The 130086-nt window shown below is 39.9% G+C and overlaps 2 protein-coding genes across 2 annotated transcripts in view; one reads left to right on the top strand and one right to left on the bottom strand.

The window, feature by feature from the left end:
• The window catches only part of ptges (prostaglandin E synthase), a 6169-nt gene extending 3899 nt beyond the window's left edge, over positions 1–2270 (top strand). Inside the window, exon 3 of the mRNA XM_084745310.1 lies at positions 504–2270. Coding sequence (XP_084601436.1) covers positions 504–753 — 250 coding nt within the window. The 3' untranslated portion in view covers positions 754–2270. The remainder of the gene's footprint in view (positions 1–503) is intronic.
• A 7268-nt stretch (positions 2271–9538) lies between these two features.
• Positions 9539–105511, bottom strand: garnl3 (GTPase activating Rap/RanGAP domain like 3). Its single transcript, XM_084745309.1, has 31 exons — positions 105056–105511; positions 72462–72531; positions 52445–52519; positions 49875–49974; positions 45847–45965; positions 43999–44063; positions 42137–42200; positions 41948–41974; positions 39602–39677; positions 38539–38637; positions 38321–38424; positions 35823–35931; positions 35620–35665; positions 35118–35224; positions 34914–35029; positions 34373–34495; positions 29199–29273; positions 28216–28330; positions 28050–28076; positions 27057–27161; positions 25465–25581; positions 23910–24076; positions 23093–23251; positions 21439–21505; positions 20990–21097; positions 19769–19887; positions 19045–19180; positions 15067–15126; positions 11462–11680; positions 10432–10552; positions 9539–10344 (listed from the first exon to the last, which is right to left on the bottom strand). Exons 1-31 carry the CDS (start codon positions 105151–105153, stop codon positions 10179–10181), a joined length of 3159 nt encoding a protein of 1052 aa, XP_084601435.1. The 5' UTR covers positions 105154–105511; the 3' UTR covers positions 9539–10178.
• Positions 105512–130086: the final 24575 nt, after the last annotated feature.

Below are 130086 nucleotides of genomic sequence, written 5' to 3'. Positions count from 1 at the left end.
TTTACATTACACTTAAGGGGTTTTATGGAAGTTTTGCCCAGTGAGGCTAAAAATAAATTGCCTAGCCCAGCTTTAAGTACATTTCCCTGATTAAATTCCCATAGTTTTCCTTTAGTAACATTTTGGATGCAAGGCTTTTACTTGTAACTGAGTATTTTTACAGTGCATTATGAGCACTATTAGGTCTGAAGAAGTCAAGTCTGACTTCTTCCTCCGTCAGTGATGATGCATGTGAGACAATCATGTCTTACTCAGATTAAACAGTCACCTTACTGAGACGTTACAGTGTTACATAAATAGGGATTTCTCATCCTCCAGACCAGCGAGTCTCCTGGAAAAACTGCAGAGGAAACCATAAAAATCATCCAGAGTTTGAATGAGTCACTAAGTTAATACTTTACACTACGTCATCACTACATACTTCAGTGAGTCACAACATTACAGGGAATTGAAAACAGATGTGCATGTGTGTGTGACAAATTTCCCTTCTCTCTCTCACATAGAGCTCATATTAACGACATGGAGAACATCCTCCCCTTCCTCTTCGTGGGTGCCATCTACTCCCTGATTGGACCTTCACTGGCTGTGGCCCGCCTCCACTTCCTGGTCTTCTTCATGGGCCGCGTGCTGCACAGCATCGCCTACCTGTTGGCCCTGCGTGCACCGACCCGCTCTCTGGCCTACACCGTCGCACAGATACCTTGTGTTTCCATGGCTGTGCAGATCCTGTTGGCGGTGGTATCGTACGCCTAAATATCCAGATGTAAGGGGCTGAACTGGAGGTGGTGTTTTGACTTGAAAAGATGGCATTTTTATGACCTGTCAGAAAAAGCAGGAGAAGGAGGACGTCGAAAGAGGCCTCCTGGGCAGGAGAACATAAAAGACAAGAATGTCAGTGCAATATAGGTGTGCGTTGACACCACAGCTGGGTTTTCTAAGACTTTGTCAGTATTTTTATCATTTTATTCACAACACTGAACTGTGAGAATGTCTGAAAAAGTTATTTGAAGTTCACATTTTGTACTGTGCTCAAAATGCAAATGAAGGTTGTTGCTCATTTTTGTCTTCTTAGCTAGGTTTTATTGGGATGACGTGATGGAATTTAAAGGACCAGTGTGTAGGATTTAGTGGTATCTAGTGGTGAGTTTGCAGATTACAAACATCTCATGTCAATCGCCTCTTTTAAGGTTTAGGAGAATCTATGGTGGCTGTCAAATTAATACAAAATGTAAAAGGCCGTACGAAGAGCTAGGGTTGTTATGATAACCACATTACTGTGGGGTTGAGCTCTTTACCATCATGACTGCAAATTTTATTTTGAAAGGTCAAGCTCATGTTTTTCCTTTGTACAAAGCATTTCAAAGAAGACGTTTCAGTTCAAGGCTGGATTACAAAGCTTCTGAAAGGAATATGACTGCACTGGAGCTAACGCTGTAAGCTCAAAGGAACTGCTATAGTTAGCCTTTTATGCTAAACTTAATTCAGGGCTAACCTCCTTCACTTTTCCAGCAGTTTGGTCTTGAGATGTTGCAGCATTATTAACTGACACAGTGTAACTGTACATTTGCTGCCAGAGTGACAACTTGTTGCTCAGCTAGCAACGCTGTCACTCTGCATGCTCTCCTTCGATTGCACACTGCACACAAATTACTCACCGCCCTCTTCCATAAAGGAGCTTATGAATATTATACTCCACTTCTGCCATATTCTGCCATTAACCCCTGTAAAATTTACACACTGGACCTTTAAAACTCACTGGTGGACAGTCGTAGACGTTTAGTTGAAGCCACTCTGGAATACTTTCCACCTCTGGGCTGTATGTTGATCCCTGCCCCCCTTTTCTGTTTACACACGACGCAGACCACCATTCATGTGCTGTCGTCTCCTCCATGGCCTCATCTGTTTCCTGATTGGATATTCCATCTGTTGTGGTAACACTTGTTTGCGTACTACGTTCAACAAAACCGTAATGACGACTGATGATGTGTTGAAAGATTTAATACCACTTGGTGAAAACACAGCTCAATGTTTTTACTGCCTGTTTCAAGTTCCTTTTAAGGAAGAAGAAAGGAGTCTTAAAACTCCTGTGTGTGGTATGGGAATAAATCTGCCAATAACCTGCAAGAGATTTTGTATATCTGTGAAGACATATTTCAAGGCTGTTTTTTAAAGTATATTATTAATAATTTATTATTCATTTTAATGTATACAGTGATGTTTTTGAATCCCTAGACCCATTTTGTAGACAATAAAACATGCAAAGAAGTATACTTGAATGTGTGTGTTCATTCATGTGATTGTTTTTTAGCCGAGCGATCAGTTTCTGGTCCTGCAAAAACGGATTGTTTTGCAGTTATGGAGGACAGGGCCCCACTTTGTGTGTGTATTAGTGTGAGAGTGAGATGATCCAGAAGTCCGCGGCAAAGTTAAAGCATTCCTCTGCCTATTATGTAAGAACTTTGGCTGAGCTGTGTTCACTGTGGTATCCTGAGGGGCCGGCCAGGAGGGTGCTGGGAAGCCACAGCCGTACAGACAAACAGGACTGCACTCAGTCATGCATTCATACTGGACATGAGAACAGTATGTCTGGTCTGCATGCTAATGTGTTCGAATCACCTGTTGAATTACAAGTGACATGGAAGTCATAATGAGAAAACGTCTCGATATAATGACTCAGTGTCGAACTCATTATGTAGGGATACAAACTCATTTTGAGATATGAACTCATAAATCATTATCTTGACAAAGTTTCTCCTTCTTTGAGATGATAAATCATAATTTTGATATGCTAGCTCACTATTTTGAGATGCTAACTTAGTACTTTGATATGCTAGCTCAGTAGTTTGAGATGCAAACTCATTATTCTGAAATGCTAACTTGCTATTTTGAAATGCTAACTCATTACTTTGCTATGCTAACTCATTATTTTGAGATGCTGACTCAATATTTTGAAATGCTAAGTCATTATTTTGATATGCCAAGTCATTATTTTAATATGCTAACTTATTAATTTGAGATACTAACTCAATATTCTGAGATGCTAACTCATTATGTAGAGATGCAAAATCATTATTTTGATATACTAAATGACTATCTTGAGATTCTCTGATTATTTTGAGAGGCTAACTCACTATTTTTGAGATGCTAACATGTGATTTTGATATTCTGACTCGTTATTTTGAGTACGTAAATGATTTACAAGATCTTTTTTTTTTTTTTTTTCACCACGTTGGTGTGACTTGGCCTTACGAAAATATATTCCGAGACCCATTTCCAGTGATTTTCCTACCAGTGATGACTAAACTTGAAATTACAGAACTGGAATGTGTTTGTGATTATGGACTTTTTATTGCAAACAAAAGAATACTATAACAAATCCCTAGGAGGTGGGAGGTTTGGAAAAGCCCAATCCCTTGCTTTTAGTGAATAACAATACATATGATCTGGGTGAAACATAAAACTCATAATTACAATGACACAGGGGTGTGTCTATAATATGCTGCCTGTCAGCAGTGTCTCAACATGCCACCTTCTGAGACTCCTCACTTTTCCTCTCCTTACCACTCTCATTTTCAGCCGATTAACTCACCAGATGAATGACCTGTGAGGCCTGACTCACACACACACACACACACACACACACACACACACACACACACACACACACACACACACACACACACACACACACACACAGATCACAGTAAGGTAAAATGTGTAGTGTAACGGGAAATTTATGACTGCATAAAATAATTTTCCTTTTTTTTTCTGGTTGTTTTTTTCACGCCAGATCAAGTGATAACTCTTGCAAAACCCTGTTTTCATTGCCCCGGGCTCAGTTTATGCTGGATATGGGCGGTGTACTGTTCAGTGGGCGGAGGCCTGCCTCTGGCTCCTTCAATAAAGACAGATCAGAGAGTGGCAGCACTTTAACCAGTTAACAACTAAGAAATCTTCTTGGTGATTTCATCAGAGCGCAGTAACAACATTATTCACCTCCACCTTGTGGCCACAGTCAGCCAGCGGTGGGAGAGATATTTGGATCATTAACTTAAAAAGGCTACAACTGATATTTTTATGATAATACAGCATCAAATGACATTGTGAAAACATGTCTGTGTCACATAAACATCTGACTCCACTTTTCACTTTCTGAGAGAACAAATAGTGTCACCTAATTACTATTAGCCTCCACGGCAGCAAGGTGAGACCTTTGACTTTCCAGTTGTTTTTGTATAATTACAGTAAACACACAAACTCTTTGATGTGGTAGACATAAACTTTAAGTGGCGCTGTGTGGTTGTGTGTGTGTGTGTGTGTGTATTGCGCGTGTATCCCACAGGAATCTTGCCACCGTGTCATTAACAGCTCAAAGTGATAAAAGGTGTGAGGAACTCAAAGATCAGTTAAAAGTGAGTCTGCACTGCATGTGAAAATCCAGAGCTGCTGTCAGTTCATGTGTGAAGATCATCCATTATCTGTACCACAGGCTAGCTTACACAAACAGAAATTTCTTCACAGAGAATAAAGTATTAAAACAAGAAAAGTAATGACTAAAAATAGGGAAACAGAAAATAACGGAACAATAATAATAATAATAATAAAAAAATCATATAAAAATGCTAATATACTGATGTTTAGCAGATGTAACATCTATCATGTTCAGTGTCTTAGCAAGCTAATGTGCTAATTTGCACTGAGCATAACGGACAGCTGAGGCTGATGGGACTTAATTGACATAATAAGTTAGTTAGTTAGTTAGTTGTTGTAATTAATCCTTTAGGAACTGTCTGTATAATATTCCATCCATCTGTTGAGATATTTGTGTACTTTGTGTTTAATAGGCTACTGATAGCTGCATGCTAACAGAGTACAAGATACTGTGATAATAACTAAACAATATAGGGCATGAGCATGTTAGCACTGACTTAGTGTTAATAAGCTTAACACTTAGCTCAAAGTGCTACTAACCTGCCTCATACAGCAGCTAAACTTTCTTTTGTCTTGAAATCCTGGCAGCATAATTTTCAGGAAAGAAAATGTAGTCATGATAGGAGATGATCATTGTGTGAATTATAGTTTCCATATTTTTTACAAGAGAGAAATCTTAGGAGTTCTTGAACAGATCAAAACAAATCCGAGCCACTGATTTGATGTTTATCTGAGCTAAGACTGCAGTCAAACATCAGCTGATGGATTTCGGCTGCTGTTATTCCAACACAGGATTCCTTTCAAATACTGTATTTGGTGCTCGGTTCCACCAAACACATTTTGTGTTTAACATGTCAACATTTGTTCACTAAATCAACCTGTGTGAGCTGATCACACCTCATCGGGCGAGACGAGAGATGTAGTCCACTGAGCAGTTTCACACAAAACTAAACTACGTCAAACCTATCACAGGCCGAGACTTTCTTAACTCTTAAAATTACATTTAAATTGACAAACAACTTATGTGTAACTCGTGGCACAGTTAAAACGGAATGAAAAAAAATATTTTGTCTCTTAATAACACTGCCCTTCATATTTTTTTTTAAAATTTAGGGCCATGGGGACACACCTGAAGGGGCATGGCTCTGTTTGTAGTTCTGAAATTCAAATTTCCTGTGTAACATACAATTAATAAAAATAGAAAAAACAATGTTAAAAATTGCCAAACATTTCAAATTTCATAAATATTTATTACATATCAATGAACAGAATCGACTACTTTCACAGCAGTGGTCTACAGCACTTGTTTAAAATAATTGCTCAAATAATAATAATAATAATAATAATAATAATAATAATAATAATAATAATAATAATAATAATAATAATAATAATAATAATATAGTTCAGTTTCATTTGAGGCCACATTTGATACACAAACATTTACAAGTAGTACTTGGCATTAAAAACGATGGCGATACAATATTTTAAGACACTTGGTGTTTTTTTTGTTAATTTTCTTTCGTTTTGATATCACAGAGAGGTTCAGCAACAGTCTAAACAGTAAATATAGATTCAAATACAAAAAACAAAAAAACAAAAAACAAAAGAAAAAGAAAAAAGAAACAAAAAAAAAAACAGTGAAAATGCCAAGGGGAGGTAGGAACAAAGAGTACTCGACAGAGATACAGGAGAAATAGGAACATCGTAAGTGGGAGACGCAGTGTTACAAACTGTAACTGCCAGGCATCCCCCAGTCACCCACACCCACTCAGGATAATAAACACTAAAGTAGAGTACCTTTGTAAAAATCCCCCCTATCCTGTTCTTCTTCCCTTTATAGTTTTTCTGAGTTGTGTTATAGTGTTGGAGGGGTTCACACACTGCGACAGGCAGGAGGAGAACAGTGGAGAGGCAAGAGGAGGAGGAGGAGGAGGAGGAGGAGGAAGAGGAGGCTCATGCAAGATCTGAAGGCTGCTGTGTTGTGAAACCACCACAGAGAGGCGCTCTCATACCAACATTAGCAGACAAAACCACAGGTCCCACTTTGTTGTCCTGCCTATCAGTGGATCTTTAATGCTTTTTTTCTTTGGTTTAACTGACTGCCAAGTGTTTATTTCTCACAACATTTTCCCAGTTTCATGTTAGATTAAGCTTTCACACTGACTCACGTGGCTGATTTCACTTCCTCAGTGGTAATTACAAAGAAAAAGTATATTTATATAAGAGAATGCAAGTTCTGAAGAAATTATGAGGGACTGCCAGCAGCTGAGAAGTTGATGCCGAGCTGCTTCACATGTAGCTGAACAGCGTTGTTTGAGGGATGGCTGGGAGCTAAACCACATTTCTGGCTTAACTTTATAAAACAAGTATGAAGAGTTGAGATAAAGGGTGGAAAATATAGTCTAAGCCGTGTAAAGAGTTAAAATGAGGGTTTTAGAGTAGGGACTTAAATGATCTTAGACAATTCAAGAGCCCTGTATGCCACAGGTCTCAAACTGAAATTCACCTGGGGACACTAATAGTATCGTTATCACTTAAGGGGTTACCTCATTGTTCAGGTTTTGCAAGAAAGTGCAATATTTCTGAAAATTTACATTCTTGTTTCCATTACTCATATACAAACAGAAGTTTATACAGATTAATTGGGACTATAATGGGTCACCTCAAATTGGTCATTAATTAATACCCCCGATGAAAAAAATCGCCAGTTTTGTCTATGATTTCGTCAAATGTCACAGAGTGAGATGAAAAGTCTAGCTTTGCCGCACAACTGGTCATAAATGTCACTTGATAACTCACTAATCCACTCCACCACTGTGTTTTCTGATAGAGAAACATGGTTGAACAAGCTGTTCTTTTCTGGACAAAGAATATCAGCAAATTGCAACATGCAATCCCTCAGAAATACATGCAAACATTTTTTAAAAACAGAATTATGATTCAATTTAAATTGGATTCACTTTAAGGGGTCTTTTAAAAAGGTATGAAAGAATTAGAAAAAAAAAACAATTAAATGAAAAAAATATTTTACCATTGCTGTATGCACTGCAATGAGTTGTCCCTATATGAAACTGCTCAACAAAAGGTGTGTGGATTATCTCGAGTAACCGGGTCATGATTTCGGGAAAGAGACAGTGCAGTTGGGTTTTTCAAATGACAAGTCAAGTGCTATCTAGTCCCATCACACTGGAAAAAAGGCAGAAATCTCTACAGCCGATATCTGCAAAACTGAACCACTCACACCAAAATAATCTGGATGGACAGCGTGAACTGTCCCTTGAAACTGTGTGTAGGTGTGTTTGCTTTCAAAATGTGTGTGGCGGTTTGTCAAAGGAAACATGGTGGTGTGGGAATGAAAGAAAATTGGAGTGTCACCAGTGTCCTGAGAATGGGCCGTAATTCAAAGCCGTAACCCTGCACCAGGTGTAACAGCTGTAAATCAGTCTTTTAGTGGATATCTGGAATGAAAACCAGCAGGGAAGGTGGGATCTGAAGACATGAAAACCTCTGTGGCTACGATTTAAAATCAGAGAAAACATCTAGCTTTAAAGTAGCTGCTCCCAGTGAACGCTGCATCCTTATTAGCGCCGTTTCTTTGATGTTGTGTGACATGTTTTTACATTTCAGCTTCAGTTAGTTGTCATGGACAGTCTTTTAAGTTTTACTTACAGTATTTATTTTCTAACACTTTAGTTTTAGTTTACTTTTGGTGTTCATTTTAGTTTAGTTTCAATACTTATTTGAAATGAGCTACTGTGCAATATAAACAATAACTTAAAACTTCATGTTTCAATAACCGATCCTTCCTATGTCCCGCCCCTTTCTGCTCTGTTCTTCAGTAACAGTTGAGGAAGCTTGGCACGTTCGTCAACTTTATCCTTTCGAAACTGTCATATATTCACATCTTAAGTTTGCTCATGTTAGCTAACTAGCTAGCTAATGATTGATGTAGTTCAGTAGCTAGTTGGCGGTTTGCTAACATAAGCCAACTGTGTCTAGCTGTGAATATTTGTCACTGTCACTGTCACAGGTCCCCCTGCATCATCTTTGAACAATCTTCAAATTTAGTTTTCTTTTCAACATAGTTTATAGATACGTCCAGCATAATAACATAATATCTAAGTACAGGAAACAGGAAAAGGTACCAAGCTTGCTCAACTGCTACTGAAGCGCAGAACAAAAAAGGGCGGGACTTAAGAAGGGTCAACTGGGACCACCTTAAAATTCATTACCTTTCTGCAACTTCTATAAACGGAAACCGACAAAAATTAAAAATGGTTTACACTTAATTTTAATTTAGTTAGTAGTTATGATAGTTTTGGCTGACTTTTATGTTTTAAAACAAAATGATTCTTTTATCATTTTAGTTTATGAGAATATACTTTTTTGTCAAGTGATGTCAGGTCAAGTTTATCTGTATAGCACCAAATCATAGCAGTAGTCATCTCAGGGCACTTTTCATAGACTGTACTCTTTAGGTGCATCGCAGGCTTTCAGTTTCACTAATCAAATCGCAAAGGCAGAATCGGCAATTCTCCAAGTATTTTTTTTCTCTGCACCCCCACCTACTTGTGGCATCTGGCATGTGTCAGTCTTGAGACCCCTAGTACTCCCTATCAATTCCCTTCTTGTGCTATTATATTCTGGGCTACCACACCTGACAGTCTGGTGAAAAAAAAGCTTTTAACATCCACCCTCTTTCTGTCGTCTCAGGTTGTGGTTCACTCTACGCTGCTATGTTCGGTATGATGCCGCAGACCTCGTGGTTTCCAAAGCTTTTTTTTTTTTTTTTTTTTTTTTTTTGGCGCAGAAGACACAACACTTGTAGCAAAGGCAGGTCATGCAGATTTAAGGTCGGCTCATACTTGTGGGGTAAAATATTGAGAGAGTGCCTCCGGGAAGTGGATTTATCCAAAACTGAATGGAGTCGTGGGTAACCATAGTCATCTATTGTGGACTACAATCATGGCTGCTACTGTCAGACACCAGAATACGGTGGCTGTTAGAGGTGTAGTTCAGTGGAGGATGCTGGGAAATGGCACTTGTGGGAGACTTTGCCTCCAGCCCTGTCTACCTGTATACTGTGAATAAGGAGAGGAATATGTGCAGAGAGCATAAAACATCATACTTTTACTAAATATGGGAATAAAATGGATTTTTATAATATATCTATAAATATGCATCACAGGCATGACAGGCTGTCACTGTGTATGCACTTTCATGTATAAACAGATGTACACATACATATGCATATCATACAACATTTGAAAGTGGATTGGAAATAATCACATAATATACAACACATATTAAGCTCTAGCAACGTCAGAGGGCATTGTGAATGAGATTTTTGTCGTGCCTCGGTGCGCAGATTTACATTCAGTTTGTGGTTTGGGATCAAACCGTTAACTCAAGGCTGTTGCAGAACTCTGAATAAACCACGGCTTCTTACACAACCTCATCGCCTCTTTGGGTTATTTGCTGCGGGGCAACACAAACACCCAACACACAGTGGCTGAGGGACTGCTCGTGAAAACAAACACGCACACAGACACGTCTTCTAACTCCCACTGCACCCATCTTGTCCGATGAATGGGGAGACCCGAGATACAGGGATATAGACATAAAAAAAGACAAGGAAAAAGAACTTAACAAACAACAAATTAAAAGCAAACCAACCAAAAACAATAAAATAATGGTGACAGTACAGGAGTGGGAGGGCAGAGAAGTGCACGATGGGATTGTCTTCACTTTAGGTCCAGGACATCTTCCTCGAAGGACGTGGTGAGGGCGAACGCGCTGGCCAGAGGCGGGCTCTCCGCTCGCAGCACCACCTTCTCTGGCTCGGCCTCTGAGCTGGACGAGCAGTGCAGCTGGACGTCCAGCTCTGTCTCAACAAACTCTGCAGCTAACCTGTTGGAAACAGAAAGAAACAACTTGAGCTCAGGTGACACTGTGCAACTATCGAATGTGCAGCGTTGCTCCTGTCGAATCTGTCACCTGTCACTGTTTGTGGACGTCAGTGCTCGTGCTTTGGGTTCTTCCTCAGTGTTCTTCTTGCTCATCTTTCTCTGTTTGACTGTTCCACTGTCTGACTTCCCACTTGGCTCTTCTGTCAAGCCTTTATTGGTATGAGGAAACAGAAAATACACAAATTCACTTATTCGTTTTCTTGTCGAGAGAAGGACAAGAAGATCAATACCACTCTCATACATCTCTCTTTAGTATAAAGGAACAAATGCACTGAAAGTGTCTGACACAGACATTTAGAAGTAAATCTGTTGTTTTAAAATGACCAAATATCCACCAAAAGGGTTATGAGGAACTTATTTTGATTTTGGACCATCAAATGAGGACCCCAGTTATTTTTTCTGCAGCACCTGTTTGGAGAGAGCTAAAACGATTACGAATAGGATGGATACAACCCATAAATTGTGGCCCTTTTCCAAAATACTGTTGGTTCTCTGGTGGTGGCACTTCAAATCTGATGCCTGCAGTGCGCCATAGGTGCATCAACTGATGTGTGTCAATAAGATGCGCCAGTTATCGCTTTCAGTGCATTTAAGCCTTAAACCTACATCAAGCAGCTAAAGCACTTAGCCTAGTTTAGCATACAGGCTGGAAGCAGACAGAAACAGCTTGGCTCTTTCCGAAAGTAACAAAATCCCACAAAAACTCACATTAACACATTATATCTAAAACCAGGCATCAAAACAACATTTTATGGTTTAATGGGACCGAAACACCCGACCAAGAAATGACCAGGCATATAACATATTAATTTATAAGCCTTCGAGGTGCTTACAGGTGGATTAGACTGAGCCATTTCCCGCAGCGTGCAGCCTGTATGCTAAGCAAAGCTAACTGGCTGTTACCTGTAGCGCCATATTTAGCATACAGAAATGAGAAGGTATTGATTTTCTCATCCAACTCTCAGCATTTAAGCTAATAAGTGTATTTCCCAACATGCCCAACTGTTGCATTATTGCTACCATTTAAACATTAACGTCAAATAAATTAGTTATTTTACCAAGCAGCTCCTTTCGCGTGCGGCTGGCTATCTCTTTGATCTCCATGCGGGACAGGGAAAGTGAGGGTGTGGCGGAGATGAGGGGAGTTGGGGGCACCATGGTCGGGGCCGGCGTCGTCAGCACCTTGTTGACCAGCGGAGACTTGAGGGGTCTTTCAATGCTGCGGCCCACCAAGTTGCACAGAGGGATCTTGAACATGTGTTTACAGGCTGGTTCACCTACAGGAGGAGGAAACCCAGAGGGAGAGAAGGATGGAGAGAGGCGAGAGCAGCAGGTAAGGTCAGAAAGAAGGAAAGAAGGCAGATGACAAGAGAAGACACGAAACAAGAGGTAAAAAGAGCAAAGACGGGAGTAGGATGTCAGAAAAGAGACACATATAAAGGGAGAAGAAATGAGTGGCTGTTAATGACAAATGTATGAAACTCCTGGTCTGATGCACTTCAGTGTTTTTGCATGTTTTAACTCATTAGCTACAAAAATGCATATGTATTAAAGTATGATGCATCTTTTAAAACTTTCCATGCAGCCACTGAACATTCATTCAGTCATCGTCAGTGCATTTTCATTTTTTGTCAAAATGACATTACTGGTGTAACTCTTTCAAACTACAGATACAGTTTTACATTTTGGGATATCTGTTTATTTGAATATTCACAAGAGTAAGATGCCACATCTGTCCGGTGATTATAAAGCTAAAACTTGCAGGTTGTTAGCTTAACTTAGCTTGGGGTAAAGACAGGAAGCAATCATAGGGAAGCAGCTAGCTCTGTCCAAAGAAATACATATTTAACTAAAAGTGGTCTACAGTCACCTCAAAAGCACCAATTAACACATTATATCTCATTTGTTAAATCCGTACCAAAACTTAAGTGTGAAAATGTCAAGTCGTGGCTGTTTCCAAGCTTCAGTTTGTAAATAAATAGATGTTTCTGTTCTGAAGTTATTTCCAGAATCCCCAAAGACTCTTCTTACCAACTGCATGAAAAAATATTACACCCACTTGATTAAAAAAACAAACAAAAAAAACAACTCTTTTTTTCTATTCCACTATGCAATGAATTTCTTTCCTAATCCAAACAAAGATGGTAGTTGGCAAACCAGCAGGTAAGAAACATAGTTTTAACTTGAGAAATGGGTTAAATATGTTTTTGTTTTTTTTGGATGGTGCAGCAGATGGAATAGTTGCCCATCCAGATGGTTAGAGTCGCCTTTGAGGATTTTACCCTCTGGGTTTTTCAAACATCCCTAGGTATTTGTCTTTCAGAGAAACTGTTGCTCACCCCTGGTACGTTATGTAGCTAACGCTAATACACAAGAGGCACAAACCGAGGCTAAATGCTCCCTATGCCCCTTTTTGCTATGCTAAGCTAACTACCTGCTGCCCTCTTCATAATTATCAGACAGAGTGGTATCAATTTTCTCATTTAATACCTGGTAAGAATGTGAATAAGCATATTTCCCAAATTATCAAACTATTCCTTTGAAACCCTCTTGGTGGTGCATTCAAGGACACTGACTAAAGCTTTGCTCTTATGTTTTGTCTTGTCAGAAAATCAAACTCACAACAGTCAGCAAGCAAACATACTGCAGATCAGGCCTAGGCCAGGTTCAAGCAGGTGAAATTTAGGATAATCAAACTGAATGAAACAAAAACAATGTTAAATGAAAAATTGCATTTATTAAAACACAATGACACTTTTAATCTAGGATTACAAAGGTATTTTGTTTTTTACTGTACTGTTGTACATAATGTTTCTTTTCCAATTGTTACAACTGATATAGTAGAGAAAAAATAAAAAGGTAAAAAAGGTTTTACACATCTAAATTCATAACTTTGCAGGTCAGACATAGGAAATGCATGCGCCCGGCCACTATACTTTTAAAAGCAAAACATGTCATTTCATGTATTTAAAGAGTCTTTAAATGCACCAAGGTTTCAAAACAGACAGTATTTTCTTATCTTTCTTAGCTTTTAAAAAAAAAAAGGTAAAGTAAGGTAATTTTGATACATATGTGATTGATACTTTATGAATTAAAATATGCAAAATTACAATTTTTATGGCTTTATATATTAACCCAAAGTCTCTCCCTCACTCAACTTCATATTAGTCTGGAGGTTGACCAGCTGATTCAATAGACCTGAATCTCCATATTCAAATGAAGACACTCTAAAGTGATTAATAGTCGAATTTACTGAAAAGGCATTTGATCTTAAAATTAATCATCCTTCCCACAGAGAGCTAATGTAATATAACTCGGTTGTGGCCACTCATAGCTGACCATCTATTATTCAGCAGACACTATGAATGGTAAAAGTGTGTTTGGGCCACATTAAATGGATGTTTGGACTTTTTCAAATGGCACGAGCTGCAGCGTGCCAGCCTGCAGTGCCTAACTGCGCCATGAGGGAGCAGCATTGCAGCTCAGCTCCTGCTCCACTGAGACGGGCTGGTAGTAACATGGATGAGACTGAATTAATGCGAAGGCTGCGCTGCTGCACAAAAGAGGACCGTCTCATCCGAAATGTCAGCAGTTGAGAGGTGAGTAAAAGAGCCACGGAGAAAAATGGAGGGTCACTGCTGATGTTTGACAGGTACACTGTGTTAGAGTTGTTACAGATCCTCGCTCCTGTACCTGCGCTGTCACACAGCGAAAAAAAAAAGAGGCAAAATGCGGGAAAGCATGCAGTTATTTGGAATATATGGTCATAAAGATCGATATATTCCACATGCGTTTCTGGACCAGGGGAAGTGTCACTCTCCATCGCACTGGCAAATAAATATGAATATGAGGTTTTTCAGCACTAATTGAGGTCGAATTCTCCAGAGGTGCTTTGCTGCAGGTCTTTGGCGTGTGTGTTTAAGCCAGTGGAGGGAGGCGGTGGCCGGCAGCCACATCAGTAACAGCATCTTGTTCACATTACTGATGCGATTACATCAGATGAAAACCTCCCCGAGGAGCAGATACGGCAGGCGTACAGGCAGTTAGAGGATGGGATTTTTGTCAGCACCCTTTCCACCTTTCCTCCCTCCCTCCTCTGCTATACACCCCTCCCCACCCATCCACCCTCACCCCTCAGATTGTGGCACCGCTGTTTGGACTACCACTTTGGATCGAAGAGAGGGCTGACAAAAGTCTCCATGGCGACAGTGCAATCTGTAAATCATGCTGCGGCAGACGTGTCTTCTCCTTCCCTCTTTCCCTTTTTCTCCCTCCTTCTCTTCCTCCCCAACCTCCTGCTTGTACACAACCCCTCCCTTTTTCCCCTTCGCACTCATGCATCCCTCGTAATTTAAAAACCCTCCTTCCGCCTTGATCGACGTTATCTCCCCTGCCTTACTTTTCTTTCACTTTCCACTCTATCACCTTTTTCCCCCTTTTTTCCACTCTCTCCTCCTTGCACTAATGCTTTAATTAGTTAAGACAAGAAAGGGGGGGATGGGGAAGACATAATGTTCACTTAACATTCAACCAACGTTCAAGTCAACATGCCGCCTTGGAGCAGACAGGGTGATACACTCTGGGAGCATGTGCGTGTTAGTGGGGCAGCAGCGATATGAGCGTTTTTCATGAGCTGAGGAGTTGTGGGAGAATCCTGCAGTACCTTCAGCATCCTTAGACATGTACAGGGAAAGCTTGGTACCATAGGGGATCCGTATAGAATCTGAACCAGGGATGAAGAAGAGGGTTACACAAACTGAACACACACAGTCACATACATTTAGGCACACACAGTAGGTTTGACTCCCAGTGATGCAGAATCGTATGCATAACCAGCTAAAACAGGAAAGAAAATGAGAATCCCTTCGAGAGAAATGATTAGCTGAACCAACCCTAAAAGCATGAAGCCCGTCCTCGGCTAATTGCGGCGGCGACATCCAAGCCTTCCTCCCTGTTAGCCTTAATGGCACCTGTAAATACCCACTCCCCTCAGAAAAACACAGAGAGTCTGCTTTGATTGCGCGCACGACCAGGACATTTTAATAATTGTTTTCCTCAAGCCTTGTCCTCCACTGCAGCCGTCAGAATTACATGGATGCATTTGTGGATGAGTTTGTTTGCTTTTTAAGGGGACAGTTTGGATTATTTGAAGTGGGGTTTTATCCTAACCTGACATGCCGGAACCATCTGCGAATTCGTCATCAGCTAAGCAATGTACTGCTGTGGACACCAACATAAAAAAAAAAAAAATTCCACTATTAGTTTAAGCCAAATGTTGCTCTGTGTGTATATATAATTGGGTGTCATCAGCATAGCAGTGAAATCTGATGCAGTGTCAATGAATTATATGTCCAAGGGGACTGGAAATAGTGAACAGTAATGGTTCAATAATACTTAATCACCATTCAACTTGAATGCCTAAATTATATTAATGCTTGGATGACCTGCAACTAGAGCTGCAACTAAGGATTATTTTCATTATTGATTAGTCTGACGATTATTTTCTCTATTAATCGGTTAGTTGTTTGGTTCATAAAATTTCAGAAAATTATGAAAAATGTTGATCACTGTTTCCCAAAGCCCAAGGTAAAGTCTTGTTAAAAAAATGACTGAAAACAATCAATAATCAAGATAGTTGGTGATTAATTTTATAGTCGATTAATAATTAATCACAGCAGCTCTGCCTGCAACTACCTCAAGCTTAATCATGATAAATCTGAGACTGTCCTCACTGCCCCTCCAGGCTTCGTACTATGCCGTCACTTCTTTTATCATTATCCTATCGCTTTTCTTGTTATCTCTATTATGTGTTGATTGTCTTGACTTGAAAGGTTCTTCTAAATCAAATTTACTATTATTTTTACTGCGGAAAGACAATTTCCAGTCTGAAAAGCCCATGTGGTGGTAAGGTGAAGTGGTAAAAATACTGAATATAGCATACACGGATTTTGTTTTTTTTGAGGTGGCCAGGTAATTGCTTAGGTTCTGTGCTGCTGTTTCTCCAAACTGGGAGGTGTGTCGAACGCCATCTACTGCAGGTAATACACTGTCTGTCAATAAGTACGTCAAACTAACCCACTTCAAATAACCCGAACTGTCCCTTTAACAGCTTAGAGGGTTTAATGAACATAAAAGAGAAGTTTACATTGCCATGATCCATCAATGTGTTGGCCCTGAATGACAAAATGTATGTCATTAACAGCATTAACAACCGCTGTGCATCACAAATATGCCTCATTTTCAGACAGTTGTATCGGTCTGGCAGAGGTCAGCTGTGGGGGGTAGGGAGCCTCCGACTGGTCAAACACACAATGAAAGATGGAGGAGGGAGTGAAAGTGGGCTGGAGGGTGGGAGCGAGGGGCTCGTATTGATCCTCAATCATCCTTAAAAGCACTTTCTACCTATTGTGTTCCTTGTATGGTGGTGGTGGTGGTGGTGGGAGGTATGTGGGTGATTAGTACGTTCCTATTTTTGTAATTTGCAGTTTGTAAGAATTTTAACGATGCTTCTGAATGTTTTAGCCCTTAAACAACAAATTACTCTTACATAACAGCTCATTTTGCAAACATAGGTCTACACTCATTTAACTATTGCAAAATCAATTTACAGTAGATTACAGTAGATATTATGTTGCCTTGATTATTTGTCAATGTCATATTATCACTGCATATAAATTAAGCAATATGAATGATTGTTTTGAAAAGTGTTTGAGGAGGCTCCAAAATCTGAAAGCTGGCTGCCCAACAGCAATCGTTTAAAGGATTAGTCTATATTTTTTGTGTCATCGCCAAATCCCATGAACTTACATTCACATATACATTGTGTCATATAACACATTAATGAGCCACATCCTTTCTTTGTCACAACGTTAATTTATTACAATTAACACTGCTACTGTTTCTTATTTTGAGTCAGTCCCACATACATCTTCCTGCTGCTGGAAATGTTCACTATAACACAAAATATATTTTAATCCGCTGCTGAAAATAGTCCCCAACAAATGCATTATTCACTCCTTGTTGAGACATGTTTGCAAAAAAATGACAGTAGCCACCATTTCAATGAAATTATTGCACACAGAGTACTTTTTTTTTGCTACAAATAACTTCTACAGTATAAAGTTCATATATTCCTCCGAACCCTCAGGAAAACTGGCAGAAAACTTGCCATGATTTGACTTGTAGTGTTTCTTCACATATTATTCTTTCATCAGAGCAATGCATTCATTGCACAATAAACGTACTGGTTTATTACTTGCAGCTGGCAAGGAAAGTAAGAAAGTGTTTCACAATCGAATCTACGTCTCTTTAGCTTTGAGACAGACACAGAGGCTTGTTGTTAGCTTAGATAACGTGAGTTTCTCTGTGGCCAACCAGCTCACAGTGCAACATGACGCTTGACTGAGCAAATGGCAGGTGTAATCCTATTGCAGCCAATCAAACATAGGTGCTTTAAAAAGATGTAATCAATACCAAATTGGTTCAGATCTTACACTCTTAGTCAGATGTCTCAAAGTAGCGTACCTGGTTTACAGGCAGCTTCTTGCAGGGCATTGATTGATTGGGTCTGAGTAAGAAAGCTGGAAAGTATTCAGAGACAGACTTTCATATGATCCTCTTTGCCACGTTTGTGATTGTTTTTTATGTGTCAGATTTTCTGTAAACATTGCTCTCCAAAGCATTGCTAACCAGCCGTAAAACTCTTGGATGTCAGAGGCTCCTTGAACACACCAGCGGGGACATTTTTCAAAATGATCACGGTTTGCAACGACAAATAGGGCAATGACATTAAAGCAAAGGCATTAAATCTTCACTGTAATGAATTACCTTTCCTCTGTTTCCTCATTCAGCTTCGTATGTGTCTCTGCATGAACATAAACCTTAGAACAGATAAGTGTGTTGGCATAGATGGTGTTTTAGATGAAGAGGAAGATGAGGCACTTTGAGGTTTCTGCATTTCAGCTTTTTTTTTTTTTTTTGGTGCTTTTCTCCTTGGATGTGTTTTTAACCAAACTCTAACATGAATATTTAATGTTATAGACAAATACTTAATTATAAATAAGTATTAAACATATATACTTATTAAACTTAAATAAATATATTTCTTTATTTATTATTTAAAAATACTACAGATTTGTAACCATGTTTTTGTGTCAAAGTCACTGCAAGTTGATTTTTCTGAAATAAATGGGAACAAAGTCTGACACTGAAAGGACACTCATCAACACTTTTTCATTAAATTTTTTTCAATATAACAACAGCGATCATTGATTTACAATGATATAACGTAACTGTTTGTATGACTGGCCACAGGATCTGGGATTAAGATTAAATGTATGTCAGTGTTACACAGTGAGAAAGGATGAGGTAATAATGATGGGAAAGATGAACGCTATTAAATATCTTGCCCTAGAAAATTACCCATGATTCAACTGTAAGAGAGATCTCTGGAGGATGAAGGCTGCGGCTTCAATGAACCATTCTGCTGAGACCAGTTTATGTAAATGTCTCTCGAGCTCTTGGCTAACACAGCAGCATCCAAAGTCAAACAGGTCTGCAGGCAACATTGACATTTAAAAACCTTTCATACCGAAGCGTTAATATCAACATCCTGTGGTGCTTTCAGTGTGCGGGGGCTTACCATCACCGAGCGGCGAGGGGAACACGGGCATCTCGTAGCCGGTGGGCGTCTGCGGGGAACTCTGGGAACTGGTGTCTCTCGAACTGCAGTTGGAGGCTGAGCTCACCGGGGCCGACGAAACAAAATAGATGTCCGACTGTGGGTGGAAAAACAGGAGGACACGGAGAGGAAATGAGATCAATACAGAGACAAACATGTAACGATGCCAGGAAATATTAAGAGGGAAAAGGGACAGAGAGGGTAGAGGCAGAAGGTGAAACGTGAAGAAAAAAAAAGAAAAAACAAAGAGATCGAACGAGGATATTGTTTTCTGCCAGGTGCACTGTGGTCTGTTTTAAATTATCCATGTGTATGAATTACGAGTGAATTATTGCTTTGTAGCCATGCAGATTGCCAGCCATATTTCCCACCAGGGTAATAAAGATTGATTGAAACGAGAGAGCTGAGACAGCTACTTCCATAACGCAGAGTAGGACCTTCTAACACTGACAACACTCTCAAGCAAGAAGGGCTCCAGCTATAGTGAAACCAAATGTGTTGTAGGCGTGCTCATAATGCATTTCTACTACCTAATTACATAATTTATGACCAGACCAAAAAAGTTGGGATGTTGAAAAGTTTTTGCAAATCATTGCATTCTGTTTCTCTAATTGTGCTTTGTAACTAATTCATAAAGATAGACTGTGTATTGTTGACAAAAGCATGGCATGAACATGATACCGACCCGTGACGCAGCCAACTGTAGCTCTGGGACCACTGCTGTGTACACAAGGTTGCCATTGACAACCAGTCGGATCTCAATGGAGTCCGTTGTGAAGGCCAGGATGTAAGGAAATGCACAAACTGCAAAGACAACAAGCGAAATATTATAAAACCAGCAGCAAATGATCAATAGATGGCATCAGGGGACCAAAGATTTCACCAAGTTTGACTGGAAAAACAGGAAATTAAAACACTTAAATTTGCTCAACTCCCACAATTCGAGACATTTAAGAGTTTCACCCAGAATGGCATTTTGAAATGCCATCATTAGTCTGTGATATATGCAGAAATATTGAGAAGTGGGCTGTAGCGGCTTCCTCTCTCCTCTATGTGGTGTGAAATGCACTACAAGGTGAGAGCGAACTGCAGTTAGACAGTTTTGGAGCAGGTGATTGACATAATATCTTGGTGCAGATGCTGTGCACTGTACTGTTGAACGATTATTCTTCTGTTAATTTATTAATCTGGGGTTCTTTTCACTGGCGTAACAGCAAAAAATATATATTAAGAAATCAATCTGAAAACTTTTCATGGAGTGCCACAGATCCCTGGGGGTTTCCAGACATCTATTTGAGAACCACTGACCTCAAACAATAAGCTAAAAGACACTAAAATGCTCTGTTGAGCTGAGAGGAATATAGAGTGATAATTCTTTGTGTGTTTGTCACTACACCTCTCACATTACACACATTTATGAGGGTCATTGTTAATATAAATATATTGATTATGGCTGTTGCTTTCAAAGTGAGTCACTCCAATATGTTTCACTACATTTGTTTTATTACTCAGCTTATTTTGTTATTATTGCTTGGTTTAGTGTGTATCTGTGTGTGTGTGTGTGTGTGTGTGTATGTGAGACAGGAGGGAACATTATAGGATGCAAAGCCACCGAGAGCTGCAGCATGTTGTTATCAACAGGGTCAGGGTTACAGGTTTAGCACCAATTGTGTTTGCTGTTCATCGCCTCCTGCATTAATAAAAACATTCACACGGCCATACACACACACACACACACACACACACACACACACACACACACACAAACACAAACACACACGAATAATCACACAGGCCAATTGGATGTTTGTGGCTACACATGGTGTTTCCATGGCGACAGCAAGCTCCGGCCAGGCCAGCAGCATGGGCAGGGTGGGGCCCACGCGTTGTTGCCATGGTAACCTACCAATAGCATTGGGCATCTGGTTCCAGCTGAAGTGGAAGTCGGAGGTGTTGGACTGGATCATCGGCGTGGAGCCGTTAAATGGACAAACTTTCTTATAGTAACAAATATCTGTTGGAGAAAAAAGGAGAAAAAGGTTCGACTTTGACATTAAATGATTTATTTTCACCTGTTTATTGTTGTTCTTTTTTGTCTGAGTGCAGCATTTCAGAAAAATTTAAGAGCTATTTGTCCTATTATCCAGACATAAAAAGGGCAGACAAAAGATAAAGTAACTGGCTGCATTTTCATAATTCATCTCTTGACTCTTAATATTCTAAAACGGTCTGTGCGGTGATTTTTATTCCAGAAAGGTGTGGTGGTAGCAAAAGGGGAAAAAAAACATTAAGGCTTTGACAGCGGAGACAGAGACATGAATCAAACAACATCTTCACAGTCAAAGGGAGACTCACAGTTGTAACACAACAGCAGACCCGCCTCCCCGTCTTCATACACATCAATGGCTGCTACAAAATTTACCTGCGGGCAGAGACGAGTCAGTTTAGGGGAATCATTTCAACAAGATCCAAAGGTCAGACATGAGACTGTTGTTAACAAATAAAGTCATACCACATACCCTCAAGGTACTAGATAACCATCCATGCAATACAAATATGGATATCCACTACTTATTCTTCTTCTTCCATAAAACTGCAATAAATTTTCCATAAGTAATATTTTGAAATCTTTGTGTACACATGGGTACATCATCGTTAGAGTGGAGAGGAGCTGTGAAATTTTATTTAAAAAATGATCTTACACTTGCTCTCACTCACACAAACTTGCATCATTTTTATATCAAACCATAGGAAAATTTGTGCTGGTTCTACTCATGTAACTATGGAATCAAACAGACCTACACTTTTGGCACAGTGAGCTCCCAAGTGACAAGAGTGCCACCCAACTGCTTCATACACTCCATTGTTAATTGAGATGTGCAATTTGTAAAGAAAGCAGACGGTGGCATTTTTTTTTTTTACATTGCTGTCATGCTGAAATTTTTTACACCAGAATAAAATTTACAGTGTACATTTACATTACACTCCTGTCGCTTACGGTCAAAAAATTTTGACGATAGCTGTTCCGGTCTTTGAGCTATAAAGAGGAGTTTGAGAGGTATTTTTGTATTAAATGAACTGACTGAGCTATTCTACGGAGTGGGTGTTTTTCCTCACTGCTCTAATACAGCAATCGCCATAGCAACCTGTGTGTGTGTGTGTGTGACCTGTGAAGCTCAAATCCAGAGATTTTAACGCTTTTGTGTTGAATGTAGCACACGGACCGTAATGTCACATAATGTTAGTGACTTCACCAGAACATTTGAGGTCGGGTGAAGAGACAGCAATACAGCTAGCTAACGTTACACTAGCTTGATTACATCCAGTGAGTTTTACTTCCAGACTTTAATCAATGTGTCCATGATGTGTGTCGATATTTCAGAATTAATTTACCTTAGCTAGGATGTGGCTGAATGCTAACATTAGCTACTGGAGCTAATGGGTCATCAAATATGTTGTATTAGCTTAAAATATGGCCCAGTGTTCCTCCAGATTTTCACAGTCCATTGTCTTCTCAGTTGTTGATCAATCATGAGGTGGTGAAATGATAATACTTTGCTAGTCTCTGCATTTATACGACTTGCACCCTGAAACACAACAGTACAACATTTGATCTAAAGTAAAATGGCTGCTGTGTGAATATGGTTGAATTTCATGAGGTTTTAACCAGCAATAGCTAATTTTAAAGAGAGCTACTGCTATTAATACTTAGTAGTGGCAATACTAGTATGGAAATAAGCACCAAGCATGAGACACACTAAAAATTTCTTAAGAAATGTTCTAGTTTTTGTTATTCTATCAAAGGAGTTAAAGTAGAGCAGCTGTTCATCTTCCAGCCTACTCATTCATGTCTCCTCCCTCTCCTCCCCAGCTGGTGGCTGTGAATGACAGCATGTTAATTCACCCAAGCAGCCTGGTAATCAGCAGGTAAATAAGCTATTAACAGCCAACATCACATCAAAGCTAATAACCACCAGGGTTTGCGTGTGCGTATGCACGTGTGCCTCACCCTGTTGGCGTCGACATGATGTAGCCGGTAGGCATCTCCAGTGCTCTCATTGATCAGGTCAAACTGATGTTTGTAGGCCACGCAGATCATATTGTCGTTTTCCCCCGTCGGCCCGTCCACCAGCGCCATCACCACCGGCGGGTCACACAAGCAGATCTCCTGATGGGTGGAGGGGACACGATAACCTCAGTGCTCAGTTAATCAAGCTTTTTCAGTTGTTAAATTAGTTTACCACTAAGATTTAGATCCTCCCTCTCGATTGATTTCTTTAAAACCCATCTAACAGACAGACAACTATCACTGGATGACTCATACCATATAGTGCATATTTTCTGGTTTCTTTACTCTAAATCCAATATCTTTGGGTTTTGGGAAACATTGATCTACATTTTTCACCATTCTCTGACATTGATTAATAAAAAAATAAATAAAACAAAGACAATGATCGACAGATTAATCGAATATAAATACTTGTTAGTTGCAGAACTAACCACTTTAACTGCCTCCATGAACAGTATGGCTCTGCTGCAGCTCCCACTGTTGACCATGTTAGCAGGCGGGCCAAATCAGCAGGGCAAATACAATAACTAACTTCCTGTTGTTTTTAACACCTGTGTGCACCTGTCTCTTTCACCTCATGCAGAATCTTTGCCTCACATCTCTGCAGCTCCCTTGCTGCTTGAAAACCCCAATGTTAAGCTGCATAAATACAGTGAAATCTGAGAAAGCAGCTTTAAAAAGGGTTCTATTCGCTCATGAATTCAACTTTCCATCCATTTATTTATTATTTTATAGATGCTTGTAGAGTATGTTGTACCCGTATGTACTGAAACTCCTCAACTGGTGAGTCTGCTCCCGAGGCGATGCCGCTGAAGCCTTCGAAACGTGGATGTTTCCTGGTGATGAGGAGGAGTTTGTTCCTGATGGCTGCTACTATCCTCAGCTCTAAGCCGTGGTGGGTGTTGATGGAGTACAAATGACAGCCTGGGACAAAGAGGAGGGTGAGAGAATATTGGACATGTGTTGTGCTGTAGGTGTTTTTCCCTGGCATCGTCCCAGAGATCAATGAATACACCACAGACAGCTGGCATGACACCAGCAGCAGGCCAAATGTTGTGTGTTTGCAAAAAGGCCGCTCATAAACGTCAACTTATCCTGCTTTGGGCTGATTAAATGTTATGTTAAAGAAGAAGAAGTAGTCTGAAATGTGGACGGTTTGGAGGTCAGAATGATGTCCCAAACTACTAGTAAACCTATTTGCTAGTTTTCAGGAATTTTCAAATTGGAAAATTCTCCCAGTTGTAAAGCAATGACACCTATAGAGCCATAGTCTCTGCAAAACTATATTCCAAAGTTTATGGGAGGTTAATATGAGGAGTTAGCAGTCGAGCAATTCATTTAAAAAGAGGGAATTTCACACTAGAAAGAATAAAAAGACTGCTGAGGCCTCATATAAGCTTCAGATAAATCTTGGGATGTTATTTAAGACCAATTACTTACATAGAAAGCCGATTAGAAAGGTAACTCTTGCAGGGATAGCTTGGATTAGTAAACCAGGGTTTTACTGGGTAGCATCGATAGTCAGTGTATTACCGACAGTAGATGGTTGTCAATACGCAACATATTTTCACCACTTTACTATGCTGTCAGGCAGCCTTTTCCCACAGGAAACCACTGTTATGTAAGCCAAATGTCACTCTCTGCCACTACACCAGACTTCATTGGTGAAATCAGTAATTTTACCTCCAAGAACACCGGACTTCCTGGTCCACCACCGCCTTGATCTGTTAGTTTGTTTGTTAATCTCTAACTTTGGTGAATCCGAACTAACCCTTTAAAACACCCAGGTCACAAAATAACACAAAAAATGAACTGATTGAAGCAGCGGTACACCATGAAGTCCTGTGCTCTGTTAAAGATAAAAAATGCTGATTTTACGTATGGAATTTGGTTGGGTTGCAGTAAGCAAGATTTGGTTTATAGAACAGTGGTTTCCTGACAGAAAAGGCTGATAGAAAAGTCAAGCAGTGAAAAAATTCTAAATCTATCGCACACTTTAACTTGTGAGTGGCTAAAATATGTTTTAGTCCTGTCCACAGCAGTAAATTAATTCTGTGCTGGTACCCTTCTCTGCTCATACAGTTCCTCACACAACCATACCTCAAATATTCCGAACTATCCCTTTAATGGCCAGTATGTACAGGAGGAATGATAACAGTGAACAAAAATCTGAATCTGAATGTACAAATAGGCACCTAACCATTTAAGTCCTGAACTGAGCTGAATCAAAGCAAATTTCTCCACATTACAGCATATTTTTCTTGTTTCTTGTGGGGATTAATTAGAATATTCCTGCCTTTCTTGTGTTGTACCTTTAGTTTTCTCCAGTTTGTTCTCCCGGCTGTCACACTTGCTCCTGACGAGCTGCTTCTCCTCCAGGCCTCTCTTCAGCGTGCTGAGTCTGAACACATAGAGCCGAGCGTCCTTCCCTGGAAAACAAAAACAAAAGCCGTTTCTGTTTTCGCGTGAAGGTTACTCTTAATTTGCCATCTCTTTTTTAGCATCCTCCCACGGCCACACAATGGTGTCGTACAGCGGGAGCAGGATTACTCGAAGGCTTCTTAAGGCCTGTGCTCTCTCTCAGAAGCTTCTTTATCAAAGCCCACACACAGTCGTGACAAATGCTTTTGCCGCCATCGCATAATCACTATCAAAACCCAGTCAACCCTGTTCGTCAATATTAGGGTTAGCTAATCATCTGCACGCTAATTAATTACATGCTCCTCTGGTTGATGCAAACATGAGACGAGTCCTACAGCTGGTTGTTTGTACACAGAGACTTCTTATATATACTAGTTGTGTTTTTTATGCTTGTGGGTTTCATTTTATCCGTCTGGCAGTCCTTTATAGAGCACTACACTAACAGTCAATCCAGTCCCGCAGGATAAACAGACACACACTCTTTTACACACACAAACTCGATGGGGATCGGTTCCCTATAGGTCAACTTCCTTAGATCACAGCGAGAGATCAATGTGTTCACTGGGCCAGTGGAGGTGGAAAGGGTAAGTATGTACTCAAACAACACACAGAAAGATGACAGAGGTGAAATAAAAGAGAGGGACGGGAATAATGACAAAGAAGATGCGCTGTAAATACTGTTCAGCTGCAACAGAAACCACTGAACGAGGGGATGATGAACAATGGTTCTTGGGGAAAATTGACCAGCATCCTCTTTCAATCAAAAGAAATTAATTACCAATTATTTTAATAATCTAATTGTTTGTAGTTGTCACTGATATTGCCTTTTTTCTACCATGTTAATCATTATTTTAAAGTGCCCTTTGAAAGCACTACACAAATAAATTGTGTTTATCATCAATTGATTAACCATTATTTTTCAAGAAAAAATTCAAAACATTTGCTGGATCCAGCTTCTTGAATTTATTGCTTTTCTTTGTCGTTTATGATAGTAAAATAAGAGTCTTTGGGGTTTGGACTGTTTGGACAAAAGAAGCAATTTGAAGATGTCACTTTGCTTTCTGGGAAATTTTTTTAACCATTTTTTGACATTTTATTGACTAAACCACAAGTCCTAAATAGAAGGTCCTCAGAGTTACTGCAGAGGGGGCGCCAAATTATTATTTACTATTTTTTTTTTATGTTTTTATTTTTTCAAAATTAAAATATGTCTACACAAATACACACTGATATGAATTAACTCTGACATAGCCTCCATCACAGAAACCACCAGCCAAAGTGCAGAAGGTCAGGCTAACGAAGCTAACATTAGCCATGATACAACTGCTGCTGACTTAGCAGCTAAGGGTAAGTGCAAACAAGAGAAGACCCAAAAATATTCGATGCACTATTTCGAGTACAGGGGTACGGGGTTAATTGTGAAAACAATCAACAGACAAATAAATCATAAAAAATAATCATTAGTTGCGGCCCTAAAGCCTACCTTTGTCAGCCCTGGTGATAAGCAGGTCCTGAGGCTCGAGAACGTGCATCTGCTTCACCAGCATGGTTTTGTCAAACACCTGCACTGGGGGCAGAGTCTGTGTCTCTGAAACACAATGCACACATCACAATAAATGGACAGGTAAAATCTGAAAAATGTGTCATAACTGAAAAAAAAATTAACACTTTCTATGAAGGTCATGTCTATGATGTATTATAATGCATTTGTAAGACATGAGATAAGATAGGTAAAGGTTGATTGATTTTAATTATTCACTGGACACTGTGAGATCACCGTTTTGACCTGTTAATCAGGGAAGATACCTGTGCTGATGTGCATACTTGTTACCATGGTTAAGATATGATTTGCATAAATATAAACATAGCTTATACAGATCAATTAAATGATCGCTTCCTGAATCATTTTCACGATCAAATCATGCTAAAATCACATGTCTGCTATCCTAAAATCCTGTGGTTGGTTTGTTTGCTTTCAGTCTGGAAGCAGATTGCAGACCACCTCTTTCAAGTGGTCACGGCCCGGTCAGACCCAGTCTTGTTGTGATGGCAGGGCTAAATCATAGATTAATTAAACAAACAAATCATAATCTGTTGTCGCTTATTACCTGTTAACCTCACCTGCAGCCCTGTGCCCGCGGCCGAATCACAGCTGTGCTGATATTCACCCACCCTCTCATGTGATATTAAGTTAAGTTGTTATAATGTGCTGTGTAACCCAGGACTCTTTTTCTTTTTTCAATCACTGTTGTCACTTTGGAATCAGGGTGTATAGCATTAAGAACTTTAGAAACCTTGTCATAAGTAGTCATGCATGATTTATAAACATTCATAAAGACTTTTATAAAACCTTATAAATGCATAATAATGTCTTAGAAATGTGCTTCTAATGCTTTATAGACATGACCCTCGATGAAAGCACTACCAGAAATTCCTCTTTCAAGAAAACACAGGATCGTTTTTTCGTGAAACTCACCAGCGTTGGGCAGAGCCGGATCAGGGCCTGAAATGTGCACAACATCATTATCATCATCATGTTAGCTGTTGGTCGTGGCATTCTGCTGAGCGCAGTATTGAATGGATATGGATGGGTGGCTTTATTTTAGAGGACAAAGGGAGATATTGATTAGGGATGACCTCACCATCCAGCAGCATGACCCCCGCTGTGTCAGTGGCAGCCAGCAGAGACTGACCCCAGGAGTCAGCGCACACGATCTCGTAGGGGAACGTGCTGCAGAACGGCTGGGACTCCCATGGCTGCACATACAAACACAGAGACACATGTAGACTTAAATGATGGAATTACTGTCACTTGCTTTGGCAGAATATTAGAAATTCAACACCATAATTAAACCTGCAATAGGCAGTGTAAAATGCAAAACCTATGGCCTTTTTCTGCTGCCTTGTGTCATTCCTCTAAGCCCTTCCCACAAAATGATGCAGCGAACATGCACAGGCATTTTATCATGGGCTTCAAGTGCATCATCAAGGTTGTTGAACAACTTAACTAACTAACAAACTAATACCTGTTGCTGTCTTGGCTAGTTTTGTCTGATTCAGAGGTAAGAAAGACACCAAGGGACACAGAACCTGGACGACCTTGTTTGTAGGGAGTTTCTCTGATTGGCTAGTAATGTGCTAATTAATCCTGATTGGTTGCTTGATTCAGACAAGTTTTTTAAAAGAAGTTAACATAAAGGACATCCACTCACAGACAAATTTTTAACTACTCCTTCAATTAAATATTGTTAGTTCAATGGTCAAAAGGCCAGCTATTATTGGAGTTCTTTTTTCTAGTCTAATAAGTTTATTACTAGTGTGCCTTGATAAACAAAGGTTAATATCAAAGTAAACTGGTTAAACAAAAATTCTCTTGATCTTTATTGAAAAAAGGTCATTACAAATTATCAGAAATTATTGAAATCAACTGAAATGAATCATTTTATTTTGATAATTTTCCAGTGATGTTGGCCAGCCCTGCTTCTACTCTACTGAGTGAATTATTTGTGGATTTTCTTTTAGTTGTTCAAAAGAAAAAAAAACATATTTGGTTTCAGTGAGAGATTAAATGTCTTGTTGAGACGAGGATTTTGTGCAGTGAAATGTCTCAAAGACGTCCTCTCACCTCTTTTCTGCACAGGCCTGTGGTAACGAGGCTCGTCGGGGCGTCTCCTCTCACAATGGTCTTCAGCTTCAGAGCCTGAAGATGAAATGGCATCAGAGATGTGACACACAGCAGAGACATCTGTCAGTTCTTTGGCTCGCAGAGCTGCAAGAACGACTCAGATCATTTATTAAAGTAAGAGCACCAGTCCAGTCTTGCATTAAAAAAAAATCTGCCTCTGGGGAAAAGTACAAAAATATTATCAGCAAAATGTACTTAAAGTTTCAGAAGAAGAAGGAAAACCAGATCACAAATCGATACAAATAGCATTAGTGTTAAAATAGATGCAACAATGTAGAAGCATTTATTGTTAGTGGGCTGATTTAACCACTTTCTATACAGTTACTTTTGGGTTTTAAGCCCAGTGGTTCCCAACCTTAGGTTTGGACTTCTTCCAAAGGGTCGCATGATAAATCTGAGGGTCCCTGAGAGGATGAATGAGGCAGGAAAGCAGAAAAAACTAATTCTGCTGCACAAATCTGTATACATATTTCAGATTTTTCTCCACTCCTTGATTTGTTTAATGAGTTATTGAATAATTTTACGACTTTGGTCCATGAACAGTTGTTTAAATGAAACCATCTAAGAAGATTAGGGGGGAAATCACTCTTTAGTGAAGCTGCTAACAATTCATAGATATCTAAAATGTATGTTTTCTTTTATCAAATCACAAGGTAGAATGATTGGGAACCACTGGTTTAATCTTTAACAATGGCATATTTATTAACTTCTCTCTTTTTTTTATGTCAGCTCTTAAAGGGATTGTTAATATTATTTGAACTAGGGTTGTGTGAGGTACTCATCAATAGTCAGTGTATTAGCTACAGCGGATGAGTACCAGCATAGAAGCTAAGAAATGTACTGATGTTTCTGATGTTTTTCAGTCACTTAAAAAGAGGCCCACCTCAAGAAGTCAATATCACTTTAAGTGTACGCTATATTTAGAATATTTTCACCGCTTAACCTTTCAGTCAGACAGCCTTTTCTGACAGAAAACCACCTTCATATAAGTCAATTATCTCTCTTTCTTACTTAACCAGACTCCATTAGCAAAACCAGAAATTTTACCTCTCAGGACACAGGAGTTACTAGGCTACCGCTGCCTCGACTGGTGAGTATATTTGTGTTATTGCGTGTTTTTTAGGGGTATTTTGGAATCATCCAAGTCACACAGTAACAGAGAAAAGCTAACAATGAAGGCAGCTGTAAACCAGCAACTCCTGTGTTCTGCGAGGTAAAATTACTGAATTTGCCAATAGTGTTTGGTTAGTTTGTAGAGAGAGCAAAATTTGGATTATACAATGGCGGTTTTAATCTGAAAACTACAAATGCTGAACAAATGTAGTGGAGTAAAAAGTAGAATATTTGTAGTTGGCATAAAACGCAAACACTCAAGTAAGGTACAAGTACTGCAAGATGGTGGTTTGCATCACTGCTGGCTTGTTCAGCAGGTTCCACTAAATCATACGCTTGATATTTAAACACTGTCTGGACAACACATTTAAATCATGGCCCCTTTGTGGGATGAAGGAGTGTATACTTAATGTGAATCATGCACATAAATACATTACAGCAGACAGCAGGCTGAATTATGGACCTTGTATTCCATCACTAATATTTAACCCCCCTGCCACTGTTTCCATGCTGATTTAGATACTGAGGACTGCTGCGACAGCTCGCAGAGGTGGAAAGGATCTGGACAAGCAGTAAAAGAGTGTTATAGTACATCAAATAAAAGGTGTAATTGCTTTGAATCTCAAATAAAATACAGTTTGCGCAAATGCTCAAGCAGCAACCATCTGATCAAATTGACAATTTCCAATCCAAGCCGCACAACCAGGCGTGTCCATTTACATATCTGCATAAACAGACAATCTGGAGATAATGAAATCAATACCAAGGAACAGCACGGAGCCTTGGCAATGCAGCGCCATCCATCAGAAAATATCCATAAATAATGTACATATTCTGTCCTATCAGGCATTCATGACAAAATGACACCACTGTCTACAATGAGCGAACATACAGAAAGTCAGTTAAGTTGAGGACAAACGCCTTGTCTCTACAGAAGTGGATAATCGATGACTTGACGTGTCTACCTTCCTTTGTTTTCACGCCTTACAGCACAATATGTCGATGCCTTGGCTTTGTGTTTATGAGCAGAGAGTGACAGGAACAAGACAAACGAGGTAGAAAACACAACCAGTGAAATGAAGAGGAAGAACGACAAAGGAAACGAGAGGAAGAATTACTTCAGTAGCATAAACGTGTATATTTAGAACTAATTCAAAAAAGGTGCCGACTTTGATAATCAACGTATTCTAGCAGTCTGTTTCACACAGTGTGAGGCAAGTAAGTTTCCACAACCTAGAGGAGTGATGATGAAGGCATGAATGACAATTCCAGAGTTATAAATAAATTGGAACATTTAGATTTTGGATATATTTCTCAGAACAATTTCTGATTCATTGCACTAATTTAATATTTGTCTCCCTTGAAAGGCCTTGTTCAATAGCTGTGATAACATGGACAATATTTCTTCAACCAGACTGAAATCTTCCTGATTAGAGATTCAAACTCAACTGTTTACATGGAAACTAAAAATCCAATAAAGAAAAGAGATCCAATGTTTACGTTAACCTGACGCACCAGATGGTTTGTCACACAGAGCCATCTGGGAGGTCGTCCTTAGAAACTCTTAACATCATGGAAAACAAGGTAAAAGATGAAACAAGATTAAAAAAAATGTCATAAAAGATGCAAAGAGGCAAAAATGTCATAAAAATCATAAGACAAAAAAAGATGTAACAAGACAAAACAGATGCAACAAGTTCAAAACAAGGTAAAAGATGTGACAAGACAAAAAAAAATAACATGAATGACGCAAAGAGATGAAACACCACGTAATAAACATAAGACAAAAAGACCCAATAAGATGAAAAATGAGGGAAAAGATGTAACAAGACAAAAAACACATAATATACAAAACAAGATAAAAATCTAACGACAAAAAAGACTGAACCACAATAAAAACTATGTAAAGGACGTTACAAAACAAAACAGGAAAGACACTCGACCGCAGAGAAAAGCTGAGGTTCAGTGAGCTTTGCACAGAAACAGCAAGTAGAAATGACCTTCAGAGATCTACTTTTTACTTTGAGTTCATTTCAGAGTCTGTAGTTTTCACTTTCACTCGGGTAACGACGTTGAATCTGTACTTCTACTTGAGTAAAGAATGTGTGTACTCATGAATGCAGACACGTTTTCTCCGAGGCTCCAGGACACAATCAGAACATATCTAGTTTCGGTGAAGTAACTCTGAAACATCATCAGGTGTATCACATCGCAGCAGGCCAAACATTTGTCTCTATTATCTCACAAACAACGTGAAACAAATGATTTCCATGAACGCCAGACAGAGATCTGGGTTCGGTATCAGGGACGCGTCTCTACACACTTTTCTTCTCTGTGTTTTCACACTTTGTTCCTGTATAATTACAGTTACATCATCGCTGAGAACAGAGGTGTGATGATGATTACATCAGCCCCGGTAATGTCTGCTGTGGGCCGCAGTTATTAGTCCATCGTGACCCTCCCGGATGCGAGTGTCCAGTTCACTCAGCCGTCCGTCAGGACGCACAGCTCTTAAAGGACTTCATCGTGTCACATTTTCTAAAGACGTCTGTCGCTTCTCCTTCACCTGCGGGTTCTCTGTGTGTCTCATCGCCGTGTCAGAACTGATAAATGCACTGGCGCTGGTAGAGGAGGATCACAAATCATGCCGTGTCTCATTGTGAATTAAGCATCTGATTACTGCTCAAATCTGAAGTGTTCTCCAAAGTAACAGCTAGTAAAAAAAACCCACCACCACATCCTCCATGTGCTTTAACAACTAAAATACATTCTCTGTCACTTCAGCTGGAATTACTCCACGACACCTTTCTACATTTAACACCAAAATCAGACTTCTGCACTGTGTGCTATAAAGCATGAAAACATTTTCCAGAATAAAAGTGAGTTACTGTATTAAATGCTCACCGTATATTAAATTTTACTCTGAAATTATGCTGGAAAAATATATATTTAAAAGCTCAAACTCTTGGCTATTACACCTTGTAGCGCATCAGCTGTGTCTTATAGTGATGACAAAATGTTAATTCTTTTCATTTCACAGCATATTTGTAGTAAGTAGCCATTTTATTTTTTAAAGTCCTCTTAACACTCATCAAAATTCACATTTATAAACCACAACTCTTCATTTAGCTTTGATTTAGAAGGGCTACAGAGCTGTCATGTTATGGCTGAGACACATCTAATTAGCAATATCTTTAATGAATTTGTCAAAAATAGACAGGGGGTCCATAGGGTAGGCTAAACCTTTTTATGCCTGATTAAAACATGTTTTTGTAAAATTCTGATGGAGTTGATGGAAATCTGGGACACAACTTTAAAGGGCCAATACTTTCATTAAAAAATACAATAAATGCTTTCAGTTTTTTTTTCCTGATAGGACATGATTTGTCCCAGTCCTCAAGAATTGGTGATATAATTACAGTTTTGTGCTTCCAGTATGCTTGACAGATCTTCAGTAAATGTCTTGGATATGGAATTTCTTTGTGGATATTTTATTGCGGAAAGTAAATGCTGATTTTATGACATAGAGGGGTGTAATTTCCACTGGTGATGGATACACTCATCTCAGTCGCCTTCAGTTATTACTGTGTACTCAAAGCAACGAGCTTAACGAGCAGCAGCGAGTCCTTTACGGACGTTTTGTTGCCTCAGGCTGCGAACAGGCTGCCCTGCCTTATTGCTGGAGGTTGTTGGGGCAGAAGTACTGCCCACTACATTTTCTGGGGTTAAAAAAAACATGTAATCTATATTTTTAGTTAAGGTTAATATTGTCCTAATGAGACAGCAGAATCAGTATGCTGTGTTTACATGTGCATGTGTGTCTAGGTTTCTTAGGTGATCAAGTGTGTTTGCGTGTGCACACCTTTGTTTGGGTGTGTATCCTGGTTTCCATGTGTGTATGTGTGTGTACATGTTTCTGCTCTGTCACTGCAGAGCTCTGATTGGCTGCTAACACTGTGTTTGAGCGCGTGTGTGTGTGTGTGTGTTTATGACTTCATTACCTGTCCTATCCTGACAAATTCTGCCTGTCGTGCCTCCTCCTTCTTGCGTGCCGACTTTGGAGACTCAGGCAGCACGTCACTGAAGGACCGCCGGTTTAACATGTTCTGGGGAGAAAAAGGAACCTAAACGTGGAACGACCCACACACAGACACACACACACACACCAACACGCACGCAGAGGGAAACAGAAAGCAGAGAGGGGTCTTAGAGAGTGACCCTGGCAGGGGGTGAGAACAGCAGCAGTGAGACGCAGTAAGTTAGGAGCAACAGTGAAAGGAGGAGGAGGTAAAAAAACAAGAGAAATAAGAACAAAAGTGATGTGAGGAGAGAGAGCCCCGCTGAGAAAGTCAGCATTGCAGCAGTATCCAGTCGCTGTGGTGCAGTATGCAGAGGCAGACCGAGGGCTGCAGTGGAAACAGCAGAGCAGCAGTGGCAACAGTCGCTGCCAGTGACTGAAGTGACAAGGACGAGACACAAGAGACAAAAAGTACGTCCAACAGGTCTCTACACGAGACCGGAGGGTCAGAAATGCAGCTGTACCTTGTGCAGGTCAGGCATGAGGTCTTGGTAGAGCGAACGGATCAACATGTCAAGGGTCCGCTGACGCTTCTGGGCAAACGTCGGCGTCTCCAGTGTGGCTTTCTCTCCATTGATTACTGCAGGACATAAAGCAGGATCAGATCAGACAAACTGGAAGTAGGGATGATGTAGTTTAATTGGCCATATTCTGTTTTTTTTTCTTACATTTGACTAATAAAAAGTCCCTGAATTCTTGGTGATCAGTAAACACAGGCGGAGATGGGAGAGGGGGTCCAAACAGTGGAACACTTTCCTCTGAGAATATCTTCAACCTGCAACAAACAGCAGACATCCTGTATAACATCACATCACACAGTGTGGCAAAGTAAAGTCAACTACCTCTTTAATATTTTGGGGCTTATATGTATTTAATTCTATAGGAAAGCTAAAGATATGACAGAAAAGGGGGAAAGAAAGTTATGGAAACACACCTACAGCTGCAGGAGGACAGGTGCGCTAATTAAAAACACAGGTGACTGATTATGCATGTTTGTTTAATCATGGGTCGGGTCGCACAACTTTTATTAACACGTATGGATGGGTCAAAATTTTGGAAATAATTGCGGGCAACAGGTCAGTTCCAGCACTCAACTTTGCGGGTGTGGGCGGGTGCAGGTTTGCAAAACTAAATCTGGTAGCCAGAAGAGAGTAAAGACAAAGCACTCACCTGTAACTGTCATTCTGGCTATTATACCTAACTAATGCAAAAATATCTGGAAGTGAAGTGAAGGAAACACTGATCATAGGAGACACAATCACTTCAGTGTTGCAGGACTGATGTCATATCTGTTTAATGACTCCTCTGAACATGGTTCATATGGCTAATTACCACGTCATTTCCCTGACAGTTATTGTCCACGTGAAGGATACGGGTGAAGTGTGATCGGATCATCGACGGTTTGAAGGACGACGATGCGTCATCCCCTTCCTGGAATACTATGGTGACGATGTCATTTCCAATGTGTCGCTTTCTCTCCACCTGCCAGAGGAGGAAAAAAAAGACAAAAAAACAAAAGATGAGGAAAAAACAGCCCCCAAAACTTCACCTCAGTAGCCTGTGATTCATGTGTGACAGGAATTGTCTTAAAATCTGAATTCACTGGTTTAAAGGTCACTTAGGGGCAAAGCAACAACCTGTAAACACAACACTGATGTATTAACTTTTGACCTCATGAGTCCAAAAATAGTTACCTATTTACATATCCAGCAGACAGAGAGCTAAACTGAGTCATGTTTCTTTGCACCTGATGAATGTAAGTATAACATTCACCCTCATTTCTGGTCTGTTGGTCTCCACCAGTGGTTTTCAAAGTCTGTAACTCCGGGCCCACCTCCAAAGATAAGACTGAGACACCTGCAACCCCCAGCAGCCCCGTTGCCATGGATACACTGAGTTGTGGGCTTGAGCCTGATTTTCTCAGACCCTATTTGTTTTCATTCTGATAAACTGGTATAATTAAAACTATGCAGAATATCGCTGGGTTACTTTGATGCTGAAGAAAAAATAGAAACCTGATGATCCCCGGAGTTGTGGAGTCACAAGGAGAATCTTTTTTCTGTGATTTCTAAACAGATTTATGGATGATGATGTTATGGAATTATGTTATGTTAAGTGCAATTTTTGTTTAAATGTGTCATGTTTAGGTGTTCAGATTTGACTGAGGTATGACTGAAAGCGGGAATCAGATGCTTGACTCATATTGTGGCTCAAAAGGTGGATTATTATGCTTGCTGTAGTGTCCCCACTGGACACCAAAAATTACATCATATCCGCTTTTACTCTTTCATGCACCTCTGAAGTTTTGTAACTAGACAAGGGCAGCACATGCTGAGCATTTCCTTTACAAGTGAACACGAGAGATCGCTTTGCTGTTGCAATACTGATGAGAGCTGTGAGAGTGAATGAAAACAGTAAAGCTGCTGTAAAACCGAAACAGAGAGCTGAAAGATGCTAAAATGCTCCACAGAGCTGAGAGGGACTATAGAGTTGTGTGATAACTGACTTCTGTGGGTTCATAATTGTGAGTGACACCTTTCACATGACATTAAGTCATTTCATCAACTGCTGATGTAAAAATATTAATTAAAGCATAGTTGCATTTAATTGTAGCAGCTCTAAATTGAATTAGCCTGCATCACTCTGTTGATCAGGTGCAGGATAAGGCTGCAGTGATGGGAACACTGAATATGAGTAAGAGGGTGTGATTCTAACAGCAAACTATTTCCAAGCTCTCAACACCATTTAACACTTTCAGAAGCAGTGATAATTTCAGCTCTTTGATCCTAAAACTTCAGAGGCAGCAACATCAAGCACCAACTCCAGTCTCACCTACTTGTTTTCTGGCTTTTTCATTATACTCAATTTGCCAGGCACCCTCTCCCTGCCAATGATGATTTTAAACATGTATTTCTTTTTATTTTTCTTTGCATTATTTGTCCTTTAATGGCAATGCATGTCTGGTGTATAATTTCTGCTTGTACATGTCAAAAATCTGAATCTAAAACACATTTTACTAAGAAACTTATTGATCACATTCATTCTACTTCATTCTGGGGCTACAATCAGGATAAAATGTCAACTTTGCACACAAATCTTTCATTATCTTAGAGACAGACTGCTGTGAAATTACATCTGCACAATAATGCTCCAAATCTTTTTTATTTGAATCAGCCTACAGCTTTTCTTCCAGCATTAGGATCAGGATGAAGCTGAGCCAACTTTACATTGCAGAATGACTCTCACATGATGCGAGAGCACAGACTGTTCCCTTTTATTGACCGCCAGAATGTCTTCTTTTTTATCTTAAGAAGAAATCCAATTAAGTGTCAGATCTGCTAAGCACCAGCCCTTTAAAATCATACTCACTAATATTGGCATTACAGAATTGAGCTCTACAGTAAAGCAATAACGTCCTTTCTTCTCCTTTTCCCCCTAAAGTGAGCGCACTTTGCCAAGTTGGCTGCCATTGTACAGCCCTCCAATCAGTGCGCTGTCAAAATGGGGTCTTTTCTCTGCAGAATGACAGAGAGATGAAGACCTGCGACTGATGTGCAATTAAATTTTCTGCAAATTTTCTAATAACAGTGTGTGGCACAGCAAGACGGGGCCAATCTTTGGGCGGAGCTCGTACTAAGAGGTGACGGTGAAACTGTAGTAAAATATGCAGAAAGAAAAGAAAGAGAAGGAGACTGAAATATTTATTTAACTGCAGCAATCACTTGATTAATTGATTTGTTGTCAACTATTAAATTAATCACCAAGTATTGTGATAATTGGTTAAAAACGTCCAAATTGACCTGCTGGTGTTGGTCGCTGAAAATAACTGCTGTTTAACGGGAAAAAAATAGACGAGCACAGGTTCCCTCACCTGCTGTTTGTTCTCTTTAGAGTAGGGTAACATGGTGGAGACATGGAACATGAGCTCGTGGCCCTGATACACCGTGTAGATGGACTTAATTCCTGTAGTGTCATCTGCAGGTAAAAGGAGACAGAAACAAGAAGTAGACAAAGAAACACACTGACATATTGTCAGGCCTTTAGTTTCAAGTTATGTCAATGCAATTCAACAGGTGCGAGCTCTCTTACTCTTGGTGTCTAGCCCTCCGCGGTACCCTGCCCATCCCTGCAGCGTAATGGAATCACCCAGCAGATTGAGAAACTTGTCGAAGCTCTCGCTCCCTGTCTCTGAAAAAACAAAAAGCAAGACTTCAGACAGAACTCTTCTATTGTAGTACATACTCTTTTGATACAGGAATTACTTGACATTTTGGGAAATACACTTAATTTTCTTGCTGTGAGTTAGCTGAGATCATCAATTCAACTTTGTTTGTACACTTACACGACTGTACACCTAAAATTAGAGCTTATATGCAGGTTTTTTTTTAATTCAGTCTCTCTTTTAAAATCAGTGCTGACTAATTTTGTACAATGACTGAGTGCTGCTTGAACAAAGACAAATGGACTTTGCGGCTGCAATTACAAAGAGCTGCAGAAGTTGCAAACGAAGGCGACAAGCCTTCATTGCTTCTGCTATAAAAGGTGTCAAAATTTGCATGTCCAGCGAGGTGTTACGCTGCCAGTTAGAGCTGGAGTTGTTACCCATGACCACTGCAGACTCATCTGACCTGGTAAAGAATGCAGATTGCATCCTTTCCCATCAAAGACAACAGCCAGATGTTGGTGGGTGTTCACGGTTTCGTTCACTGTAAAAGGGGCTTGAATATGAAACACCAGCAGCAGCTTAGAATGATTGGAAACGAGGAAACAGTGAGCCTTGCTCTGTTCAAAAGTGTGTTCAAAACCTCTAAAGTTGACTTATTAACATGTTATATCTTGTTTGTTTAATTTGTACAATATCTATCTAAAAACAACACCTGTTGGTTTTACAGGGGGTTACAATTTCTAGTGAGCTTTAAAAGTGCTGGTATGTTTGGTTCCTTCATACAGAACCAGATTAGTTGATTCCCATCCTTACATTAAGTAAAACCAACTGTCTGCTGCCTCCATATTGAGCAGACAGACATAAAAATCAAATAGATCTTTTCATCTTACTCTTGGCAAGAAAGCAAATAACTGTATTTCTTAAAATGTCAAACTCTGTCTTTAAGAGGCTTAGACACTGAGAAAAGTTGAGTAAGAAGGGATTTACCGTTGCTAAACATCTCATCATCTGTGAGCTGTCCGTCTTTGGCATACAGGACACCAAATTTAAAGTTGACAGAACCCTAAAAAAATAAAGTTGGGTTAAGTTCATGAAATAATTTACAATTCAGGCATTTAATTTTATTGTCTATTGGCATGCAGTGCTTCTGTTGTAAGAAGTGCACATAGAATCTGACAGGAAAGATACACAAAAGGCTTCTAGAAGTTCTGATTATCAGTCATGAAGACCAGATCATTATCATGTATTTACTGTGCAGATGCATAAGAAAGTAAAATATTACTGTAGTTGGGGATATATATGTTTTTCCCTGCAAGATGTAAGACAATAGTAACCTCTGGAGTCCAGGCTTGTGTTGGTTAACTTCCTATGCATTCTCTTAAAGTTTAAAATAGACACCACGCATGTGGAATCAAGGACAATTTAAACAGGGCTTACCCCCACATGCATGGTATCAAGTATTCCAGCACAAACTCAGCGATATGTCTGATTTTTCAGTTTTTGTCAATTTAACAAAAAAAATAACACTGCCAGGAATGGAAAATATAAGAAAAATGTCCAAATGTTTGGAACCAGTGAGTCAAAATATTATTATATAACAGTTTAAGGTTCCAAAAAAAGTTTCACTATCTATACACAGTAGAAAATGTAAGAAATAAAAGTTTAAAGGTAGAGTGAGTAGGATTTGTCCTTAAAACACATCAAATATCAATGTTTTGGGTGGGTGGAACATCCTGAGCACAACAAAATAATGAGAAAAACTAAGGAAATACAGGCAGAAGCCAGAGTCTCTGCAGATACAGCCATCACTACACACTTCTAGTTGGTCTAAAGTGGCTATGTTTACATGCTTACTTATTTTCCATTATTATTCAAAATATAACACTATTCTGAATTTGATACAGGTCATGTCAACAACATATTCTGGTTGGATATTCTGAAGTAGGTCTTATTCTGAATAGAGCATATACTGATTAAGACACATGGGATACGCTGGTGTTATTCTGGTTTGGGACACAGCAGATTCAGAATATGTGCCTCAGTTGGGTTTTGACTGCAGTTTGTGACACATGGCCTCTTGTCTGTTCATGGTTAGCTCTGCGCTGTGAAGAAACCAACTAGCCAACAGTTTGTTAGGCTGGGATACAGAGGCTGTGCAGAAGAAAAACACAGAAGAGAAGAGAAACACGTCTACACCGTAAAAATGGAGAAGTTGAGAAATCTCAAATTTTTAAGTCAATTTACTTCAGTAGATTTTTGAGTTTCAAGCCCAGCTCAAAAGTCTTGAAAATGTTTAACAGTCTTACAATATGTTGTACTTTCAGTCTTTGGATAAACTTCAGTTTTTCTGGTGAGTAAAGATTATAGGTAGGAAAAACTTTGATTAGTTTATGTCAACATTTAAGAGTATCAGTTTGATTCAACACTCAAAAGTCTAGTGAAGGCAGCTGCCTTAAAATTATGTTTAACTCTTTCTTAGTGTATTTTTAAACATTTTTTGTCTCAGCAAATAACACCGACCTTTTCATATTTTATTATTTTCATATTATTATTGTCAGACACGTAAACTGCTTAGTAGGAATGTTGTCTTTTTCAGAATAAACACACATACTGTGTCCACGTAAATATAGTCATTGAAGACTGAAAGGGATTATGTCATACAAGACTGTAAATGTTACAGGTTATACTTTTAATAGTTTATTTACATGTTAAGTGATTTTATCACAGCTCATTTTGGGTCTATGTGTGCCAGTAAATCTCTGAGTTTATTAATGTTTTGTTACAGTTTTAAAAGTATCTTTCAACAACACTTGTTACAGTCTGCAGACATAAATGAGGCATCAAAGCCCCACATCAGCACTTTCCACTGGTTTTCTCAGCCTGTCCACATGATACATAAATAAATTTCTGTCACTATAAACAACACATGCTCAGAGTATTCACAGATGGATAAACAGACTGGATAATTAAATGGCAGTTAGAGGTCCAGAGAGGTCGAATTGTCTACTGTCTAGAAAAAAAGCAAAAACGTCCAAAAACTGAACACAGTTTTTTCCGTCTTTGTCTCAGTTTAGTCATTTTATGACCCCTCAGATTTATAGATTATTTTTCAACCGTATAGAAGCAGGTTTATCAGATAAAAAATCAAAAGGAATCAAACAAGTGGCCCTATTTTATGATATGTGAGTATGTGAAGGTTAACAAAAGGAAACCAAACAACAGGGGGTAAAAGAAGTCTCTAACCCTGAAAGCAAAATGCAATGCAACAAAAAAACAGTAAAAAAAAAAAAAAGCTAAACTGTACTGTGAAAGCAGTGTCATCCCATACTGTACCTCCTGCTCCTCCAACACCAGCAGATCCTGAGGAAAGACGACAAAACAATTATCACTGACACTGACCAGGTAGAGACGACACGGCCCAAGGACGTAAGACAGTTCAGATGCTGCTGAACGGCCCCGACATGAAATGGAGCGCTGCTACATTTCATTAAGAGCCGGCCGATGCTCTGGTGTCGCTCTCACCTTCTGAATCTCCGGGTTGAGGATCTCCCTGGGGCCCTTCTCAAACCTGTCCATGTTCATTGCACTGGGAGGAAGGAGAGGAGGAGGAGGAGGAGGAGGAGGAGGAGGAGGAGGAGGAGGAGGAGGAGGAGGAGGAGGAGGAAGTAGTAATGAAATAAAAAAAACAGACAAAGGGGGTGTTTAGGATCGATAGAAGACAAATAGCTCAAAGGGTTACGCAGAAAAATGAGCAGGAGATGTGATATGGGGGATTTCTCATCCTGTTTCTACCATTTATACTCATTCAGAGTTTGAGCGGTGACGCCGCTCAGCCTGAGGAATTTATAACCTCCTGTTTTCATTCCCCATTTTAGATACATTTTAGGCTGCTGACTTTGCATCTGGCAAGAGAGAATAACTGGCTAATTCTAGCATATTTAAAGTAAAGTTTATAAATGTGCACAAAATAAAGCAATACATTCAAATGCATCTACCACTTCTCTCCTTTTTTAAATTAGTCAATTGATCAGCAGAAAATTAATCACCAAATATTTTGATAACAGATTTAATCTTATGTGAGGATTTGCTCATTTGTTTGTCATTAATGAATCTTTTTGGACTGTTAGTCAGATAAACAAGCAACATGAACACAACCCCTTTAACTCTGAAAAATTATATTTGCCAATTTCCAAAATTTGTTAACATTTTATAGACAAAATGACTGATCTATCAATAAAGAAAGTAATCTGTAGACGAAACAATTATAGGGCTGTGCCGGATAGTTCTGTGCTTTGTTCATAACGCTGACATCCAAATACTAGATCATGCATGTCTGTTCATAGTCTATTCTAAACCTGGTTTTTCTGCGTAGTTGCAAAGATTAGGTTACACTAATAATATTAGTATTATCCTGTTTGCAAAATTAAGATACCAGTCGTGGCTGTGCAGAATTGTTTCTGGTTTCTGTGATCCAAACATTTCCAATAACTTCCAATAACTTGTCTAAAAGTCAAAACTTATTAATAAAAGATAGATGAAATCATTTCCATAATGCACAACATGTTTTTATCTAACAAAATACTAGTAGTTTTTAAGTTTAGTCTTTCAAAAACATTTTCACTGCAGTGAAAAAAACAGTTTGCTCTCTCTCTCTTAAAGGTCATAATAACTTTTACAACATTATTCTTATTTTGATTGAAAAACATGTTTAACTGACTACGGTGTGATGTTTTGCAGGAATCTGACCAAATGAGGATTTTTTTTTAAGTCTGTAGAATCTGATGCGTAGGGCGTCACGATAGTGAAGTTTCATATCGGTCAGTATTTATAATTATTGATGACGTAGATGTACCCAAGGTGAAAGCGACTAAGGTGATAAAATGAGTAAAAATCAAATTTTTTTTGATAAAATACCTCCATGTTTCGACAATACTGTAGGGATGACTACTGATGCTTTCACAAAATATTACAACTGATGAGATTTTTTGAGAAAATAATAATCAGCAATGTGGATATAATGACGAAGTGGATAAAAACAAACAATAAAACAGTCTGGTAAGTTCAGAAAATAACATCACTTTGCCATAATGCAGCCTTTAAACCAGCACGTATGACATATCATGATATAAGGATATCCAAAATCTATCATGATATCAAGTCTCATATCATGACATGAACAGAACAAGTTAGACAGAACAAAAACTCGACACAATAAACTGAGCTACTTTTGCTGCAGTTTGAGGCTCTAATTGGACTATTTGGTGTCAGTCACATCTGGCAGCCCTGTATCCTCTCTATGTCCGAGCAGCGGCATGAGATAACAACAATATCGATCGTCACACGTGTTGTAAAGAGAGATCGCAGCTCCAGGCTGAGCTTCTCACCTTAGGATGGACTTGACTGATAGTGTTTTGGTCGGGCTGTAAGGAAGGCTGATCTTCAGAGTGCCCTGAGAGAACAAGAACGACACAGATCAGAAATTACAAACTCTCAGCGCCATCGGCTTCAATCGCCTCCACTCTGCGGAGCCACGCTCAGTATTACCCAAAATAAATTCACAGCACACAACGTTTTTTTTTTTTTTTCAATCAGTCATAGAATAATTACAGAGGAACAAATTAAACCAGAGCGGTTCAGGCCAAACAGAGCTGTTCTGTTCAACAACAACAACATCCTGTACCAGTTCAGAGTCTCACAGAAACAAGATAAATCAATGTGATCAGGCGGCGGAGGTGCACCGCCCTAATCAGGTTCCAGATGAGGCTGCAGGACCAAAATTAGATCCAAGCTATCTTGGTCATGAAGCTGAGTCACCACCACGCTACACACACACAAACACACAACAAGAGACATGCATGTCACACACACACCCACACACATACAGTGACTCAAAGTGGAGTAGCATCGTCCCTCAGATGCCATTTTGTGCCAAAAGTGCCACCTACAACTGTGTCCTCCGGTAGAAAATGTTCACGTTTAAGACTGATCAGTACTCCAAAAGTTTCATTACCTCCCCTTCTGTGTGTGGAGAGAAGTACATCAAGATAAACTATGAGGTACTTGTACTTTACTTGAGTATTTCTATTTTATGCTTTTTTTATACTTGTACTCCATTACATTTAAGAGGTACATTTTATTACACTGAATTCATCTGACAACTAGTTACTTTTCACAAAGATTTTACAGAAATAAAACATAAAATAAGTCATATAATAGAATATATAGTTTAAGATTAAATGAGTGGTTTCCAGCCTTTTTGGCTTGTTAAAAAGCAGTGCCTAGTTGGGGACCCTTGCCACATTTCTGATCTCCATATGAGTCATTTCCATCAAAGAGAGATGTCTCCTCTAAACTTTTGAAGGGGGTAAAATGATCAATTATTGCATAAAAAAGCCGCCAATATCAATATCAATACCAGTACCCTTAAAGTGATACCAAAACCAACTGAGTACTTTATCTGATACCTTGTTTTTTGACTTCATCTGATACCAATTATGTGTATGGAAGGATAAAATGTCACCACCACTCTTCCCAATTTTTCTTGAAATACAGCTTCTGCATTTTATGGTATTATTTTTTATCAGACAGCAAAGACGTGTCGCACCGATATAGGAGGGGGCGTTCTTGCGCAACGTTCCCTAAAAATTCTCTAAAGCACACATGGTTTTAAGAGGATGTTCCATTTTGGTATTTTCTGATCACATTGCAACGTTACTAAGAGGACATTTGGAACGTTAAAAAAAACCTTTATGGTCCCCTGCTGGAGGTGTCGCTATGAACATTATGGGAATTCTGGGAAAATGCAGTTTCTCGCTGGATGTAGCCATACTTTCAAACGTTTGGGTTGCACCGCACTTCGCCATAGGCTGTATGGGGCCGTAGCTACTGCAGTAGTGGACCAATCACACGTCATATTTAATCAAAAAACGCTTGCAGTGATTGGCTGTGAGCAAAACTATACAAACATCCTTTTTTTTCTAGATCTGGGTACAAAAATGATCAAATGCAGATATTGTTTGACTGGAGAAGTTTCGATACTACTTGCCACCAAGTTATTTTAGTTGCTTATAACTAGCTGTCTTGTTCTTTCTTGCCTTTATTTGGTGCATTTCTGCTTTTTTGGCATATAAAACTGCTCCATAGTGCTGCTAGAGGAGAGTATTTTTACATTGTTGTATTGTTGCTTTGACTTGAAAAGATTGGAGTGTCTCTCCATCTCCTGTCGAACTCACCGTCTTTCTCCAGAGGATGGCTCTGTACTGTGGAACCCGCTGGTTGTTCTGGTCTGAGAGGACGACTGACAGGTAGAACGGATTCTTCTCTGCGTCTGTGCCCACGTAGTTCTGGTGGACTGAGGGAGAAACAGATAATACACAGATACGATGAGTGAACAGATGTTTTAGGTTCGCCTATTAAAGCAAAATTGTTATTCGACTCTCCCTTTCATCCTCGCGGTGTCTTGGCTTGTCTTTCTTTCTCTGCCTTTTTTGTCCTCTGTCCAATCCTTTCTTTCATTATTTTCTGCCTCCCTTTCATTCATCCCCACGGCCCCGTCTCCAGTCCTCTCTGTGTGTGTGACATGGGCACAGACAAAGATCTCCTGGCGACACCACAGCAGAGTCACACATTCATGCCTCAGCCTCTTCGGTTGACAGGGTAACATCTTCAGAAACAAAGCTGAACAGACCTCCAAACCCAATTAGACGCAGAATCCCTGTCCCTCTCTTTGTCCTCCTCTGTTTTCTTTTTCCTGAAATGTTTTCTTTATTCCACAGTTCCATGTGGTTTTACCTCCCTTTATTCACCATTACTCATGTTTTTATGCTCGAGGTAAGCACTGCAAGGTCGTGTTGTAATTATATACTTTTTAGTTTTGACAGTTTTTCTCGGGGGATGATCTTCCTACCTGATGCAAGGCAACAGGGAAACAAACAAGACAAGCAGTTTTAGCATTCTTCACCTAATCAGGACAAAATCAAATATTCAACTGAATCTGTGCAGATAAGTGACTGTAAATCTACATGTTTGGATATAACTTCTGGAGTCCCACAGGAGTCAGTATTAGGCCCAAAATAGTTTATAAGAAGAGTATTACAATTTGTTTTATTCATGGACATCAATATTTTCTGTTCTGGGGAAAATCTGCTGCAGCTTTTGGAGGTAGTCGTGACAGAAAAGATGCAGTTTGACACAAACAATTTGTCGTTAAATCTGAACAAAACCAAACTTGTGCTGTTTGGAAATTGTCAAATAAATACACAAATTATGGAGGACAATATTATTATACAAAGATTAAATGGGTGTGACATTAGGCCCCAAAAATCTCCTGGAAACCTCGTATATTACCAAATATAATTCACTAAACTGTCGAGAACCAACCAAGGGGGGTTCTACTGAGAACCCTTTTATATTCCAAGGGTTTTATCTAAAACAAACTCATGGGTTCCCACCGAGAACCCTTTTACATTCCAAGAGCTTTATCTAGAACCCACCCAGGAGGTTCTACCAAAAACACGATTATACTCCAAAAGTTTTATCTAGAACCCACCCAGGAGTTCCTGCTGAGACCACTTTTATATTCCAGAAGCTTTATTTAGAACCCACCTAAGGGGTTCTACTGAGAACCTTTTTATATCCCAAGGGTTCTATCTAGAACCCACCCAGGGGGTTCTACGGAAAACACTATTATCTTCCAAGAGCGTTATCTAGAATCCACCCGGGGGCTTCTCGAGAACCTTTTTATATAATGGTATGAAGCACACTTGATGAAAGAGTTCTTCCAGGATTTCATGAATCTGTGCGGAACTCCTGTCCAAAAAGGGTTCTTTGTCTTTCTTGATTGGACCCTTAATCTTACAAGAACCCATGATGAGCCCTCTCTTCAAAAAAGAAAAGAGTTGTTCAGGTGCAAATGGTTCTGAGTGGAACCATCCCTTCAGGAAGAACCCTTTTGGAACTCTTATTTCTAAAACTGTAAGTTACTGTAAGAAGTAGTGGAACTGTAAGAAAATAGTGGAACATTAGTGTGCATGTAAACGTTGTATTGGATGTTTCGTCAGACAGGAAGTGCTCATATTAGACTAATTGGCCTACAGTTCATCGTGTGTTGTGTTGTACGATGCAGTCGGCTCTGTTCAGGCTGTGAGACACAGATGGCTCAGCTGCAGTCCAAACAGGTCGCGCCAACTTTCTGGAGACACGGCTCCGTTTAAACTTCCCATGCCGTAGCGTGATTAGACCCTGCCTTAGAGGAGAGGAAAACGCATTTCTTTTCTTCCACTCACTAACTTCCCTTCACAATTATCTCTGTCCATCTCCCTCAGCCCTGTCCTTTATCTCAACCTTTCAGCTGAAGACATTCTTCCTGATTCGAGTCACGGTAAAGAAACGCCGGACAACCCTTTGTTGCACAACTTGCTGCGCCGCCTACACAGAACAGGCAGGGTGTTAATGAGGATGGTGTGATGATGAGGGTCAGAAAGGTGAAGGAACAGGTGACCAATTCTAATGTATGTCTTAACAATCTCCTCCGAATGGCTCCCGCTGCAGAGCGCCGGGCTCGTTTCAGGAGCCAACAGTCAGATCTTAATTGTGTTATCGGCTGGAGGCAAGCCTGTGCTCCGTCTGCTGGTGGTGAGGCCGTACAGTATGTCCTCTACGGGCATCCTCCCCGGGCGGTGTACAGGATCAGAGTGTAGTTGAGACTCTCAGTGGGGATATAGCTGGATGCTAACAAGTTTTGGCCTTGAATGAAGAGCGGTGCAGCATGAGGACGAGGCTGACTTCATAAGATAAGAAGCGTCCTGTGGACCAGGGAGGGAACCCAGAGGATGTTTTATTTCTGCAGCATCTGAGAGAGAAGCAGCTGATAGGCTCTCCCTCAACCTCACCCCCAGTTCACACTTACACTCTTAGAAATAAAGGTTCCAAAAGGGTTCTTCTTGAAGGGCTGAGGTTCTACCTGCAACCATTTGCTTATGATGAACTCTTTTTTGAAGAGAGGAAGGGAGGCTCTTGTTTGAGTTCTTCAAGGATTGTTGAGATCTTTCATCAAGGGGTTTTTTATTAAGGGTTTTTTGTGCCATAATATAACCCTCTGAGTGGGTTCTGGATAAAACCCTTGGTTATAAAAAGGTTCTCGGAGGTACTGCCTGTGTGGGTTCTAGATAAAAACTTTGATATCTAAAAAAGGTTTTCAGGAGACCCTTTCATCACACTCTTTTGATCTTAGAAACGGGTTCCAACAGGGTTCTTCTTAAAGGGCTGATGTTCTACCCAGAGCCATTTGCTTATGAAGAACTCTTTTTTGAAGAAAGAGTTTGTCAAGGGTTCTTTGGAAGACTAATGGATCCCATCAAGAACCCTTTTAATCCAGAGAACCTTTTCTAGAGGAAAGAATTCTCCAACGATTGTTGAAATCTGCCCTCTGGTTGGGTTCTAGATAAAACCCTTGAAATAGAAAAAGGTTTCTCTGTAGAACCTCCTCAGTGGGTTCTACATAAAACCCTTGAAATATTAAAAGGTTCTCAGTAGAACCTCCTTAACGGTTTCTACATAAAACCCTTGGAATATTAAAAGGTTCTCGGTAGAACCCCCTGAGTGGGTTCTAGATAAAACCCTTGAAATATAAAACGGTTCTTGGCATAGCCCACTGGGTGGGTTCTTGTTAGCACCCTTGGAAGGTGGAAAGGTACTAGATAGAACCCTCAGGCAACCATTTTCTGCCAACATGGAACAGGTCTTGTTCCAGTTCAAGCACCTAATTTTGAACTGAAAATAAATTGGCTTGGAACCCAAAAAGTCGGTTCCCAGCAAGAACCTCAAAAAAGTTTTTCTTTTCTTTGAAACGGGTGCGTGATGCTCTACAGGTTGTTGTGTTTTATGTGGCGCCCTCTGTTGATGACATTTCTGATAGTAAGGGTTCCACTCAAAACTGGTCAAAACATAGGCTGGTTCCCTACATAGCACCAAGGGCCTTGGGGGAGTTCTGGGTGGAACCATTACATCATAGAAGTGTTTTCTGTAAAACCTCTCATAGGAGGTTATGAATGAAACCTTTCACAGATGGTTCATATAGCCCTTTATTTTGGGTTCTTGGTAGAACACTCTGAAAGGGTGCCAAGTGGAACCGTTAGAAATGGTTCTACCAGGAACCAAAGAGGGGACAAGACAAAAAACCTTTTATGGGTCTAGTTAGCATCTTTATTTCTAAGAGTGCACTGTGTGTGTGTGTGTGTTTAAACAGCAGAACAGCACTGACCTTTTCCCAGGAAGTATTTAAAGAACCATCTGGTGTGGTACTCTGGATTCTCCAGATGGACATCGGTTCTCCTCCAGGTTCCCGGAGTGTAGTCCGAAGTCTGTTTGCCACACACACAAACACACACAAGCACGCGCACCACATTGTCATCATGATGGTCACAGCTTGAGTCACAGCAGTCCTCTCTGTAGAAAACTGTTAGAGTGTGCAGCAGTACAGATTACAATACAGAGCAGGACAATCACATACAGCCACACAGAACACAGTCAGTCTTCATAACGTTGTTTTTGTATCATGACGTGAAGAACTATGGATGGTTTTACCTGAAAATAACTGGCTAAACATTTGTGAAAACATACTCTCCCAATTTAACAAAAACAAGGAAGCTAAGTTTGTGTTTATCCATAAATTCTTATAGAAGATGCATACAGTTTCTAAGATAATTCACCAAACTGTTCTAAAAAAAAAAGAACATTTATGCAAGAGTTTTGGCAAAGTGATCTGTTGAAAAGTTTCTGGAATTCACTAAATCAGTCTTGGAAATAGAATTTGATCCAACTCCTGTTGCTATTTGTCAAATGATATGCCCAATTTTCATTTACATCTAAAAGAAAATGCAGAATATTAATAACTATAAGCATATTTTTTCTAGGAAATGCATACATTTATTTATTTTTTAACTTATGGACATATTAAGCTACTGTCACTTACAAATCTGTCACTGTCACAATCTGTATATGAAGAGCAGTTTCAGAAAATATAAAAATAAGAGTTTTTTGTTCTTTTGTATGTGTGTTTTGTCAGTGATCTCTATTATGCTTGTATGTTTACCTATTGGAGCTGGTTATCGTGCATCATCCAGGATATTTTTTTTGCAACATCTTTTTATTTTCAATTGAAAAACTGGAGGGTTAAAGTTCTGGAAGAGGCCCTTTTTTGTCTCATATAACATCACACCCTGAATCACAGCAACATGTGAGACAAAAGTAAGGGAGTGAATCATGAGTCTGAGGCCACGGCTGATATACACTGTAGCTGCTGACAGAAAAAGAAACAAATGCTGGGAAATAGGGATGTTAATGATTAATTAGTAATCAATTAATCACTGATAAGAGTTGAACTTTTTAAAAATGTAGTAACGGACAACGTATGGTTGGTTTAGCATTTCTACAGTGCTCACAGGTTTCCTCAGGGTTTGTTTTGGTCTGCCTTTAGAAACAGTAGTAACTGCACCACATTTAACATAATTCTTATTAATCGTTAACATTTTCAACTATCAATTAAAGAAAATGCACAAAATGTACGAACTTACTGGCGAACAATTAAAAATGCAACACGTGGTTTGACATATTGAGACTGTTGACCTTGATGTTAGTTAACAGATGACGAAAAGTTTAAGGGAGTAGAGTTGTCAAAATTAAATATCGCAATATTATTGATCAAATACTTTGATATAGATGTTTATCCATGTTATGACAAGATTGTAGGAATGACAGTTGGTGCTTTCAAGATATTAACGCATTAGATTTTTTAGAAATACTCATCAGTAATGTGAATATAATAATTATGTGAGTAAAGGCAAACAATAAAAAAAGCCAGAAAAGTCTGATAAGTTCAGAAAATTAGATTGATTTACTGTAATAGAGCCTTTAAAACCAGGAAAAGACAACAATTATGCCTTATTATAACAATATCCAAAGTCTAAGACAATATCTAATCTCATATCACAATATCAATAATATTGATAAATTTCCCAGCCCTGTTGTCATGTTTCTCTAAACTAACAACATAACTTTAAGGATGTGAGACAGGAAGCTGTCAGAATGTGATGAATGACTTCTCTGCATTATTCAGGAGTTGTCTTGGACCAATATGAGCACTTAGGCGTTTATCAATATAAAACACAGGCCTTCCAGTCAAAGATAGCACACGTGACTGATACCTCACTATGCTAATGCAGTTTTTCCATGTTTGGAAAACACGTCTCCGTGATATGCATTTATTTCTGCGTTACACGCAGTATCAAAAATCATGATTTTTGAGATACTTCTGGGGATTTTTTGCCTTTAATGATGGCACAGCTGAAGATACAACAGGCAAAACTACTCTGTATTTAACAAGGGAAACTAAAGACAGGAGAAAAGTCAGAATAAAAACAATAAAAATGTACATCAAGAGCAGATCAATGGCTTTTGCCTTTCATAACCCATTAATCATCTTGTGACCTCTCAGAAATACCTTTTAATCCTGACCCCCTGGTTGGGAACCACTTAAATAAGCAGCTACTGTAAATCTTGGCGGCTGGAGATACAATTATTCGCTTTCTTGACAACAAATACATACTTTAAAAAATCGATAATCTCATGTTAGTATGTTAAATATGATTCAGCAGATATTAACTGGCAGGTGTACAGATGTGTTGAGTAACAACATAAAAAAAAGAAGAAGCCATGACTGCAAAAATGACCATTATTTGTGATATATTGTCCATTGAGAGGTTATTGAGAGTACCATAGGGACAAGCGGATGAATGTGGCTGCACAAAAGTGTATTATATTGTATGTATGTACCTCATCCGACGAGCCATTCTCCACCCTGAAGCGTCCTGCCCTCTGAATGGCCCCATCTGCGTCACTGGAAATTAGCTGAGAGGGAGACAGAGAGACACACAGAGGGGGAGACATGTTTAAAATTAGACCCCTGACTGACAAACCATGACTTGTGGCAGACAGTAACAAGCAGGTCATAAATACATTAGAGTTCATCACGGTCAAAAGAGGAACCATGGCAGACACATCACCGCCATGTGATAACAGCAGCGTCCAGCTACAGTGCAAACACATCTGTCCTCAGAAGTCTTTCCCTGGGTCCATTACCAACGTCTCCAAACTTCACATCAGTAATTACTTGAGTCTCTGCAATGATTCCTCCAACTCTCTTCACTGTAAAAACCTGTTTTTATGCTTCTTTTTTTTTTTTTATTCTAGCATCCCCCACCCTCTACTTATCGGCCCAATTATCTGTCTCTTGCTGACTCACCTCTCTCTACTACATTGGAGAGACATTACGAGAGAGAAATGGGACAGTTAATGATAGTGGAAGACTGAACAAGAGAGGGCAAGTGAGGAGAACAGAATGTATCCTGTGTAAACACATAAAACTTGAAGAAATGGTTTGACATTTTGGGAAATACTGCACACTTAGTGGCAAAGAGTTAAGTGATAGCTAGCCCCATTTTGAACCTTAGTGCTATATATGTTACTCTGAAGTTCTACCATAAAGCAGTGCCTATGTAAAACCCTTGGACAAAAGTCAAAAACATTTATTTTATCCATGCTAGCTGCAGCAGTTGGTCAATTGGTTGGTCCACTTTGTTCCTGACTAAACAAATCTCAAAAATGACGTGGAATTTGGTTCCATAAACCTTCATCATTTAAAATTTAAATTTGTCCAATTCAAGCCTCAGCTGTACTTTGTATGTAGTGCTATTTAGCAAATGTTATCATGCTAACACACTAAAACGGTTTGACACTTCAGGAACGCTTTGGCTTTCTTGCAGAGAGTCTGATTTCTCATTTTCAACCTCACTTTTAACCCTACTTGTGACTCTGTGATGCTACAATAAAGTGTTCTCTGGGTAAACCCTCAGGAAAAAGTAAAAAATAATAATTTCAGTCATGCTAGCGGTAGCAACTGGTCAGTCAGTTCGTCCACTTTGAGCCAGACTAAAATATTTCATCAACTTTTGGAAATTTGGTTCCTTAAACTTTCATCTAACACCATCATCAGATCAAAATTTCAATTCGTCCAATTCAAGCTTCAGCTGAACTTTGTGTTTAGTGCTAATTAGCAAATGTTTGCATGCTAACATGCTAAATATGATGCTAAAAACATTTTACCAGCAAAGCATTAGCATGTTGTCATTGTAAGCATGGTCCTATGCTAACATTAGTGTTGGTGTGCTTTTGATTACAGGCTCAAGGAGATGCTAGCATGGCTGTATAATTTTAGTGGGGTCATTCCTATGTTCCAAAGGTCCTATGTTCCTTAGGTCTTTTTGCAAAGACAAATGTTTTCAAAGGGCACAATCACTGAGCAATACAGAGGGGTACAGAGAAGTCCATGTAATCCTCATCTTGTTTTTTGAACAGATTACACAAACAAGATATAACATCTTGATTTTTTTTGGTTTTTGGACAGAGCCTGGCTCTCTGTTTCCTCTTGTTTCTGGTCTTTATGCCAAACTAACACTTTCCTGGCTGCAGCTTCATATTTAACAGACATATCTGAGAGTGATATCAATCTTTTCATAATTCAGCTCTCGGCAAGAAAGCAAATAAGCGTACTTCCCAATATGTTGAACTATTTCCTTCACCTGACTTTTAAGAAAATGTCAGTGTACAACGCAAATTCAATTACTTAAGTTTTGAAATAAAAGAAGTTTGTTATGTTTGGCATGAACATGGATTTTGTTTTTTAATATGTGTGTGCAAATGTGTGTGTAGGCTGCAGTCTTTTCTCAGGTCAAGATTTACACAGTGTTAGACCTTCAAAATACAACCTTTTAATCTGAACTTTGTATTTTGTTGTAGAAAACAGATATATTGCATATAAAAACAGAACATACTTTTATACAAGCCGTTTTTTTTTTTAAATAAATTTCACAAGCTAAATACAAATGTGTGTACAGTAATTACGTTTCATATCTCAACACTAGTAATGAGTCAAGTGTTTAGTCAGTCAGTGCTGCTGCTGTCAACTGACTGAGCAATTTGCCTTCATCTTCTCACCCTTGTGAACATCTACAAACCCCCTTCAATCTATTCCTCTTCACATCTCCTTTTCCCTTTTATCCCCCAACGCCGCTGCACCCAATGATGTTTTGTTGCCAGGCAACGGGCCGTAGAGTCTCTCCTCCCTTGTTACTCTTTCTCCTCCTGCCTCTCTTCTCCGCATCTTTGCCCTCTGCTCTTTGACCGCCTCGTCTGTCGTGCGCTGTTCTGCTCCCCTCGCCGATAGAGGTCTCTGCTCTGCCAAGACGTTAAATCTAAAAAGAGTTCTGGCATGGCTGCGTTTCCCTGCACACACTGTGATATGTCCAGATGGCCTGAAATGGTCTGGAGGAGCCAAACAAGGAGAGGATGAAAAGGAGGGGAAGGATGACAAGGACTGAACAGCTAAATGCACCTCTTAGTGTAACTGACCTCCAGGAAATACACACAGATACGAAGGGTCTGTTCCTACCGTACTATCTCGTATGCCAGAAACAGATTTAGTAAATCCCAAAACAGAGCAGACTATGTCAAACGCAGTTTGCCAAAAATACCATGATGTCCTATTGCATCCAGTACAGTTTTTAGTACAAAAGCCAGCAAGCTTTTCTGGCTATTCTGACCCACAATTCTCTGTGCAGCTGAAGATGCGTCACATTGACTGAGTCTCTGAGAGAGACAAATGATAAATCATTGACAGATGACAGAAGCTGGAATGACTGATGACAATTTGACAGATGTACTGTATGAGTAACAGGGTCAAAGTTTAAAGCACAATGTTACGACGAAGTATGTCAGTGCAACAAAATAGTTGCTCAACATTTTTCTGTCAGTTGCCTGGTCTAAATGAAACTTTTCATTCATTGTCTCACTGTCATTTAACAAATATTTAAAGGAGAATTATGCATCACTTGCACATGCAAAAATGACTACAGCAGACTAAATAGCAAGTTGGAGCCATAGACTATATATTAAAAGGGTTGAAATCCTATTTAATATAGTAGATGGTTGAAGCGCGTTGTTCCCCCTGCCCCCTTCTCCCCAGATTCAAGGAAGCTCGGGCAGGCTGCAGGGACACTGCAGGAGTGCAAGACAAGCACAACATCGCAAATTGACAACAACAAGCAAAACTGTCAATCGTCTGTCAATGTCAAGTTAAGCCTGTTGTCCTGAAAACAAAAGCCCACTGTACGGACTGCTTGTCTCACTGCCTGCCAGTCACTATTAACATATTGCCAAGTTTAACTGTTATAAACATCTAGTCCTTCTAAAAGATTGTTAATGATTTATTACAGCTCATAAACGGACACTAACTAATTAGGTGAACATTCTGCATTATTCTGAGCTCTAATTAACATGAAATGAGCAAACTAAACCAGTTATTTCAGCCTGCAAGTAGGCGAGAAGTAGGAAACATGACCAGGAAAACTTGGAAATGAAATATAATTTTCTATAACAGAACTGTTTTTCTTCTTTCTTGTACTGTTAATCATCCCATGACCCCTCAGATTTAGCTCGTGACCCCTCAGAGGGGCTCTGACTCTGATCAGTGGTGATCAGAGAGTAATTTTTACCGTCACCCTCATGTTCTGTTCCCAGTAATGGGATGGAGACGCTAAATTCAGCACGGACTGTGAAACAGAACTGTGTTCATTATCAACTGTTGAGGTAACTCTGTCAGTCGGTAGAGAAATGAGCAGCTGAGATATTCAGGAATCAAAGGGACACCTGCAGACAGACGATCAGAAAAAAATGGATTCTCTGTGATCATGTAAACACGGACATGAATAACCAGGTTTCTCATCTTCCATGTAAACGCCAAATCCTCAATATGATCAAAACCAGAGTGAGACTCACAACCAGGACACTAATATGCATGTAAATGTACTGGATGTTTCAGATAAAGTGAAGTATTTCTGCTCTACACTCTTAGAATACAAGGTACTAACTAGAACCATAAAGGGTTCTTTGGCTTATTCTTATAGGAGAACCAATTTTTATAAAGGATCCACTTGAAAACCTTTCAGAGGGTTCTACCGCAAACTAAAAATAAAGTGTTATGCCAAATACCATCTATTAAGAGTTTTATCGAGAACCCATCAATGACGTTCTATTAAAAACCATGTTATATTCCAATGGTTTTATCTAGAACACACTCTAGAGGGGAGTTCCTCTGAGAATGTTTTTTATAGTCCAAGGATTTTATCCAGAACACAATCAGCATTCAGTGGAGATCCTTTTTATTTCCCAACGGTTTTATCTAGAATGCACCAGGAGGTTCTAATGAGAACCTTTTTATATTCCAAGGATTTTATCTAGAACAAACTCAGTTTATACAGAGAACCTCCTACTATTCCAGGGTTTTATCTACAACACTCTTGGGGGGTTCTACCGAGAACCATTTTATATTCCAAGAATTTTATCTAGAACCCACCCAGGGGCTTCTACAGAGAATCTTTTTATATTCCAAGGATTTATCTGGAACAAACTCGGGGGTTTATACAGAGAACCATCTTGTATTTCAAGGGTTTTATCTAGAACACTCTCAGCAGGTTCTAGAGAGAAAGCTTTTGTGTTAAGGTACAAAGAACCCTTGACAAAATAGTTCTTCAACAATGTCTACAATCTCTTCTGTCCAAAAAGGGTTCTTTGGATGAAAAATGTTCTAAATGAAACCCCTAGTTTTACAGAGAGCCTTTGAAAACCCTTTTCTTCATAAAAGGGTTCTTCAGAAGCGAATAGTTCTGGGTAGAACCCTTCTGGAGCCCTTCTTTCTAAGAGTGTAAAGGTCTGCACACAGTGATTACCAGACATCTAAAACCAAATTATGAATGGATGACACAACCTGCACCAAACTCTGCGGTGTTTATCAGTTTGCAGAGTGGGTGGTGTGACCTGCACTTTAGCAGCTCATTAGATCATGTCAGACAGTACAATGATGAGGGAGAGTGCTGAGAGAGCACTTATCATCAGCGAAGAGAGACGGAGAGGGTTAAAGTCCATTCAGAACATTCCTGTGGGCCAGTGAGAGCTTTACATTCTGAATCAAATCATTAATAACTGTCACACTGACTTTATTGTTCATGCTAAATTAAATCTGATATGCACTTCTATCGCCGGGGGATTAGAAAGCTCCTTAATGAAATTCTGCAACTTTAGCTTCACTAGGAACTTGGGTCTAAAAGAGGCAGCAAATCCTCACAAGCAAAACATGACAAAATGTAGGGTAGCTCGTGTCTACGTAGTGTGGACGCAGGAGGAAACAGACCTCAGTGTTATGCATACAGTGTAGCAGTAACGGTTAGGAGTAAGAACTAACCATTTGTGGGCCTTTGTTGTAACTATGTTGCAGCTAGCTGAGCTAACGCTAGCTGCTTGGAGAGCTGGGAGGCTCTCCGCCATGTTAGTGTGAGTGCAGGAATGTCAGTATATCACTGTATGCCTGCTGTTTCTCATCATCAAGGGGAAAAATGCAGTCTGGTGGAGCTTCTACAGCCTTCAGGAGTTTTCTTAGAAAAACACTAAGAAAAAGGTTAGCACTAACTATTGTCCAAATTCAAGCAAATATAAAGCATATTACTTTAACACAGGTCCTGTGGTTGAACAACACTGTGGTAAAAAAAAAAAAAAAAAAAAAAAAAAAAAATTGATATCTTAAAAATATTCCCATTAATATGACATTGATTTCACCCAACCCTAATGTACACACAACCAAAGCACATGCTGCATTTTCTCCCCGTGGCGTACTGTATATAATGAGATAATACAACCCAGGGGTTGAGAGCCGAGCATGTTTACTGCAGGTGTGAAGCTCTGATAAACGACAGAGAGGTTGCTGTGCAGTAATTGGCTGTGTCTCAGAGAGGCTGCGGAAAATACTGCCTTCTTTCCTTTCATATGCATATTAATAGGCCTGAAAACAAATATATTTTCTCTATATTTCCTGGTGTGGTGGTATGTGCCTGGATGTATTTGCATGTGTTTGTGTGTGAGAGCTCTGCTACACTGTTCTGTGTGTGTGTGTGTGTGTGTGTGTGTGTGTGTGTGTGTGTGTGTGTGTGTGTGTGTGTGTGTGTGTGTGTGTGTGTGTGCAGAAAATGAAAAGTAAATGTCGGAGCTATAGGCCTCTATCTCCCTCCATTTCTCTCGCCTCCTGCAACATTAACTGTCCAATCGCAGGATAATGGAGGGGAAACCAATGCAGTGTTCACACAGAGCAATCCACCGCCTCCCCAGTGTGTGTGTGTGTGTGTGTGTGTGTGTGTGTGTGTGTGTGTGTGTGTGTGTGTGTGTGTGTGTGTGAGATACAAGCATGCGTGGCATTCTGTATTAAATGTGCGTTTAGGTAAGTGTTTGTGCTGCTGTGTGTGAATAGGCTCTCTGCTGTTTTGGGGTGAAAAAATGAAAAATAGCGGAAGAAAGGCGTGATTAAGAGCTCTGGGGAGTCTGTGTGTGTGTGTGTGTGTCTACACTCTTAGAAATAAGGGTTCCAAAAGAGTTCTTATTTCCTTGTCCTCATCCTAATCCCTGTCATTGATTAATCTGTTGATTATTTTCTCAGTTAATTGATTGATTGTTTGGTCCATAAAATGTCTCGGAATATAAAAATATTTTTAGAAGAACCACTTGGGCAGGTTCTAGATAAAAATTCTTGGAGCATAAAAACATTCTTGGTAGAACCCTCTGAATGTCTTCTAGATAAAACCCTTAGAATTCTCAATAGGTTCTTGGTGGAACACCTTTGGTGGGTCCTAGATGAAACCCTTGGAATATAAAAAGGTTCACGGCAGAACCTCCTTAGTGTGTTCTAGATAAAACCCTTAGAAGTGAAATTATTCTTGGTAGAACCTGCAACTTAAATTATTCTTGGTAGAACCCCTTTGGTGGATTCTAGATAAAACCCTTGGAATATCACCAGGCTCTCAGTAGAACCCACTAACTGTGTCCTAAAATCCTTGGAATAGAAAAAGGATCTAGGTAGAACCCCCAGGAAGAGATCTTGTAACCACCCTTAGAAGGTGGAAAACTCGCTCTGGGGGTTCTATCCCCAGTTCTGGGTGGAACCATTACACCATAGAATGGTTCTCTGTAGAAGCTCTCATAGGCGGTTCTGGGTGAAACCGTCCACGGATGGCTCAAGGTATAACTCTTCATGTTGGGTTCGAGGTAGAACTTTTCCTAGTGAATCCCTATAAAAGTTTCCACCAGGAACTGAAAGGGTTTCTCCTGTAAGGACAAGCTGGAGAACCCTTTATGGTTCTAGTTAGCATTTGTGTTTCTAAGAGCGTAGGAGCACACATGCATGCATCAGGCAGTCCCTGCTTTTAAATCATGCAACAGAAGAGGCAAAGAAGGAAAAAGCTGCACTCCGACGATTCCCTGTGGGCCAGCCGGCGGAGGCAGAGAAGAGGAAACGGGGGAGAAAGAAAAGAGGGAGCCCGCCGTTATGCTTCTACGCTTTAACAAACAACCCATAAAACACCTCAGCACTGCCGGGGAGCAACAGTGGAGGGATGGGGCAGAGGAAAAGAAGAGAGGGGGCATCAAACATACAGAGGGAGAGGGGGACAGAATGAAGGATGAGGCCACTGGGGAAGAGAGGCAAAGAGGGATGTGTAATGACAACAAAAAGCCGAATGATAAAAGAATAATAGCCGTCTCCACGATGCGTAACCCCATGGGAAAGGGCCAGGGCTTTTGAGCTTTATAGACGGAGCAAGCACGCACGCATGCATGCACACACACACTCTCACACACACTTAAACAGCTCCCATTTTATTGCATGACTTGAACATTTCACAAACACAATCGAGCTCACGGCGTACTCAGAGAGCCTCTGATTTCCCCAAGGCCCACGGGACAAAGGCGCGCTGCACTGCAGAGGGGTGTGCGTGCGTGTGTCTGCTTGTGTGTGTTGGGAGTATTAAATCAATACTTTTGTGACTGCTGATAGATAATTGATCTCATCAGTGGGCCTGTTCATGCACACTCACAATCCTCCAGGAAGGCAGAGAACACGTAGGCGTGGGCGGCGGAGCAGGAGAGGAAGTGGCAGCGGGTGGGGGGGTGTTGTAGTAAGTAGCAGGAGGGGGCAGTGTGGGGTGGGTGAAGAGAGGCAGGTGCAAAGTCAGAGAGAAGATATGAGTGACTAATGAGAAAATAGAGAGATGGAAAAAATTAGATAGGAGATAAATAGAAGCAGAGAAGAAAATGAGGGATACGGAAAAAACGAATAAAGAAAGACAAATTCACAGGCAGATTCACATTTTTTCAAAGTATCCAGAGGTCTTTTCTATTCACAAATTCAGATGCAATCCAATTATGAGATCTCTCTCAGTTTAAAAATGCCTTTAATCGTTGGCTAAACGTGGCCCCGGACCAGCGATTATCCAATCATTGCTTAGCAACCGTAACTAGGTATGGCAGCCTTGTCAAGCTCTGGATTCCTCTACTTACCTAAAAAATGTATTCAGAACCAAAAACCAAAATGAACAAGTGTAAGACATGGATTAAACTATTGTACGCATGTTTGTATGCTAATGCTGAGATGCAAATTTAGGCTGGCTAACTAGCTTTCTACCAATGGTGCTATTTCCAGGTTCTCCTTTTACAGCAAATCAGCTAATAAACATTAAAATGCCAGCTGGAGATGGAATTTACAAGCAAATTGGGAATTTTAGGATTAGCATTACCTAACACTAGCGATCCACAGGTGCTAGTTGTCATTTCAGCTGACAAAATCAACATTTGTCTGGTATAAATGAGAGCTAGGTTCTCATTTCAGAATAAATCAGATAGAAAGATGTCAAAGAGGGAGATTACTGAGTTCTACCATTGGCGTTAGTTAACACTGGCAAGCTACATCTGATATTTGTCATTTCAGTTGACAAAATGCATAGTTGTCAGGTAGAAGTGAGATCCAGGTTTTATATAAATGAGCTGGAAACATTACAATATGAGCGAGTTTTAAACCAAATCACTGAGTTTAGCATTAGCATTAACTAAAACTTGCGATCTATAGCTGCTAGTTGTCATTTCATCATTGTCATTCCAACAAAATCCAGTCATCAGGTAGAAATGAGAGCGAGTTTTATATAGACCTCTCATTTTAAAAATAATCAGCTAAAACTTTAAAATGTTAGCCAAAGATGTAGTTTGCAACCAAATCAACCACTATTAGAGTTAATCTAACACTAGTTAGATACAGCTGATTTTAGATGACAAAATCTAAAGTGATCAGTTAGAAATCCTGCTTTTATTTGGTGAATTTTGAGTGATAAGTGTTAAACTTCCTAGGCAGAGCAACAGTGACTAGGGAAGGCAGGGGTTCAGTTAGGACACAGTGAAGCCAGACACAATGAGAACAGGCCTTTATGTGTGTGTGTGTGTGTGTGTGTGTGTGTGTGTGTGTGTGTGTGTGTGTGTGTGTGTGTGTCTGGTTGTTTAAGGTTATACAGTAAAAGGGTGGAACATGAGTTCAACAGAGTTATCATTAAAGGTTGCACTGATAGAAAAGAGAATCTGAGCAGTGTATGGACATAAATGTCTCTGCGTGTCCCAAAGGTCAACCAATGACTCAGGCAGTCCACAGTAAAAATACTACAGCTGCTGCATTTAGAGAAGGAAGTGAAATGTGGAAATCACTGACTGCTGTAAACAAATACAACATGGAACCTGCATTTCACCACATTTTTTCTGCCTTTTACAAAATGATTCCCTGATCAAACTTGATTGGATCGCCAATGGATTATGACATGATACCTCCCTCCTTCTCAAACAACTTTGGTGATTAGTTGTGAAGTTTTATGATTTGTTCTGGTGGTGTTCTATATTTTTTCACTCTCAAGAAATCCCATGGACAGATCAAAACCGACAATGAACTGCTACTTACAAATACTGACTGTGTAGTCAAAGACTGTTTCATCTGTGCCACAGACATCTATTGTGTTTTTAACTTTCTTTTTGACAACAATAGACCTCTTTGGCACAGAAGAACAAGCTCTATCAGATCAGCTCTATCTTTGGATACACAGACTTGTCTTGTTAGTGGGATTGTTTCTCTTTTTTTTAAAATTCCTTTACAATAACAAAAATGGAATGGAATGGGTCTGCAGAATAGTGTCATTACACTGTCATAACCATGTCATGACATCTGTCACTAACACCCTAACATAAAAGAATCTTTATGACTGTTGTCATTAAGTAATATTCTGTCATTTTTGTTGTCTTTATTGCAAAGTTGACATTGTTTGAGATGTTATGATAACTTGACATTAACCAAGACAAAAATGTCTTTGACATTTTAACGTCTTCTGGATGCAGTCTGTTCTTAAAAAGTAAAATAACGAGACAGACTTTGGACAGTTTGACAGGGAATACAGTACCAAGGTGGTTTTCCTGCAGTGTTTGGTTTCTTGATTCCTACTTACACTAGACATGGCTGTGGACTCTGTCATTGTCAAGTCATCATAAGTCTGGTGATATTATCTTTGTCTTACTGTCAACAAATTCCACACAAACACCAAAACCAACAATGACATGACATAACAAAAACATTATTATCAAGTTGGCATAACAAAGACATCACAAACGACATCAACTCTGCATTAAAAATGACATAATTGACTGAATAACACTTAATAACAGTCATAAACATTCATAAAGACTCCCTCTAGTGAATGGAAGTTATAATGACAGCTTATGACAGTGTAATGACACTCTTATTCACACCCCTTCAGAGTGTCACCCTATTGTATGTTAGAAGACAAGTACTCAAGTACTTACAAAATAAGACCAAAACCAGCAATAAAACAACCTGACTATGAAGAATAGTGTATATCCATGTATTGCAGTCATGACAATGTAATGACAGTCTTATGCTCACCCCTACAATAGATGGAACAATGAGATAAAATATGACCACCTGTCATGCAGTGAAGGGTTCCTGCAATGCTAATAATGATGTATAATGCATGATGTTGCTGTAGACATGAAATAACAACCAGCTACCTGTGAAGGGGAAAATTAGAGGTGAAAATGTAAATCAAAGACAAACAACGTCTGTAACGTGGCTGTTTGCCATGTAGCCATTGACTGCACCTGATTAGCATTAAAGCTGCCTGAGGCTAGGACAAATCCAGCCACGCTAAAACAGCACTACATCAATATCTGCCCATTTATACTACAGCAACACTGCCTATGACTAATGTAATGACTAGGACTGAAGGCACTGGGCCACTCGCCCACCCACCCAGTCAGCCAGGAGTCATGCTGGTAGGGTGCAGCCGCTTTAAGGGCCCTCAAGAGTGGGCAGATGCTGCAGTGAAGCCTGGGATCACAGAGCACAGCAGCAGCAGAGTGCCATGCATCAGCTCCTTTAATAGACGATTAGTTATGTATCAGAGAAAATGGGAGGAGGAGGGACAGATGGAGAGACAAGAGCGGGAGACAGAGTGAGAGAGTTTAATCTTTGGATGTTTGGATAAGAACCAACTATGACATAGACGTCGAGGCATTTTAAATTACTTTCAAAGAGGTGTTTGATGCTCCAAACTGGCATTTTTTAGGTTCATAATGGTGTTTTCTTCTAGCTGGAGCTTAATTCGCTACTGGACAGACAGACGCCAAGATAGATAATGCATACTGATGAAGATGCATGCCTTTAAAAATCAATTACTTTAAAGGACGCAAATTCATTTTCAAGAATTTTACACGCATCACTGTATTTCTCATACCTTAGAAGAAGTTTGCAAGGGTAGATAACAGCACGGCTATGTCCAAAAGAGACAGGAAATGAGAAATAGGAGGAACTAAATCAAGAAATGCACAGTTTAGAGGAGCCACAAGCACCTCTGGTCTCCACCAGCCCAGATTTAAGTTGCAACAGGCCCCTGCAGCTTCATTAAAGTGTCAAACAGGCAATTGGGCTCCAACAGAAAAACTTAACTGCCTCTAAGTGTGGATACCAATAAAAGACAAGGCTCTCAGCAAATGCAGCCTCTCAGAAAACACTGTGATCATTAGCTTCACAGACAATAAACAAGATCAAGACATCTGTATGTCAGAGAAGCTAATTTCCTTTTTGGTAACTTTCCTCTGTTTCCTCTCTCCCCTCTGTCTGCCCGCACCGCTCTTGCTGGATGCCTGCTGCCTTCCTCACATAAAACAAGCGCTCCCACCTTCCACTCCTGTCTCTCCTCTTCCTTTCCTCAAAACAGACAGTGAAAGAACTGACGCTGCACCGTGTCACATCACCAAACTTTCATAACGTGCACAAAGTGTGGAACGAGTTTGGGTTTTAGAAGAAAGATGAGGACCACTACTGCAAATCATTTATGCAAAACAGGTCGGACAGAACCACGAGTCTGACCCACAGAGACGTCATGTCACTGGGAGAGCAGGTAACGCATAGCATTACTGTTCCTCCACACCCCACTTCCTCTACATGGTCAAATTAAACCAAAACTATCAGGATTTATTGTTGCAACTAATAGTACCCTATAAATATAGCATTAATAGAATCAAAATGTAAAGATTCACACATTGCATCGTATCATTTTTTCATTTCATTCATTAAAGGGCTGAATCGTATTGCATCGTATTGTTGGGTAAAATGTTTAAGATGTATTGTGTCATTCAACATGTATTGAAATACATATCAAATTGGTCTCAGTCAGTGTGATACACACTCCTAATAAACATACAAACAGATGCGGACACACCCAAACACACATAGTGAGCTGCACACACAGAGTGAGAATAAATTCAATGTGACAGTGCAGTCAAAAGCCTCTGAGGCAGTGACAGTAACACTGGTAGGCAGGTGAGAGTGGAGCCGTCTGCTCACCAGTCACTGTGCAAGACTGACAGCTAACCTCTCAACACACACACGTGCACACACATGCACACACACCACATTCTCACAGTAGTCTCAGTCACATTCATTGATGTAAACTGCAGCACAGAGCCGAGACAAATTCCCCCTACACATGAGATTGTGTCTGAAGAGTTTCATCCTCAATGCCTCCCACACTTTTTGTCTTCCTGTGTGGTGTAACGTACTGCACAGCTTCGGAGAGAGTCAGCGCCCACCTCTCGCCTATCCGTCATTGCCTTCATCTCTGAGCCTCAGATAAAGACGAATCAATTCACTGGAAAAATCCTGCCGCGCTCTCCGTGCAGTTGTGTCAGGATGAAACGGGTTTAATTGTTGACAGCTTCAGCTTTAGTGCACAACACACAATTAAGCTTTTGGAAGTGGACCGCGGAGTTGTCAGTGAATGACAAGTGACAAAACAGGGTGGGAGCTGCTTTTGTGTCCCGAGGTGGCAAAAGTACACACATTCTGTACTCAAGTCGAAGTACAGATACCTGTCTAAAAAAGACTCTGGTAAAAAGCAGAAGTATTGATTCAACTTCTCTACTCAAGTAAAAGTGTAAAAATACAGGCTCTGAGATGTACTCAAAATATAAAAGTAAAAAGTCACTGTCTGAAAAACATTTCTACCTGCTGTTTCTGTGCAAAGCTAACTGAACCTCACTTCATCTCCATGGTCAAGTCTCCCTCTGTCTTATCTGTCTTGTTATGTCTTTACATAATTTTATTTGTCTTGTTATGCCTGTTGCGTCATTTATCTCGTTTTTGACTCCATGGTTTTTGTCTCGTTATGTCTCTCCTGTAATTTTCGACTTGTTACATAATTCTCACTGTGTTGCATCTTTTGAATATTTTTTTTCTTTTCACATCTTGTCAGGTCCTTTTCATATTGTTAAATCTTTCACGTTGTTTTCGTCTTGTTATATCATTTCTGTTTTGCTTCATCTTTTATGTAATTTTTATCTTTCATGTTTTCTGTAATTTTCACCATATTAAGTCTTATACATCATTTTGTCTTATTATATCTTGTTAAGTCTTATTTGTACCATAAGGTCTTGTTACGTCACTTTTGTCTTGTTACATCAATTTCTCCCTGATAAGTCTTTTACATAATTTTTTGTCTTGTTATATCTTATTACTCCTTTTACATCATTGTTACATTGTTACGTCATTGCAGCTTTTACATAATTTTTGTCTTGTCATGTTGTTTTGTTCTTGGTATGGCTTTTTACATCATCTTCATCTTGTGACATCTTTTTGCATTGGCAATGCAAAAATAATCAGTTTCCCTCAAATACATTAAAGAGCCTGTTTTAAAAATATAATGAGTAGATATTTGTGCTAAAATGTAGAGAGTAAAAGTAAAATGCTGTCAGAAAGAGAAATACTCAAGGAATGTACAGATATGTGAAAAATCCACTCAAGTACAGTAATGAAGTATTTGTACTTGGTCACATCCCGTCTGTTTGTATTGTTGTCCCTATCTATAAATGAAGATGCTATCATGGAGTATTTGTTTGCTCATTTGTGTGGATGAGTGTTTGTTCTGGCACAGAGGTTAATAGCAACCTCACGTGTTGACTAGAGCGACTTGGGCATGTAATATAGACTGATGGCTGGTGTGTGTGTGTGTGTGCGTGTATAGCTGCAGCAGGGTATTGATTTTCTTTATTCCTTGGTGAATTCGACTTCCTTACTTTTTTCCTTGCAACAACAGGGCCCTCAGGCACTTGAAAAGGCAACCACACACACAAAACACTGATCCTCCAGACTCTCACCTTTATTGAGGCAAACTTAGCCACAAAATCCCATGATTCAATATGTTCCAGTCTAGTGAATCGGTGAGTACATGAATATTCCACTACACTGTGAACTCCTGATGAGTTCAGAAGGAATGTAGGTAAAAATGTACCTCCATGTGACAGGATTAGGATGTATTTTAGCCATGCTAGTGTTGTGGCTCTACGACTGGGAATATCATTCGACCAGTTGGTCCACCACTTTGGTCCAGGCTGAAATGCCCTGACAATTACTGGATGAACTGCTATGAAATTTTTGCACAGATGCTCATGCTTCTCATAGAATGAACTCTAATGAATTTGAGGATCCCCTGACTGTTCTTACAGTGCCACCATGAGGTTCACGCTTGTGGTTTTTAATTAAATATCTTGACAACTATTCGACTGAATGACCCGTCCTCAGTCCTGCCCTTTTTGCTCTGTGCTCCAATAGCAGTTGAGCAAGCTTGGTACCCAGTGGAACCTGGTCTTGTTTAGAAGGGAACCCTTGATTTGCAAAACTCTTGCAAAATTTGCACCCATTGTTGCTTCTAAATTCAAATTAACTGTGTTTTATAATGAGACAATGCTATGGTTCAGACCTGGGTAGGTTTAGGGACATGAAACACTTTGTTAGGGTGAGGGAAATATCATGGTGTGCTAAGCTATGGTGGTGAACACGGAGAAAATTAATACCTGCTAAACATTAACCAGCATTATCACTGTGAACTGAATCCTGACATTAGCATTTAGCTAACATGCTGCTGTCCCTAAATACATCATCACATAGATGCTAGCATGGTTGTAGACTGTTAGTTTTGTTGTTGGAGGGACTAAGTTGTTCTGCTTTAGCACTTTTATCACAACTCTGAAGATGTGATGCTCATGAGTCACACATACAAAAGGACAGATTTACTGAAAGCAGTCTAATACTGATGTCAAAAGTGTCCCTGACCCGTACAGCTTCAAGTTTCCTTATCAAATGCACTTAGAACAGAGTTCCTGCTTCAAACTCCCCATGAGTAGGCCGAAATGTAACTGGATCATATACAGATCTATAATGACAGTTTCTGTCTGTCTGTGTGAACTAGAGTGAATCATCACTACAACGGTGTCTGTAGAGGTACCTGCTCTTATTGGAAACCGCTCCCGCCACTTCAATGATGCCAAAAATAAAACAAACACACAGGATGAGTCATGGCTCTGCTTATGCTGGCCTCTCTTATTAGGGAGATCCTGCTTCGAATCAGTATCTCTCACTTGTGTTGAGACTTCTGAAAACATGTTCTTCAAAGCGCTGGAGGACACAATACAAGCTCATGTCGAGAAGAGATAGGACACAAACGGTGAAGGGATTTGTAGTCGGAATAATGAGATGTACACTGAGGTCACTGTAACTTTACTTTATAGGTACAGCAATAACAAGAGTCATTTTTCAACCCTGTTAACTTTATCAAAATACTTATTTTTTTAATAGAAGGTGTTATAAAATACTTCTTACAGTGTTACAATGTATCATGTATTCTCTATTAAGAATGTGGAGACAAAATAATAGAACATTTAGTGCTTTTAAGACCCTTCTATGACACAAATATAAAAGAAATGAGACTTTTGTGGACAAATCATGTGGGAACATGTTGCACAGTCAACAGGTTGCACAAGTACAGAAACTGCAGGATTTGTAATGTAACATCATACATTACAACATACATTACAGTGTGACTTTACCTAGTGACATTCGCTTATTTTAGGAGGAAATGCAAAAGCAAATGGTTGGTGTAATAAATTAATTAATTCAATAAATAATAGATTAAAATGGAACTGAACGGTTAAACAAATTCTAAAAAGAGAGAAGAAATCAATGAATGAATGAATGAAAAAAAAAAAACAGTTTTCAGTGTCTATTCTTAGGGGAGCTAAATTGAGTTATTTGGGCTAATGAATATTTACAGTCCTGGATATGGCACTAGTTCTATGATTCATCTGGATGGCTAAAGGGAGTTGATTTAAACCAAAATAGACCTTTTCCCATTTCTCTCTAAAGGAAAGTTTATTAGGTTCAGGAGAAGGATAATGAGCTCTGCTATCATTCTTAAGAAATCCCGAAAAAATAAAATAAAATAAAAAGTCTTATTAATTCAAATTAAAGACAATTACGTTTTTAAGAGCTCTTGTAAATTTTAAGCCTTTTGATGAACTGCAGACATCTTGTATACTATAACCTGACCAACACTCAACTGACATGCTCATTTAAAAAAGGCAGCCTACGTGCACTCAATGATTAAACTATCAATGGCACTATAACATCATTTATATTGAAGTCCTGATTTATGCCCACACACATCTTTAAATAATACTACCCTTTTTCCACTTAGATGCTAATCACATTTAATTGATTTTGCATGTGTAGTCTGCACAATAACAAAGTCTAACCTAATCTAATCTAATCTAATTTAATCCCATTTCTGAGGCTGACACTAACAATATCGGCCAATAGCAACTTTTAAACATAAACACAGAACATAAAGCTTGTATACGATTTTTTTTCTTGAAGAATTGTGACAAAGATACTTCAAACTCAAACTACAAACTCGTGAATTTAATCGAAATGTCCGGTGCTAATACCTTGATGACTTTACATTGTACAGACACACAGACCATGAGAACACACACAGATTCAGTACTGTTAACACACAGGGCTGTTTGTTGGCTAAAAGGCATCAAGACCTGAATTTCCACTGCCTCTTTCCCAACCTTTGCACAAGCCTCCCCTGGAGACATGCAGCCTTAAACAGTGTGAGCGCCGGAGTCGACAGAAACACTTTCCCTTGTATGTTCACACAAGCAATTATATTTCCTCTCCAACAGAAAAACAAAAGACTTAATTTCACTGCAGAGTCAAGGACCAAAGATAATTGCTAAAATGTAAGCTCGGCATCATGTGCTTATCCTCCCTGAGGTTATTTCTGAGGATCAACCTGGGTTTATCAAGCCCTGCCATTAATTTTCCATTATCCACTTACTCTTCTATCAAACATACCACACAGCCTCTTATCCTGCAGGAATTCTTGTGTCTTTAAAACAGACTCATACTGGAAAGGATTAGTTTTTAAGGTTTGTGTGTTTTGTTTTGGTAATACACTTGCTAATTACAACAAGACTGAGATGTTAGTAGTCATTCCTTGGCAGTTCTTGGCTTAAAGACTAATACCAAGGAGGATATACTGGCGCCAGTTAACATAAACCACTCATTAAGACCAAATAAAAGAAGTTAGCTAGTTAGCTACCTTAGTTTAGTATAAAGACTGGAAGCAGTGGGCTAACTGGAAGGAGCTAACCTGGCTTTATTTTAGTTGGTTACCAGGCAACCAATGGCAAAATGATTAGGCTAATCAACAGGCTTGGATAGTAATGGATTACATGTAATAGAATTACATAATTAGAATACAAAAAAGGTAACTATATTCCATTACAGTTACAGTCACCAAAATGGGGAATTAATAGCAGGATTACAATTTTAATGATAGTTGTAATAGTTGTAATTACAACAATAGTTGTAATGTGTGTGTGATAGTTGCCAATTTGTTATTTCTTGAAAAAAAAAAAAAAAAAAAAAGCTTTTATTAGGTGGAAATTTAACATTATTTTGTCTCAAAATGTAATTTAAAGAAAGATTTACAGGTAAGACAAGCCACTAATGTTAGCTACACAAACCAATTGCTAACGTTACCTATACAGAACAACTGTTAACATTACCTACACAGAACAACCACTAACGTTAGCTACACAGACTAAGCTGCACAGAACAACCACTCATGTTAGCTACACAGACCAATTGCTAATGTTACCTACACAGATCAACAGCCAACTCAAGCTACACAGACCAACCGCTAACGTTAGCTACGCAGACCAACTGCTAATGTTACCTACACAGAACAATTGTTAACATTAGCTGCACAGAACAACCACTAATGTTAGCTACACAGACCAATCGCTAATGATATCTACACAGACCAATCGCTAATGATATCTACGCAGAACAATCGCTAATGTTGCCTACAAAGAACAACTGCTGACATTAGCTACACAGAACCACTAATGTTCAAGATAATCAAAAAGTAATGCAAAGCAATCAAGTAATCTGACCTTAATGTTGTGATACTTGAATTAGGTTACTGACTGCTTTTTTAAACAGGTAATCAGTGATCGTATCAGAATACATTTTTAAGTTAACCCTCCCAATCCTGCTAATCAATTATCTAAAATGTTGACGATTGATTCAACACTTGACAACTAAATGAGTAATCACTGCAGCTCTTGTAAAGTTTACATCTGTTTGCAATCTTTTCATCCATTACACTAATCTACCAAGACATATTGTCTTAATATCTAATTTTAATCCATCATGATGGATCACAGAGGAGCCTTCAGCTTCTTGTATGAAGCTCATACAGCAAAAACTAAGGGCAGCAGTCGTGACGCAGATGAGAGGACACCACTGACCATTCGCTGTCTCAAACCGCTGTGTGATAGGGACAGTTTGAACACTGAGGCTATCAGTGACCTCATACTGGCTCACACTCACCATAGTGTTTGGATCCTGCTCTCTCTTTTTCTCACACACACACACACACACACACACACAGCAGCAGCATTGTGCGTAGTGTCAGTCTGCTGGAGCTGATAGGCAGCATGTGGTTTCTCTTCAGCACTAATCAGTTGCACACGTGGTGCTCGGCGCTCGTGGACAAACCCACAATATGTCTCTGGTAGGAAGTACGATCGCAGTGTGAAACTCTAGGACTTCCTGCTCCTCTGAGCTATCGGGATTGTACACACACACTCCCCCAAAGCAACAATGACTCAACAGCTTAGTAATCAACCACAAAGAGACACACACACAGCACTGCAGCGTCAAAACAAAACAAATGAACTTTTCACGCTGAGTGGAGTACCCACTGTGATCCATGCTGGCAAAAAAAAAAAGCACAGTGCTGGACCACACCCAGTACGTCATGACTCATCAGTCCCCCTCTGCTGTCCATCCATGCCAAGAGAGAAGAAGAGGGGGAGGCAGGAGCAGAGAGACAGAAAGGGAGGGAGACGGATCATCAAGGAGGATGAGGAGAAAGAGGATGAGGAGAGCAACAATGGGACTCACCAGCTCAACCGAACCATAGTGTTTCCTGCTGAAGTCTCCACGCCTGCAGCCCAAGTCCTCCGAGGCAGAGCTGCAACAGAAATGCATGGTCAGACACATGGCCTCCTGTCTGTCCTCCATCACACAGCTCAGATGCACATACATACACAAGTGGCAGTTGCAACATCTGCTTTTCTCCAGTCTTTTTCTTTCTTTTTTTTTTTTTTTTTAAATCTCACTTAGTCTTCTTGTTCATGCCCTACGTTCTGTCTTTCCCTTTTCCCTTTCTTTCCCTTCCTCCTGTCTGGAGTCTGTGTCGGTGTGGCGGGGCTGCTGGTGGTGGCATGGTGACTGGCTGGGAGCAGCGACCAGCCCAGTTCTGATTGAGACACGGGTCCTGATTGAATTAAGCCACAGTGATAGATGGAGACCGGCTGGGAGAGCTGACTGCTGGTCAAATACTCAGATGCACACGCAGAGTGGATACAGTCGCATAGAAAGACACACACACACACCAGATACAAGTATGAAAAAATAGCTTCAACAGTTACAAACGTCTCTCAAAATGAAAAGCAGCTTGATTTAGAAGTTCATGACGCCCTACAGGCTACTCAAACTGAAACATACTGTAGTGTCACACATGAGGAACACAGATAATATGAATTATTTTTGTCTGTCTTTCAATAACAATGACAATTATGGACTTCCCCACTGCGCCTGGTAAAGAAATACACACACTGTACAGATTAAACAAACAAGATATAGAGTATTGATAAGCTTGCCACTGGACGCCTGCTTCAAGTGACATACGCCATATCCGCTGTATGTGTCTTCAAAGTCCCACATCTCTATGTAAAACAACAGCAACCTCTGAGCTAGAAACCTCAATGCTGAAAATGGCAACTTAGCACCTGGGTTGCTAGCAGCTGCTACCTATTCTTTTGTGCCAGGAACAAAATTTAGATGAAAAGGCACTGAGCTGTAAACGTATGCTATGACGCACATATTAGTTGACAAAAAATATTAAAACTTGATCTACAGGACACACATTTTTAGAATTACTTTAGGCCTACAACATTCATAAAGGAAAATCAAAATGTTTTAAAAAAATATGTCATATAATTTTTTTTGTCAAAGCCACAGGGAGCCACTGGAAAGGGGCAAAAGAGTTGCATGCATCTCTGGAGCCTTGGGTTGCAGACCCCTGTTCTATGTATGTATGTCTAGGTTAATTACTTTCCCATGATCCTTAACTGTTCTTTATGTGTAGTCCAATTCAGCAAATGTTAGCACGCTAATGCGTTAAGTTAAGATGGTGAATAACGGAAACATCATACCTGCTAAATATCAACATATTAACCTCACTATATGCAAAATCTGTTTTTCCCCAGGATGGTTAAGTCATGTCCTGCCTTACTCTGGTTGATTGGCAAGTGCTCATTGTCTTTGCTGGTTGGGTAGGTTCTGGGTAGGTTTAGGCATGAGGTTTGATTGGCGTAGGGTTACAGTAAGAACTCAGGGATAAGCCGATTAGTAGCAGAGTAAAGCGAGTCATGACTTCACGATCCTGGGAAGAACAAAGGGTCACTTCCTGTACACATGTTAGTATACTGACATTCGCAGTTAGCTTCAGCACTGCTGCCTAACCTCACTGCTAGCTTGGCTCAAGAATCTGGAACCCGTCCAAAGAAGTTGAAGCATTAAATTCAAGTTTGTTGTTGTTTCAGCCATTGTTGCAATACTTTCTATTGATTATGGGCACAGCAATCAGACACACAACCTCTTCACACACCAAGAGACAAACAGAGCTACTTTGACAGACTCGGAGCACAAGGCTAATTTTTTAGCATGCATGCAAGCATCAAAACCATTGACATGTGACATGTGTAAAGATGGATGACATGACAGCACCCCAAAAGTGAAGCCAAAACATCTTGATTGCCCCCCGGTGGCTACTGTAAACCCCGCCCCCCTCCATGTTAGCAGATAGGACATGGACCATTGACGCTACAAACAGGGGGTTTCCATGTCATGACTGACAGATGAACCCTTTCTGCAGTTGAGTTGGCCAGATGTGTGGGCAGAACCTCAAAACAGTGGCTCCAAACCTGATCATTATTGAACAGACTCTGGCTCCTTTTGAACAGCTGAGAGAGTGGAGAGTTTGTCCCATAAATGCCACATACTTCTACTGTAAGCTCTACTCCACTGCCCAAAGCTCGGTTTTATGGCTCCATGAATCTATATATTAGGCCAGAGATAAACTCTGTGTGCACACATGGTGGGGGATATTTTGTATACCTTGTGTTTGCATATATGTACGACTGCCTGAGTGGGTGGTGAATATGACCTGCAAGCTTTTTTGCTTCCTTCATCTGTCTGGACCACATCCCCCACTCCTCTTATATCTCCCCCCGACTCTTCCCTCTCTGGTCAGGTTTCTGTCTCTCTCTGCAGAGGAGATGAAGGCAGAGTGGGGCTGTTAATACATAATGTACACTCAAGCTTAAAGGACGCATTTTAAAGTGCGTCTGTACTGCAGGATGTATCCATCACTGTTTCCTTACCCACTCCTGTCCTGCATGCTCGCTTCCCCTACATACGACTGATTGGGGTGGGGTCTGCTGGAGCACCATCACAACATGTACTCCATCACAGCTGCTACCTTCACGTGCTCCCACTTTTTCATGTCAGTGCACAGGTCGCTATCTTTCCTACCTTTTCTAAGAGCAGGTCATGAAGAGGATTGAGCACTGGAGGATGATGATTAATTGATAACACCCCACCCACATTCCCAGAAGCGGGATATAACTAAGTACAAATATGTAACAAGACTAAAATGACATAATGAGACAAAACAAGATGAAAATGACATAACAGCTGTAACAAGGCAACTACTGAGATTATGTAATATGATGAAAATGCTGCAACAAGTTGCATTACCAAACATAACTTCAAAGAAATAACAAGGTGGAAACAATGTGACAGACATAACAAGATGAAAATTACCTAACAAAAAATAAAACTAAAATGTGTAACAAGATGTGACAAAACAATGTACAATGCAACAAAATATAAGAATATATATAATAAGATGAAAACAACATAGAAAAGGTGAGGTTCAGTACGTCACTTCTTGTACTTCAAAGGATTACTTTTTACATTTATACTCTGAGTACATTTCAGAGCCTGTACTTTTTCACTTTTACTTGAGTAAAGAAGTTGAATCAGTACTTCTACTTTTACCAGAGTCTTTTTTACACAAGTATCTGTACTTCTACTGGAGTAAAGAATGTGTGGACTTTTATCACCTCTGGACATTCCCCATGAAAGCCACACCATCTCCTTCTGGAAAGCTTTATGAGTCTAGTCTTCTTGTAGATACACAGATAGACCCACTTTTTCAAAAACCACATCACTTTTCTGTATAATGCCCAGAGGAAACGTTCTTGCCAGATTGAGAATGCTTCCTTGTGTACTTGGGAAAGTGTTCATTGTCCAATTTTAGCTTTTAAAAAGAGAGATATTTTAACACACGTGGGAGGTGTAGCCTGTGGTGAACTCGGAGCTGTTTTTTTTAACACAAGGTGGTTTCTGTCAGACCAAAAAGCTGTGCTGACACCTATTAAAGAGGTGGAACGAGCCGAGAGAGTAAAGTGCCTGGATTCTGATGAGGAACGTGTACCTGTCAACGGAGCTCTGGGAGTCCAACGCAGCGGAGATGACATATTCTGATTTCAAGTACAGTAAGTACGAGGCATCAAAGCAACAAAAAGAGATCCTCTACAGTCTGAGCTTGTTTGCTCTGGTAGGAACTCTTGTTCTAGTCACTCTAACCAAACTAAGAATTGAAACTGGTCCCAGCCATGTTTGAATTGAGTGAGTAGGTGCTGAGATTGATCAAATATTTATTTTAGTGAATTTTATTGAATATAACACAGCTTACAGATATTATTTATATAACTGATATTATGAGGTTTGATATTCTTTACTTTTTTTTTTTTAATAGCCATACTAGCTGCGCGGCTCTCTGGGAGGCAGATGTCAAGTCTGTCGGTCGGTGCACCACTTTTGAGAGAGTGCAGGGGCAGAGTGGTTGTTTGAATATATTAGTGTAATGCCTGACTCATCAAACCTTATCTGACTCAGATTTATGCAAACTAGAATATACGGTCCCAATCATGGCCCTGAAATATCAGTAGTCTAGCCAAAAGAATCGCTCATGAGTCAGTTCATTTGTGAGTAGCAGGTGAATGAAATAAACAGAGTCCACCTCCTGTTAAAAATGAACAAATCCCTTAACTTGTAATTTTGGTGATTCCGTAACCTTTCATCTGCCATCGTGACCCTAATACTTGGGATAGGTTATGACTTAATACCTGTAAAACTGATGACATTCCCATCAGCTTCAGTTGTACTGTACTGTTTTGTGCTAATAAGGAAATGCTAGCATGCTAACACACAAAGCTAATAGAGAGAACTCCATTATTTTCTGTGCCTGAGGTGTGATTGGCTTGTACTCATCCTGCATTTAAACAGCATTAGAATAATGGGAAAACTGAGTTCCCGAGTGTGAAAATTCGTGTGAATTCTTCCTCCTTCTCAAGTCAGAACAAGGACTTTAGTATACGACTTGCCAGGTTATCTGTTGATATCATATACCCAGAAACAAGGCTAACAAAAGTAAATGTTTGGTTCATAATAAAAATAAATAATTATTATTTGCTCACATGTAATTTCAAACACTGTATTGTACTGATCATAGCCCTTACTTGCTGTCCCTGTAACGTGACCCAGATTACTTTTAAAAAGTTGTTTAAAAGCATTAACCCTGATAACAGGTCAGGTAAAGCAATATTTTAGTGGTTTTAGGGAGTGCTCTGGTTCAGCAACAAGTCTGGGACAAAATCACTTCTGTAAAAAGCTTCAAACTGTTTCAGCATGCTTGGACAGCATCATGAATCTTTACTTGGACACTTGTCTCAGCCAACCTGTCACCCAGATGCTACAACAAATACAACATCAACCATCCTGCCCTTTGTAGTGTCCATGTTGTTTCCATATTACAACTTAAAACCACGCATCAAAATTGGAAGAAAGTGAAACCATCCAAGGAGCACCTGAATGCAGTATCATTGCCTCAATGCCAGATTGAAAGGGTCTGTCTGAACCCAAACTGCAACTGAAAGGTGAAAATAAGTTAGCAATGACTTTCTGTTTCATATGGGACACAAAACCCAGGTTTGACATCCTCCAAACTGGACTCTTCATAGTACATCACCTGACTTCCTAAAGGCTTTTATATCAGAAAGCATTGCATTAAGGACATAGGTACTAGTCAATCACAGCAGAACATGTTGTCATTTAGAACGTGTTAGCATTTGTTCAAAGCCGAGTCTGTACAGCCTCACAGAGCTGCTAGCATGGCTGCAGACTCTTAGTCTTGTGATAATAAAGGAGTGATTGATTTCAGGCCTGTCCTGTAACCTTACACTCCTGACATGCCGCTTAACATGTAAACCTATTTGAGCCATAACACAGCTGAAACCATTATCCTGCATTCAAAGCTGCCCATTCGTTTGGACATCATAACTTGAACCCTGCACCACAACAGTTCAGACAGTCACTCTCCAGCAGCATTGTGGCTGTTAGCCAGAGAAAAAAAATGACTTTGAAAGCTTGGACCAAAAAGAAATCACTCTGAAACAGGGAGAGGTAAAATGGATATTCATTACTCAACTGCTGGCCTCAGTAATGGAGTACGGGAAAGGTTACAAATTGTGGTTTCTGTCACAAGACAATGGACAGTGGCCACTGAAAGGCTCCACGCAGTACGATGAAACGTGAGGTATAAATCACACAGCCACCCATCACACTAAGCCGCACAGTGCTGCTGAAGAAAAAGCCAATCCTTTTATCGGTTAAATACTGTATGACTCTTTAAACTCTTAAATCACTCTGTAAAGTGACTCTTTTTGAGATTGTGTTAAAAAGAAAAGCCAAGAGACCTTGATGTGAAGAGGTGCTGAAGCAACTCAAAAGACTGTTTGAAAGTGACAATGAGGTGCATAAAAAGGCCATCAGCTAGTAAAAAATTCTGAATTTATCAAACATACATATATCCACTAAGTATCTAAGTATATTTAAAGAATATATATATACATATATGTATACACACACATATACATACATACACACATATATATATATATATATATATATATATATATACATATATAGGTATTCTGCAGCAGGTCTCAGGAATTACTGCAGCAGAAATGTGAAATAAAATGTTAAAATGATACAGACTAGAACTTTTTTGCAGTCTTTTTTCCACCACATGTAATAACAGATTCAATTTAAGAAAGCTTGGGATTTTTATCCAATTGGAATTCTTCTGAGGCATGGAACCAAGACTTGATTGTTAACCAATTTGAAATAATAAGGTGACATTAAAAATGTTGCTTGTTGCTCAAAGTTTCTTCATTATCCTTAAAGGGATAGTTCAGATTATTTTAAGTGAGGTTGCATGAGGTATTTATTCAAAGTCAGTGTATTATCTACAGTAGATGGTGGACGACACGCCCCCAGTTTGGAGAAGGAGAACCAGCATGTAAGCTAAGCAATGTACTGATGTTGAGAGGATCAGCAGCAAAATATATTTTAGCCATTTTTAAGTCTTACTTAAAAAATTAGCATCAGTTCAAGTGTACATTATATTAGAACATTTTCTCCTCAAAGCAACCAAACTCCATTGGAAAAATATGTTATTTTACCTCAGAGAGCACAGGAGTTGCTGGTTTAATGCTGCTTTTATCTGTTAGTTTTTTTGTGTTGCTTTGTGACTTCAGTGAATCCAAACTGACATTTTAAAACATTAAAATCACACAATAATGCAAACAAACTAACAGATCAAGACAACAGTAGACCATAAACTCCAGTGTTCTGTGAGGTAAAATGACTGATTTTGTCAGTGAAGTTTGGTTGGTTTGGATAGAGTGATATTTGGCTGATATAACAACATTTTCCCATAAGAAAAGGATGTCTGACTGCACAGTGAAGTGGTGAAAATATTCAAATATAGCGTGCACTGACATGGATTTTTGGGTGGCTAAAATATGTTTTGCTGCGGACCCTGTCCACAGCAATACACCTGCTGCTTCTCCAAACAGGGGGTGTGTCAACCGCCATCTACTGCAGGTAACATAATAAATACAGATAAGTACAACTCTGTTTCAAATACTCTGAACTATCCCTTTAATCAAAATAAGTCATTCTGCTACAGTGACAGAAAGCCACAGTGATGGATAAAGATGCTGATGACTCTTAGAAAATCCAGAGGGGGAAAAAATGCCAATTCATTCCATAATAAACCATAAAAGCACTATGATAAGAGTGTTTCATGACAATTTTAGGACATCTTTCAGGCTCTTCTCTCCTCCTCCTGCGCACTATTGGTGCAGGATGGAAAGAAACCTCTCTGCTATTGGTAGCACTGTGCCACTGGAGCTGTATGGGCACTATATGATCTCTCTCCCTCCGTCTCTCTGTTCAGGTGTCACTGCAGCTCCAGTGTCTTGTTGCCACAGTAAAGAGCTGCAGTGGCAGCATTTTCAGATCCACCTGGAAATGAGCTGCTTTACTACATAGTTAACCTTGGACTACATCTGAACTCAGCTGCTGCACACTTTAAGCCAGATGCCAGCCTTCAGTGTGGCCGCATACGCGTTTTCCTGTCACTGTCAGAGCCGCATGCACCTCCACTCTACCTTGAACTGAAACGCATGTTATGAATAATTCATAATTTTCCATGCACATACTGAAATATCCAGGGAAAATGCGACAGCTCAATTAATAAGCGACAGAATATTCAGTTTACAATTTAATTTCAATAAAACTGGCTGCACATAAACGAGCGCTGCTGTGGTTTAATTAAAAGCTGAAAGAGTCTGTCGATACTTCCAGACTGGAGGACTTGTGGATTCAGTGGCGCTCAGTTTGCCAGAGTAAATGGAAAAAGATCAATAAATCATGCACTTGATGCATAACTGGACAAGTATCCAAACTCCACCCAAACAGTCGATTGCTGCAAACATTATTAGTGGCTCATAACGCACTTTACGCACCAAGAAAATGGTTTGCAGGTGATTCCAGCTTTGTCTAATTTGCTGGGAGCTGCACAAAATGCTGCAGGGATACGACAGAGCCACGACAGAGAGCTATGCATTCAACAGATGAGAGCTGGCATGCACAAACACAGGTAAGAGGAGGATCTTTACCGCTGATTGAAAGTCAACAGTTTGTTAGAGGCTGGATCCACACTGTTCATGTCCCCATGCGATGTCAGTCCAGCGGACAAGGCGACAACAACAAACCGGCGTCTTTCTTTTTTTCTGTCTCTCTCCGTGTTGCTCCTCTCGCTAAGAGCGCAGGAACATCACGCAAACTCCGACAAACAGCTGATCCAAACCCGGCTGGTGGTCCGACTCTCTTTCCTGGCTCGTTTCTCTGCGCGCAACTGGTCACAGCAGCAGCGTGATGATGAAGCGGAACGGCTCTGCCACAGGAGAGGAGTGTGTGTGTCTGTGTGTGTGTGTGTTTACTGTGTCATCTCTCTCTCTCTCTATCCCTCCCTCTTTCTCTCACACACACATCAATGGTGCATTTGAATCTACCTCAATCTGTGGCTGGAGGCTCTGCAGTCAGAGTAAAAGGCTCCATTCAGAGCAGATTATTCTTATTGCTTTTTTTCCCCTTCTTCTTTGAGTTGCTGTTACATCACCGTCAATTAGACCAAGCTTCTTCTTCTTCTTCTTCTACAGTTACAGTATCCTGAAGCAAAGTGATGTCAGGACGCAGGCCTGAAGCTGCAGGTTCGCATCACATCAACATGAAGAGGAAATGTGAACCAGTGTTGGGCAAGCTACTTACTGTAATGAGCTAAGCTACAAGTTATTCTACATTAAATGAAGCTTCACTACACTGGAGCTACCCACCAGAGAAATGTAGCAAGCTAAGCTACAATAAAATGACAAACGTAGCTTAACTACATGAAAGCTATTTTTAAAGTAAAAATAAAATATCTATGTATCTGTCTGTCTGTGTTTAGTAGTATATTTATTAGGCCCCTTTTGTACTAGGAGCCATCTACACAAATGTAAAATTATTTATTTAAATTGACCACAACAATTTGGTTTTGTAGAGAAGTTTGTAAAAAAAACTGCACAAGTAATATTTCTGAGTAACATAACCTAAAGTTATACTTTTCAGCTTCTCCTGTCTTCTCATTTTTCCTGCCTCTTCCTGCCTAAATTCCCTTCACACACAGTTTTATTCTTTTGCTGCCAAAGAACATGTTGCTAGCTAGCGCCATGTTAGCTGTTGGTGTTTGCCGACTGAGTTGTGATGATTAGCTTAGCTAGCGGTTGTCGTGTTAACTTCGGGAAATACCTGAATGTGTGTCCCTAAATTTGTGTTGGACGTCTTGGATGTTGACATGAGCTTCCTTTTGAGGTTCGCAAAGTAAACACCGGAACGTGTAACTGTTCTGTGAGGACGCCATAAGTAACATAAACTTATTAAGGTTTGGCCATGTACGACACGTCTCCTGCCGCGTACCTTCCATCTTGCCCCGCTGCGACAATTCGCGGGCATTTTTTTTATACCCAGTCTATAGTTGGCATCAGCAGGAGGGCAGGTACGTGACGTCACATGGATGAGACGCATTTAAGGTTTGGAAATGCGTGGGGAAATGTAGCTTCTGTGGACGCTTCCGCGTTATTTGATCACTGAAGTAGCTTCACTACTGAAAAAGTATTTGATGAAGAAAACAGCGACGTTACGACCTTACTGAGACTTAATTACTACTTAATTTTTCTAGGTCTACATAAAAAATTGATTTGCAGGTAGTCAACTTAATTTCAGTATTTTTCTGGTTATTTCTGAGTGTGATCTACTTAATTTAAATAGTTTTAAATCTCTTTTTAATTTAAACCTGCCTCATTTTTTAAATTTGCTTAGTAAGTAAGTAAAGTTTCATCTTAAAGTTCTTTTTAGTCATATTTTATAGTTAGCAACTGAGTATAGAAATAAAAAATAAGTATTGGGTAAAAAATACATATACAATCTGATGTGGGTTTCTGCATGATGGCGTTGCCTCCTCAGTTGAACCTACATCACTACTTTTTGCTAACAGCTGAGTGGGAGTTTCCATTGAAAACCCCCCAAAAAGAACACAGATGGAGTCACCCGTTAAAAGAGAAAATGATCTTTGTGTTTCTTTGGCCTCTCAGATTCTCTCCAATCAATTGCTCCTATAGTGCCCTCCAGGGTCTACCCATAATCCCCCTCAACAGCAGGTCCTGGCAATGTGATGAGGTCATTCATTCATTCATGCAACCTCCCTCCTCTCCTCTTCATCTCTCACTCTCTTGTTTCTCTTTCTACCTACTCAAGATGCACTTCTTTGCCTTTCCTCTGACTGAATCTCAGCTGATTTAACTCATCATGTGGTCGCTGCTGGAGACACAACATTTACAGGAATGATGCTACATTTATTAGAGGAAATGAATCATGACCAACTCTGTATGTGTACAGGAAATAATGATAATAAAATCAAAATCAAACCATTTTTTCCCTTCAGATTTAGTTTTTTCTGTCCTTCTGGTCTTATTAAAACTGAAATAGTAAAGAACTCTTGTTACCTGTGAGCTCTGACAAGTTGATTTTTCCCCTGTTGGGTATATATCTTCATCATAGTTTTAAAAACAACAACAACAAACCATAAGGGATCATTTTCACACTTCTTGTTTATGTTACATGTTTAAAAAAAATACTATTGGCCGATATATTGTTATACAACAAATATTTTATATGTTAGCCTATATATGAGCTGTGAATGAACAAAGTTTCCTTTTGTTTGCCAAAAAGTACTTCACAGCAAAGAGAAATGTGTTATCACACACAGTGACGTTATTTATGCTTGGGGACAATTAGACTCCAGAGACGTCTGACTCCCTGTCTGACCTCTTATGAACAAACTCCAAACTCCAAGAAATTCAAATAGACTTATTTGTGATTTGGGAGGGGCGGTGCTGTTTAATAGCTGCTGTCAACATCAATCACACGTTTCACAGCTGGTTTCTCCCAAACAGAAATAATGTGTCATTCACTGGGGTGACTTCTGAAACATGTCATCAGTTCAAAATCATGTTTATAAGCAATTCTCATGACACAACATTGACATATCATCACTGTCCAAGTTAATATGATGAACTCACTGGGAACTTGCAACAACATCTTTCATTCTGTGTCGTCTTTCTGTCCAGCTGGTGTGTGCGAGACCAATATTCACTATCTTTTAGCTCTGTTTTTGGTCTCCACCAGCTAATGAGGAAAATATTTGGACCTTTAGCAGCTAAATTCTCCACTTTGTTCACCAGCTAACTGTGTCTGTCTGCTGTTTGGTGCTGAGCAGGTAGTGTACAGTGGGTTTTTAGAGCTTTTTTGTTGGAAAATGACAGTATAAGAGAGTGAGAGTGAACCAAACCTGTAAAGTTGTGGGCTGGACATTAAGCAATGAGCTGAAATTTTTAAGTGGCTTATTTTTGCTGACTGCAATACATTGCTTTGCTTCCATGCTGGTATTCCTCTCTGCTTCTCCAAACTGGGGGATTGCTGACTACCCTCGACTGTAGCTAATACACTGACTACACAGTAAGTACCTCATACAGCCCCACAATAAATAATCCGAAATATCCCTTTAAGCTGCTAAAAAGGGCCTGGGGTCTCAAAGACTCCAAACTGAGCATTAACTTTAAGGTCTTTAACACTTGGAGTGATGCTGCAGGCACAAGAAAATGACAGAGACCGAAAGAAATTATTCAACATGTGAGGGGGAGGACACATAAAGGAAGCAGTGGAATGAGGCAGAAACATGAAAGCAGACTTAATTTTTGATTATCTGCTCACACACACACACACACACACACACACACACACACAATCTACAAACACAAACTCACAAACACACACACAGAACAGCAGGTGAAACGTGAGCTTAGGTAAATCTGATACCTTCACAATAGCCCAGCCACAGCCTGCGTCTCCAGCTCAGTCTACACACACACACACACACAACATGAAAGAGTGCAGGAATGCTCGGCTCAGGCTACACGGCACTCAGCTGCTCATCAATTTTTAATCAGTAGAAACCCCCCTCTGTGGCGCACCACACCACAGGAAAACACCTAAAGCTACCGACACACACGGCGTTTGCTCTCTCTCAGCCTCTCTGTCTCTGAATGTGACTCCCTTTAAAAATAGCTCATGTTAAAATGCGGCTGAAATCCACAGCAGCCGCAAGAAAAAGCAGAAAAGCCTTCTTCAAAAGAGACCTCTGGAAATAACGCCTCCGTTTTCAGGATCCAGTTTCAAACAATCAACATAAGATACCTGAACGGCCCTCGACCTCTAATTAGAGCCCCGAGGCCGCACAGACACACACACATGCAAAGACATTCATGCATGTTGCATAAACATTATCACACACCCTCCTATTGTCACACATTGACACGCACTGCTCACATGGCCTTTGCATGAGGGCTTCTGGTTTTTAACGGTTGCCTGTGAAGCTGGTCTGTAACGAGGGAAATCAAAAGGGGAGTACTTCCTCTTCAAAGAGCGGCCTGTTAAAGTGGCCCAGGAGCGATCATCCCCCAAACGCTTCACAATGAGAGAAGTAGAATAATGTGGCAGCGGTCTGCTCCAGGTGATGAATATAATCCACTGATTCCTCACAATGGAAAACAAGACATGAGTCCACAAAAATACAATTGAGCTTGTGTTCGCGTTTGTCCTTTTACATTGTTTTTCTCTTGTTATATCTTTCAGTCATTTTCGTCTTATGTTGCTTATGTCTTGTTACATCTTTTATATCGTATTTGTCTTCTTAAACTTTTTCCATTGTCTCTTGTTGTGTCTTTTAGTCATTCTCATCTTATATCACCTTGTCTTCTTGTCATTTTCATCTTCTTACACTGTTTTTGTCCTATGTTGTTTTCATCATGTTACATCTTTTCACATTGTTTTCATCTTGCATTAAAACTAAAGCGACGGACCTGTTTTGAAAATGTAAGGAGTAAAAAGTACAGATATTTGTGTGAAAATGTAGAAAGTAAAACTAAAAAGTTGAAAGTAAAGTACAGATACCCGAAAAATCTACTTAAAACCGGATTACGTAATCCTGTTACATGTAATCTGTTACTCCCCAAACCTGTGTGTGTGTGTGGGACCCAGCAGGGATGGACTATCCCAGGCTTTGCATTCCCCAGACAAAAACAACTTCAAAGATGAGGTTATAAATGTAGGTGTAAGCATTATAGTGCGTGGGTTCAATCCATGTGTCCATGCCAGCGAGGGCTGTGGTGCACAGGTACACAAAATGTGAGTGTGTGTATGCACTCGCACTCGCACGCTGGCCTCAGCGGTGGAAGCCCGCGAAGCTGCATGATGCGGATCAGGAGCTCTCGACTCAATAGTGCGCTAATCCCTGGGAGCTACACCGCCTTCTCTCTGGACAGCTGCCACTCTGGCCCTTTAGTCTCAACGAGTAAGCCATGTCTGACCACGGCACCTTTCCCACGCGCAGGATAAACAAGGCCTCTGTTACTCTGTGTGTGTGTGTGAGAGTGTACAGTGTGATTAGATCTATAGTTACTGACACTGAACGACAATGTAACCACTGGGAGACATTTCTATAAATAGAGACGTATGAAAATGAGTAAAAACATAATGACACAATGTAATGCAAAGGGCATACAACATACTACTACTAGCATCCACACAGTGGAGGCTTTTATCTGTTACACTCATCCAGAACATGCAAATCAGTGGACCTGCCATGATGTCACTCTTCTTTGATGAGACTTTGCGTGGGGATAATGTGTAACTTGGAGAAGGAAGCAGGGATGATAGATGGCTTCATTTGACTATGACGCGATTCAACCGTTGTATCACGCCTGCACCACACCGCAGGAAAGTAGACGCAGAAAAACGGTGAGTTCAAGAAGACTTTTAGGGTTGGACTGTGTAGTTTTTATGGTAGTGGGGCAAAGTACATTTCCTTGACTAAACATTTAAGGGGAAAAATTTGCACTTTCTGTGTGGATGTCCAGCCAGTGTTCATGGTAAATGTAGTCAGTCGAAGTTCCTCAAGTGCTGCTATACTGACCGAGTTCTCCTGCTTCTAGTGATGTCACAGTGATGTAGCTGGTGTTAATGAAGAACAACAGGCTGTTTCATTTGGCTAACGAAATAATAGCTATGGAGTAGGATGGGGATATTTGGCAGTAGAAGATGGTGCACAATGCATCCTGGTACATGTAGGCACTGCCTGTATGGCTCTGTTGGCTTTCTAGATCAATATGGCACCAACTGTGTAATTCATCGCTTCAGTTGACTACATTTAACAACAATGAGTGGACATACAACAATACAGCTCCTCCATCGCTCCCCGTCCTGCGGCGCCTTCTCCAGTTCTATCTACTCTCCCGAAGTCCAACACCTCGTCCACCCCGTGGGAGATGGAAAGAGGCAAAGTATGAGATTTCCAAGCAAATGGGTACATGGGGCCGCTATGCCTTGAAGGCCTGTTATGGACCGACGTGGAGACACGCTGGTTAACAGGGCTCTGGTGAAACTGGGTGGGCCGATCACCCACTCAGCAGATAACAATGATCGCGGAAACGTCGGCATACAATACCAGGGCCTGAGGTCAAAAGGTGTCTCCCTACAGGACAAACATGACACTGCACAATGAAAGACACAGGGAGCCAGCGTATAGGACCATGGGGCCAGACCTTTATGTTAGGCAACACTGGACTACATGATCTGTATATAAAGAAGTAACACATTAACCCATCAACGATTAGTCAATTCCATCTACAGAAAAGTTATCAGTAAATACTAGTAGTTAGTTTATGTTATTGTTTCAAATGAAAATGACAAATATTTCAGCTTCTTCAGGATTTTGTGCTTTTCTTTGTCTTGTATAAAAGTAAATACATATATTTGGGTTTTTGACTTGTTGGTTGCATAAAAAAGCAGCCTTGTTTTTGTTTATTGACATTTTATAGACAAAATGATTAATCCATTAATCAAGAAAACCAAGAAAATTATTGTCAGATTAATCTATAATGACAGTAATTGTATTTTTACATTGTTGTGTTGCAAAGTAAAGGATATGAGTTCTTCTTCCACCCCTGGTTTTGTTTCTGACAGAAATGACAAACTGGTTCAGATTTATGAGTTAGACCCTCTGGATTTAAATTTCCGTTCACAGTCAGCAGTGCTCTTTTGACAGTTTAAGATTACATGTTATCTAATTTACCCACATCAGCACATGCAAACACACATATACACACACACACACATGCAGATGATTTGAATTCAGACCTTGGCCTCTTTGTTTCTAGTTTGTCCCAAATGCCAGCAGGTCACCATGCGGCCTCTGTGAAATGTCACCGTGTCAGGCTGCGGCGATTGATGATGGCACTCTCATTAAACATGATCAGGTGAATTAACCTTTTGTCTGTAACGATCAGACCGACTCTGGACACCACGCTGCCCTCCGGCCCTCTGGCTTCATGCAATGTGTATGTGTGTGTGTGCTTTTGTGCTTTTATTTTGGACACTGATTATGCACTTCAATGGTCAGTAAAAGTACAGATAAAGAGATGCATCACTACTTGTGGGCAATAACGATTTAAATTGTCACAGAACACACAGGAACACAGAGAACTCGTCTGAATGAAAGCCACAGAAGTCCACCTGCCCTCCATGTCAGTGTCCCTACTTCTTATGCTCTTACTCCTCCTAGTGGAAAAGTATGAATGACCAACACACTGCAACAGGCAGGAAATTTCTGTACTGTTTCAACTACAAACAACTCCTTGAACTTGCTGAATTCTTCTGCATCTCATCAGCTTGATTTTCTCAGAGTTTAAACACATCTGCAGCTCACACTAAATAATAAAGATCCCAATGTGTCAGCTTTTTTCTTAGGTTACATTTTTACAACCACTGGCCTTCCTCCATATAGCCACATATCAGTGTTTTTAAAGGGAGAGTCTGCCCTCTTGTGGTTAGAACTTGTATCACAATTAAATGAGAAAGAACTCATAAATAAATAATCTATAATAATCTATTGTATATGAGTTTATACTGTAATTTCATCATATATAGTTGACACTAAGCCTCTATTGCATGAGTTGTGATTACTATAAAAAAAAATATTTTACCACATTTTCTGGTAACTTGGGAGTCTTCTAATGAAGAAAAAAGTACTAGGCACACAACATTTATAAATATTTTTCGTATTTTTTTGTATTAGCAACCTGTACAGAGTGCTGGCACAGAAAAAGTCTATGAACAATGGTCTGGTTTTGCTGCAAGCCAAATTTCAGGCAGGACAATAAAAGCTGAACTGAACTGCTCAGTCAATGACTCAAAATATCAATACATTTCCACATTTTCCACCTTTGCAAAAGTTCTGTTCTTCCTTGCAGGCACTGGAAAAGACTCGAACCACTCGATCAGCTTCCTTTACTATAAAATGTCCTTGTGTCCAACAATCAGAAAAACCTTACTGGACCCCGGAGGCATTGTACTTTTGTTAGCAAAACTAGTGGCCGAACGCCTCTGGGGATGGCCGTGTCCAAACTGAAATATCTCAACAACTATTACATGAATTGACATGAAATATTGTGCAGACATTCATGGTCCCCAGAGCATCAATTATAAAGACATTGCTGATCTTTTTAACTCAACTTATGACAAAAGTATCAGGTCAAAATTGTAATTCTTTCAACACTAATCACAGCATCTTACATGTTTAACACTGGCATGTTAGCATTGTAATAAGCAAAATAAGCAAAAATCACCTTTGGCAAGTGTAAAAGCGTTTCTTTGCTAAATTTTTGAATTTTGCTGTTTTCATTGACCTTTTCTAATGAAAAACTGAATAAAAATACATTAACGGAAACAGTCAGTTATCTTGAATTAATAGTGTGACAGTCACATCTTTTTTGCACTTTGCCATTATATTTGCATTTTGCATTATATCTACTTCATCAGAAACATGTCATGAGATTTTACAATTTATAAAAGTGAAAATATCTATAAATGGGAAGGAAACAAAGTGCAGCTGAGGGTGAAGTGAGGCCTTTGTCTGTGGATGTGCACACATCTACACCTATGTCTTCTGCATCACATTTTTTATTTTTACAAAAACAGAAAAAGCAGGAAAGTAAATGCAGATGTTCTTATTTCAGAACAGCTCATGCGAAATAGCAACATGCAATGTAATCCATATACTATTACAACTGAGGCCTACAGTTGGGGAAACTCCCTTTAAGCAGCTTTTTTAAAGAATGTCCACACTTCAACGACTTCATCTGAGCCACATCTTTACAACCTCTGCTCAAAATACACCCTTCGTACATGTTTCTACTCATACTTTCATTCTTTCAGCGTTTCTTTCTGTTGCTCACTCTCTAACCAGGCAGAGGTTTTGGCTGGCCTCCCTGAAAACCGCAGGGTAAAAATGTACACCAGTAACCCTTCACAGGCTCCATTTCCTCCACCGTCTCTCCTGGACCGCTCTGCGAGGGTTATGACGGGGGCAGTGGGCTGGTGTGAAGCCACTCGCAGCCTACACACAGACTGTACCCGGACTGTGCAGACTCCCTTTGATCTCTCATACGTTCATACGCTCCTCTGGCACTTAGACGCACGCTCACTTTCACTTTGCGTCATCCTTGACAGGGACCGCGGTTAAAAAAAGGAAGTTTATACAACTTTGAGAGAAAATAAAACGCTGCCCAGAATATGACTCTCTTATGCAAGTGGCTTGTGGTTTGTGCTGGAGCTGGCCGCATCTCAACCGATACCCTGCTTCTTCGCTGGGCTCATTCCAGCCAACTATACTGGGAAATGTTTTTCCAGCCTCCAAGCTTTCCCGGAGCAGTGCACAGTGCATTTTAATGTGTAGGTATGTGTCTTAAAGCCCTAAATGGAAGCAGATGTTCCAGTCGAAGAGTAAAAGTTTACATAGGGCTGTAATCAAGCGAGGGATTTTTCTTTCTTCCTCTTTTTTGTGTATTTTTTTTCTTCAAGTAATTTGAATCTATTTTTCTGCCTAAACGAGCTGCTGCTGCTGCTGCTGCGGCGCTGCATTGTGTGCATGGCTGAACTGAACTGTGCCGGGTTGTGCTGAGCTATGCAGCCACATATGGGAGTGATTACAGTCCAGTGTTTATCAGACCTCACTGAGGGACTGACTGTACGGCTGAGCAGAGCAGAACCAGCCTTCCACACTATTTCAATTTCCCAGCTACAACCTTCTATGGAAATCAGACAAGGGATGAAATATTGCACCAAAACTGTGTCATAATTCCTGGAAGCAACTTTCTTTTTTTTTGCAGCTGGGATGATTTGTTTATTAACTTAGTCAGATGATTGATAAATCGTGCACCATTTTTACACATAAGTCTGTTTACGGGTCTTGGAGAGTACTAAAGCATATGTAAAAAAAAGTCTTTTGTGGCTCCAAAGAGTTGCACAAAGTCAGATAAATTGTATTGGTTTAGGCTGAATATTACCTGGTGTTCTTAGTCTTCTGTGCATGATGCAAAATACAGAGACTCTCTGACATTTGAGACCCCCTGAAAACTTCTACAGCAAATTTTGCTGTAGCAATTTTACAAAAAAAGGAGGTTCTGTAAAAATCTTTTTTTGTAAGTACTTCTTCCACGAGTGGCTCTCCTGCAAATTGTCCACAATCTAAATATTGTGTAGTTGCAGAAAACCTACCTAGCCCATACAACCTTGAAAACAGTGGAGTATTTTTTGTTTTTACTGCTGTGACATCATGGTTTGACTCAGTTAAATATACGTTTACTAGATGTCTTCGGGTTTTGGACTGTTTGTTGGACAAAACAAGCAATTTGTTGACATGACAACAGCAACAGCATGTCATTTCAGTAAATGCCCTCAAAACGAGACATAAGTTTACAGTAAGGTGACAAACCTAGTGGCTGTAGTAATTATAACTCCCGCCTGTCAGGACCAAAGGAGGACATGTCATCATATGACATGACTTTATAATGGGATACCAGTGTTCATTTGCTGTTTCCACCTAACAGTAAACCATGGTGTCTTTTAACCATGACGGCAAAAGTCCCATAGCCTTCATGATAATAATAAACTGCGTCGATTTGTACCTAAACCAACCAAACCATAGTACATAGTAACACAAAACTAGGGCTTCAACTAATGATTACATCCATTATGTTGATAATTCATCAATTATTAATCATTTGGTTTAAACAATGTTTTTAAAAAAGTGCAAAATGTCCACCACAGTCTTTCAATTTCTTGTTTTGTCTGTCCAAAAGCCAAATATATTAAGTTTAATATAATATAAAACAGAGAAAAGCAAGATGAAAACAACATTTTCTGCCATTTTTGCATGAAAAATTACTGAAACAATTAATCAATAATCAAAATAGTTGCTGCTGTACACAAAAAAGCTTAATTTCAGCTGTGATCTGAAATGTTTTTGGAAAACAAACAAATGATATTGGTGTGCTGAGAACAACAGCAGCTTAGAACACTGTATTTTGTCATTTAATGTGGAGGACTTGTTAACCAAATGGTTAATTGAGAAAATAATCAATTAATATAATAAAAATATCATTAGTTGCAGCCCCACTCCAAATTAAAACGGTCTTAACTGCTTCTTCATTCTCTCTTGTATAAAAACCTGTGTGACATCTGTCTCTAATGCACGTGAGAGCTACATAATGTTCTCAGCAGAGTAGAGGAGCACCTTAAGTCAGCAAAAATGTCAGTAAGCTCATCAATTCAGGTCCCCGCTGGGTGCTTTATGACAGACTGTAACACAGAGGGAGACCCCAGCGGCCCAGCCTATCATAACCACTTTCCATGTGTCTCATCTCTATGGTCCTGTCCGTGTACGGCCTACGTTAGCGCCTACGTAGATCTAAAAACATAGAAAACAAGTCTGACATTCAAAACACATGTTCTTCATTCACACACTGCTTTGAAGCCTACTGTAAAAGCTTCACCAGGAAACCACAAGAGGACAAACCCTAATACATATTTCCTTCTCTTTTTTTCTTTCTCCTTAAAGGCACATATGCTCAAAGCTCCACAGAGCACATGAACGCAGCACAATGCACCTCAGCTACATCTGGCTACAGTCTTGTGCCAATCTGACAAGCAGCAAGCTACGGCAACACCCCTACCTGGCAACGGCAGACACAAAACAATGTGGGCTCAGCAGACAGAGAGGTTAATGAAGACACTGACAGGATTTTATAGTAAATGCACTCAAATAACCTCTGAAACAGATGTGGGAGGTAACTAAGTACAAATACTTACTGTAGTTAAGCACCAAGCATGCATTTTTCATGTATGTGTACGTAACGCGAGTATTTGTTACTTTAGTTTTAAAGCATTTGAGAGGAATTATTGATTATCTTTATTTCGTGTCATTGTGTGCCACCTTCCCAACATCAAGACTGATTTCAGCTGAAATGGATGAGACAATAACACATAAAAAAGTGTGGCGTATTCATCAGTGGATATCATGCACGACAGCTGTAACAAAATTAATAACGATGTAAAAGACGTAACAATACAAATAACAACGTTAAAAATACAAAAAAGGCGGTAAAAAGACACAAAAGACGCAACAAGACGAAAAACAATGTAACCAGAGGAAAAAGACGTAACAAGGTAACAACACAACAAAAGGAAACATAACAGATGTAAACAAAAAAACAACATAAAAGATGTACTGAGACAATGGTAACAAGATACAAAAAATATGTAACAAGACGAAAGACAATGTAAAGGATGTAACAAAATAAAAAAAGGCGTTACAAGACGCAAAAGAGGTAACGGTGGAAAATAATGGAACAGGACGAAAAAGTCGTAACAAGACATAAAAAAAACATAAAAGACATGACGAAAAACAACACAAATGACATAACAAGACAAAGGCAAGGCGTAAAAGACATAACGAGACGAGAAAGATGTAACAAGACAAAGAGCAACTTAAAAGATGTAACAACAATATAAAAGACAAGACGGAAACATGGTAACAACGTAAAAAGACAAAAAATAGTGTAAAAGACAAGACAAAAAAGATGAAAAACGACATAAAAGAAGAAATAAGATGAAGACTTATGCTGGAAAAAAGAGATACAGACAGAACCAGACAGTAGAAATGTCCTTCAGAGGGCTACTTTTTATACATGTCAGAGCCTGTACTTTTTCACTGTTACTTGAGAAAAGAAGTTGTATCAGTACTTTTACTTTTACCAGGGTTTTTTTTCCTCTCTTTTTTGTATCTGTACTTTTTCCACCTCTGCTTCGACATGACTGGTTCAGGGAGAAAGGAGTGAGTGAAAGAGTCAGTCAGAGTTTCGGTGGCTGCAGCCCCGCGAGGAGGATCTATTTTTGTTCTGCTAATGTGGCCGCGCTTGCAGGCTGAAGTTATCGCTGCTTTATGAGAAGCTTTTTGTTCAGACGGTGAAAGGAAAGGAGGCACATGCGGGCGGTAAGAGCAAGGAGGGGCTGGATTGATTAATGAACGACACATATTTCAAAGCCAACTAATCCGGGCTGTCAACCCCAATCTCTCCTCCTCTCATTGTGCACAGGCTCCTTATCACAATGTGTTTGTTAGGTGTATCTGAGTTACAAAATTAAACCATAGTAACATGTTCTAATCACACACTGCCCTGCGTTAGCCCGGTGATAAATGGGCTTCTCTTCCCTCACGGTGCAGTAATGTACTCTAACTGCTCCCAGCCAGCGCATGCCTTTCCTTAAATGAACTACAAATGTTCTGTTATGGATTGACAAGCAGTGAGGTTAGTTTCCACCACAGCAGAATGTGCTGATGCTGACGCTGAATTCATAGAAAGCACTCCTCTGACCTTTTCTGATTTTTGATACTGAAAATCTTCCTCTAGTGGTCAGCAGGGTTGGAAGGATTACAATTTCTAAAAATGTAGTTCTTTAAAATGTAGTCTAATCCAAGTATCACAATATTAAAGTAATGTAACTTGATTACTTTAAGTTGCTTTTGGTGAAATTGTTTAGCTGATGATAGCTAATGTTTTATGTCTGTCGTTAGCTTTATCAGTTGTTTGTGTGAATTCACATTTAGATTAATTGTGGTAATTAATCACTTAAATTTAAATGTATTTTGATAAGTAATGTTAAACTGTTCAAACTCCACACTCAAACTTAAATAAACTCCCATAAACTCATTCTGAGGCTTGCATCCCCTTCACACACAACATTTTCAGTAGTAGTAGTAACAGTAATGACAGATTAGCTAGCTAACTGGATTTTTGTGTAGCTAACATTAGCAGTTGGCCTGCAGCTATAACATTAGTGGCTGTTCTATATGTTACTGGTTGTTTGTGTAGCTTACATTAGTGGTTGGTCTGTGGAGCAAATGTTAGTAGTTGGTCTGTGTAGTGGTAGTTGGTCTTACTTGATTTGATCTTGAATTCTTGGATTTTCATAGTTTAAGGCAGAACAACCTACAGTCAAAACTATTTTTCAGTAGTAGTAGCGAAGAAATGAAGGGAATGAAAAATGTATTTTACAGTTACCTTTTTTTCTCCATCCAAATCCCATTATATGTAATCCGTTACTCCCTAAGCCTGGTGGTCAGAGTTTGTAGTATTTTTTTCTGCCTAGTAGCATTGCCCGTTCACATAACTTCCCTTTGTCTCTCTGGCACCGTCTCTTAGAGTTATATTTGCTCTGCCAGTTCGTGGTCAGAGCTGAGCCAGTGTTTTCTTGGCTCCTTCAAGTGTCACCATGTAGCCTAATCTCATTCACACACAACTTGACTGGAAGTGGTATGAGACATAGAGTTCAGTGACAGGCGGAGTTAATCGTCTCAATGCCACAATTGTTATGGAAATGAATGGAAAAAGACACTAAATAGGTTAGGATTTGTTGTTCCTGGAGGACGCCCAGACTCTCCTTCTGTCAAGCCTCAAGACTCTAGGGCAAAGAACTTGCCCAAAGTTGTGTGTGCTTGCTCACTGCACCAGCATGATAAGAAGCTCAAATTTCTTAAAGAGTACTCCAGACTACTGTTTTAGCACTCCTGTAACATTGTTAGACTCATGATGCACATAATGCTACCTTCCATTTGGGTCATGTTTACCGTGTTTGTGAAAAAAGTCCATCCTCTCTGGTCTCCCACACAAATGCCTTCATCATAGGGCTGTGATAATAAGCGCGGTCATGTGATTCCTGCCGCAGGGTTGAGCTCCTTATTGTCAAATTTTCTTTTGAAGGGTCAATCTCATGTTGATATCAGTGCATGGATCTATTAATAAACCTGAAGATCAGTGCTGTCATTCATACATCAGGAACACAGTCTGATTGGTTGATAGTTCAGAAGCAGGAAATAAGAGACAGGACTTTTCTTGGTCTTAAAAAGCTGTCGCATTTATTAACCGATACACTGTAACATGTACTGTACATTTACTGCCAGATTGACAACTCTTTGCTCCGCTATGGGCATCACTGTCACTTTCTGTCTCACTTTCACACCATACAAACATAACACACTGCCCTATTTCTCCCTGGGCTGTGATGATAACTGCATTACTGCAATATGTTGGTCATGTGAGCTCATTATCATCATTGCCACAGATTTTACTTTGACAGGTCAATCTTGTGTTGAAATCAGCACATGGATCTATTAATACACCTATGGATCTACACTGTTGCACATAAATCAGGAGCACAGCTTCTGAGTCAACCCAAGGCATCTTGGGATTGCCAACAACTGTTTGTAACCCTTTCAGAAGTTTTGTAATAAAGCCTTGAACTGCAGCTGTGTACAAACGCACCAGAGCGACATTGTAAAGGTACAACACTTGTGTTACCATTAGCTTAGCGTTAACCTTTCCTTTTTTTTCCAGCAGTTGGGAAACAACAGACAAGACTCAGATTATGCACTGGCCTATCCCAACGCTACGCTTACGACAATATGCTTCAATAAAGTCCAACAAAATGTAATATGGTTGTGTAATAATTGTCTTCCCAGGGGAATAAGTTGTTTTTTCCATATCATCACAGCCCTACTAAACTTCAGCTGTAACAGAGTAAGATAAGAAAAGATAAGTTAAGATATTCCTTTATTCGTTCCACAGCAGGTACATTTACACCTGCCCATGCCATTACCAGATCCCTCTCCATAAAGCACATCACTCCTGTTCTTCATCAACTTCACTGGCTCCCTGTGAAATTCTGTATCAGTTTCCTTTAAGGCCCTTTATAACGTCCGAACTCCTTCATCTTCACACTCCTTCCCATACTCTCAGATCCTCTTCCACTATCCAACTCACCACACCATCTGCTCGCCCGACTACCATGGGGTCTAGAGTCTTCAGCTGTTCTGCCCCTCTGCCTTTGGAAGTCTCTCCTACAAGATATTCACATTATCTCTCCACCGTCTTAAAACACACCTTTTTAAACTGGCATATTCAGTTTGATGCTGTTTAAGATTTTATACCTAGTTACTGCTTAACTTATTATTGTTTATTTATTCTTTGTGGCTTTCATAATGGCTTGATACTTGATACATACGTTCATTTTCCCAAGGCCCTTGTCTTTTCGTTATGCCTTTGCATTTCATGCCCGTTCAGTAGCTTGCTAAATTGACAGCCTCGATGGCTTCTAAACGCAAGTTTTACCATCCATGTTGCATGTTGCCTTGAACGCCAGGCACATCATGTACATGGCTTCTCACCACAACCTCACAATTTCCATTTGGAGCCAAAAAAATGCCCCAAATAAGACCTTGTTTCGGAATAATATGTATGGTAGGCAATGGTGATAGCTTTTAATTCTGACTTAATGTAGTGCTCTGTGAAATCTCTATTTTTAAATTCTAAATTCCAAGATTCCAGCCACGATTATTTTATCACAGAAACTTTTACCTGCCAGGCCCCTGTCAGAAAAGACACCTGGCTGCTGGCCCCCATCAAATGATACTTACTGGGCCTAACAACTTTGCTGGGGGGTAACCATTAAAAACCTGATGCTTACATTACCCACAGCGCAACTCGACTGCTGACAGTTCAGTTAGAGATTGAGATGTGTTATGCCACCAACCTCAAGCAGAGATGCGGTCTGGTAGATAATTTCTTTATGATTCTTTTCAGTGTCATATTTGTAGTCCTCAGTCCCAACCAGCGCTTGAGTCAGTTTATCACTGGAGCCACAAAAAGCTGTATACAACTTTTGCCACTTATGCAGCAGTAATCCCTTGACCTGTAAACAGACTTTGATGTATAAATCAGTGGAGTTCCCCTGTCAAAGTCCTGACAAATGTGGACACACACAGAACTGTGTGTACTGCACAATACTATAATGCTCAAAATCATGAACAAACCACCTGCAACCAGAACAGGAGAGGAGAAAAAACAAACAACTGGTCCCAGTAGTTCATTCAACTTTTCTGCTTTCACCTGCAACTCTGCAGCTACCTGCTGTCAGTGAGAATATCTGCCAACTGGCAGGCCGCTCACTTTGTTAGATAAGGCTTAGTCACCATGAAGCAAGCAGTGTCCAAAACACAGTCAGAAATAATAATGTGATGTGATGCGTTTGTCCCAGAGCAGATTACCATCAGGAGATTAGCACAGATCACGACAACTTTACACCATTACACCTAATTTCTCGCTAAGAGTTACATAATGATCACACATTTGGATTTGACTTGCAGATTATTTTAATTTTAAGTCAGAGGGATTTTTGAAGAATAAGTACATATACTCAAGTACGGTTCTTCTCCGCTTATGAGTGATTTTCCCCTCTAAACTTCTCAAATATTTTCATTAAATCATTGATTTTCTCATTTCCTACAACATTTTCTTCCTCCATCAGCTGCAACAGTAAAATCCTGCTTATGAATTGATGTAATACAATTAACCATCTGATAATATCATACGCTGTGATTATATAAAAGTCACTGGGGCCATTTTGCTACAGAATGAGCACTTCTACTTTTGATACTTGAGTACATTTTGCTGATTATATCTCTGTATTTAAATTGGATTTTGAATGACTTTTTCTTACAATGGTGATGTTTTTTTTTTAACATTATTGCATTGGCACTTTTCCATAAATGGGATAGTTTGGATTATTTTAAGTGGACTTGTATGAGGTACTTAACGACAGTGGGAGATATTTTTTTTGTTTGGTGAAGTCATGACCTGCCCTACTCTGTCTCTGATTGGCTTATTCTGATGTTCTTACCCTAATCATACCCGATCACACTCCTCCTGTGTAAACCAATCCAAAACCTTCCCAACCCAAATGCCCCGCACCAATTAAGACAATGAATACTAGCCAGTCAGAGTGGAGTAAAGTGGGTCATGACTTTGCCACCCTGGAAAAAAAAAAAAGCCCAGTTTAGGGAAACAGCGGGTGTAGGAAGCTAAGCAATGTACTACTGTGGACAAGGTCAGCAGTCAGCAATGCATTTTAACCAACTCAAAAAATCTGTATCAGTTTACATGTACGCTATATTTAGAATATTTTCACAACCTTACCATCAGACAACCTTTTCTGATGGAAAACTGCTGTTATATAGTACTGCTTTATAAAAACAGACCAAACTCCATTGGAAAAATTGGTGATTTTACCTCGAGGAACACAGGAGTTGCTGTTCTACTGCTACCTCAATCAGTTACTTTTGTTTGTGTTATTGTGCGACTGTGGTGTTCTGAAACTTTAGTTCGGATTATGCAAAGTCCCATTTAACACAAACGAACTATCTGATCAAGACAGTGGTGGACCAGTTACTCCTGTGTTCTGCAAAGAAAAATTAGTGTTTCTGCCAAAGGAGTCTGGTTGAGCGAGATTGCAACTTTTGCCTTATATAATGGCGGTTTTCCATCTGTAAGTGCTGTCTGACAGTAAGCTAAGGCAGTGAAAATATTCTAAATCTATATATTTAAGTGGCTAAAATACACTGATGATCTCGTCCACAGCAGTAAATTGCATAGCTTTCCGTGCTCCTGCTCCTGCTCCTGCTGCTTCTCCTAAATGGCAGCATGCCAACCACCATCTACTGTAGGAAACACACTGAAAATCAATAAGTACCTCATACAACCCCACTTCAAATAACCTGAACTATCCCTTTAACTAAGAAAAGGATCTGGTACTGTCTCACACTGAGACTGTCTCTGTAGCCTGGAGGAGAAAAAGAGGGCAGATCAACGTCAAGATAAAACAGCCTCATGACATACTTCCACAGGCAAACATATGGAAACACTTCAGCCATTGTATGTGTGTGCGAGCATGTTATGCATATGAAAGCAGGTTTCTGACAAACTGTATGTGTGTCCGTATGAAGCTGTCCACATGTGTTGAGTATGTTTGGACATGCATCTCTGCAGTACAATGAATTATATACAGACTCCTCAGCAAGAGCAGCAGCAGCAGCCCTCTACTTGAGTGTCTTTGAAATCCTCTCAGTATAGCGGAGGAGAATCTATTTCCCCATGCAGTAGCACTTCAAGCCCGGCTCTGATTGATTGTCTGTTAAACTGCGAGTGTCTGAGAGAGACAGTCTGCCAGGAAGCCTTACACTGTGACTCCAGGTCCACGGCATACACGGAGGGAACAAGCTCCTTCACTACCCGGGATAAATCAAGCTAATTAGAAGGGATGTGTAATTTGAAAGTAAGTGCTTGGCACAAAGCTGCCCAAATCTCACCCCCACACGCACCCTGAGTACACTACACTCTTAGAAATAAGGGTTCCAAAAGGGTTCTTCTTGAAGGGCTGAGGTTCTGCCCATAAGCATTTCCTTTTGAAGAACCATTGTTTAAAAAAAAGGTTTGTCAAAGGTTCTTTGTAAGACTAAGGATTGCATTAAGAATGACTGTCATCCAAAGAACCTTTTTTGGAGGAAAGAGTTTCCCAAGAATTGTTGAAATACTTGAAGAATGCGTTTCCACCAGATTTGAGTGGAACCAGTGTAATCAAGGAGAACCTGCTTGTTTTTGTTCCAGCTGGGAACCGACTTTTCAGGTTCTGAAGCAATTTATCATTAGTTCAGAACAGTTCAAAATTAGGAGCCAAGGGTTTTCAGGAGAACCCCCTGGGTAGTATCTAGAAAGAATCCTTGAAATATAAAAAGGTTCCTGGCAGAACTTCCTGGGTGTGTTCTAGATAAAACTCTTGGAATATAAAAGGGTTCTTGGTGGAATCCAGTGGGTTTTTTTGAGATAAAACCATTGGATTATACAAGGGTAATCACTAGAACCCCATGGGTGTGTTTTAGATAAACCCTTGGAACATAAAAGGGCTCTTGCTAGAACCCTGTAGATGGTATTTAGATAGAACCCTGGGAGTATAAAAAGGTTCCTGGTAGAACCCCTGGGAATATCAAAAGATAGAGCCCCCTTGGTGGGTTCTTGTTAGTACCCTCAGAAGGTGTAAATTTTCTGGATAGAACCTCCAGAGAGGGTTCTGGGTGGCGTCATTACACCATACAAGGGTTCTGGTTGAAATCTTGCACAGATAGTTCTCGGTATAACCCTTTATGGTGGGTTCAAGATGGAACTCTCTGAAAGGGTTCCAAGTGGAACACTGGTAAAAGGTTCCACCAGGAACTCCTATGAGGACAAGCTAAAAAAACCCTTTATGGTTCTAGTTAGCACTTTTATTTCTAGGAGTGTCCATGCCTGTGTTTGGAAGAGTGGGACCTGGCGTGGATGGAGACGTCTCCAGACACACAAGTCTCACCATCACTCGGAGACCAAGTTATCCGCTATAAAAACAATGAAGCGAGATTCATGAGTAAATCTGCACTCCTGCACACCTCCGCAGTTTGTCTGAAATAGCAGGAAATTATAGTGCAGGTGGGAGGAGGGGAGGTGTGACCAGAACAATCATCTACAGACGATATAATCAAGATAATGAAAACAAGAGAGCAGCAGTGATTGTGATGATGAGTCGATTCATTCATTAGTCGGTGGAAAGACATGCCAAACATTTTGATGGTCTGAAGTTATTAAATGCGAGAGTTTTCTGATTTTCTCTTCAGTCTTTCATTATGTAAATTAAATATTATTGGAGTCTGGACTCTAGGTCAGACAAAACATTTCTTGTTTTTTGTGCTAAAAGATATTGGATTAGACATGTTTCACTCACTAAAAATCACTCCTATTAGTTTTAACGAATAAGCTAATGGTGTACCTGAAAAGGACATCCAAAAATCTAAAATTTTTGGAGATATCGGCTGTAGAGATGTCCATCTTCTCTTAAAGGTGACAGTCGGTTTGTGGTGCTTAAAGCTTCAAAAAAAAAAAAAACTACATCTGAAGAACTCAACAGCAGCGTCTCTTTCCATGAAACATGACCCACTTACTGAGATAATCCACAGACCTTGTTGTTTGACATGTAATACTGAATATTACCACCAGATGTCACTGGTCACTCAGCTGCTCCTGAGTGGAAAAAGTCAGTTGCAAGTCAGTGTTTTCGCAACGCATTCCTGCATATGTTTCATAATAAAGGACATGCTACGAGATGATTTTTTTAGTCCACCGAAACACTAGAGGGCTTTTAACTTGGAATGAAAACAGGAAGTGTACAGCCTAATGCAGTTACTTTCACAAAGCAAACGGGAGCGGATCACAACGAGGCTTCGTATTTCTACTACTGACAAACTGTTGCTGGCTACCTACCTCGCTAACATGGCCAGCAGATGTGATGAGCGTGATCGGGGCATCTCATTCTACCAAACTAGACCCTGTAACTATATCACCGCGCAGAGGTAAGCGTGCATCTAGTCTTGGATAAGAGGCTTGTGATTGTGACAGCGCGGGATGTAAACATTATTGACATCCTCCTTGAGTGAGTAGATGCACACTTCCTTCTACATGGTGATACAGTTGGTGGGTGAAGTTTGGTCTGTGGTAGGGCTGTGGGATTTGGTAAAAAAGTCATATTGCAATAATTTGGCTGAAATTGCAATATGCTATACGATAAGTGGAAATGATCAGTTTCACATTACAATTTTCATGTTTCTTTCATCTGGAGAACAAGATTTTTAGGCCAGGTCATCTCTGCATGTTTCTCATTTGCTTCTGGTTCAGCGATTTGGATATTGCACTTGGCCATATTGTGATTTTACTACAAATGTGATTAATTGTGCAGCACATGGAACTGCCATCTAGTTCAATTATATTCAAGAGAAGGCAGACATCTCGATGATCAATATCTCCAAAACTTTGCAACTCAAACAAAAACAGTCTTGATGGATAAAGAAAGAGTAAGAGTGAAATGTTTTTATTTTCAGTCCCTTTAAAACTGCCACTACTGCTAGATCAAATAATTAATTGAGAAAATATTTAATCAATAATGAAAATAATCATTTGTTGCAGCAATCAAACAATCCGTGCTAAATTTGGAACTCTTGAGTACAGTGAGTGATTATGCAAAGAGGAAGGAACTGGAGTGACACCAGTAAAAGTGAGAGCCTTTAAATAACACCCGCTTTTTATTTACTGGTCCACGCCACACTAGTTCTCATGGTTTTGATGGATATGCATGGTCCACACAGGGAGCAGCAGGGCAGGTTAGGACATCCAAACAGCTTGGTGGCACACAGCCGGTGATGCCATCCTGTTGGAGCTGCTCTGAGAGGCCACACATCTCAGAAAGCTCCAGGAGGTTTGCCAAAAACCAGTTGTACCATGCTGGGAAGTCATATCAGCTGCTCATTATGTGGTCTATCTGTCAGCAGTACCCCCTGCCTCCATGTGTCTGTCGCCTCAGGGTGTATGTGAACTCACAGGTGTCCAGCTGTGCCTCGGTGGCATCAGACTACAGCAGGTGATCTGATCCCTCAACTCTATTTTTTGTAGGTGGAATTAATCGGGCCATTCCACTGAATCAGTGCCAGTTTCATGTTTTAAAATTTAAATTTCATCCTAAAGCCAGACAGATATATTGGGTGGCCAATATTACTGGCCGATATTGGCCTATCACATGGACATTGGTTGCGCTGATATGAACACAATGCAGACTGTTTTTATTTCTATCCTTTGTTTGTTTTATGAGCAGAATATTTTTCTGTTTGGGATAAAATCTGATTTTTGTCAGTGTTCAAGGTAGTTTTTTATAAAGGTGTACATGATGTATCGTCAAACTGCAATTAGGACAAAGTGTATGAAACTTTGTTTGATATATAATGTACTGCGCAGATATTTTTCGTGCATATTTATGCATGTCATGTCCAGGCATGGAGGGAGGGATTACATGCACTGGGGTAATGCAAATAAGATGCAAAAAGGGGAACTGTATTCCATTACAGTTACAGAAAAACAAGACGTAATTAGATTAGAGTTACATTTTGTAAAAAATGACGATTATTTAGCAGGATTACAATTTTAAATAAAATACATTTTAACATAAAGAAAGATACTCTACGTTATTTTGTCTTTAAATCAGAAAAGACAAACAAGAACAGTGAAAGTTGTGCCTTCAGCTGTGCAATAAGGTCATCATCCAAGAGCTCAACATCAAATTACATTTACAGGTCAGACCAACCACTAACTTTAACCACACAGACCAGCTACTAACACAGAAATCCAGTTATAGCTAACTTACCTCTATCTAAACGTGCACTTGTGCATTACAAAAAAGAAACAACAATTATAAAACATTATATAAGGCTAAACAATTTATCTGACACTGAGGTAATCCAAAAGTAACAAAAAGTAATCAAATTACAATACAGTAATATTGAGATACTTGGATAAGGTTTCTAGTTGCAGGTAATCAGTAATTGTATCAGAATATATTTTAAAGTAACCCTCCCAATCCTTGTAATGTCCTGGGGACGGAAAATGCACAGATTTGGTGGAATGACCCAAAACCTGCGGATTCTCAGCCCTCCGTGGCGCATGATTGGACAGCATTTGGCCACTGTCGTTGCTCGACTGCCCAATCGACACCTGATTTTGGCTATAAAATGACGATTGACGGCGTCCTGCCACTAAGCAGCTTTGTCAACGCTGCAGAGTCAGGTGCAGACGAAATGTACCCGTGCGTAACGCTTCCCCCCACAATCTGACAGGGAATGTGAACGCACGGTGTATGGATCAAAATGAACGTAAGACATCAGGATTTGATTTTAGCCCAAAAAAAAAAAAAAAAGACAGAGAGAGAGAGATGAAAATCAGAGGTGGTTTTATCTCTACACTCTTTTTGGATACATAATGTTTTGGGGCATCCCTCCGCTCCTAATCAAAGCGCACACGCGCGCACACACGCACACACACAGAGCAGATCCTGGCTAAAAATCACCAATCCAAGGTTAAACGCACGCATTAGGAACCCATCGTGTGTCCTTAATGTAAAGTGCTACTACTATGTGTGAGACTGCAGTTTGTGTGGGATAGTCTCGCCGTTTTGTTCGCCCTCTTGTCCCAGACAAAAAACAAAAAACCTCACAGAGGACCTACCTGGTAATCTCGAAGCTGCAACCTTTCCGAAGGAGCAGGGCTCTCTTCCGCATGATGCCTTTGTCTCTGCCGAGGTACACATTTTTATCTGAATTCATGGGTGCTGGGCGAGCAGGTAGACCCGGGCAAACAGCAGCGCTTTCTTTCCTAAAAAGTGAAAAAAAAAAAAAAAATCGAGCAGCAGACTGAGAGGCGGAAGGAGAAAGAGAAACAGGCTTTCCGAAAAAAAAAAAAAAAATCCTTTGACGCTCGGTCCACCTAAGCGGAGCAAAGCGAAGTGATCTTGCAGACTTTTTTCTCCCCCCTCTCAGGCTACACAAAAACACAGTGTGTTGAGGCGTTCAGAGGTGCATGGTGTCCGGGTTGGCGGTATCTCCATGCGGGCTCAGAGGAGCAGACTGTAGCGGCTCCAGAGATCCTGTGTGATCCTGAACTGTGGAGCCCACAGCGCTCAGTCCGACAGTGAGAGGCTGTGAGGAGGCAGTGACTTCATGAAACAACTGATGGAGAGAGAGAGAGAGAGAGAGAGAGAGAGAGAGAGAGAGAGGGAGAGAGAGAGAGAGAGAGGTGCTGAGACTATCTACCGTAAGTGAGTGTGAGTGTGTGAAAGGGAGAGAGTGAGAGTACATGAATATCTGTGTTCATGCATGCAATAGGCTATAACACAGTGCTGTTATGAACGAAGCCAGAATTAAAGAGAATAATGTCCATCACATGACATGTATGATCTGCATCCTTGTTGCATTTGGATTCCTTGGTAGCTGAATGAAAGAAGGAAAATACATCAGCAGTGTTTTAATTGGGGAAACTGGGTGAATTTGAGCTTTAACTCTTTGAAGTTTCTTTGGACACTAAGAACAGAAAACAATATTTTGTTTTGATTGACAACACTGTTTTGTAATTATGAGCCTCTATACCAAATAAGATGTCCATTTAGGACGGACGTGTGTTAAAGATTTAATCACATGTAGCAGTGAGCTTGTAGGTCGCAAACATAGTGTCTCTCCCACACCTTCCAAACCTGTAGACAACCCGTTCACATCCCAGCTTGACCAGTGCTGACATCTCTGTCACATCCTTCAGCGCCTGTGTTAGACCCTGCCAGGAAGTTGTTTTAGCACGTGGTTAATGTGAAACGGTCACAGTTTGGTTAGCTTTCAGTAACAAAACTACTTAGTTAGGTTTAGGAAAACATAATATTTAGAGATAAAATCATTTAGTAGACACTTTTATCCAAAGTGATGTAAATCTGAGAGATGATACAATACAAACAAGGATCTAGTCAGGAGAGAACAACAAGTAAGTAAGTGCCATGAAGCAAAGTTCAAGTCTGACAGGATGTAGGGGCCTACAGGCAATGCAAGTGGACTGATTTTTTAATGGATATCTTGTGTATTTACTCAAATGCACAGGTGTTCACAATAGAACTGGGTCTTCAGTGTTTCTTAGCACTCACCCAATCGAGTTTGGTAGCACGTTCCACCATCTGAGAGTCACAAAATGGAAGAGTCTAGCTAGCAACCTTGGGCCTTGTTGTGGTGGTTGAATCAGGTGCCTTTCCTTGGCAGAGCGTAGTGAGCTGGAGGGAGTGTAGACCTGAATGAGGGAGTTCAGGTACGCTGGAGCAGTTTTAGTTGCTGTTTTATTGGCAAGTGTCAGTGTTTTTGAATTTGATGCGAGCAGTAACTGGAGGGACCTGAACAGCAGGTGACATGCGAGCCCGAACTAGGAGTTGTGCTGCATCCCCAGATAGGTAGGTTTTTTTGTTTTTTGTTTTTTTTTTGTGATGTATGTCACATGACAGGAGGCATTTTCAGACTTGGGATAGCACACATTCGCACATTAATGTACCATTTCTCATATCTACTACTTTTATTTAAGATATATAGCCCTACCAACCACAAAACAAGAGACTGGTATCAAAATATAATATTAAGTATTTGTTGAGCCTTTTCTTTATTCTTTACACTTCCATTGTACCTCTTTCCTCAGGCTTGGTTCAAACTAAGGTCCAGCCTCTCAAGGGACAGTGTGGAACACTAGCTAACATTAGCTTACTGTCGAAATGGAGCCCGCTAACATCAACAAACAACCGGCATTCATGATAAAGCCTAACTTTTCTTACCTCATTTATTAACATGATGCTGGTCAGTCAGATTCTCACTCGTGCCTACAGAGTCAGAGCACACATGCAAGCACCAGGATGTTGACTACAGTTTACTTAACAGCCGCTGGTGTCATTAAAAACAAGCATTTTCTGAAAATTCTGCATAGTACCTTTAAGAGATAAATAAATAAGAAAACTGTGACATAACAAAACAAAGAGCAATCTTTGTAGAGCCACATATCTGCTCATTTATGTTCTGATTTGATGCAACAGTATAACAGTTTCTTAGGGCGATAGATGCAGATTTTGTCCTCCGCCACTGAGCCAATTTGAGTTTTCGCAGCAAAAAAACCTTTAACCCCAAGCACAGAAGTAATTTAATTTGAAAGCAACACAGAAAAGAGAGCAAAACCACCAAATTTAGATAGTTTAGTGGTATCGCTAACTGATAAATGCTGAAAAACCACAATGAAAAAGATCATTTTGAGATATAGAGAAATGGGCGTATGAGAAAAATATAATGATTGTAGTTTTACTCATCTCTTTCTAACTCTCACTGGTGTTCTAGGCATGATTTTACAGTACATTGGCCTTAAATACTCAAAATATAAGGATTGCGTCTTTGCCTGCTGTCTTTGATGTCTACAGAGAATATTTGAGACGGTTCAATAAGGTCAAGTACAATTAATATTTAAACAAGATATCACACCACAAAGTGTGCTCTACCAAAGCAATGTTTACTCTGCTAAAACAACTCTCAGCTGTGAGTGCACCCTGCTGTGGGTGCTATGGATTAGTTGATTAGCACTAAAAATATAATGGCGTGGGTTGGTGGTGCATCCTGTGCTTCATTAGGGTGGGACGTCGAGGGGTGATTCATAGGGCACACAGTGAGAGACTGGGAAGTACGGGCCAGTTCACATGAAGTCTGCTGAGTCTGCACAGTGAGAAGTCTTGTCACATATCATCCCTGCGTGTTGCCTCATATGACACAGCAGTTGCCCTGTCATTTTTTTTTTCTTGCAAAGGTTGTTATTATTTACAGTGCTGAGTGGCCTTGAAAACAGAAATAAAAATATGAAACATTTGTGAATAAACCAAAAAAAAATACATCATGCATACATGCTGTAGGCCTAGTTGTTGGTGTTGTACACAGAGAAGGTCAATGACATAAAAGTGTTCTGGGAGTTATCACTCTATTCTGTTGAGTAATTTGGAGAAAATGGGAAGCAATCATTATTCATCATTATTAACAGAGGGAATGTTGTTATACTAATGTTAGATATTGCTCTAACTTAGACATTAGGCTACTGAGTCACTTTAATGGTCTTGTGTGTTTGACTTTTGATGTTCTAGATTCTATCATTATCCCATAATTGTCCCTTATGTAGTCTCACTAAAGTTATGTTGGCTGCAAAAGCTTTGCAGTCTTGTATTACTTTTGTTAAACAGCGGACAATATGGGTAAACATGGCAGGAATAGCACGTTGTCTCAACAGCTTTACAGTTATAATCCTTTTTCATTAACTCAAACCCCAATTTTGATTACATTTACTGTATGATCAGCGATTTTTCTGCAATAGCCATTCAGTTACATTCAGTAATTATTTCTCTATATAGGCATATAATAGATTTCCTTGCTGGTGGCGGAGTCCGCCAGTGCTGTGCTGGCTTCAGATCGCCTTGCACTGATAACAACCTCATTGTTTACTGTTCCTTCTCTTTACACCATATCATTGCTGCATTAAGATACTGCTAATGTAAAGAGAACATTTCCTACTGCGGCTGCTTCATTTAAATGGTGAAACTCCGGCTATATTATGAAGCATCCACAGGAAACACAGTGCAAAATGCATCTGCAAAATGCAAACAAACAGCTTTTTTTTTTTCTTGACAGCGTATCAGTTTCGTATCAGTTTTGGGAGTAATCGAACAAAAACAAGCAGCCACAGTGAGTTGTTAGATCTCACATCTCCACCTCCAACTCCACTGGGCTCTACTGTTGTGTGGGAACTACAATACTTGCATCATGTGCAGAGATCAGATTGTAGTTGCAATTATTACTGACTGACGTGTTTGCCATAGCATTGCTATGACAACGGCTGTGCATGTAGATGTTAGGGTCAGTAGCTCCTTCAAGTTTTGCCACTTTTCTCCTTTAATTGGGCTTATTGCTGCAACACATTATTACTTATGAGAGAAACGCACTTGCAGGCATTAGAAAAGGCAGCGTGGCATTTTGGATTAAAGATCAGTGGACTTTGAGACAATCACCAATAATCAAACTAGATCAGCTAGAAGCAATGCCGCAGACCACCCCAGGAGAAGTGGAGGAGAGCAGAGACGACAGCCATGCTAACCCAGCTTGGATTTAAGGCTGCTGTTAGCTAATGTCTGGGCAGGAAAGTGAAACAGATGAGATGGGACTAAGGCTGGCCAATCAACTGGAAACTTTTGTAGTAATAATGTATTAAATGTTAAACAATGTGAAAACAACGCAACGGATTATAGTAATGAACCTAGAGAGAATTATCACATGAATCTGCAGCTCCCCCCTGCTTTGCAGAGCTTCATCATTTTGGTTCACTCTCTCCACTTTCATATTGCAAATATTCTTGTTGCAGGCAGCTGTTTTCTGCAAAAAACACACAAAAAACATCGAACAGTTAAAGAGTCAGATATTTATATATCAGGAGTTGGTGGAAGCCAAAAACAGAACTAAAATAGAGTGACTATTGGACTTAAGTATTCATTTTAAGTTGTGTTTCTGGTCACCTAATAAATGAAAACAAAAGACTGCAACTGTAAATGTGTAGCCTAAATGGGCAACAGTTAGGAAGATAAAAGAACATCTAATTTATTCTGTCTTCAAGAGGCAAGTTTTATTGCAGTTTTGCAAATTTCATAGTTTTCCTGCCTGAGAGGGAGTGAAATGCTAAGATAAGCAGAAAATCTGTGTTTACTTCCTGTTTTACTTATGTGATGAAACCATTGGATTGTTTATCAGTGACATGCCAAAACAGTGATCCAACTAGACAGGAGTTATAAAGTCAGGGAACTGATTGAGTGATGATATAGCTAAATTTTGCCAACTTTGCTAACATGAGGCACCATAAGCTAGCTGGTCACGTGCTAGGCCGCAGCAGCAAAACCACAGAGTGTAACCTCTTGAACTGAGCAAGGGTGTGTTTGTTTGCTCATGAATGCAACTTTCCATGTGTAAGAGGAAGATTGTGTTACTTCAGTGTCATTTTAAATCCCACTGTTGCTGTAATAGGTTAAAATTCACCTAAAAACAATGTGGCAATACAAGGTTGCAGTCTCTTCCACTTTCACCCTCAGTGTGCAGCTCCCAAAATAGTTTTTCAGACACCTGAGGTTAAATCATCACTCATGGACTGTGGACAGAAAAGAATCTGCACTCAGATTCAATAATATCTCAAGAGGAAAGGAAACACATAACAGCGGATCATCTCTGTAGCTTCTACTTTGATCAGTAAATACCCATGTGGTTGTTGTCTGTAGGTTGATGGTTGTATGTTTCACCCTTTCCATCTGATAGAAGGAAAAGTAAGCTGATTACTCCCACATACTGTATGTATAAATACACACACTCTCTGTCTAGTATGTCAGCCCGCTGTTTAGATGAGAAATTCTCTCAACATGACTCACAGCTGCATTCAAAGGAAGACCCGGCCATGTTTGTGTGATTGGAAAGACTTCAGTTTTGTTGCTCAAACCTTCTGACTCACTGTGATTCAACGGTACTGCCTCCTCTTACCACATCTCCTCACGGTTAGAGACGCCTTTAAATAACTGCCCTCTCACTAACACCACTCATCAATCTCATTGTGGAGCAGGTATGTTTCTTAGCAGCAGGATAAAGTGACAAAAGCCTTATTTGTTGTGGTTTTACTTGTGGTTTTGTGATTGTAGAGACTTTGAGAGACACAGAATTTACAAGTATAATTATTTTGTTTACCACTAACATAAAAAAATCCATGTTTTTCCAAATGAATACCACATGTCTCAGGGTCAGATACCCTCCTGTGTTGCACATGAAGCAGTGAGGTTATGCAATATGTGTGAGTGCAGCTCCTTCTTGCATTTAGTGACTATTTAAGACTGAAGGACTGACGACTTAAGTCTGTGACCTCCAGCAGGACTTAATGAAACGAATATTCATACTCTGGCCTTCTGAAAATCCTGTGTCGCTGTAGACTGTGGTAAGCAGCATAGGAAAAGAGAAAATATGATTAAATAATAGAACTGTTTTTAGGATGTGGGTTTGAGGTGTGCAAGGATTTCTTATAGTCTCACAAACCAAATGAAGATGGAAGCATTTTCTGTCTACACGGGGGCAGCAGAAACAAGCTTTAAAAACAACATGGATCATATATGTTAGCATTCATTTGGGGTCGTGTTTCTGGAGCTCTGGTGACTGCAAGTCCTGTAGTCACTCTCCTTTTAGCTTTAGTTGTGCTGACCACCAACTCCCAGGGGTAATAAAGGGTGCTTAAGCTGTGTGTTCACCAGCTAGTTGCTAACGTCTTCCGCCAGCCATTTGGTGCTGAGCAGGTAGTTTGCAGTAGGTTATTAAAGCATTTTTTTTCCCACCTGACTCCTGCATTTGGAAATGGGGCTAGGAGTCCATGTCAAATAAATGTTTTCCAAAGATGGTTTCTGTAATTTTAAGTAGTTCTTATCACACTCAGGTGTTCATTTCACTGATCAGTTTGGTTTTAGTTTATTATTTGATGCTAGAAAAAGGGGGTTTCATGTCATGATTGACAGCTGAGTCCAGTCTGTCTGCTGTATGGGTGGGACTTTGAAAACGTGGCTCCAGCGCCGATCACTGCTGTTCAGACTCACACTCAGGGATCTTATCACACCACCATTGCAAGATGGCAGCATTTGTATCTGGTATATATTAACTTACATTTTGTACAGTTGGAGGAAGTGGAGCACACATCATCCATATTTATTTATGTCAGTGGTTTTGAGCAACTAAAGTAGGCTGCGCAAAGCGTAATTTTGTAAGCAATAGAAGTTGGGAGGCAGAAGGAAAACCAGTTGTTTGTCAACCACCAATAAACCTAAAAGAATAAGGAGAAGAAAAAGAAATAAAATTAGTTGCCATGGCCATCTATGATAGAAAAATGGAAAGAGGCCTTCAAGAATTTTTCAGTTGGTCTGGTAGTAATTATTTTTTTGTGGGACAGTCGACGCCGACAGTAAAAACAGCTTCTTCTTCTTCTTTTCCTGCAGCGGAAACAGTTGATCAGTGTGATTTAAATGTTCGCCACTCATTTGCCATTAAGCGGATTAACTATAATAATAAACACTAATGCAAAAAATACCTCTGGCGAGTGTAAAAACTTTTTTAGTTAAGTTGAAGAAGTTTTTTTTCAAATTTTGCTGTTTCCACTAACTAACTGTTTCCACTAACTAACTGCAAGACTGCTGCTACTGCACGTAAAAATACATTGATAGAAAATCGACTACTGAGTAAGAGGACAATGACAGGATCTGTAAAAACTGAAGGGAACTGCAGATTGTTAATTCTCCATCACAGCGTCTGTCACTACAAGCACTTTCACATTACACATTTTGATCATTTGATCCATTATTAATAAAAGAACATACTGATTACAGCAGCACTGTTATTTCACATTGAAACGATTAGTACTAAAGCTTCAACCGTCGTCATATTTACAGCATCTCCTTTTACTGTTTATGAGCGAGTTTTACAATATCAGTAAATGCAGCATGAGTGACTTTTGGAAAGATTCAGCAGATTTGTGTGGTCGGCTGGTGAGAGAAGACTTTATGAAATGGCACACTTAATGTGTTAATAATCATTGCTATCATGAGCTCTGTGTCCTTGGTTTGACTTGTGGTGAGTTTTGGGTGATACTTCAGCTTACAAATTCTTCACCGGTTTGACCGTCACAGTAATGACCAGCTGCCAGTTTGAACATGCATGTGTCATGTGGAGTGTGGCGTATGAGCTGTCGCCAGCTTCCTGCCCTGATTATGGCGCAGCCTGTAAACCCAGACTGACCAGTGACCTCCATATGAGCATTTTAAGGTCATTTCGTCCGGTCAGAAGCAGAATGTAATTCTCTGTGCAGCCTCCATTAGTCAGAAAATGACAGTTTGGACCAGTGTTGCGAAGAGGACAGGACAAGAGGCAACACACACTTATCTGATCTGAGTGATACTGGAGTGGTACTCACAGCATCATAGTTAGGCCACAGACCAAGTGAGGACGGGCTGAACTCTCAGCTAGAAAACAAATAAACAAATTCCCCAAAATATTCATTTAAGAACTGTTAATACTTATTCACCTTTTTGCCAGCTCAGACTACAGAGGACACACGCTGTAAAGCAAAAAAGAGAGAAACTTATGAAGTACTGACTCAATAATAGTTCTGAACAACATCCCAGCCTGCTGTGACAGAGTCTGTTGCTGCAGGATGCTTTGCAGTGCTGAATGCTTGTCTGTACATCTTGTCTGAGCTATTTGGCTGAACAAAGAGGTTCTGTTGCACTGTCAGCACGCCATGAAGTAAGTTTGTGAAGTCAAAAGAAATAATCGCGTATAACCAGCCCCCTCTAACCTGCAGCGGATGGAGATAGTGTCGGTGATAGGGGGAGAAAAGCACAACCTGGCAACATGAATTCGGAGCCTCCTCCATATCTCTTCACCTCCTGTTTCAGTTGCCTGTAAATGGACTGATTCATCGTCGTCTTGCTGACCTGAGCAATAAAGAAAGAGCAAAGAGGCGAGCGAGGCCACGAGGTGTTGCCAAACCACAGCTGAGGTGAGTCTATCAATGACACTGGGTCCAACGCCAGCAGACCACAGCAGCCCGAATCTCAAACACAACGTGGTGACATCAAGCAAAACGATGCCAACACTGGCACATCGCTCTGGGTCACACACTCTCACAAATACAGGTACCAACTAGAACCATAAAAAGTTCTTCAGCTTGTCCCCATAGGATAACCCTATGTAAAGTAACAAGAACTCAACAGGGGGTCCTACTGACAAAACTTTTTATATTGCAACTTTTTTAAAAGTCTGGAACACACTCAGGGGGTTCTACCAAGAACCTTTTTATATTCCAAGAGCTTTATCTGGAACCCAACAAGGGTGTTCTTCTGAGAACCTTTTATATATTCCAAGGGTTCTGTCTAGTATCCACCCAGAGGGCTCTACTCAGCATGTTTTGTTTTTATTCCATTGATTTTATACAGAACCCAACTTGGGGTTCTACTGAGAACCTTTTATATATTCCAAGGGTTTTATCTAGAACCCAACTGGGGGATTCTTTTTGAGATTTTATTTTTGTAATGCAAGGGTTTTATGCAGAACACACTCCGATGGTTCCACTGAGAACCTTTCCATATTCCAAAGGTTTTTTTTTTCTAGAACCCAACTCAGGGTTCTACTGTTAACGTTTTACATTCCAAGGTTTTTAATCTAAAACACAGTCAGGAAGTTCTGTTAAAAACATTTTTATATTCCAAGTGTTTTATCCATAACCCAACCGGTTATGGGAACTCAAGGATTTCAACAAACCTTGAAGAACTCTTTCTTCCAAAAAGGGTTCCTTGGATGAAAAATGGAACCATTAATCTTACAAAGAAGCTTTGACAAACCTGCTTTTTCAAAAAGGGGATTCTTCAGAAGCCATTAGTTCAGGGTAGAGCCTCAGCCCTTAGGTAGAACCCTTTTGGAACCGTTATTTCTAAGAGTGTAGGGTTTTTCAGGTGGTGTTGGTGGCTGGCAGTGAGGGCAGTGTCAGCAGCCTGTCATCCCCTGAGGAGCAGCAGTGTACAGAGATGCCAAATGCCACTGCGGACACCACGTTTTCAATAGTAATACAGAGACAGAAGCCATTATTTTGCTCTGAGTCAGTCTTCAATGGTTTAATCACTTTCTGAGGACGTGATTGTGAATTAAAGCAGTGGCTCATAACTGTTTTGACTTGTGACCCCCAAAGTGAAGCAGTGAAACACTTGTGATCCCTCAACAAAAATATGGACATATTTTATGAGCAGTCCGACCAGATGGTGATTTTTCATTTTACTGAAGGGATCTTAGAGGTTTACAGAAGCTTTTATTATTTTGGGACTCTTATCTTCAACACGTTGACTCTCAGGTAGGGAACCATTAAATTAAACAGATTTCTATTACATTTAGTCTGTTTTAAATATAACGAATGTCTGGAATATTTTGACACATCTTTTGGTCATGTTTTCCGTAATTTTATTAATTAATAATTAAACCTCTATTGTTCAGTCTGGGTGTGAAATTTCTGTATTCCATGAAATGAAAAATGCCTTTTAAACCTTTGAGATCACATCCATTGTTTAGCTGTCCAGCCCACAACAGTTATGGTTCACTCTTATTGTGTAATTTTCAGCTGCAGGAGTCAGAGAAAAAGATGTAAAAACCCACAATCAGTCTGCTCAACACCAAACAGCAGGCAGACAAGGTTAGCGCTTAGCATGTTTAGCAGCTAAAGACCTATAGATCGTCCCACAGAGCTGGTGGAGACCAAAAACAGAGCTAAAAGAGGGTGAATATTGACCTCAAATACAACTCCAGATGAATAAGAAGAATCAGCGTTATTGGTCACAACCATATAGAACAATGTAGAGTGAAATTCAGTTAAACTTTTTCAATATAACCCATCCGATGGAGCAATGAGCAGCCATTTGCGGCATCCAGGGAGCCAACTGGGGTCCTGTATCTTAACCAAGGGCATTTAGACCAGATTTGAGGAGACGGAGATCGAACCAGCCCTCCAATTAGTGGACGACCTGCTCTACCTCTTGAGCCACAGCTGCTCATGTTGCCTCACAGCTGCTGGATGTGTTAATAAGCACATGCATACATTTGCTAACAAGATCACAAATCCACCTAAAAGGTGATAATAGAAGTTTTTTACCACAGCCCCCTCCTCCTCAGACTCGACAAAGCTTCAGCAGGCTGCAGGAGTGCAAGACGAGCTCAACATCCTAAACTGACAATAACAAGCGAGGATGAGTCCCACACTGTAAGTTGATCAGCTGTTTATAACTGACAATTGTGTGTTGATGTAATGTTAAACCTGTTATTAACTAAAGCCCACTGCTCTGAAAATACACGCTCTAAATGATAAGTTAAGTGGCTGCTCGTCTCACTGCTTGCCAAACTCCATTAACATTTTGCTCAATTTAACTGTTAGAAACATCTGCTCCTTCTACAACAGTATTGGTGATTTCTTATGACTCATAAACAGACACTTACTCATTCAGCGAACATTCGGCATTAATTTAAACCCTAATTAACATGAAACGGACAAACAAAAAGTTATTTTGGCCTGGAACAGAAACTGCTTAAAAATGCTGAAAAGTAGAAGAAAGCTTACTGACAAACTGCAGTCCCCTACAATATTTTAATTCTGCACTTCTGGTCCTAATCTTTATTCAGATCCATTCAGCTCTCAGCTAAAGATCAAATGTGGGTGTGCGCCTCTGTGCGTATGTGTGTCCTGGTCTGTAGGTGGCTGTGTATGAACAGGTGCAGGGGTTTCATTGGGGTTGATGGCATTCAATCGGGCTGAAGAGAAAGACTTCAAGGACGACCTTTTGTTTACTTCCTTTTAACTCCGCTTGCTTAAATATGCGCTCATGCACCCACACCTACATGATCTTACAGTAAAAGATCACACGCTTCTGCAGCTGCTTCTCCTGCCTGATTAAAAGATCACACATACAATCACAGAAGACAGACTGAAATCGTGATCACAAGAAAACCTGCAGAGGAAGAGCCATTAAGTGCTGGAGTTGCCCACACCGCGCTTACGCTTTTGTTCAAAGAAATCCTCTTTGGTAATGAACATCGTCCGCATGCAGTCGAATAAAATCTGCTCCAGTACATCTTCGCTTTTTTGCCAACAAGTGATTGCAGCAATAAACACACTGTATAGATGTACAATCAGAGCTATCATCCAGGCAGGCATGATAAAACAAGTGATGTCCTGCGGTGATTTGCTCCCAAATCGCTGCAGAAAACAATCACGCCATACCTCCGCGGAGCTGCTGACAGGCTTGTTCAGGCACTTTAAAGCTATTATCAGCTGAAGGAAGACAAGTGTAAAAATGAAAATGTCAGAATCCCATTTAAACCATCGACTGAGGAGAGAGAATAAAGTGTTTTTGACCTCTTGACACGTACAGAACACACACAGTCTAGATGTTTATTCTCCAGCTGTCTCAAGGGTGTGTTCAACAGCTGTAACACAAAAAAAAAAACAATTACACAACGGCCGTGAACATCTGACAATTGTGATTAGACATCAAGAAACAGGGTTTAAAATAATCCCGTCATGTTTATGGATGACTTCATATTGTTTAGATGAATCAAAGGGCCGTGTCTGCTTGTTGAATCGTAATGTCCTTGTCCATCTGTTTAATAGCACTTATCCCATGGGAGCACATAACCATCCATGTTCCCATTCAGAAATGTAATTATGAGGAGTCGCTGGTTGCCAATCAGCTCCTCAACATCTTTATTGAACTCCTCTTACACCTGTGTCAGCCTAACAGAAGCTAACCACCTTATTTTTACCCAAAGTGCTACTTTGTTCTGGCGCGAATCTGACAAACTCTTCACTAATCCACTTCTTTAGTAAGAAGTACATTTTTTACTTTTTATTTTTTTTATTGAAAGGATCAGTGTTTAGCATTTAGTGGCTTCTAGTGATGAGCTTGCAGATGCACAACACCCTGTCTCACCCTCCCCTTCCAAGCGTGTATGAGAACCAGTGGGATGTAAATATGTAGTGGAGTAAAGCCTTCCTGTGCAGAGAATGACATCACACTTTTCATGCTATATATTCTTCTCTGTTTAGCCAGGTTGGCCACATGCTGCATGCTCCTCTCGGTCCTCCCTTCCATTTTCAGCATGGTAGCCTAGTGAGTGTCTTTATCATATTACAGCTAAACAGTGAACTAAAATAGCTCTCTGAAAAGATTTTTGGGAAGAAATGATGCAGTAACAGAATACTGATCCTTATCTGATCAGTGAAAAGACAGTTTGATCCAGTCTTTTGGAAACAGTCTTTTCTAGAGAGTAAACCAAGATTTGTTAAACTCTTGTATGCTTTAGTGACAGAAATACCTGGTTATGGTCAGGGAAAGATCATAGTTTGGGTTGCAGTTACCACTCTCGCATAATCTTGAGCAGGTCTGGGGTTTCCTTCTAGATGCTGCAGCCTGGTTACAGTCTTTCTCGTTTTACACCTAAACAGTTTGTGTTTCTGACAACATTTTCAGGGAGAAATGGGCAGTGTAGTTACAGAATCTTGATCCTTATTTGATCAGCTCTGCCTAGTTTGACAACCACGAAATTAATTAGGATTGATCATCTGAGGACCATGAATGTCTTCAACAATATCTTGGCAATAGCCATCACTATCACATGGCTAAAAACAAAATTTTTAAAGACCTTTTAGGTCAGCAACTGCCTTAGACCTCAAGCCACAAAGGGCCTCATAAAAGGCTTCATAAAATTATGGTCAAGGGTTTTTTTGTTTTTTGTTTTTTGACATCGCTAAAATGAGATCAAAATGGTTAATTCATGACTGTGCAGAAATAATTCACCAACACAGAAGCCAACTTGTGTAACGGTTCAGTGTGGCGTCCAGACTGCTTAAAAAGAAGCGAAGCTGCTGCAGTGGTGCCGAAAAAAGGAGTGTACTATAAGACAATACCCGCCCCAGTCACAGCCTGTTCATCCAGCTGCCATCTGGCAAGAGATACAGAAGTATCCGCTGACGTATCACCAGACTGCAGAACAGTTTCTTTCCTCAGGCTGTGAGACGCCACACATAATTCATGCTCCACACTCCTCCATGAATAAAAGGGTATTTTTATGACTTCTTATTTATTCAAGGACTTTAAAATCCTTGCCTATGTTTGCCTTAGGCCCTAAAATGACTAATTCTGCCCCTGTCAGTAGGAATGGATGGGCTTGTGGCGGAGATCCACAGGTATCGCAAGATGGACTAACACAATATTGGTTGTGTTCTTGTTCTCAATAAGCAAACCTTTGAATATCACCAGCCATATCCTTTCATTTCTATCATGAATCTGTCGCAGCCTCTATGTCAACTTTCCAGTCTGCATATTTAATCTTTTACCTCGCCTCATTCTATACAGCCATATTGGTATATTTTAGATGTGGCTGCTGGGAAATGGCGGGCACGGATCCAAGTGATCGTCTCAATCTCGGCTCTCTCTTATCAAAGCTCCTGGAGGGGAAGTGATTGAGTGGCACCATCTGCCCGCTCAACGCTGCCACTCTTACCTACCCTCAACTCTTATGAGCTGAGAGTGGGAGAGAGTGTTCCTGACATCCTGACGAGCACTAGGTAACTGTGTGTATGTGTGTGCATGTCGGCTCGTCTACTTTAGAGGCTTCATATAGTACTGATAAGCTATGAGTCACCCTGTAATAGGTAGAGGGAGGAAGGAGCCAAAGCGCTCTGAGACCTGCAGACAGAGTTTACTCAAATCTGCAGTGAGTCAGCAGTGCTCCTCATTCTTTAGGTTAAACTCCAACATAAATACACACACCTCTGTTTCCTGACTTTATTCTAGAAATACACACCTGTGCAGTTCTGTCTAACCTTACTACCAGAGGTGGGAAGTAGCTAAAATGTGGTTTAGATTTTTTTCAGGTATCTGAACATTACTGGAGTATTTCTTTTTCTGCCAACTTTTGACTTTTACTCCCTACATTTTAACACAAATGTCTGCGCTTTCTACTCGTTACATTTTCAAAACAGGCTCCTTACTTTAGTTTTGATGTATTTGTATTTGATTGTTTTTCTTTTGCCAGCGCAAAGAGACGTAACAAGATGGAAACATCATAGAAGGTGTAACAATACAAAAATGATGTAACAATACATAAGATAAAAAATCTGTAAACGACATAAGATGGAAATGATGTAACACAATTAAAATAATATTACAACAAATAGGTCAAAAATAATGAAAGATACAGCAGACAAAAATGATGTCACAAGACGAAAATGATGTAACAATACATAATAAGAGGAAAGTGTTTTAAAAGATCTAAGAAGACAAAAATTTCATAACATGACAAAGTCAAGCAAAATGTATTAAGACACAAACAAGATAAAAAAGATGTAACAGGCATTACAAGACGGAAATGGTGTAAAAGATTTAACAAGATGAAAACAACATAAAAGACATAACAAGATAAAAAAAAAGGTGATGTTGCACAGAAAAGCAGGTAGAAATGTCCTTCAGAGAATTATTTTTTCCTTTTACACTCTGAGTACATTTCAGAGTCTGTACTTTTTTACTTTTACTTGAGTAAAGAAGTTGATTCAGTACTTCTACTTTCACCAGTCTTTCATTAAACAGGTATCTGTACTTCTACTTAAGTACAGAACATTTGTACTTTTGCCTCCTCTGTTCGCTACTTCCCTTTTAATGTAGACTAACCCTCGTGACCCGAGCACAGTTAAACAACAAAAACAACCACAGTGAAAATATAATTTTGTGCTTCATTGCAAGTTTTATACTCTGCTTTCTCAGTTCAGCGAAGTTAAGTGGACAAACCCACACAGATGCAAAATAGATCCATGGTAGTATCACACACACACACACACACACACACACACACACACACACACACACAGTCATTAAGTCGACATCTGTGATCACAGACCACCAGACCATAATTGCTGTATCCCGTTCTCCATGCTGCTGCTGATGAGGGTTCAGGATTTAACTGACACTCAAATAGATTCAAAGGCTGGACGAAATGTCATGAACACCTGCGCAGCCTGATCCAAAACAGCACTGGTCTGAAAGGACCAGTGTGTTAGATTTACAGAGATTTATCAGCAGAATATAACAGAGATGAAATATACTATTCATAAGTATGTTTTATTAGTGTAAAATCACCTGCCGCAAGCAACTGGCAGAGATATGATGTTCACAAGACTGGAATGACCTGAAAACCTAACAAAAAAAAAATCCTCTGCAGTTTGAGGTGTCCTGTCAACACGATTTACTTTTATAAAAGGTGGTCTGTGGGGGGAAAAATGCTTTTTGGGACGCAAAGAAGGTAAATTATCACTCTGACTGTTTGGAATTTTTGACCCATTGAGGTTTTATTTTTGTAAACTGAGCACTAAGTGCAAAAGGCCTCACGGCACATAAATAGTGAAATTGAAATGCAGGGATGGAGTCATCTATTATATGTTAACACACGCACATGTTAAAGGAGGTGCTGTGTTTCTGCACAGGAAATCCCTCAGATGGAGACATGGATGACTAACTGAATGAATAAATGCACCCAGGTATCATGTGTCTTCCAGCTTTCCCTTTTACTTACATTAACTTGTCAATATCTTCTTGGCTCACTCTCCGTTTCTCCGGTGATTTCCTACATAAGCTCATGACTCCGTGCACACAATGCACAGTTATCTGAGACGATTCAACATAATTACTCTCATTTGTAGAACAAGTCACATAAGCAGCAACTATGCAAATCAGTTTCTTTCAGTTTTTCCTTTCCAGCCTCTCTGGCTGTTGATGGCTTCCTGGGGCTGTGGGAGGATCAGAGGAGCAGATGTCAGTTATTCATGAGGTCTTTGTGTCACCCTGACTTTCAGAGATGGGATTAAGATTGTCTGATGCATCCATGTAATCACCGCATCCTTCCTCCTAAATGTCACTCTGACCATTTGGATGCACGGAGATGAAAACCATCTTTTTTTGGCATTCAGGTGTATCAGATTTAGCTGATGGGAACACTTTGCACGTGCACAAATGTTCATTTGTTCGTGTAGCGTGTCCTCTCAGATGCACACGTGCATATGAACAAGACGAGCTACAGTTGGGCTGAGAACGTGAGGTGAGCAGGTGCAGTCGGTTCATTCAGGGAGACCCAATCACCACAGCTGTCAGTCACCTGAGTGAAGCTGTAGCTGGAGGACTTCCCTCGTCTCCTGATAGCGTACAGACATAATAGAGTGCTGCAGGAATGAGTCCTAAAACGCTCAAATAAGTTAGCTAATTTGCACCTTTGTTATCTCATCTGGAAGTCAATTGGTTTTTTCGAGTGGGTTTATGGTTAGATGCCTGATATAAAGTCTGTGGTTAATGGAAGCATAAGAGATTTTCACATTTTATTTTGTTGTCTCTAAAAAGACAGTTGCTACCAAGTGGCTAAATGAGACTGTGGAGGTTGTCAAGGACACTAAATGTAGGGCAGTAACAATAACTGCAATAAGCACAAGAACAGCACACTTAAATGCATGTTAAATGGAAACTGTAAGCTTTGCCATGTTGTTTCAGCATTTTTTGTTTTGTTTTCATAGGTTAACCTGTTGAACTCGGCGTTAGCATGCTGCATCTCTAATATGGCTCCTACCACAGGCTGGGCTGATGTTGGACGAATGTTGTAATACTGAGGGACAGTCAAGAGAAACTGTGTGAACATTAAGTCTCGTTTAGGATCAACTAAATAACGACAGTAGTAGGTCAGATTCCTGCAACAGTTTTTTTCACGTTGCTTTCTGTTAAAGCTAATACTGTAGCGTGAGTTGCATTAGCTTTGTTGTTATATGGAAGCTAGTTGGTCCTGATCACTGGTGTGTTGCAGCTGTGTGTAAATATACTTGGTAGACATGCCGTGAAGGTAACAATATTGCTTCGTTGGGGACTAACACCCAGCAGCTAGCTTGCTCAGACCATATAGTTGCCCACCGGGCGGTGAGGTGAGACCCACAAATAACATTACACTTAGCATTACTGTGCCTAATTTTTTCATTTATCATTGGCTAAATGAAGTACGTTGCAAAAACGTATGTTGCTAATACCACATACCACTCTGGTGATCCAACCTAAATAACCACATGGGAAACCCTGTCACCACAGCCCTCGCATCAACATCAACATTAGCTTTTTACTTCTGTTGATTGCATTTACGCTTCAAAAATCATAAAAGTGGTTTTCATTTGTTGTGGAAGTACCACAAACTTTTGTTTGCCACAGAGCTTATTTTCTGCACTAATCCAAAATCCAATGGAAAAATCCAATTGTCTCTTTGTGGAGGGAAACAGAGCGATGCTAACGTCTGGGCTGACCAAGAAAACTATTTTGCCTGCACCACTCTGCATTTTAAAAGAGAGAATTAAGAATTTCATACATGTATTGTTCTCTTAAATTGTTTAATACCGTCTCCTCTTCTCTACAAAAGAAAAATACTGATTGTTCTCTGTCCCTTGTCACTTCTATTCTCAGCCTCCTATCCCTCCCACTCGCCCCCTGTTTAGCATCAAGTGTCTGAGATTTTAAGCACGCTGCTCTTCATAAATAGAAAAAAAACCTTAAATGTATGTTAATGAGGACATTAGGTGACTCAACAGAGACACTTAAACTCAATTTATTCCACTTAAAATGAGGAATAAATTGAAGTTCTGCTCCTGTTGCCTCTATTGTATATAATTACAGTCACCTCTTATGAATATCTTGTTCATCTAACTTTTAAACAACACTGCAGAATTATAGCCACAAAGAGAAAAATAAAGGTTGTCCATCACCATTACAGATGTGCTAAACAGAAACACTGAGCCTGTTGCAGCTATTGCTCATAGACGACCAGAAGCTGCATCAATGGGCCGCTACCTTGTTAGCATTAGTTAGCATTAATTAGCATTCATAAGAATGCTAAGATATTCTCCAACTTCTTGTGTGTCAGTTGTTTTAGCTTAATTTACATTAACACAAGAGTTTACACCAGGAGTGCGTTCGAGGTGTGGGATGTGAGTACCATAACATTCTGTCTGTCGCCCCTGTTGCAGTGTAAGTAATTTGTTCTTATTCTGTCATCACAGCTAGCAAGTGACAGAAGCTCAGATTCTGAATGCACACACATACCATACTTCAGCTAGTTTCTGGCCTGGTGCTCAAAGAGGCGGTTCAGTCAATCTAACTTGACCAGCAGGTTTTCATGCATCCATTCTCTGCAGTACTGTTTTTAAAGATGATTTTATTTCGTCACTGACTATCCCAGCTGTGTTGATAAAAGATCAAGGCGAGGCTGTGGACATCTGAGCGTGTCTCTATGTCTCTTCACACAGGAAGACACTGGGTGGAAACTGTCACTCATGCTGCATCAGTCAAGGCTGCAGGCTCGTCCTCGCACACAACAATCATGGTCTGACAATCAAATCCGTCCTCCGCAGCGACGTCCCTGTGTGATGGCTGCTCTCTATTATTCTGCCACTCATTACCATAACAGAAGGGACAACTTTGCCCTTGAACACAGGGACGCATGTTCGCTCTGCCACTTTCAGGCACACAGACACACTCACACAGGCAAAACAACCATAAATAGAAAAGCCTCCACCCATTCATGACACACCAATAAACACCACCGTCTTTGAGTTCAAAACCGCCTCTTATATCGGCCAAAATGTAGCATGTAGTGCGCAGTATGCAAACAAAGGCAAAAAATACCAAGGTGTTGTCCTGATTTGGACATTGTTCTTACAATTTGCTTATGTTGTTTCATCACTAAAGTCACTTCTGAGAAATCATTCATGTAGCTTTTGGATATCGGCAGTTTTATGAAAATTAATGGGCGAATTTTCAGAGTTGAGAAGCTCCATGAGAACCTGAGGGAGACGCCAGTTGGTGACTCCGCTCACAGGGCCTTCACTCGCCCCACAGTCACACGGACAACTGAAGTCAACACAGTGACGATTGCAGAGCAAAGCCAGAGCCACAACTGTAAGATGTTTTACATTTTTGCCATTTTATTGAAATCATGCACCTATTGCTGAGGGGGTAATGTCCACAATATAGCTAAACTAGCATGGGTAGGCACTGCAGTAGGTGCTTCACCATCCTTTGCCTGGTGAGAATGTGCACTCTTGTTGCTTATTTTGATTTTGCTATCCCCATAAATGCTGCAATACTGCAGATTTCCTTGTTTTGGGGTTAATAAAGGATGATCTGAACTTATCTTCCCAGAGGAAAATTTTGTTTCTCACAATCATCTTTTCTTTGTCTTATGAGAAATAAATGAGATTCTTATTTTGCTCTTATTGAAGTCTTATCTCTTTATCTTAAAGCAGCAAAAGAAAAGAAAAGCAGGAGATTTTTTGCTGAGCTCATAGGTGTCTTAGAGGTTTTTCCTTGATGGCTGCATGGAGCAACAAGACTGAGACAAATTTAAGATTTAAGACTACAGAGTTTTCTTTTATATCTCAGTGTTATCTCAAAAGCTTATTATTTAAGACAAATTTAAGATCAGTGCAGTCACAAAAAAAACAAAAAAACAAAACAAAACAAAAGACCATTTTAAGATGTTTAATTTGGCACAAATTAGTCTCAAGCCGAGACGAGACAATGGCTATTTCTCAGGAGCCGATTTTAAGAAACATGAGAAAATGGTCAGGTATTAAATTGAGGAGAAAAAGGGTAAACAAAGACATGACCTTATTTTGAACTTCTCCTTTCCTCTGGGTTATCTTATCTTATATAGTACATATTGCACACTGTGTTTGCCAAATTTTATGCAGTAGGCGGCTCCTTCTTTTTCCATTTCTCAGTGTCTGAAGAACAGAATAATGAGAATATTTTATGAAATAGGACTAAAAACACTAAACACCGATCACAGTTTGATGCTTGTTTCTGGGAAAGGCCCAATGTTTTGTTCATCACATAGTTTTCTGTATGTGGTTACTCATTCACATGCTTGCTTTTTCTCTCACACAGATCACAGCAACACCTGCCAACCGCACACACACACGCGCGCGCGCGCGCACACACACACACACACACACACACACACACACACACACACAGCCACACTGTTGTCCCTTCTCTTTTGATTTCAGATAATACAAGATGAGGAGGAGGACGAGAGAACAGTCTCTTGTGACGCACTTTTTATCAGACTGCGAGAGATGTGAAGGTATCCAGAGAGATGTGGAGAGTCCAACAACGGGGTTTCAATCTATTATCCTTTCATCACAGCCTGCTCCTCCTGATGTCAAATAAATTGCACTCTTGTCTCTCTCCTCTTGTGTGTGTGTGTGTTTGTGTGTGTATGTGTGCAAGGGTCCAAGTGTCATTGGTTTATTGTTTTTATTTAGTAACACATTTCCTTCAATATAACAATGTCCTTTTTTTTCCTGTAGCCTTTATAAAATTCCAGTAATGTCAGTTTTCTATTTTAGCTCTTAGGAACATCTGATGCGGAGGTGTTGAGCATCTGTTATTTACACAATGACCAAAATTTGCGTGGTGTACTTCAATGATATGAAGGCTGCATGCATCTAATAAGAATGAAATAATTTAATTGAGGAGTTCATTTGCAAAAAGAGATAAACACCATTCTCGAAATGAATAAACCAACAGCAGTTTGATTGATATCTCCAATCAATGCACATCAGAAAAACATGATTTAAGAAATGTCTTATCAAAACAACCCAGCACCTGTTTGATATTCCTTAGTGTGCACAAAAAAATAAACATTTTTGCAGATGAAACCTTCAGTTCTAATTATAATTTCTTTAATTTGCTATGAGGTTCAACAGAATTGCACTCGCAGGTGTTCATTTTTTCCCATGTATTTTCCATTTGATAACACCCGTACTGTATTTGAAAAGCCTGACATTGAAGTAGGACGCTCCAGTTGGCTCATGAAGCGTAGAGACGCTGACTCGCTCATAGGTGACTGTTTGTGCCAGTGATTTCAGTGTTGGTCTTTCAGGATAACAACTTCAGTGTTCATATTAATCACATTAATTTGTACTGTCGGAATAATTTACGTGGCTTTCAGTGAAATGTCTAATCATTATTGAACAAATTGCCATGAAATTTGGTAGAAATATTCAAGCCCACTTCAGGATGAATTGTAATAACTTTGGTGATCTGTTAACTTTTCACTCAAAGCCATCATCAGATCATTAATTTAGTTTGTCTGATACTTTGGTGCGTGACTAAATACTAATACTACCTTTCTCAAAGGAAAAAGGCTGTTGGAATAAGCCTGCCATCGGCCAACTATTTTAACCGGCATTCTCCTCTCCTTACACTATCTGCAGGTCACTGTTGTCACAGTACCCGTTGTGACATGACACAATGACAGCATCCTCTGAGCTAACAACCTACGCTCTGCAAATAGCAAGTTAGCCTTAACGGGACAAACATAAACAAGCTAGCAGCTGTCACAGTTATCACTGTAAATGCCATGTGTGCAGTGCAAGAATGGAAAGTTTGAGAGACGTTGCAACAGTAACTAAGGAGGCCGGGGCTTAGCGAAGGGTCACTTCCTTCAACTCGCACCTGTTTTCAAAATAAGGTCTAAATCAGCGCTGACGTCCTTGATGTTTCTGGTGTTCCAATCAGCAGCCAACACGGCCAGCGAGAGACTAATTTGAGAGGCAGCACATCTTATTTATAGGGATAACCTCAAAAAGGCTTAAAAAGATTTAAGAAGATTATGTTAGTTATGAATAAACAACTTAGACACTTAACTAACTTATTTGCAGAAGGAGAAATCTCAAGTGGCACTTCCATGACATCGTCCGTTATGTATCCAGACAGTTTGTCATCTGCTCGAGTTCGCTCAGCTGCTTAATTTTTTGGAAGCGGTGTTATTGTTATTTATTTATTTATTTGTTTGTTTGTTTTTCCAGAAGCAAAGTATTACCAGAAAATATTAAGTGTACCCTGAGAAGATCACTGGACTCAGACACTAATAGAGTAATATGGGTAATATTTCCCCTGGGTGCCTTTTACTTCAAGCAAGATACAGTTTCAACAAAGGAAAACCGCTTTTTCAAAGAAACTGTGAAAGACTCCACTGGTACAAGATGTTCATGTCATATCAGCTTAAATTGTAATCTCAAATATTGTCAACATTTGCACATAAAGTTTTCAGAGTGTGTTACTGTAGAAATAACGTAATTTTCCCTGCACCGGTGACAACTAAATTAAAGGTTTATTTGAAGAGTGATGGATCTCCAAATTATTCGTCAGATAAATCCACATCAGACATTCTTGATGTGTCATTATCAGATGTGGTGAGATGTGTGTGTGTGTGTGTGTGTGTGTGTGAATGCGAGCGCTCCTGACAGCTGCAGCGTTGAGTGAAATGGCTCTGTGAGTTGATTAGCGTAAACAGATTAAGCCTTCATGTTCTGCCTTTCAGGTTACATCTGCCTCCATCAATTAAAGCGTAATCTAACGAAGAAATCCCAGGTGAGGACGTGCAAACAGGTGTGCAAGAGGTGCAGTCAAAGCACACAGAGAGAAACCGAGAAAGGAGATGATTATGGAGAAAAATTAGACTCAAGTCTGGATAAATAGATGGGGTGCATGGTAAACGAAAGGAGATTTTAGAGAGAAAGGTGTAATGAAATTAAAAGATGGACAACACATTATTTGAATGGTGTGCATAAGACTGTCATTACACTGTCATAACCATGCCATGACAGTGTCTTTGTCGTGACAACCTGACATTATCAGACTTAAAAAAAAAAAGTTAAACTTTATGTTTAAACATTACATTAAACTGTCACATGTGGGTGGTTTTGACACTGACTGTCATGAGAGCATTATAATTGTGTCATTTCCTTGACCTCAAGTAAAGTGGTACATTTTGGACTTGTCACAAAGATGTCATTAAGTGTAATGACACTGTCAGATGTCATTAATTGTTATATGGCCAGTTTGACGACAGAATACAGTAACAAGGTGGTTTTCTTGCTGGGTTTCGCTCCTGGCACCCTGGAGCCAAGTCAGCAAATTAGGCAGCTAGCTCCATGGCTAACCAAGCTAACTAGCTAATGTCAGCTACAGATAACAGGAGACAGCTGTTAGCCTTCTTTAGCAATAAGTAAACTAGGTAACCATTATCCATGCGTCAGCAAGCCCTGTAAGGTAAATCACCTTGGTACTGTACTCTGTTGTCAAGTCCAGGAAGTTGCTCAAGAGTTACTAAATGGACAGCGGTCTGCTAATTTACTGGTTGTTTCGGTAAGCTAACCATGTCTGCTGTTATCTGTAGCTGACGTTAGCTAGGTAGCTCTGTTAGCTGTGGAGCTAGCCACCAAATTAACTGACTCTTCCCCAGGGTTCCAGGAGCCAAACCTGGCAAGAAAATCAACTCAGTCAAACTGGCTTTATAACATTTAATGACATCTTTATGACACGTCCAAATGAATTAGTCGAAGTCCAGGGAATTATTTATGACACCGTTACAAAAGCATTTGACAGTGTCATAAAACTTAATGACATCTTGTCTTGGCTAATGTTAACTTACCATGACAGACATTTTAGTCTTGTCAAGTTGTCATAACAAAGACATTACTGGCTCACTGTAACAAAGACATTTATTGGTTTCATTAATGTCAAGTTATCATAACAAAGACGTTATTGGCATGATGTCAAGCTGTCATGACAAAGACATCTCAAACAATGGAAACTGAATGATAACAGTAATAAACTTTCGTGAAGACTCCTTTGTGTGCATTGCAGGTGTCATGACATGTTTGTGACAGTGTTATGACAATCTTATGCACACTCCTTAAAATGTTACCAAAAGATGTGTTGTGACAGGACAAAAAGTAAGGGGAGCAGGAGAAAGGTAAGAAGGGGATAAACTAAGACATAATGAGATTTTTATAAATGAGAAGGCAGACCAGTCAAATGACTGTCCAAGGTCACAGACGGGCCACAGTCAAAGCACAGTCATCTGTTTGTATGAGCCTGACGGGCTGATGATACTGCAGGGCAGGCAAAACACAGCTGCAGTAACAGCTTTGAGGCTCATCACTGCTTTGAGACAACAACATGAGAACATTAT

The sequence above is a fragment of the Lutjanus erythropterus genome, chromosome 20 (assembly GCF_056507025.1).
Source record: "Lutjanus erythropterus isolate fLutEry1 chromosome 20, fLutEry1.hap2, whole genome shotgun sequence".
NCBI classification, from domain to species: Eukaryota; Metazoa; Chordata; class Actinopteri; order Lutjaniformes; family Lutjanidae; genus Lutjanus; species Lutjanus erythropterus.
Note: the sequence above shows the minus strand (reverse complement) of the source record. Positions and strands in the feature narration are given on the sequence as shown.

What these genes read in the sequence shown, in the direction of transcription:
- garnl3 (XM_084745309.1), bottom strand. Translation starts at nt 105,153, where the DNA reads ATGAATTCAGATAAAAATGTGTACCTCGGCAGAGACAAAGGCATCATG. An exon ending in GATCCGATCACACTTCACCC is followed by an intron (nt 35,666 to 35,822) that starts GTATCCTTCACG and finishes CTTCACTTCCAG; the next exon opens with ATATTTTTGCATTAGTTAGG. An exon ending in TATCACCAGGGCTGACAAAG is followed by an intron (nt 25,582 to 27,056) that starts GTAGGCTTTAGG and finishes TTTGTTTTCCAG; the next exon opens with GGAAGGACGCTCGGCTCTAT.